Below are 122,435 nucleotides of genomic sequence, written 5' to 3'. Positions count from 1 at the left end.
CACCTGGAATTCTTCATCTTCTGGGATAGTCCTCTTGATTGGCTTGTCCCTCTCCTCAAATTCATCAGACCCCACACCAAATTATCTGTTCCCAGAACTAGCTTCTCATAACAGCCTGTCCCCTTTTCCTTCAGAGAAAAACACCCAAAATACCCCCACCCAGCACAAGACTTAGAGGGTGACCTTGTGAGCAGCGTTACCCCTTCCCTTTAGCAGGCCTCCTTGCTGCCCTAATAAACATCAAAACATCTTGGGAATTGTGAAACTCAGTGGAATTAGGCTTCATTGCTGCTGTTATCTACATCATCCTTAGATGGGGACTCCAAAACCACTCAAGTCACTTGAACCATACCATAAGAATTCATGAATTATTTTTTAAATTAGACATAAAATCCAAAAAGGTATCTCTATCAGATTTTCTGGAGTCAATGTTCTGTATCATGAAGACTACTACTTTAAGACATTCTCTATCATCTATGGATACTGAGAAAGGCAGATGCAGTATGTAGCACAAATGTGAGTCAACTTGTAAAGGTAAGATGCTGTTTTGGTTTGCTAAAGCTGCCAGAATGCAATACACCAGAAATGGGTTGACTTTTACAATGGGGATTTATTAACTTAGAAAATTACAGTTCTAAGACCATGAAAATGTCTAAATTAAGGCATGAACAGGACAATACTTTCTCTGAAGAACGGCTGAAGCATTTGGGACACCTGTCACGTGGGAAGGCACATGGCTGGCGTCTGCTGGTCCTTCTCTACCAGGTTTCGTGGCTTTCAGCCTCTGGTTCCAGTGGCTTCCTCTATGTGTTCTGCGGGTCCTCTCTCAGCTTCTCTGGGGCTTTTGTCTCTCTAAGCTCTCTTGGCTTTTTCTATCCTTTATTCTCTCATTAAGGACTCCAGTAAAAGGTTTATGACCCACCTTGAATGGGGTGGGTCACATCCCAATTGAAATAACCTAACCAAAAAAGGCCCTACTCACAACAGATCTGCACCCACAGGAAAGGATTAAAAGAATATGGCCTTTTCTGGAATATGTAACAGCTTCAAACCAGCACACTCCATCCTCTGGACCTCCAAAAGATACACTTTTTCCTATGCAAAACACATTCATTCTATCATAAAATCATTTCAGTAACTATATTAAGTACAAAGTCTCATCAAAATCAGTTATGGGTGTGATCTGTTCTAAGGCAAAATTCTCTTCTGATTGTGAACTTGTGAAACTTAGAACAAGTTATCTGCTTCCAATATACAAAGAAGGGGCAGTCATAGGATAAATGTTCTCATTTCCATATGAAGAAATTGGAAGGAGAACAGGGGTCACCAAACCCAAACAATTCCAAAAACCCGCAGGGCATACTTCGTTAGATTTTAAGGTCTAAAAGTCATCTATAGAATGATATTTTATCCTCAGGGCTTCAGAGAACAGCAGCCCCACCCCTTCCAAGAGCATGCACAGCAGCTCTGCTCTCCCCAAACACTGGGGTGAGGGCTCCACCTCCAAACACTGGGGAAATGGCCATGTTCTCAGCCCTACCCTCCTCAAGCATCTGGGTGACAGCTGAATTCTCTGCCATCTCCAGAGCCCAGACTCTATCTCCTTAGGATTGCAGGGTGGCAGCCAGACTATCCCAAATCCCAGGAGAATGTGTTCCACCCTCTCTGAAGCCTGGGACAGCAGCACTCTTCCTGAACAATGGGGAGGCCAAGCTTGCCTCAATCCCCCAGGCATCAGAGAGCCCTGGAATGGTAACACTCTTCCTGAACAGGGGTGGAAGCCCCCACCCCCCACCCTGCAAGCTCTAGGGCAAACTTACCCTTTCTACGTGCATGGTGGGTCCTCTCTCCTGGCCCACGCCAGACCTTAGCTTCCATGGCTCTCTTTGAAGTTATTTTTCCTTCAATTTGTCCCTTTTCTGACCCTTTTATTTTTTTTTAAACTTCGTTTGCCAAAAAATTAAAAAAAAAAAAACCATTTCAAACAAAACAAGACAAAGGAATAAGAAAAACAAATATAGTAAAATAACTACATTGCTTCCAGTATGTTCCTACCTTACCCCAAGAAAATTAACAAACCATAGTCATTCATGAGCATTCCCATATCATTAAGATTACCCTCAATATCTTATCTGTTCTTATTAGATTATCATTCCCCCTTCACTAGTTGCTGCCTATCTCTAGGTCCCCTGTATTTTACAATATAAGACACGTTTTACATTTTTCACAAAGTCCACATTTTCTGTCCCTTTTAATCCAGACTGGCAGTGGTTCCGTTCTTACAGAAGGGATCCCAACCGTTAGACAGTAGGATTTTCCCCAAATCCTCTCTGGATAGCTGCATTTCAATCCTGACTTGTATTGAAATGGCTTGCTGATTCCATGTTTGGTTAAATCCTCACATGCGGCACTATTCTTTGGGGACTTGTTTTCTGAAAGCTCAGAATTTTCCCAACTATCAATTTCTGGTTTCTTTGCACCCAAGAGGTCAGTTCTCATCTTATCCCTTTCTTCTCGCATTTTACTATAAGCTGCAAGGTGAAGCCAGGCCACACTTTCCACATTTAATTTTGGAATCTCTTCAGCTAAGTATCTCAGCTCATCACTTTCAAATTCTGCCCTCCATCTGTCATCAGGACTCAATTTTGCCAAATTCTCTGCTGCTTTAAAACAAGGATCACCTTTCTTCCTTTTGGCAATGACAGAGTCATCATTTCTATCTAAGGCCTCATCAAAGTACCTTTAGGATCCATGTTTCTATCAACAGTCTCTTCAAAGCAGTCTAATTAATCTCCTTGCAATTCTTCCAGAATCTTACCCTTATCCATTTATAAAGCTGTTCCAATGTTTTTAGTATTTGCAAATTATAGCAACACCCCACTTTTTGGTACCAAAATCTGTTTTGGTTGCTAAAACTGCCGGAATGTAATATACCAGAAATGGGCTGGCTGTTACAATGGAGATTTATTAGCTTACAAATTTACAGTTTTAAGGCCATGAAAATGTCCAAATTCAGGCATCAACAGGATGAAACCTTCTCTGAAGAAAGGCTGCTGCATCTGGAACACCTCTGTCACATGGGAAGGCACATGGCGGGAATCTGCTGGTCCTTATCTCCCAGTTTTCTTTGCTTTCAGTTTCTGGTTCCAGAGGCTTCCTCTCTGTGTCCTATGGGTCCTCTCTTAGCTTCTCTGGGGCTTTTCTCTTTCTAAGCTCTCTTGGCTTTTTCTGTCCTTTATCTGTCATAAAGGACTCCAGTAAAAGGATTAAGATCCACCTTGAATGAGGTGGATCACATGTCAATTGAAACCAAAAGGTCCCACTCAAAACAGATCTGCATTCACAGGCATTGATTAAAAGAACATGGCCTTCAACTTGGCAGGTGAACTCACTGCCCTCCCCCCTACATGGGAACTGACTCCCAAGAGCGTAAATCTCCCTGGCAACGCACAATATGACTCTGGGGATAAATCTGGACCCAACATTGTGGGATTGAGAACATCTTCTTGACCAAAAGGGGGATGCAAAATGAAAGGAAATAAAGCTTCAGTGGCTGAGAGATTTCAAATGAAGTTGAGTGGTCACTCTGGTGGACATTCTTAAGCACTATACAGATAACACTTTTTAGGTTTTAATGCATTGGAATAGCTAGAAGTAAATACTGAAACTATCAAACTGCAACCCAGTAGACTTGACTCTTGATGACGATTGTATAGCAATGTAACTTATAAGAGGTGACAGTGTGATTGTGAAAGCCTTATGGGTCACACTCCCTTTATCTAGTATATGGATGGATGAGTAGAGAAATGGGGATAAAAACTAAATGAAAAATAGGGTGGAGGGTGTTTTGGGTCTTCTTTACTTTTATTTTTTATTATTTCACTTCTTCTGGTACAAGGAAAATGCTCAAAAGACAGATTGGGGTGATGAGTGCACAACTATATGATGGTACTGTGAACTGATTGTACACTTTGGATGATTGTATGGTATGTGAATATATCTCAATAAAATTGAATTAAAAAAAGAACATGGCCTTTTCTGGGGTACACAACAGCTTCAAACCAGCACAGATGAGTCAGACTGTGTTCTTAAATACTGGGGAGTCACTGAAAGTGGCTCAGCAAACATTTCTTGAGTGTCAGGTCCTGTGTTACGTGCATTGCCAGATTAATTTAATCCTTTTGTCCCTGTTTTTACAGATGAGGAAACTGAGACTCAGAGGAAGTTAATGGCTTGCCTAAAAACGTAAGGACACACAGCAAGGGGCATAACTGAGATTCCAACCCAGGCCAAAGCCTCCACACTTCGGCTTTCATCCAAGAGCAAGATGTGATAAAGGGGCTGCCTTTGGACCCGCAGTCATGCTGCTGTTTGGACTAACCTGCAGGAGCTGGGTTGAGGAGACCACTCCGTCATCTGGGGCTGGGGACACACTGCCCTGGCCATAGTCTCCAGGCACTGGGTAAGGAATGATTCATAGGCCTTCCTTTGAAGTCCTCTCTTCTGACAAGTGAGTCGTGCTGACCCTTCCATTAATAGGAATGCTGGGCTTCCATCAAGCATTTTTAGAAGTGCTTATATGCCCGCTCTAGCAGACTTAGTGAATCAAAAGTGGCTCAGAAAAACTGGACCTGCAATGCCTTAGGCAGATGGCCAGAAAGGCTCCATTCATTTACTGTGAACTTGCTACCAAAAGGAGGGCTGGACCTATTTTTCTTCCTGTGGCCAGTGTTGAGAGATCCAGTTTTACCTCTGTCAGCATAGACATCATGGTTAGAGGTAAGAAAAGAGGGCCCATTCCACCTGCTCTTGTAACCAGCAGCTACTGCTCTTCACACCAGGCCATTCTCTGGTACTCCAGCTCTAGTTTCTGCCGAACTCTTGCAACTAACCCAGGAGGCTTCAAATCCCAGAACTGCTCCTAACCCTGCATAAATGAAATCACCTTTATCTCATGGGCAAGTGTACATGTACTTCATCTGTATAAACACTGGGTGGATTTGCACCAAGAGCATAGAGGGGTAAACTATGTCCCCTTGTGTTCCCGGGCAGACAAAAATTAGGCAAAAATAATGCACAAGACAGTATGGAGTCATTCTGGGCACCCAAGAGATAGACACATTTTCAACCCCTGGCCAAGCCAGCAGCTGCCAAGAAGTTGATAAGGATCCAGTAAATGGGACTGGGGACCAGAGAAAAACACACGCACTTAAGCCTTTGAAAGGGTTGGATTTTAAAAAGGAGAAAAGGAAAGGAAGCACCTCCCTCTGCTTTTTACCCTCTACCTAGTTCCTTTTGCATGTCCTGTGAATTTTACGGAATTACAAATGGGTTCTGACTAATCATGTACCATTACTACGACTTGAATCATTCTGCCATTCTTCTCAATTTGCAGATGTGGTGAACTCCTCCAAAATATCCCAGCTCTTGAGCTGTGGAGGGAACAGAGACTGGTGTGCGGTGCAATCTCACTGAGCAGGAGCGCACAGCTTCTGCTCTTACCTCAGCCCTGAAAAATGCTTGCTGGGAATTTCATGGCCATGGCAAGGCAATACTGCATAGTTTGCAAAGGATGGTGTGGTCTTGCTGTAGAGGCCCTGGGTGGCCTAGAAGGAGGTCCAGTGTTCCTGCTCTCTTCCTCCACTAGCTCCCCTGCTCCCCCAACCTCTGAAACAAAATACAACAAAACAAAAGACTGGTAGTTACAAATTCTACATTCTGAACCTGCCCATCTGGTCACCAGGTATGTCATGCGTTGCACAACTCCAGAGAAGTATCCCCTTCACTGTCAGGGTTGAGGTGTATGTTTATTATGATACATTTTCAGCAGATGGCAGTAAAGGTCTTACTCAGGGGTATTTTTGGTAATTTGAATAATGGAACCATTTAGGCTAGGGTTAGGGTGGGGATGGGGAGTGATAATAAAAGGAGCCACAATTTTATGAAACCTTGAGCCTATCAGACCAATGCCAAGGGCAGAACTCAAGACCTCCAGGGTACAGTTCCTAAGAGTAGAGTGGTTGATTGAGTGAGGAGAGAAAAAGGACAGCTGACTCCAGTAAATGCAAACACACATCTTTTCAACATAATTTACTACAGGTCTCTGAAGTGTATATAAAACATTTTAGTGCAACATCTTACAAAGTTTTTTAAAAAACAAAAATGAAACCCAAAACAAATCAACAGCTCTCTACATCATGCATGGGTAATTTTCTTACCCCATCTCTTTCTTCAACAATTAACGCAGAGAAACCATTGTTCGAAAAGAATATGAAAATTTGTTACAGAAACACCCTAGTGAAAGAGGGTGTGGTCATATCCATGTCCTGGAATGGGCCTAGCACAGTGTAGTTTCTTATAAATGCAACATTGTAGACATAGATCAGTCAAGAGTGTATTCAGCAGTTTTCCTCTCTTTGCCCCAGAGGATGAAAGTTCTGGGAGGCAGTGTGCAATGACGTCTCATGGCCACTAGAGGGCACCATGCCCATTCATCAGACACTCGACATTTCCATAGAAATGGCCAAGAAAGAAGGTCCTGGGGTTTTTCATAGCAAGCCAGAAAAGCTCAACTGTTGACCATACCCCCAGCCCAACAGAAAATACACAGAAAAACAAAACAACTATTAAAATACTGATTTCGGTTTCTTTTTTCCTTTCAAATATCCTGCAACTACTTCACATATTCAATTATGTGCAGTAACTACTTTTCTACAACTGTGAACCAGTACAAATTCAAATCTTAGCTACACATCCTAGTCGCATCCAGTCCTGGGGCTGCTTTCATTCAGACAGAGGAAAAGTCACCTTCCTCCCTGACTCAGTCTATACAGCAGGAGTCAGCGTTCTCTCACTGGAAGCCCACACCCCTGAAATGAAATGAGGCCAAAACCTGCGTTCTTTCCTCATGACTAAGCCTATTTTGTACTTCTGAAGTGTTGCTGCAGCATAATAAATGACAATAAATATTTGTATTTGGGAGTTTATAAAGGTAGGTCTATGTAAGCCTGTCAAAAGGGGCTGGACAGTCACCCGGCTTCCCCTCAGCTGTGGCTCAGCAAAGCTCCCTTGAGTACCCCAAGCTGCTTGCACACTGCAGACCCCTGACAAAGGCCAGAACCCACACAACTCGAGCAATCCCACAGCCTCCCCTGGAGCCTGTTCATTTTCAGGGCAGGGTTTCTCTGGAATCTCTCTTATTAGACAGGATATTCAAGATGCAAGCTTAAAGAGAAAGGGGGATGGCAGTATTGACCAGCAAGATATGGGAAAACAAAGGGCATAAAAGCACCTCCATGGGGTGAGCGAAAGAAAATATTCGCAACTGATGATGCTCCCAGGTAGCCAAGCATCTTGCCCAATAGTGTAAAATAGCAGGGATGGCACTGGCCTTGTTGGATTTAAGGGGCACTAAAATAAAAAGCCACCATTGCAATGAAGAATCAAATAACCCCAAAGCACATGCAAGAGCCAAGGCAGGGAAGGCATGTGATCACTTTCTGCTGTGACTAGGTAAGCCAAAAGGATTACAAAGGGGCAGCGTTTGGACTTCCCCTTGTCTGATATTCTTATGGCAGTGAGTGAGACGTAGGAAGAGATAAATGGTGAATAAGGCAGATGTCAGTCTCCATGAGGAAAATCTAATTAGGAGAAAGAAAAACCTGTCTTCATACTTCCAGGTAGTTTATTCTTCTTCCCCACTCTCCAATGTAAGATCCTAGAAAGCCCCTTCCCACCCCTCACCATCCCACTCTTCACTAAACTAGCTGTTGGCCATCCCCAGTGCCCTCCACTGGGTGTACAGTTTTGGCCCCATGTGCTCAGCTCCATGCTATCCCACTTCCAGGTGACCAGATCCTCTCCCTTAAAAGTTTGGCAAAGCACCTTAAGGCAAAAGCCCACCTGCACAATGTTACCAGTTCAAGACCGCCCTTGCAGAACAAATCAAACCAACACCCAGCCTTTTTTCTTTCCTTCTGTAATCACTGGCTTTGATCAATCTGAAAGCCAGCAGTTGCTGAAAGCAGCTGGGAAAAGCAGTGTGCACACATTACCTTGGAAAATGTTTGCTGTTTGGAGCTTCTGACCTGTTCTTTGAGCAAGTTTTCTCATTTTTTGGCAAGGTTGGGATGCAGCCTTTTTCTGCCTCCCTGACAGACAGGCTGGCCGGGCACCATCTACTTCTAATGAGGCTATGTAAGATTTCTCTTCAACACACATAGTTCTTTGAAGCAAAATTCAATGCTTTCATCTTGACTACAAAGTGGTTTTAACAACTCCAGCTGAGGGAAAAGATAAAATACAAATTGGGCCCATACTACACACATTTTCAAGTCTCATTAAGAAAGTAAAAAAATGTTTGGGTGTATTTTGATCCATGGGTGGCGTATTCAAGTGTGCAAAAAAAGAAAGTCTTGGAAGCGATTCCTTGTTGCTAGAAAGTTCATCCTTCCTTTTGCAATCTTGTAAGAAAAATTTGTCCACAAAATTATGAAATCCAAAAAGGGTAAACCAAAGGGGATTTAAAAAGAGAACAATACAAAGAATAAGAACCCTGAAACATCTATCTGAGAATACTATATAAATCAGTGAGTAGATGTGGCACCTGGAGCTACTCACTACATTACCAAAAACAAAAACAAGAAACCTATAACGGCAGGATCACATCTGTGCATGAACAGCTAACCAACCAAGAGAAAGATAGCACAGGCCTATCCGCTGGGTGCCAGCTAATGGCAGTTTGTCTCTTTGACTGACTGGGAACTTTTAAAACTCTCAAGTCTGGCAATTTCCAGCGAGGGCACTCCAGAGTTTGGGGTGCTGTCAACTGTCCAATCACAGAGAAAGAGGCAGTGAGGACGAGCCCCAGCTCCTCCATGGCCAACGTCCATTGGGATACACCCCTTAGTCTATGACTCCTGGGTGGATACTGAGCACAGGGGGCTCCAGGCAAGTCGGGGAGTAATTAAGGTGCGGTTCTTTGATCCACAACAGGGGCACCCCATTCTTCCCTTCAGAGTTCTTGCTGGAGTTCCGGCTCTTGAAGCGCACCAGAAGTATGGTGATGATGAGGATACCAAAGATGGGAAAAGGGTAGAAGAAGACAAAGTAGAAGAGTGCATCATTGGAGCAGATGATGGACTGGAGGGTGGAACCTGGAAAAGACCATGAGGGAGACAAGACAACGAGGGCTTAGAAACTGGGCTACTGACATTTGTCCCTGATGACCTCACCCAACACGTTGGAGGCCACTTGGCCATGCTCCTGCATCTGCCATGCCTTTTCCTCCAACCACAAATGGAGGGGAGACTACACTTCTATTGTCATTCCCCTAACAATGCCTCTTCCAATTCAAACACAATTGTGAGTTCGAACAAAGCAATGCTTGCATTTTCCATTGTGATCCATTATTACTGCCTGGAAAGCGATATAACAAAATATAGTTTATTGATTGTGAATTCAACTGCATCTGCAATCCTAGGATGCTAATAGCAGTTCAGCCTGAACCTCCTGCATGGTTATATTTCAGTGTCCCTTTGCACTCAGCTCTGCTACAAAGGTCCTTCTTTGGGAATATATAGAAGGGAATACAAGAAAGAACTTCCCAGCTTCTTCCAGCAGAAGCACCAGGAATGATGCTTACTTGATTAATGTTATCAATTAAAATGCCATTACTGACTATTTATGAGTGTCCACAGTGTGTTGACAGCTGCACAGAGCATAGTGTTAGTTATACCTGGTTATGGGGGAGAAATAAACCAGGCACCTGAAGACCCAGGTCAAGGGCTGCTCTGTCACTGACTAGACCTTGGGGTATCCAGCCACTGGGAATCTACATTTTTCTGTAAAATAAGGCTGCTGGATGATCTCTATGTTCTAAGAGGCTTAATAAATATGGACATGTGCAATAGGCAGAAAAAATGTGGCATAAACGCCTTCCTTTAACTTTTGAACAGTGGGCTATTTAGTAGATTGTTAGGTGGTCTGTATATGATATAATTTCATTTCCTTCTGCTTTCCCTCATTCTGCATAGCTGTCACTCATTAGTATAAGAAAACAACACACATTACGTTTATTAAATTTCTGAAATATATGAAATGGCCAAAAGTCAACCACTTTGACCTACCAAAACTCAACTTCATACCATGGTTTGAACTAAAATGGGGAAGGGGGAGGGGAGGGGGTTGGGATTGTCCCGCATGCTTATATGTATATTTCAGAATCTTTTTTAAATGTAAAAGCTGTACATTTCTGGGAAGTTCTGAATTTCTTTTGTTTCCTTTTTTCCTTCAAGCATTTTGCAGTGAGCTTCTCTTATATACAGCAAAGAATTTGCAAGAATACAAAAAAATATGTGAAGTTCAATTTAAAAAAAACTACAGTACAGTGCTGGTACAGTACCCTAAAAGACTTTTATAAAAAGAAACAATAATAAAAGGCCTCCATTTTAAATGTCACTCATATATATCTTGTGGATAAAAGCTGCATACTTTTATACACTTCCTTAGAGGAATAAATTATTGAATTACTAGAAAAAACTTTGTATGGTTCTATCTAATACAGTGTAAGCAGGAGGTGATAAAGGAAAAGAAAAGCTGAAAAACTCAAATCAAAATTATCTGGTAAAATACTTTGACCTAGAAAAAGCTGCAAATTCTAGTAAAAGTTTTATTTTGACATTATAGGCTAATTCTCCTATAACAAGCACCATTTCAGTCTGATATATTCCACATGCTGACATGAAGCCAACCAGAAGACTGCCTTGTTAGAACAAATAATTTAGTCCAGCAATTATTTCCACCAATCTCTGTTCATAGTAATAAAGTCCCTCAGTATGGTGAAAACCGAGTTGCAGACCAGCCTGTAGGAAAAGCTGTTGGCAAGCGGGCTGCACCTAAAGCTCTTTCCAGCTCTCCTGTAACATCCTTGATTTTCTAGGCTGGGCTTTCTGATTCACTGTGCAAAATCCACCTAAACCCACAAGTAACCCTCCAAAATAAAACAGAAGGCAAAATGATCCAGGAGGTTGACAAAAAAAGAAAGAGTGGGCTACTTCAGCTTCATTTTCTTCCTTCTATGAATCTGAAACACTCGCTCAGAAAAGAGTCTAGGTTAGATATTCCAAAGAGTAACAAAGTAACATCTAACAGTATACTTGTATCATGACATCTTACTAAAATAGAACCTGGTGGAGCATCAAGTTTATTATAAAGATTATATGGTGTATTATCATTTTAATTGCTGGTATGCCATCCTACTGTATCTCAAATCCTACCAATAAATGCCCATGATAGACAGGAAAACTGCTCATGAGCCTACAGTCAAGCTCTGAGTTTATCTTCCGGCACCGCTGGCAACGACGGTGACATCTTTCCTCTGTGAACTGCAGAAACTTACTTGTGTCCAGAACACGGATGCTAATGGGGGCCGACTCCTCCTCAGTCAGGCGGTACCACTCCTTCTGCGGGCTGGGCAGCCACTCCTCCACGCGGCAGGAGTAGTTGCCGGTGTCCCGGGGGCTCGCCTCCAGCACGGTGAGCCGGTAGAGCACCGGGGAGAGCCTCTGGAAGCGCAGCCTGCCCTCCCAGGGGCTGCCCTCGGGGCCAAAGACAGCGTCTGGGCCCACACTCAGCAGGGCCGTGCGCTCCGTGAGGTCCTCTTCCACCTCCTCCGCCTCCACCTCCTCCTCCTCTTCCCTCTTTTCTTCTTCTTCTGCTTCCTGACCGGGATTGCCCCCTTTCCCTCCAGCTTTAGTCCTCAGGGAATACCAGGCCACAGCAAAGCGGGAGTCCTGGCTCGAACGAGAGGCGATGCTGCAGTCCAGATGGAAGGTGGCCTTCTCAGACACCGTGGTGTTGGGGACCACCGTGTCCACCTGTAGGGCAGCATCTGCAGAGGACGAGGGACAAAGAAGGGGGACGTGCGGTTTTAATTGGCTTGAAACAACCTAAATATGCATCACCAAATACATTATAGTAATATCCATTCAGTAGAATACTGTACACCTATTGAAAAGAATGAGGCAATGCTTTGTGCAGAGATGTGGAAGGAGATTCAAGAGAAATTGTTCTGTGTACTCTACGCAGAAAAAAAACCTATGTATTTTATTTTGTACATACATATCTATAGATACTTGCATAAGAGATCTGTGAAGAATACCCAAGAAGCTGGCAATATGGCTGGTTATAGGGATCTGGGGAAGGAGGGACACTTATTTTCACTATTACCCTTTCTGTGGCCTTTGAGTTTTAAACTGTGTGCACACAAATTTTTGCCTGAGCCACAGTGAATCCCAAAGAGATAAATACTCTCTCCAGGGACTGAAGTCAAAAGACAAGCAATGAACCCGAAAGGGCCCCTTACTTTGAGCGTGAACGACATCTCAGGTGGGAACATACTATGGTTCTTGCCAGACCAAGGTGGGGCACAAGGCATAACCGAGAGGCACCCCACAGGTGAGTCACTTCTCAGACCCACCAAACAGACTGTAATCTCTCTCTTTCATTATTTCCTTCTTCCCTCCCTCCCTCTTTCCCTACTCCTTCCCATCACCTCCCCTCCCCCTTCCCCTCCCCTCTTTTCTTCCTTCCTTCTTTCCTTCCTCCCTTCCCCCCCCCCCCTCTCTCACTGGAGTAGCTTCTAAACAAATAATTTTCACTCCCTAGCTCCTGAAAGGCCTTCCTTTGGCTCAGTTTCTGAAATGTTCATAAAGGATGCCAATACGACATCAACAAAAGTAGAGACACCAAATCAGATTCTACTTAGATGAAGACCAAGCATTGTCCTGGGTTTTCAACAAATTGGCTTAATGTCGCTCGCAGGTGAACATGAAGCTGAGTCTTACTGCTTTTGTGGGGCTCTGCCAAGGCCCTCCACACCCACCACGGCCCATCTGGAGCCTCAGTGTGCACCGCTGGCACATGAGCTTTAAACCAGCTACGGTAGTGGGCACTGAGCATCAGCCCAGCTCCCACAGGGAGAGGAATATGCTCAGGACAGAACTTGGCAGGAGGGAGAATATTAAATCAGTTCACAGATGCCTCAAACCCCCCTCATCAACTTATCCTTCCAGAAAGCACGGTGGGTGGTGCGTCACCCCCCAAGACCTTTAGAGAGGGAGCTGTGCACCCTGGCAGAAGGCACGGTCTAGGGTACCTCTTTCCCTCCAGAGTCTAACGCAGCATCCCCAAGCTCCTCGCAGCTGGCTGATGTGTCAAAGGAGGAGGCTCTGGGTAAGATGATGCCTTCGACCCATTATGGCAAGCTGTCAAGGCGGTCAGGGGCCTCATCACACATTAGGTCCTCCAGAAGGTCCCCTTCCCCATCCACTCCCCTTTGCTTTCTTCTCTTCCAACCACCTACAGTCTTTCCCTGGCCTCTTCTTGCCTGCATTAATGACTTAATCCAAGTCGTCCAAATGAAATTAATTTCCACTTCCCACAACCTCCCTCCCTGCTCACACACCTTCTCTGTCAATCTGGGTCCCCATGTCTGTCGTCTTCCAGAACAGGCCAACCCTTCTTGCTGATCAGATTTTAACACCTCTTTCCTTTCCCAAGTGTAAGCCACAAGGAAGTTAATCTTTGCCTCTCCCCTACAAATCATGCTAACTGTCCCACAGCTGTCACCTTGGCCACTGATTCCTGCTCTGTGTGTGATGAATGTGGTTTTCTTTTTCCCAGCTGTCTAAGCAAAACACAACTACTAATCTACTTACCTATACTCTCACTGAGGGTAGGAGCCCTTCATTTCCTGCAATTGATACTGTAGAAAATTCATGGAAGGTAATTACTTTCTTAGCATAACTTATAGAGTTATAGTTTTTCAAGTATTGTATATGTTCACCTTCTATCTCAGAAAGACCTCTGAATTACACCCAAACAATGAAAGTTATACAACCAATAAAAATGGTGGTTATACATAGCCTAACGTGGACACAATAATTGTAATAGTCCCTAGATTGTAAGCTCTTACAGCAGTTAACTCTATCCCTGAATTGTAAGGCCTATCTCTAAACTTTGAGATGCTGATCCCCTAGCGTATAACCTGATTGGCCTCTGGAACAATGCATATCTCTGAGACACCTGAAACTCAGAGCTAGAGCTCGGCAGATATGAATGTCAGTATTAGTGCATACAGCCACTGTCAAAAAAAAAAAAAAAAAAGCTGAAAAAGAGCGCAGACTTCAATTAGTGATATGAATGAAGCAGGTCTGGTTAAGACCAGGACAAGCCAGGCCAAAGGGTAAAGGTTGAAACTGATTGTGTTTTAAAACTTCAACTTTCATATGAGACCAAGGGAATAGATATCTATTTGGTACAGCATCTAAATTTTCTAAACGGTACAACTCTACAGTCGATTTGTTCAAACACCACAATTGCATGGAACTTTGAATAGGAAGTGAGATACGGTAGGTTAGTATAGGCTGGAGTAAAATAGTGACACATCCTAGAGTAATTTGGGCAGATAATAAAAAATATATTTACAGCCTCCCCCTCCCCAGCCCCGAGGATCTGGGGGAAGGTGCAGATGTGTTGGACATCCTCACCTGGACTGGTGTTGATGCTGTCACAAACATTGGGACTGGCAGTTTGATGTGCTGAGCCCTTGAGCATGGGACTTGCCCTTATGAAGCTCATTACCACAAAGGAGAGTCTAAAGTTGTATGTAATGGTGCCTAAGAGTCTCCCCCTGAGTACCTCTTTGTTGCTCAGATGTGGCCCTCTCTCTCTCTCTAACTGAGCCATCTCGACAGGTGAACTCGCTGCCCTCCCCTCTACGTGGGACCCAACTCCCAGGGATGTAAATCTCCCTGGCAACACAGAGTATGACTCCCAGGGATGAATGTGGACCCGGCATCGTGGGACTGAGAGTATCTTCTTGACCAAAAGGGGGATGCAAAATGAGATGAAATAGTTTCAGTGGCTGAGAGATTCCAAATGGAGTCGAGAGGTCACTCTGGTGGACATTCTTATGCACTATATAGATAACACCTCTTAGGCTTTAATGTATTGGAATAGCTAGAAGTAAATACCTGGAACTACCAAACTCCAACCCAGCAGTCTGGACTCCTGAAGACAATTATATAATAATGTAGATTACAAGGGGTGACAGTGTGATTGTGAAGACCTTGTGGATCACACCCCCTTTAGCTAGTGTATGGATGAGTGGAGGAATGGGGATAAAAACTAAAGGACAAATGGGGTGGGATGGGGGGATGATTTGGGTGTTCTTTTTTCACTTTTATTTTTTATTCTTGTTCTGGTTCTTTCTGATATAAGGAAAATGTTCAGAGATAGATTGTGGTGATGAACGCATAACTATGTTATCATACTGTGGATGATTGTATGGTGTGTGAATGTATTTCAATAAAACTGGATTTAATAAAAAATAAAATGGTGGTTATAAAATGGTTCTAATGACACGGAAAAATGCTCAAAAAAGAATCGTGAATGGGAAAAAGTCACATTAAATAATGAGATCCTGACTGTTTAGTAAGCAAACAAGCAAAAGACAGACAGATGCAGAATATGAAGACATGAAGGAAAGACCAAAGAATATATACTATGTATCAAATTATTAATAGTGGATATTTTAGTGATGACTTTTATAGATGACTTTTCATTTCACAACTACACTTTTCTGCTTTACAAAATGTAGGAAGGTAGGAAAGTAGGAAGCTAGGTAGGGAGGGAGGAGGTAGGAAAGAAGGAAGATTTATTAATTTTTTCTGTCATATTCTGTACTATTGTGTTTTATGCTGTTGATTACTATGAAGAAATGAAAGGGCCTCACCAATATTAATTGCGCAATTAAAATCACATACCTGAGTCTTCTACAAATGTTTAAATAAATCAATTTTAAGAGAATTAGTATGTTCCAAAGGCAAACAGATGTGCTAATTAGCATACTTCAGGACCTGAACTACTCTTAAGTCTCTTCCTTATAATTTTTCCTTTTATTTCTGACTTAAAATTCCTTGGGTAAAATAAAGTCAAAAACCTGGCTTGGCACCAACAATGAACGTCAGAAGAAAGTAAACACATGTTCTGTGAATCGATAATGAAATTTAAACTACAAATAGGTTACACATTATTTGCACAAAGTAGGAAAATCTTCCAAAGAATTAAAAATAATATGCAGAACAATAATGTAAATGAAATTAATACTATTGAATCATATACTTAAAAGTGGTTAAGATGAGAAATTCTGTTACATATGTTTTATTACAATAAAATTTTTAAAAGAAGAGAGGGAGGGTGGGACGTCAAGGCTGGCTCATTTGGCTGAACATGAGACAAGTCGGACTGACAGGTTTGCGGGACATGCTGGGAGCCCCAGGTACGGTGGGAAGGAAACTTGGTTGGCCACGCCCGTCCGCTCTTACTAGCCATGTGGCATTTACTCACTAGTAAAACAGTACAGCAACACCTACTATTCAGGGTTGTTGCAAGGACTAAACATAAAGCACCTAGCTGTGGCTGGCATGTAGCTGGCACTCACTAAATGTCCATCTCCACCTGGGGGCCTCAATGTGGTTATCTGCAAAATGGGTGGGATTTGGGATGGAGGAGATAAAGCTGCCAAACCTTCACAATTTTATCTTAGGGGTAAAAAAAAAAAAAAGCTCTGGGGGGTATTTACTGGAGTTTTTGGTCAGCTCAAGGAAAATATGAGTAACTCAAACTAGAGGTGATTTCCCTCCAGATTAGGCAAGATACACACGAGCAAGATAACACTCCTTTCCTGTAACAAAGGCTGTATTCATTTCATGAATAATGTTCCGGAACACATGGAGCTAAGCACAAATGAAAGGCTCTAGTGCTCCACCAATGAAAAGAGCTGCTCTATTCAACCATGAGAACATTATGAAAAAAATCTAACGGTAACAAAGACCACAAATATGAACATCAAGATGCTCTGAAAAAAGAGAGTTCATACTGATGTAGGTCACACATTCATTTATGTTCTATGTCCTTAGGGAGATGCTGACTTTTGCTCTGATACGAGTAAATGACCTTGTGATGCTATAAAGGACACAGGAATCCTGCACACCTAAGCTCTTAATTACATGTCTAAATGAGTGTCATACCTACTGATTATAATGCACTTAGGTTCTTCAGAAACAGCAATAAAGACAAGAAAAGCAAACGATCACTTAGAATAGTCACAAATAACAATAAAATTATTAGGAAGTGAAAGAATGAAGGTTTCAGATTCTTCATTTTTTTCAATTTAAAGCATGTGAATCATTCTTTTCCACTGAAAATTCACAACCAACACAGCTTAATTAATTAATTTTTAAACTACATGGGCGTTTTGAGATTTTTGTTATATCCACTACTTGTCCAAATATAAAATGTATTTTTTTTTAAAAAGAAATTATTCTATGCTCTATTTATCGCTGAATGCGATATTATTCTTGTTAAGAAATAGAATCCCTCTAGGTCAAAGCCAGATGTGAAATTTTCTATTCATGAGGGAAAAAAATTGAGACAATTGTTAATACAAATGTATAATGCAAATGCTCAAATCATTTCATCCAGTGAATACAATATTGCATTGAAAGGGGCAATGCCAAAGGGAGTGGAGGCTTGGGGACATTAGCCCTCACCTGGTCTCACCACTGTAACAGCTGTCTGCCCAGACGTGTCCTCCGCCCGTTTATACCACATGCCACTGGGGCTGGGCAGCCACTCCTCCACGTGGCAGCTGTAAGTCCCACTGTCCTGCACAGCCACGTTCTGGATAAAGAGCCGGTACACGCCAGAGGAAGGACTTTCCAGATGCAGCCGCCCCTTCAGGTTGTTTTTGGCTGCCTGCTCTCCGTAGTGGAAGGTGGCGTCCCGGCTCAGGTGAGCGACCGCCTCCCTCTCTGGGTGGTTGGGCTTCCACACAAACCACTCCACCTTGAGCTGGGAGGCTGCACTGGTGCGGTTCAGGACCACACACTCCAGCTGCACCTGCTGGGTCTCCAGAACCGACAGGTTCCCCTGGGCTTGGCTGAGCTTCAGGCGGCTGTCTGGAACACGAGGAAAGAGATGTCAGTGACAAGAAGACAACAAGCCACACACACGCACCCTTTCCAAGCACAGGTGAATGGGGGCTGTAGGTGAGCGAGTGCCTTCCAAACACAGAGGGACAGCTGCACAGGACTCAATCAGCAGAATCGTTTCTTGGACGTGGAACCCCAAACATTCTGAGTTCCTTGGGCATGTGTGCAGAGTGCCTCAGTTTCATGGAGTTAAATGGTACAGTAACAGTCGTTCCCCAGTTCAGATGCTTAGGGGGGAGCAAACACGAGCTGTATTTATCACTGAATGTCCAAATGATGACAAAATTAAAATTAAAATTAAAATGAAGCATATGGCTGACTGGAGGGAACGGCAGTGGGGTAGGAGGTGGAGTAGACGGGACATGGTAAAGACTATTCTAAAAACAAGAGTAAACTTTTAAAACTGATCAGAATATGCTAGGCTTTCAACCACAAAAGGGTTGTAGAGGAAATCTAGTTTAATATGCTCAGAAGTTGGCCCTAAGAAATACATTCTTATTTTCCTTACAAAAAAGCCACATGCTTCCCTCTCAAGGTGGGAAGAGAACTGACATTAAGTTAAAGAAAAGACTGATACTGATGGAACTGGGTGGTTTGAAAACTCAGCCAACCAGATGCTCTTCTGACTGAAAAATGTCATTAGTCATTAGCATGTCCATAATTTCATAAATTTTGTAATTTTAGACCCTCATGAGGCTATCTGGACCAGAAGGACCTAAGAGCTATGAAATTTTAAGTGCATGGGAGCACCTCTGGAAGGAATGCTACCTTAGTGATATTTGAGAAGGAAGGCAGTGCATTGCAGTACCATCTCCATATTTTAAAATGCAGATGATTACTTCCATAGTTAAAAGGTCAAAAATTAAAAATAGACAACACATTTAGAAGTACCAGCACCCCAATATATATATATATGAGAGGCTAACTGGTTATCTTTAGGTTGAAAGATGATTGTCTTCTTTGTGCTTTTTTTGTATTTTCTAACAGTTCTATAAAGAGTATGCTCCCTCATTAGAAAAAAAAAAGTAAAGCAAAAGAACCAGAAGCAGGAAAGAACCCCTGTCCCAAATATACAAACCAAAAATCTCAACCGAAAAGGGGAAACGTGTTATTTCCATCAACATCCTGTGAATTTTCTAATTGTAGTGTTAATATTCATCATAAACAGAGATTTCACTAATGAGTTTGGAGAAGGATTCCTTACAGTCCTTTTGCACTGTGCCAGTCAGCTTAACGTAAGTCTGCAGTCTCAGGTGGGGAAGTCCCTTGATAAATTTAGGATCACCAAGACTCTATTAGTTTCGGTGCAAATGAAGCAGGGAAAGCATGGGTGACAACTAAAGAGGAAATGGGGAGAGGGGGGCTCATTTCCACACAATACAAAACACAATCAGAACTGAAAACAGAAAGGAAGAAAAGAACCAAAAAAAAACATTTGTAACGACAAGCTTCGGTTTTCAAAATCCCCAGGGACTGGCCTGAAGTCAGGATGGAGGTCGCTGGAAATGCCAACAGAAATCACTTCAGACTAGAGCTTCCCTTTAATGTGGCAGAAGGGTTAGCATGAAATGTCACCGTGAGGCCAGTGAGAGCGCCTGGATTGGGGCAGCTTTAGAAAGACACCATCCCAGAAAAACCCCACTGCATACAGCCTGGGCCAGGCAACAGCCTGGTGTTTTTTTAAGGGGGTCCCTGGTGATACAGGAGAAGTCAGGGAAGGCTTCTGGAGATAACACTGAGCACTGCCTAGCACATCCAGAGGATCATCCAGTGTGTGTGGAGGATGGAGCGCTGGACAGGTGGAGACAGGTAGGCACCAAGCAGCAGGAGAGGTGCATCCCGGGCAGAGTGGGCGGCATAAGCAAAGGCATGGGGATGGGGCTCAGGGCAGCAACATGCAACCCCCACGGCCCATCAGGAAAGGCAGGCAGTGACAACCACAAATTAAAGGGCATATGGGATGAGGGATGGAGGGGGCACCTAAGGCTGCATACGTGCTAAGTTGAAAGAATTTGAGCTCTTTAACAACAAGTGAGGCAGAGGGGCACACAATAGCTCCCTTCACACATCTGAAAGGAAATGGCCCAAACTTAGCTTGGGTTGTTCCAGGGACAGATATAAAACCGAGAGGGAAATTACAGGGAGGGGACTTCTGTTCACATAAAGGGAACTGTTGACAATTAGGGCTATCCCAAAGTGGAACTGAGGCCTCCCTGGGAATGTTCTAGCAGAGGTTTGATGCCATCTATCAGGAAGCAGAATTAAGGCTGCACCCACAGAATCGAAGAGGGTATAAGAGGTGATTCAATGAGGGCAAATAGGAAGGGCTTGTCCAGGCTGGGGATGGGAGGTAAGAAAGAAGGGGGAAGCAGGCACGGGAAGCCAGAAAATGACTTCCAGGCAGGAATTCTGGGGTCAGCTTGAGATCCAGGGTGCAAACTGCAAACCCAGAAAGAGAATCAAGCTGCCTTACCGCACCCTGCTGAAACCAGAGCTGCCCTCTGAGCCCTCCTCCTGGGAGAAGGTGCTGAACATAACAGCAGAGTCAAGGATGCTTTTATGAGTTTGCCCCCAGTAAAGCAGAAGGCCCTGCAGTACACTAGGATGATGGTCTCTGGACCTGCCCCCAAACCCCGTGTGGGCCCTGCGGATGGTCTCATCACATGGGGCTACCAGAACCCCATCTGCCCCCAGGCAGTGTCTCTCACCAAACCCACTGGCCCTGGCCAGCTGTACCTCCTGTCCTCACCTGGCTGCTTGACGGTGACTTCCGTGCGCCCCGACACCTCCTCTGCCAGCTTATACCAGGCATAGTTGGGGCTCAGCAGCCATTCCTCCACGTGGCAATAGTAGCTGCCACTGTCACTGACCTCGGCTCTCTGGACGGTGAGGCTGAACAGGCCCCCGGACACGTGCCTCTCAAACTGGAGCCGCCCTCTCAGGCCCTCCTCCTCAGCGTAGGTGCCGTACTCAAAGGCAGAGTTGTGGGTGGTCTTGAGGATGAGCTTGCCATCAGCATCCGAGGGCTTGTGGACGTACCAGAGCACAGCGAAGTGGGAGTTCTGGCTCGTCTGGGACTTGACTGAGCAGTTCAGCTGAATAGGCTTGTTTTCCACCAGCGTGAGGGTCCTCTTTGATTTGCTCACCTGCAGCTTTGTCACTGCCAAGGAAAGAGGTGACATTCAGCAGAACCACCACACATTCCTAGAAACGTGGCCCACCCCAAACCTCATGTCCAGGCTCCAAGCCTGTTTTTGTGCAGCACAATCCCTAGAGGACTTAACATTGATGGGCTTCCTCCTAAACATGCCCTGGTGTGGGGAAAGCAGCATGGAGCTGATGTGAGGCCCCCGAGACATGCCTCCGTCTGTCTCCTCCTGGCCACACCCCTGGCTTCGGCCCTCGCCATCTCTCCCCAGTCTCCTGCCGGCTCTCCCTGCCACCCTGCAGCCTCCAGGGTGATCCAGCTAAAACACAAATCTAGATGGTCATGGATTCTCATGCTTAAAAAGCTTTAATGGGATATGTATGAATGAAAGGAAGGTCAGAGGAGCTTTAAGATGGTGTGTTCACAGGGCTCATTCCAGTACATCCAGTTTTCAGATGGCAGAGGTTTCATGAAAACAGAGTTGGCTATAGAACCAGAATACCTGGGTTTGAATGTCAGATTCTCTACTTCCTGGCTGAGTGATCTTAAGCAAGTAAGAAAGCTTCTCTATTAGAAAGGTGATAATAATACCTACATGGTAGCCACTTGGGCAGTTATCTTCTCAGAATTTTAGTTTCCTTCTTTATAAAATAAGGGTAAAAAGAATACTTCCCCCACCAGGTCTTAGGTCAAGGACTGCACCAAGTGCTTTACATATATTATCTCATTTAATTCTCCAAACAACCCCAGGAAACAAGTATAATTGCCATCCCCCATTTTACAGATGGGGAAACTGAGACAGAGACATTCAGTAACCTGTGCAAGGTCCCACACTGAGTACATGGCAAAGCCAAGACTCAAACCCGGGTCTATCTGATAACCTTAACCAGCACACTGTACTTCCTCTTCTTTACACACATACCAACCAGCAGTGTCAGCTTTCATCTCGCATGCAGAAGATGCCCTGAGGCAGGGGTCCAATAAACCTTGAGGCTGCCAAGTATAAACTTTTGGAGGACAGGGGCCCAAATGAATCTTTTCCCATGTTGGCTGCTGTCACTCATGCAGCATGGTCTGTTGGGAGGGTGAGACCTCAGCACTTTAGCCATGGCCTGTTGGACTGGACACTATGAAGCGAGCCAGAAGGCAGCCCTGTACAGCACAGGCACGCTCTCTCTCAACAGAAGCTTTCGTTCCAATTGACTGGCTCAAACCAACCTAATAAACCACAGCTCGTGTGCACGTTCCTTCTCTTCAGCAAGTGTTGATGCAGAGCAAACAAAGACAAGTGCTGTTGAGTCATCTCTTCTGACTGATGCTCAGAAACATTCCCCACTGCTTGTGAAACCTACCACCACCTCATCATTGGCATAACTAGAGCCCAGGGTGACCAGGCCTCAGAGGGACAACCTACCTCATGCTTTTAGGTTTGCATACAATTATTTACCTTTCTCCTTGAGAAATTCTCTGGGCACATCCCTTTCCTGTGGCTTTGTGGAATCAGACCTGCTCAACCAATCCAACTGTCATCATGCTGTAGAGAATTTCCAACAACCATACAGAGCTGACGGGGTGTACTGGTTTGCATGTATTATGTTCCCCAGAAAAGTCATGTTCTTTAATGCAATCTTGTGGGGCAGATTTATTAGTTTTTTGATTAGGGTGGAACCTTTTTGATTGAGTGTTTCCATGGAGATGTGCCTCACCCAACTGTGGGTGATACTTCTGATTAGATTATTTCCATGAAGGTGTGGGTCCACCCATTCAGGGTGGGTCTTGATTAGTTCACTAAGAGCAAAGCTAAGAGCCAACACAGACCCAGACACTTGCTGACACTGAGAGATGCTCAGAGTTGTGGACAGAAGGACATTTGGAGATGCTAAGCTAAGAAATGAAGCCCAGAGTTTGCTCTGGAGAAGATAAGAAAGGATCCCCAGACACTTAGAGAGAAATGCTCTGGGAGAAAGTAGCAAGGATGCACAGTAGCTGAGAGGAGCCCAGAGACATTTGGAAGAAAGCCATTTTGAAACACAACCCGGGAGCAAAGGACCAGCAGATGTCAGCACGGGCCTTCCCAGCTGACAGAGGTGTTCCATATGCCATCGGCTGTTCTTCACTGAAGTATCCTCTTGTTGATACTTTAGTTTGGACACTTTTATTGTCTTAGAACTGTAAACTTGTAACCTAATAAATCCCCTTTTATAAAAGCAAAAACAAAACAAAACAAAACAAAAACCCTTTAATGTAGAGTCAAGAAGTCATTCTGGAGGTTCTTCTTATGCAAGCTTCAGCCAGATACACAAATTGCCATAGTATGTCAAGCCCTAATCAACAGTGTTCCTGAAAACCCAGGGCTCAGTCTAAGACCCTATAAAAGTTTTCCAGAAATGTAAAACCTCTAGATTGTTCCTATGCCAGGCAAACCTTGAAACCCAGAGGCACCAGTCTCTCCCAGGACACTGACCAGTTGCATTCCCCTACCCCATAATGTCAACACCCCTCTGCAGCGTGAAGAAGTTAGAATGGTCATTGTCCAAATATCCCTGAAGACTGAGAAAATTGTCAAATTAGAGGGAGGAGTTGTAACAGAGAAATTAGGACTTAACAAATGATTATGACTACTGAAACGTTATATAGATACTTCTTTTTAGTTTCTAGTATATTAGAACAGCCAGAAGGAAATACCTGAAATTATGGAACTGTAACCCATTCTATACTTTGAAATTTGCTCTATAACTACCTTTAAACCATATTTGAAATTTATCACTTTTCTGTATATATAATGCTATATTTCACAATAAAAATTGTTTGGGGGAAAGAAAAAAGCTTTAATGGCTCCACAGGATAGAAAGGAAAAAATTCCTTTTCCCAGCACAAAGTCCCCACCCCCCTGGGCTAGATGCCCTTCCTCTGTGCTGTTATCAGCACCCTCCATAGATCTTCTATAGACTAGGCTGTTTGTCCTTCCCTCTCTGCCCTAGCCTGTGAACACTCCAGGGTAGAAACGAAGATGCTTCCTAGCAATCAGCACGTATTTATCGAGTGCCTATTCTGTGCCCCGCATGATGCTGAAGCTGGGGATGCTTGAAGGCTGACAGAGGCCCAGCCCTGATGAGGCTCACTGCCCAGTGGACAGACTCACTGCCACCCCCAGAGCCTAGCACAGGGCCTGGGGTGTGGAAAGCACTCTATCAACATGTGCTGAAATCTGTGAGTGAATGAGAGAGTGCTGGGGAAATTCAGTAGCAGGTAGAGGACACTAGGTTGAGCTCCTGGGGGTGATGGAGCTGAGAAAATGGTGAGCAGTAAGAACAGTCAACTCCAGTCTCTCCTTCCCCTTGCATCTTGTTCCAAACACAGAAGAGAGGGAAGGCTCGGGAGTGCCACCCTACCCACTAATTAATGACTATGTTCACCTTTAGGGTGGCAAGAAGCCAAGGTCTCATGAAATCTATCTCATAAAGGTACTTTGAGATCTCACCCACTCCATCACTATTATACTTGGCTCTGCTTTCCCCTATCCACCTTTCCTCTTACTGAAAAAGAAAAGAAACAATTCCAGGCTCTTCTTAGGGAGCTGATAGTAAAACCACTATACCACCTCCGCCTCTCTCTTCACACTCAGCTTTTCAGGCACACGGTCTAAATCACACACCAGCAGAGAAAGAAACACAGGGCAAGGAATGGACTGCACACAGAGAGATCCATAGGGGATTCTGCCAACTGGCCTGGTGCCTAGAGGGGAGGGGCAGGACAGGACCACCCTGACGAGTCTCCAGCACCCCTGTGCATCGATCTCTTGTTTCTTAAGGCCAGAGTATGGCCTCAGGACCAAGAACTGCACCAGACACTGGACTGTGCCCATGGGTCATGACCCTGGACCTCCTCTGCCAGCCCTGGCTGGCTCACTGGGAGCTAGGTGAGGAAGGACAGTGTCTAGAATTGAGTTTCATGGCCAAGGCAACTGAAACTTCTGAAAGCCACAGACTGTCACTTGGTCTCCCTGGTAATGCACAGGCAAATGCTCCGAAGGGCCGAGAGGATTTAGCAAACCAAGGTGTGGCAGGATCCTGTTACTGCAAAAAGCAGCTCTGAGGACGGGTCTCCCAGGGTTAAAGCAGGCAATGCTGAATTCACATACCTACAGATCTTTTCAAACCATTGAGAACACACCAAGCACCAACTGGCAAGAAACTCCATGCCCTGGTACCCCAACCTTCCGGTTTCATCTCTTTCATTAACAAGCTGCCTTCTGCCTTCTCCCCTCTTCAAATGCTGTGAAGTCCTCTAGGGCATGCTCAGAATCCAGGGCAGGTTTTAACATTAAGCTCCCAAGCTCTGGAAACTGGATTCACACTGCTTGCCAGTCAACTTTTCAGATCGGATTCCTATAATACTTGAAACAACCAATTCCCTTTTCATTCCTTTCCAACCCAATTCACCACATGCAAATGATATCTATATCAGAGCAAATGACACCATCTGAATTATCTGGTTCTTGGCCAAAAATCTGGGTTGTTCAGTGGAGAGCAGAAAGAGATTTAAAATGTATTATTAATTGGGGCCGGATTATTTTTGCAACTGTTACTAAGGAAACCTCAATTGCTATAGTAACTGCATATGTTAAATTCCAATCCTATGACTAAACCTCAATTCTGTCACGTGGTCTGAGAGTAAGAATCCAAGGAAAGGAAATGTTTCAAAGCATTTTTTTTCCTTCCCATGTCAAAATATTGTGAAGGGTTGAGAAGCTTGAAAGAGAGGCATTTTTGAAAATTTGGCACATATCTGATAGGTGGGCAAGGGATTAGCTCCTATTCTATGCTTTGAATCTCCTCCTCCCATCTCAAGGGCAGGGGGGACCATTCCTGAAGCCCAAGGGAGGCAGGTGTCCACATCCAGGTAGGAAGGTCACGTGCTCCTGCCACAGGCCTGTCCTGGGCGTGCGGCATGCTGGCCTCATCATCTTCTACAGAAGCAGGAGGACCCAGCCGCCTTAGTGACCAATGAACACAATAATATCATCGGCCTCATAGGACTGTTGTGAGGACTGAAAGCAATAATCAATAGAAAGAGTTTGGCACAGAGCCCAGCTTATAAAAAATACTCAGTAAACTCAGCAATTCCCACTCCCTTTTTGTTCCTGCCCCCGGGCCCAAGTTCAAGGCTCAACATCAGATCCGAGAACTACCGTGCGTAAGGGAAGATCCTAGCAGCACTGGTATCACCCGGGAAGCCTGTTAGACACGCAGACCCCCAGGCCCAGCCCAGACCTACTGAATCAGGATCTGTGTCTTAGCGCAAGTCCCACGATGTGGGTACATGTCAAAGCATGAGGAACCCTGGGCTGGGCTGTGTGAGTGAATGGGCATCGGGGACAATGAATGCAGGCGTGAAAGAAAGATGCTGAGAACTGAGGAAGAAAGAATATGACAAGAGCCAGGAAAAAGGGTGAGAAAGCCTTGCACGGTGTGCCCCGCTTGTGAGAGAAGCCTTCCTCAGCCAGCAGGCACTCCCCAGCCCCTCACAACCCCCAGGGCCGACATCTGGGCCCCGATGGGGAATGGCCCCTCTCTGTCTGCAGTGGAAAGTTTCCTTCCTGGGCTTCTCATCAAAACTTGGAGAACCCTGTGTTCTGTACTATAGGAGGCTGCTGTGTTTTACGCAAGGAGCGGGCAGGATCAAAATGAGACACATCAGCAGGAAGGAAGAATTGGGCAGCAGGGAAGGGTGGCTGCTTCATCGGCTGCTTTTTGTGTGTTCTTCTCACTCAAAATTCATTTATTTCCTCCATAAAGGATCCCCTTAAGTCTCACTAGAACTCTGTTACATTCTGTCTTATATTGCAGTTAATTTTTTGAAGGTCGTGTCTTTCCTACTGAATTAATAGGTATCTTCAGGGGATTGTATATATGTGTGTGTGAGTGACCTTTTATTGGAGATATGGAAACATAAGGAAAAGCAGTTGGTTCTGATTGTGATAGGAGGGAGGGAACTTATCAAAAAGTATGTGACATATGAGCTAGGCCCTGAAAAAGAAATAAATAGATGTTCAGAGGGTAGAGGAGGAGAGTGAGAGGGCACCCCAGGCAGAGGGGCAGGGGAACAGTTGAGAACTTCTCTGTGCCCTGGACTCAGGGGAGAGCGAGAGGTCAGCTGTGGTGGATGAAGCCAGACAGGTGAGCTCTGGCCAGACAGCGGAGGCCTGGCATTTGTACTTGATGCTGACCAGCCGTGTTCTCAGGGTGTGACGGTGGAGCTGAAGCATCAGCACCCCTGGGAGCCTGTGAAAACCTACTGAGTCAGAAACTCTGTGGGTGGGGCCCAGTAACCTGCATTTTCACAAGCCCTCCTGGGGATTCTGATGCACACCCAAGCTTGAGAAGCCACCAGTGTCGTGCTGAGGTGTCCGCTGGTAACTCCACAGACAGCAGTTCTGTGCTGGGGTGCGAGCTTAGTCAGAGGGTAGGGTGAGGAGAAAGGGGCAGTAAGGGAGTACAGGGCGAGAAGAAAGACACTGTTCTATATTCAAAAGACGTGACAAGAAGGTTAGGGTAGAGGGAGCCAGCGGCTGGGGCGGGAGGGATTTTTCAAATTGAGGGAAGCAATTTGAAAATTTGGTCAAGAGACTAGGAGAATGAAGGGAGAGCCACTGGCAAAGCCCTCCCCATTCTCGGGGATGGAGGCAGCAAAGGATCTGCCAGACAGCTGGTTGCTACGCCTTGGGGCCCCTGCATCCAAGGCTCCTTGTCCTTCTCTCTCCCCATGGTTAGGCCCTATTTCAGCCCCTAATCGCCTTTCCCAGATTCTGAGAATCGGCCAGCATACCAGTCTTCCTGCCTCCAGATTTAGCTACAGCCAGGGAGAGCTTCCCAAACTGCAGAAGGGGGCAGAAGCGCTCTCACCAGTCATCTGATGGCCCCAGGACACCAGGGATGTTAGTGGACACATTGATGGGAAGGCAAGGCTGTATCTGATGGACTAGGGTCAGGGATGGAGGTAAAACTCCATCTGGTACAGCAACATGCACCAAAACTCTGCCTCATGTCCTTTCAAATGATATTCTTATGGATGGAAAATCTGTTTACAATTACCTGAGCCCAGAACCCAATTTCATGTTTCATTTTACTATAAACACAATAGTTTTTTTGCAGGTTTTTCTTTTCTTTTTTTTTTTTTAGTATGGTTTTAATATATTCCAGGTAAATCAAGGGACATTTTTTCTTGGTTATGCTCAGAATTTACCAAGAGTCATTCAAGGTTTCAGAAAACCCCGACCACAACCGCCGTACTGCTGGTGGTGCCTGGCCCACAGGGTAGGGGCAGTGTTTGAAGAGCCTCTGCCTTGCCGTGGCATCGGATCGCATTAGCTTGCCGTGTAGTGTGGCTGCCCCTGAGCAAGTACAGGTCGAAATACATTATTTTATTATGAATGACTTTTTTTAAAAAAATGCCTTTATTCCACAATTAGGGCATTATATCAGTTTTTAAAAATGATTTGAGTAGGTATATTGCCTTGTCTATGAATTTCATTTCAGGGTAGTATAGTAAATACTGCAAATCGTTATAAAAAAGGAATCTATGATCTGAAAGGCCTGCAGAATAAATTCCCAATTCCTCAGTTTAGGGTACTCTTATTTACTTAACACATTTTTATATGGCACTTTCTGTACACTGAACACTAGACTAAGCACTTTGCAAATATTTACTATTTGGTCCTCACTGACCCTATGAAATAGAAACTATCATCAACCTGATTTTATAGATAAAGAGACTTGCCCAAGGTCACACAGCTAGTAAGTGGCAGAATAGGGGTTCAAACCAGGTTGTCTGGCCTCAGGGTCTTTGCTTCTGACCACTGTCTGTGGTGATTCTCCATGCTTCCCTGTACAAAAGGGGCTCCTGCCAACCTCACCTGGGAGTGAACCCCTACAGGACCTCACACTTCAGTCACACCACAATAAACGTGCTGCTTCCTCCCTCCCTGACTTTCTTATCTGTGCCTTACCCTCTTATGTGTTTACCCTCTTATCTGTGACTGAAATGTCCCCACTCCTCTCTACCCCCTCACCTATTCCCTTCCTATGTCTCATCTCCAAGCCCCACGCCTGGCTCTGCCGCCACACCTGTAACTCCCTACTGTGCCTCTCCCGATCCCAGGCCTGCCTCCTCCAGCCAGCCTTTGCCCCAGGAGCAGTGACACATCCCTCTCTGCAGCCTCAGCACCCACAGTACCTGGCACAGAGCAGGTGCTCAAGCGTGCTTGCAGAAGGGATTGGGAGGGTGGGGCAAGAGAAAAACAGAAAAAGTTCCGAAGTGGAAACAGCTAATTAGGAGTGACCCAGACACGCCCTCCCTGCCTTACCTGTCTGCTCCCCAGCTGACCCTTGCTCATTGACTCCAATGACAGGCACACCTGGTGTTGTCATGACAACGAGTGGGGGGCTGGGGTGATCCTTTTAGTGCGCTTGCACTTATGCTCCGTCTCTCAGCAGTGACCAGACAGAAGCCACATGAGACAGAGGAAAGAGAACTCCAGGTTCTCCTGAGAAAGCAGGGGTCACCAGTCTGTCTACTGAACAAGGACTCGTCCTGGACTTGCCAACAAAAAAGCCCTCAGCCATCCCAGTCTGCCCGGTCAGCAGAAAGAAATAGAAGGGCTCTGATTTAGCAACAACCAGAGGGTATTAAATATTCATCTTGACTACCCATCAGTGAAATCCCAGCAGAATACAACTACTGACAAGTTGGCTTTCTACCACCGGAGACTCTCCTCCTGGAAGCTTGTTTATTGCTTTGTCGATTTTATTGTGTAATATTTAATAGCCAGACCAAGATATGGTCGTAAACATTTGGAAAATGAGTGCTGACATTTCCCTTATTGCTTCTGTATTTAGGAGTATCTAAATAGAGGGTGTTTTTGGTGTTAAAGAAAAGCAGAAGGAAGCAAAAGGATGCTTCAAAATTAAAAGAGAAAAAAGCAGCTTAAGAATGAAGGAGCGAATGTGTCGAAGCGGCTTAAAGTCTTGCCTCAGTGTCCCTCGGGGGGGTCTCACTATGCAATCAATGGGATTAAGACTAAGCTAAATCAACAACAAAGTGGGAGTGATGACATTCATTGATGATTTCCTTGGGGAAGTGTGCATACAGAATAGAAGCATATGTCTAGAATGGCAATAACAGATCCACAACAAGTCGATCATGCCATCCGATATTTGATGAATCAACTATACGGCGGAGCGGGTAGGGTCAGCAGCTGGCCCGGACAGGGACTGGCTGGGGGCAGAGTCCACACAGAGCCTCTCGGGAGTAGATGAGATCACAGCAGCGGAAGGCTGGTGATAAATGCACCAGGGCGAGTTAGTCAACAGTACCTGGGTTTCTGTGTGATGTTGTTAGAATAAGAATATTCTAAAAAATATTCTTAAAAAAATAAGTGGGGGGGGGCAGGGAAATCTGTGTTTTTAGGGGCAAGGTATGCAGGATGAGAAGAAAGGCACTGGTTTTGTGCTCTGATGTCCCCAAGTCTTATCGCCACCTTGTGGCAGAAGCAGGAAGAAACTGAGAAACCAGAATGAAACTCCTACACAATTAGCACACTGTTTCAAGCAACTTCCAAGGGTGCTTTGTATCCCTGACTCCCAAAATAACAAATGTAAAAAGTTACTAAAAGGATCAAGAAATCAGTGCCGGGGAGCTAGAGAGAAGAGACATTAAATAAAAGATATGTGCTAAAGAGGATTCCTGAGAAGAAAAACAATCATCCCGAAAATACTGTAATAAAATAATTAAGAGCTCGGACTCCAGCCAGACTCCTTGTATCTGAATCCTGGCCCTGCCACTTGATTATGGCTCTGTGGCAATTTATTTAACTTGTGTCTCCATGTCCTCACCTGTAAAACGGGTTGAAACAGTACCCCCTCGTGGTGTTGCATGATCAGTAAGGACTGGGCAAGTTATTACATGAAAAGCATTTGAGATGGTGATAGACACACAGGAAGTGCTCAATAAATATTAGTTGCATTGTTATTGTTGTTGTTTTGGTGTTGTTGTTACTGCCACCATCACCAGTGAGAGGACACCAGGCTGAGACTCCCGCACATCAGTGGTCTACAAAGAGAAACCTCTTCTGTGAGACTACTAACTGAATGTGGAAAAAATAATTTCCAATTATATGACTTTAAAAAATGGTCAAAGTCTTCCTTTCCCCCTACCCTAACTGCTTTTTATTAAGATACACCTGGGTTCAAATCCCAACCTTCCCACTCCCTACTTATCTGACTTTAGCAAGTTAAACCTCTCCGAGCCTCAGTTACCTCATTTATAAAATGGAAAATCCATCCCTTCCTCAAGGGCTGCAGCAATGACAAAATGAGATGAAATACATTGAGTGTCCAGCACAGTCTCCAGCACATGGGCAGTCCTCCGTAATTTTATTTCTCCACGTTTGTTTCCCCCAAATAAAAGCACTAGTACCAACCAAAGCATACTAGTTGGTAAAACTAGTAAAAACTAGTTTTTACAAAGAGTAAAAACGAGCAGGAAGCCCTTTGAAAAATATCAAGTGCTAAGTGCATAAATATTCAATCAAGGAGAGACAGTTAACACTTAAGAGAGGCACTTTTCCTGGTGCCTCAGCCGCTGCCTGGGAGTCATGAGCAGGCCTGAGCACCCATCTTCACCCTTCCCAGTCCCCAGAGGGCCACAGATGTGCGTTTCTGCTGCACCCTTGTGCAGAGGCCTCGAATGGCCATATGCAATAATCCCCATAACTCTAGTCCTCACTTTACAGTGAAAATCAAACAGAACCAATTTAGGCCACATAAGACACAATGTTCTCAGAGTGGATCCTGGGTCCTTTAACTCTCCAGCTACTTTTTCTACCCAGGAGGCAACTCTATGGCACAATGGAAAATGCAATGCATGGAAGTCAAAAAGACCTTGGCTCCAATCTCAGTTTTGCCACTAAACTAGCTGGTGCCCAAACACCTTGAGGCTTGGCTTCCTCCTTAGCAAAATGGGAATACGGGCAACTATATCATTAAATTGTTGTATGAATTTAAAAGGAAAATACACGCAAGTTACTAAGAACAAAGCCTAGTACCCTACAGCTACATTTTTGTACCTTCCCCACTTTAGTAATAGCATCAATTAAACAGAATCCAATTATCTAGAATCTTCTGTAGTCCTCCCATAGGCTCTCCAGTCTTAAGATTCCAAATAGTAACAGAAACAGGCAAATATAAGGGATTTATTTAAAAAGACAATGTCAAGGCAAGATGGTGTCAGCATTTCCTCTGCCTTCTACAGCTGCAAAACCATGTGATGGGCACTGGGGCTCAGAAGGCTGACCTTGAGGGCCAAAAGAGGCAACAAAAGGTGCAATTACAATCCTGAAGTTCTACTCATTAAGGCAGGCAGGTGGGCACATCAGCATTTTCCACAACAAAGTTTCAACCAAAATGGGGTCTCTGCTTAACCCTCAATTAACCTGAAAACCCACTTAAACAGAACAGCCTCCTGTCAGTCCAATTTGGGCTCTAATTGGCCAAAGAACAGCCTCATCATTTATATAACTCACTTATTCCAAACTCTAGTACAGAACAGGGCTCTGTTCTGGGGTTAGAAGAGGCAAAGGACAACTGCAGAAATCACCGATCTTTAACCTGACATTGCTGAAAACAGCACTGTAACCTTCTGAAGTGGTCTAGCAGACAAGGTTGGGTCCTAACCACAGCTGTTAGTGGGCAGACAAATCCTTTCGGCAGGGCCTTCAAACCCTCTTTGCAAAGCAGGCGGGTCGTAAAGTCAGAAAAAAGTCTTTGCAAAGTGACCACCCGCCGTCTGACCCTCGTCATCTTCTGCATGGGGGCCTGCTCTCTGCTGTGCTTGGGCTGGGAAGCAGGAGGGAATCAGAGCCAATGCCCAGGCTCCACCTTCCACTAGCGTCCAACCCAGCAGGGGACACAGGACACACACAGAGGAAAACTATGCCGCACATACTTCATAGCTCACCTCTTTTAGGGGAAGAGCCTGATGAAGGTGAGAGTGTTTGCAGAAAGCCCTGCTGATTCATGCTTTCCAAATTAGTGCAAACTTACCAACTGCTTTGAGAGAGACTTAGCTCCATAGGAAAAGGAAACAAACTCAGCACACATGAACAGGGCCTGGGTCAAGGAAATAGCATGGGAGAAAAGACTGGTAAGGGTTCAAATCCTAGCTCCACCATTTCCTAGCTGTGTGACCCTGGGCAATTCACTCAATCTCTCCTGGAGGTGTAAAATTCCAATAACGTAACCAACCCTAAGCACCTACTGCAGAGCAAATGCTCAATAAGTGCCTGCTATCTTCCCTCTCCCCTCTGAGTTTCCTTGTCTGTAAGTATGGGACAATAATACCTCTTTCCCATAACTGTTTATACAAGATGAGGTTAAGTAAAGAGGCAAAGCTTTCTGCAAAACAATCGGCCTGAACACTTCACAAATATCAATGTACACACCCACACACTCATACACAGATTCAGGAACTGCTCGGGATTAAAGAGTCTAAAGAGATCTGACAACCATACACAATGTGTGATCCTTGACTGGAACCTGGTTTAGAAGGAAAAAATATCTATAAAGGACTTTCCTAGAACAATTGGGGAAATACAGATAGAAGTATTATAGTAATATAAAATTTTCAGAGTATGATAATGGTAGTGTGATCAGGTAGGAGATGTGCTTGTTCTTAGAAGTTACCTGCTGATGTATTTAGAAGGAAGTGTCAAGTTATTTGCAACTGACTCTTGAATGGTTCAACAACAACTACAGAAATACACATGCATTACAAAATAAATGTGGCAAGATGTTAACAACTGGTCACTATGAAAGAGAATACAAGTGTTCATGGTACAATTCTTGCAACTTTCTATAGATCTGAAACTCTCAAAACAAAGGGTTGGGAGATAAAAGAGGTGATTTCAGGGCCTCCATACATACTTTTCTTCCCTCCTCACGTTTCACCACCCAGGTATGCAATGCACCCACAGACCCCAAAAAGCACGAAACCCGAGCCCGCAGTCCTCACCTGGCTGCAGCACTCTGATCTCCAGCAGGTTGGAGGTTCTCTCCGCCAGCCGTGTCCAGGAGTTGTTGTAGTTCTTTCGCCACAGTTCAGCCACACACTGGTACTTGCCCGCTTCTGTGTCACTGGCCCGGCTGATGCTCAGGCGGACGTTGTTGCTGAATTCAGCCTTCTCGATGGCGGTGCGGGTTCGGAAGCTGGAGGACCTGTCTCCCCACTGGACCCCTCCGTCCCGGGTGAAGGTCACCAGGTCATGGAACTCGATGGTGCCCACCGGCTGGAAGCGCCACGTCACTGACACAGGGACCCGGGCCGGGTAGTGAGGCTTGATGATGCACTGCAAGTCGAAAGAATCGCTGTAGGTCACTCCCGGTGTGCGTGAGATGGCTGTGACCGCAAAGCCTGTTTCTGGGGAGAGAACAGAGAGCTTCAAATCACAGGAGACACTCGGCTTTCTCGAGGCAGCGGGACATCAATGATGGGGTTTCTGGCTAAAGCAAGTGGAGATGAGCGAAAGCTCCCCGGTTTCTCTTTTGAGCTCTTTCTTTTGATACACAGCTCAATGTAAGTTTGAGACACAAACCCAGCAGATGAAAAGACCCCATAGAAAGAGGCCTATGGAAATTCCCTTTGAGCAGCATTAGCAGAAACCCTCCTCAATAGACCCCACGTAGGGACTTTCTGATGGATTCGTGTTTGATGCTCCCCTGAATTGATGACATCATTCTTTCAGGGACCGATCCACTTCGGCAGGGTCATTGCTAGAAGTCTTGGGATTCCATGCTGAAACACGAGAGGAAAAGCCCCAAAGCCAAGCTGCCTTTGTTAAATGCGAAAGGGACATGTCCCCCGATACCTCCTTTTCCTGGCCGACTAGTGCATCAGTGCCAGAGAAGAGGTAGGCAGAGCGCGGAGGCATCGCCCATGTTCTCAGTGATGGGCAGCTCTGCCCGGCTCTCCAGCCCCTTTTCCATTTTCTTCATGGAATCCAGGGGAAGCCAGGCAGTGAGGGACCCACAACAGGAGGGCTAGGGTCCTCCAGCAGGTAGGGACTGCAGGCAAAGTGAGGACAATGGTCCTGCAGTCTCAGGGTTCTGCAGTCTCAGCAGGCTGGCTCTCAAGATTCCTTATTGAACAGCACCCCTAACCCCTAACACTGACTCCTCAATATTAGTATCTCAGGGTTTCTTCAGCCTTGAAATTACTTATTATTAATACCTTGGCTCTAATCATAGAACTAACAGCAACTGGTATTTCTTGAGCACTGTCTGTGTTTTCTTCTCACTACTCTTCATTTAATCCTTGAAATGCTCTTGTAGGACAGGTATGTTTATCCTCCCATTTTTGTAGATGAGGCAACTGAGGCACAGGGAGGTTGAATTAGTTGCCCAACACCAAGCTGCTAGTAAATGTCAGGCTATAAATGGTGTGTAACTGATTCCAAAGCCTACTTTTAACCTTGCAGCTTTATTAGTTGCTTTATCCATTGGAAGCATAATGCAGTGGTTAACAGCAGAGATTCTGGATCCACTACCCAACTTGGATGCTTAGCAGCTGTGTGACACCAAGCAGATTACTTAACCTCTCTATGCCTCAGTGTCCCCATCTGTAAAACAGGTTCTTACAAAGATTAAACAAGTTAATATTTTGTATAGTATTTGCATATTTGTATAGCATATACTATATTTTGTTACAAATATGTATTTTGTTAAAGAAACAAAATAGACATAAAGGAAAGACTAGGTACAGAATGAGTTTGGCTTTAAATGGGAAGGTTAAGTCAGCAAAAATTTAGGCATAATTTGCAGAAATAATGGAACTTCAATTTGGATTTCATAAGCTAGCTTTATGTAGCCTTAAAAAAAACAGAGACCCATCCTGAAACATTAAGGGGTTGTGACTGTCACTTATCAGTCAACATGGTCAAAAAGGTGACACTGGGTGTGCGTCTGTGTGTAGCGCACGTTAGAGACATGCAGCACAGAATCTTGGGAAGAGGACCTGCCTCGCTTCCTGAACAAGGGTGGGAGAGCTTCAGAGACACGACCTTGTCCAGACCTGACCCAGTCACTTGCAGGTTCACAGGCCACAGCATGCACAGCAACGAGCTGCCCTGAGGGAGTGGTCATTATGAAATGATTGGTCACTGAGGCTCATGTGCTTCTGGAGCTCTTCCCCATACTATCTCATCCGATTACCCTGTCACTGTCACCTTCCAGGTACCCTCCGTACCTTATTGTAACAATATAAAAATCTGCATGTGTGGCTGTTTACTCTAGACTGGAAGGTGACATTACTCCAGGGTGCCCTCACAGGCTACTCTCCCCACCACCACCACCACCCCATTACGACTTTAGCCAGCAATGCCGGGCAGGGGGTATGGGGGACAGGTGAGCAGAACCAGGCCCCATGGATCCCAGGACAGAGCTGTTTGCTGCCCCTTGGCTCTGGCTACCTCCAGGCACATACTGAGTACAAAAAAAAAAAAAAAAAAAAAATCAGGGGATAACCTCACTTGGTAAAATTACTTCAAGAAGCAATCCTGACTAACTCTACCCACTCCTTGACATTCCTAAACTCACAGGATAGAAGAAAACTACCATCCCAGAACCTTAAGAACATTCATTTTGTGTTCCAGGTCCACAGGGCCACACAGGTGCTAAGCATCGTTACAGAGACTGAGCTGACCAGGAAACTTCATCACCGGACAAAGCTTTTAGAGACAGAAATCTGAGTGGTATGATGACTGCAGAAAGCAAGCCAATCTTTGGGATTGAGTTTTTAGAAAGTAAATGTAATTCTAATCTCAGAAGGGGAAAAGTGGAGGACTCTGTCAAGGCAAAACCAGTCTGGGCTGCCCTGTTTACTGGGGTGTATCCCAAAGCACACCAGCCCTCCTGTGGAGGAAGGTGGGTGACACGGTCCCCGAAGTGGGATATAAAGTTGCTGAGGACAACTGATATCACAGTCTCCTGATAAACAAGAAGACCTGACATGATGAGTTACTTTCCCAGCAAAGCAGCAGACTGACCTTCTAAAATTTAATATACCAAACATATTAGACAGATAAACGTTGCTAGAAGCCTCTTTTTCTACCCTGTGAGAAGCAAATCTAATATTCTTTGGTTTTAGCAAATCTCAGGGTATCTTTTAATTTCACGCTAATGAGGAAATGGCTTTCTTAAGGAGGGGGCTTAAAGCAGAGTAGATTAAAAACACAAGTTTTGAAAAAAATTAAGATAGAGTGCTGGTTTCCTGGGCAACGATTCTGGGTTTGTCATTTAAAAGCTGCAGCCTCAGGCACATTATTTAACCTCTCTCAGGCTCAGTTTCCTTGTAAAATGAGGGCACCTACCTCCTGGCCAGGTGAGGATCCAACAGGCCAATTAAGGGTAAGTGCTTAGCCTTGGCTAAGAACATAGTAAATGCTAAATTAATGGCAATGAGCAATTTGTCTGTCTTTCTCTGTCCTGGTTTTCAGGAGGGTCAGGCCCCTGAGCAGCACTGGCAGAAGACGTGGAGGGCAGGAGGAGAGAGAGGCTGTGCTACACAGGCCCTCTGCCCCTGCCTGTTCAGGCCACAGTTCTGACAGTGGCCGTGTTTCTCTGCTTATGGACAAAGCTCCTGCTGGGTAGCCCTGCTCCCCTGGCTGTACTCCCCACCCAGGCCAGCAAGTGCCAACAGCTCCTGGCTGCCAATGGTCCCTGGATGCCCGCCATCCTCTGTTGGTTTCCTCAAACCTGCCCACACTTCTGTAGAGGGTGCCTCCAATTAAATCCTTTTGAAGTTACCATCTGTTTCCCGCTAGCACCCTGACTGATAAAAGCCAGCGTAAGGTTCTTGACCTGGGCGCCAAATCCATAATGGTCCCACCAACAGACGGCCAGACACTTACCAAGAGCTGTGATGGAGACGGGTGTACTGGCCCGGCGCTCACCCACGACCTGCCACTCGCCGTCCACTGCCTGCACCCATTCAGTCACGTGGCATTCGTACTGGCCCTCGTCCTCCTTCCTGCTGTTGAAGATGCCCAGGCTGAACGAGTTGCGCTGCACCTGCTCCAGCTGGACGCCCCCGAAACTGCTGCGCTCCCAGTAGGATGCGCCGGGCTGCACGGTGCCGTCCCGGTCAAGCCACATGATATTACTGCGGTGGTTCTGCCTGTCCACGAGCTGCCAGATGACCGAGAAGCGGCCCTGCTGCTGGCCTGCCGTGCGGACGCTGCAGGAGAAGTGCAGGTTCTCGCCCTCAAGGATGGCGCTGGCGTTGCTTGCCACCTCCACCGAGATGCTGCTTTCTGAGGACAGGGAGAGAGTGACACGGTGGGGGCTTTATGGTCTCCACTGCACCCTCCTTCAAATGTAAGAGGAGAGTGTGTGCAAAGTAAATCATGCTCAAGGCCTGGGAACCTCAGAGAATAAAAAACATTCTGACACTTGATACTGTGGGCCCTGGCTGGTTCTGGGCATTGCTCCCTGTGATTTAGATCTGATAAGCTAGGAAGCTCTTCGCTGTGTGCAGAGGATTGGGATAACGAAGTCCTGAGACTTGAGACTGAATTAGAAACAAAATAACAGATCACAGTAATCTTATGTTTAGGGCATAAAACAATCTATCGGCTAACCTATTCAGCTGGAGTTCAGGACTGTTCCTCTTTGATTTTCAGCAAGGTGAATAAGCCCAAAATCTACCCCACCTCCATCTTCCCAGTATTAGGTGCTACAGCTGTCAAATAAAAGCTGAACACTCATAGTGTGCTTTTTGGTTCCTTCAGGGCAATGTGAAGAAGTAGGAAAACAACAACAATGGGAAGTATTTGAAAGATAAAGTGTGCTTGAGTACGTATAATAAAGGAGCACAGATCGTCTAGTTTGGCAGAGCGCACAGGAGCGAGCTTTCATACTTGCATTAACATGGAGGAATAAGCCAAAGACAGTGGCTCGTCATCCTCCATTCGCCTGCCTGTCCACAGTCAGCCCTGGGATTCCACTGCTCTCTACCTTGAAATGTTCTGCCAATCAAAGTTTGGGATAAGGATCCCACTACCTTCACTGCCAGAATCTAGTCTTTGCCACTCTCTTGGCTATATAAGCATACCCAATTAAATTACATAAATTCTAGAAGCCTCAATTTCTTCTTCTATAAAATAGGGAGAATGCTACTTATATTGCAGAGTTTTAAAAAGTTTAAAAAGTAAATGAAACCATGTATGCAGAATGACTACAGATAGTGGGTGCTCAAAAATTGGTCACCATGGTCATCATTAATTTCACTATTCCCAGTAACTCTTTGTTTTTATAAACACCATAGTGAGTCACATCTATTTTAATTATGCCTATATTATTTTGCATAATTATCTATCTTGAATTCAGAAAGCCCTGAAGTCTTATAGAACACAAAGCACCATAACTAATTTGGCACCAATCTTTGGGCACCGCCCACATGAAACACATATGATAATTTTAAACCAATCAATTAAATCAAATCCCAGATTAAGAGGCATGTCCAATTGTTGAGGGGAAGCAACACATACACATCACAGTGCATTTGAATCAATCTCCTCTCCCCTGTATTTCCCCCACAGGCAAGAATAAACAAAGATAAGCACTCAGCCTCAACATTAAGCTCTTGTTATATTGTCTGCTGGCTACCAATCTTGGATTTGCTTGTTTTACATAAAGAAAGGGTCTGGATGAGGTAGGAAGAAGCAATTTTCCCAGGAGGATGACCTCCCCAGGAGTGATACCAAGACAGCTGATTCACGGAGCTGATGAGGCTCCTAATTTATCACTAGGCACAACACTAGTGGTTAAAAGCATGGATCTGAGACCGGTTCTATTACTTCCTAACTCCATAATTGTGGAGTTCTTAATCCACATTGAGGGGATTAGATGAGGTGATTATTTTTCATCATCACCATTAATAATAATAATATTCCTCCTTAAAGACTCATCCCCACCGTTCTCAATTCAAAATATGGGACTAAACACGGCACCTTCAGCATCAAGGGAGGAAATCCCTTTGCTTGCCTTAAGCAGAAGAATAACTGGTGGGACATCACTCCCACCCCCTGCTGTCACTTCAGCTGACTCGTACATACGCCCTGGCTTTTTTATTGTGAGGGCCACCGTTTGGTGCTCTGTTGCTCAAGTAGGCCTGGGAAAACCACACAGTCAGAATGTGGAGCTACTAGAGGAAAAGCCGATCGGGCAGCCCAGGCAAAGGCAAATACAGACCTTGCCCATAAAGGCAGCCAGCAATTTGGAGCTATCTGAAAAGAGAACTAATGAGAATCTGAGTGCATGTTTACCAATGAAATTTCAAATCAGGAAGTTGATTGTGTAGCATGGGCTAAGTACAAAGCAGTGGATTTGGAGTGAGAAGCAAATGTTTCTCATGCGATGTAAGCTCGCCCGGTGCCTGAACGACTGGCCCAGTCCCTCTCCTGTAGGGTGCTCTGGTGTCGCCATTCATAGAAAGGGTATAATACAGACCTCTACAGGGTGGCGAGGAAGAGGGGCGGAAAAGGAGGTGATCTATGCAAAAGCATTCTGGGCTTTTGAGAGGAAAAGCGTCATTAAAATCCAAGGTATTATCACCATTACCGATGAGTCATGTTGGTAGACTTACCCAAGTGGCCTTGGGGCAGGAGCTGGTGGTGCTGGGGGACTTTAACTACCCAGTTATCTGCTGGAAAAGCAATACAGCAGGCCACAGATCATCAAACAAGTTCTTGGAAGGGGTTGGGGAAGATCTCTTAGTACAAAAGGCATATGGCAAGCAGCATGGCTGCCCTTCACGCGAACATTACAAAACAGTGAGGAATTAGTTGAAAAAGTGGAGAGTCCGTGGTTAAGGCAAGCACAGACTGACAGGAAAACAGTGAAGAGAGTGGGCGTTCGTATCAGCGATTTCAAGTCTACAGTCAGCAAGCACCTACTCTATGCTAAGCACCATGCGGGGCATTGCAGGGAAAAAAGCGTCCAAGAAATGAAAGAATTAGATAATTCAAGATAATTAGATGTGGTGTGTTTTTTTAAATAAGCATGAAAGAAAATAATCCCGTTGAGGGAAAAAAGGAAGAACGGCAAGACCACGTGTCTACCTTTTTCTTCACACTTGAAGAGAGACATTTAAATCATCTAAACATGTCAAAAATGTACAGGAAATCATTACAAGGCTAAGAGAAAGAGCAGTTTGAGCAGTGGAGAAAAGGTTAAAGGTTAGTTTAAAAATGTCACCATGTTGTTCAAATTAAGGGCATATATTATAAGCTTTTATTCTCTTTCTACTACAAAGACATTTACGAGAACATCCTGATACTCTGAATGAGTAAACACAACATGAGCAAAAAACACAGGTGGTCTCGGAGTCCCCACCCAGATACACCAGCTTACGGGGGCAGAGAGCCCACCCCAGCAGCCTTGTACATTGGCTAAACTTTTTTCAAAAGCCTATGCTCCAGGAGGATGTGAGAGATTCCATTCACTGGTGTTTAAAAACACAATTTCAATAGGGAAGAGATAATTAGGGAAATGCCAACCTTTATCCTCCCCAAACCCTGACAGCCAACCCTTCTTCATAGTGTACTGCATGATTTAAAATCCTCCAATTAAAAGACCCACTCTCCTTAAGAGAATTCAAGACAGGCCTCTTCCTGTTTCTTCTGGGACTTAATTCCCACACAGGAGCAGACCACTTTCCTGGGTTCCTGGTTTTCCTCCCAGCTAAGCTGGCACCACTAGGTGTTCACAGAGAGCTGCTGAGAGCAGGCACCTGCTGATGCCCATTTCCAGCCTGCAAACACGCCCTGATGCCTGCCTAACTGCGGGGTTGCTAGGGTGGGCAGGTGAGTTGGAGGAGGAGGAGACGTTAAACAGTTTCTTTCCCAGCTCTGATCTACCCTTTGAGTTCCACCTGTCCCCCACCCCCAGCCCCCACCACAGCTACTCTTCTCTAGCCCCCTACTTTCCTTAAACGATGCTACTGAGCCAGGAACCGAGAGGAGAAGAAAGTCCCACTTCTCTCTACTTACTGAGGGGGAGGACCATGATGGGGATGTTCTTTGGCCGCTTGCTCTCCTTGTCAATGAATTCCCCGGTGACTGTCTTTTCTCGCTCTGTCACGCGGCAATTGTATTTCCCACTGTCTTCCTGGCGGAGGTGGTAGATCTTCAGCACAAAGACGCCGTCACCCTCTTTGGCGACTTTAAGCTGTCCCTTGGCTTCCCGATGGGTAAACTCGCTGTTGAGGACAGGCACGGCGTTCGGCCCCACACTGGCAATGAGAGAGCTGTTGAAGGCCCAGGAGATGGCGAAGTAACGGTCAGGAATGTTCTGAGCCTCGAGGATGCATCTGAACTCTGCCGGCTCACCCGCCGTATACAGCCGCTTCTCTGTTTCCAGCCGAACAGCAAACTCTTTGTCTGAGAAAGGAACAGAACGGGTGCATTTTGGGTGATGCATCAGCAAACTTCCGCCAGCCATGTCCCTCTGTACAATGCTAACTAAAGGCATGGCACCACAGCACTTATTTTGAGAGAAAAACCCAACTCAGACCCAGGTTTTCTGATAGCCAGAGAAGCCCTTGAGTATCACAGAGAAAGTTCAAAGGCTTACACTCAGGTAGCTAGATTCAGAGTCGAAGAAGTTCATTATCCCAGCCTCGACCAGTGGGGCTCTCTGTTTTAACCTTATAATGAATACCCTAAACCAGGTCAGGAAGGAACTCCTCATATCACCTAAATGGTAGATTGGAGAGGTCCAGCCTTGATATATACCCTCAAAACTCCATTTAGGCACCAGGGTTTAAAATATTTTCAACAGCCATGGCAGGACTTACCCCAACTGGGATTTGTGGAACAAAATTACAGAGTGGCCTAGATGCTGACCTCGATCCTAATAAATAACCCAAGATGAATATACTGAAACATTTTCCCCACTCCCATGTGAATACAGAAAATACAGGTAAGACAAACCCTAACAAAATCACTAAGAAAAAAAGGAAAATTAATACCCTTTCTCTAGTTTACTATCTGTCAGACCAAATCTTTAGGCACACAGAGTAGAAAGAACCTGCTTCAGCTGGAAGCCAGGTATAGCCCCTGAAACGGTCAATAAATCCAAGCACCTTTCCAAGAGCTGAGTATTTAACCAGGTATGAGGGGATGGAGATCAAAAGTGGGCTGATGGCCACCAAGAAGAGCTCACAGCACACTGTGTAACGCTGCAGAGTGGCCACCAATTTCACTAGAGAATTATCAAATCTCATAGGCACCCAGGCCAGAGGGAGGGTGTGAGACAAAGGAGCTGAAAGTTGGAGAAAACTTTTTGTCCTAAACACAGAACCACAGAACCCTGGGGTGGGGGGTGCTATGGCTGGGTCCAGTGCCCACATGCCTCCTCCTAATTCAAGCTCTAAATTACTCCAAAGAGAATATTGAGGGGGAAATCCCATTACAGAGATCTTTTAATTCCTTGTAGACTTATTGGCTCCAACCTTGCTTGCCTTCCTTATACTGGTGTTTCCAAACCTTTACACTATCTTCAAGACCTCTGCCCAATTTTCATACCCGTATTCCATGCACTCTTCAAGCAGGTGAGAATCCTATTTTGTTGAGAAAATACAGGGATCATGGGTAAGTGGCTTCAATTCTCTTCTTTTCTAGCCCAAGCAAGGCTTTCTACCCAGCCAGTCTCTTCCCCCTCCCACATGGTCCAGGGTCTTGTTCCAAACACCCCTTTCCTCCTAACTCCTTCCTTTATTACCCAAACTTCCAGACAGAACAATCTATACTCAGTGACTCCAGGGGCCCACCTCTAATGTGTTAGCTGCTGCGTCTGCTTCCCCTTCTTAAGAGACCAGTCCTAAGAGACATGCACTGAAAGAAGCAGGCTTTATTTTGCCACCCTCTGTCTAGAAGAACTCACCCACACGGGACTGCGTCATGGTATCGCCTGGATATTGGTTCTCTGGTCAGCCAAATTACAGTAATTTATAACCCAATGTCAATAATAGAAAAGCACTCCTTCCACCTAAGTGCCCTAGGCCTTGGACCATTACATTTTTTAAAGGTTAGGCAGCTAAAGGCTCTTATACCATGGGGGAGGCCCCCTGCTTGGTGAAACCTTCATGTTTCCAGGTTGAAGACACAAGAATTACAGAATACCACTCCCTTTTCTGCGTAGCAATTTGCCCCTGGTTATACCCAATCAATTAAACTTCTAGAAATTGATTTATGCTTGTTTCATTACCCCCTCACTCCTCAACTCACTGAAATCTGGCTCCTGGCCCTTCTACCACACTCTATTGAACTAGGAAATGTCAAAAACAATCCTCCCCACCACCACCATTACAACCAAAGGCTTTTTCTTAAGCCCCAAGCAATGGATTTCAGCCTTGGGTTCCATGACATCCTCCCTTTAGCTTCTCCTCCTGCTTTCCTGACTGCTCTGTTTCTCTCTCCCCCTCTCCCTCTCCCCCTCTCCTTCTCTCTCTCACTGGAACCATTCCTCTGACCACCTCCTTATGTTGCTGATCTCCTGGATACGTTCCTATTTTTACCCCATGGGCTTTTCCTGGGCCTTTCATCACTCCCAAGTTCAGCCACCAACCCAGGTCCAGACCCCTTTGTCCAAAGACAATTTGAGTTATTCACACACTGAGCTTCTCTGCAAGGCTTGCTTAAAGGATGGACTCCTTGACTAAAATTTACAAAAACAAAAAACAACCAGTATTGCCACTAATGAGGAAGCAGAGACTTTCAAGCAGGACTTTGTACTTCCTCATTTATCCTTCCTTCCCCCTCTCTCCCTCCCATGCTTCAAGGAACCCAAGAGCCCTCCCATCAGGGCTCAGAGCCAGATGGACCCAGACTTCCACCATGCTCTCCATTCTTCTGCTCTAGCACCCATGACATTCTTTCTGGACCACTGTCACTCACCTCGTCCTGGACTTATTAGCTTCTTCTAGACTCTAACACCCTAGCAGGCTCTCTATTTCATACATGCCCTTCCAATGAAACTCCAGGTAGCTTCCATGTTTTTTCCTTCTAAAACCAAGATCTAATTGTGTTTTAAAATCACCATCCACCCATAAACTATCTGAAGCAGTGGTTTTCAAGCTTTTCAGGGGGCAGGACTGGGGGGGGGCAGGACTAGTGGGGAGGCAGAGTACAGGGTTTCCTTTCTTCAGACAATGTCTTTTGATGCATAATACGGAAAGCTTTTGGATGAAGCCAGGGTGGAACACTCAGGCCCACCCTCACATGCTTTCCCCGGCACCCCATGGTGTGCACGTGTTCATACGAACACACACCAACATGCAGCTCCCCAGGAACCTATAAGGAGCCCCTATGGTTCCAGGAAAAACAGTTTGAAAACTCTTGGTCAACAGAGTCAAGTCCAAGCCCCTATGCTGCAGCACTTGGGACTTCAGACCACTTTTCCTTTGTCCTCTCACCACGCATGCTCAGAACTCAACTTTTAAGTCATACTTAAATTCTCTCTGCTGGCCAAACATGTCAAAATAATTTTGTAACTTTTTGCTTCTCATCTTGCTGCCATCTTGAGCTTCAAGACACAGTTCAAGTCAATGAACTCATTGGTTTTCCAGGATTTGCCTTAACAACTATCCCATCCACGGAAAATTTATTGTTATAAGAGCACTCTGTATTTACTGTGTTCTAGAGCACTTTGTAGACAACGCTATCAGAGCACTCAGCACTCTCTATTAGCTATTGTTTTTCACTTCTGCAAGTTACCTAATTGGAGGGATCAAGTGTCATTCCTCTTTGACTCCTTCAGTGCCTATCATTACTCCTACCATGCTGTAAAGACTCATGAGGTGTCTACGGAAATGAACTAAGAGAAGGGCAAAGTCAGGATATCACCACGGAATGTGAACAGCAAAGGACATTAAGTGAAGTCATCAACTTAAAAATAAAAAATGTTTAGCTTCCCCAGAACCTTTGCTGGCTTAGTTTATATACTGTGGTGATATGAAGCTGTAGGTACCCCAGAAAAACATGTTCTTAAATTTGATGCACTCCTGTGGGTGTGAACCCATTGTAAGTAGGACCTTTTGGTAAGGTTACTTCTGTTAAGGTGTGGCCCAGGCCAATCAGGATGGGTCTTAATCTTACTACTGGAATCCTTTATAAGCAGGATGAAATTCAGACAGGAGAAAGCCACAGGAAGTAAGAGGCCCAAATCAAGGAAATCTGGAAGAGAGTGAAGAGAACAGGAGAGGCCGCTATGTGCTTTGCCATATGACAAGGTAAGGTCTAAGAAGTGCCAGCAGCCAGCCTTAAAACTTCTTTGGGGAGAAAGCATCACCTTGATGATGTCTCGATTTGGACTTTTTTTTTTAGCCCTCCAAACAGTAAGCTAATAAATCCCCATTGTTTAAGCCACACCACTGTATGGTATTTGCTTGAGCAGCCCAGGAAACCAAAATAGATACACTTGCATAGCAAATTCATAAATTCCTATTTCCAAATTGGTAAGAATAAAATAAAGAAGATTAACTGATACAACCTACTTTGAAAGTATTAAGACTCAGTATTTGGACCAGACATTTGAAGCTGATTTTAAAACCCTCCAGGAAGGAAAAGGATAAATATTTGAAATAAGCCCCTTCCATACATGCCCTAGGATTAGAAGTTCCAGAAGCTTCTGAATGGTCTGGATCCTGCAGAGCAAATAAAGTGGTACCCATTCCAGGAGCCCAGCCTTGCTCATAAAAGTCCTTCCCATCTCTTAGCTGTCCAGAGAATCCCATCTGCCCTACTCCCTCTAAAGCTGTGCTTGACAGAATGTAGACAGCATAAGAACCATCTGGGAAGAGTACTATAAATCTAGCTTCCGAGGTCCCACCCCAACAGCCTTTAATTTAGGACTTCTATGATGAGGCCCAGGAATGTGCACTGTTAGATAGGTCTAAAGCACTGCTCTAGAATTACCAAAGAACAAGTAGCAGAAGACCTATGCAAAGACCAAGACAACTGACTGTAGCAAATGGGACAGGTCCTGAAGAGGGGAGCCCCACTTATATCTCATATATCTTCTATAAACCGTAACTCCACTCACCAGAGGCTCTCAGGTCACTTACTGCACTTCCATGATGGCACAAACCAACCATGCTCCAACCAAAGCAAGGGGACCAAAGGTCCAGGCAAGAAACCTGCTTCCCAGTCCAGCAGGGGTAGCTGGCTAACAGTGATTATGTCGATCTGGAGCTTAGTTGGACTCGGCAACCTGGAAAGCAGAGTCTCAGATTGCGGGAATCAGGGAGGATGTCACCTCACGATGCCACCATCACTTTGCTCAAGCGCAAAACAATTCACTCAGCCTCTCAGGGAACTGCCTTCTCAGGTCTTTCACTTGAGAAAACATTTATGGTGGACCCTGGAACTCTCCAGGTGGACCTCAGCAATATGCCCCATGACTCCTCCTGGGGTCCCCCCATAAAGTAATCTGTACTCAGCAACCTCACCTATAAAAAGGAAAAACCACCACCTACGTACCTCACAGAACTTCTGAAGGGATTGGTGCAGTCATGTGTGAAAAAGCATTTTGGAATTTATAAAACACCACAAAAAAAGCATTAGTAATATAAATGATAATAATTTAAGCCAAAATTTGTCTAGTTCAAATTTTTGTACCTATGATGGAAGGCTCATAATCTCAAGTGTCCGCTACAAATGAAGCAGGGTTGGTAGCTGAAGAACGCACTCTCTCCCATCAAAGGGGCAGCCACTGTGCCTAAGTGGGAATGGGAATTTAGAGTCATCCAAGAGAGATGTAAAATTCTCCACTTTTTAATTCAAGAAATTTTAAAACACCATTCAGGTCAAAGAAAACATGTCTGTAAGTGCGAGTCAATCCTGCCCTGTATGTCCTTTAGCCTCTTCTGATCCTGAGGCAGGACTACATTTAACTTCACATGGAAACCAGCTGTGCTTCCAGATGTCACCAAAGAAGGTTTCCCCCACTCCCTTCCATGTCTGCCAGCCCTCACTACACAGAACAATAGGGACCAGAGGCTCACAGAGACTGACCCGTGGGCTGGACGTTGACCATGGTCCCCTCGGAGCGCTTTGTGGTCATGGCATACCATGACCCGTCCGGGTCCTGGATCCACTCGGCGGCCTCGCAGTAGAACTCGCCCTGGTCGGAAGGCTGCAGGTGGAAGATGGTGAGGCGGAAGGTGGTCCTGCCCAGCTTGTCCAACCGCACCTCTCCCAGGCTCTGCCTCTGGGCATATTCGCTGCTGGACTGAAGCACAAAATCTCGGCTCAGGGAAATGACCTCCACGGGTTTCTCACTGCCTCTCTGCCGGAGCCAGGCCACAGACAGGTGGCTGTGCTGGAAGGTCTCTGTGGCCACCTCGCAGCTGAGCTCCAGGGGGTCCTGCTCCACTTTGTGCAGGGTCTGGGGCATGGCGGTGGTCTGAAGGGAGTCAGGAATCACTGCAACACAGAAATGGCCCGAGAATGGGCTGTTACAAAGCCTCAGAATCTTGGACCTGTAGAGGGGCTGAGCTCCCTCTCCCTGCAGGTATCACTGTTTCTGCATCCCTTACAGAGTCAGCTTTCGATGCACAGCCATAAATAACCCCAAATGGTACATAAACCGAAAGAGCTTTCTTTTGGATTTGGCATGCATTTTTTGGCACTTACCTGTTTGGTATTTTAGTAACACTTAGAAAAAATGTGGGTTGTAGTTCATTTTACGTAATAAATGAATTCCCTGAAAAAACTGTGCCAGAAGAACTTTCTTTTAGGTCAAATAACATTTTGCTTCTGAGACTCTGGCTTCCCTTTTGACTGATCTTCAAATGGAAATGGCTCCTGGAACTTTTAGCTTTACATAGCTATACAACTTTTTCACTTCTCTTTCTGCCACCCCTTCTCCTTTCCCCATTTCCCAACTTCAGTAATGCAATGCTTTAGGAAAGCTATTTTTAAAGACATGTTTTGCCAGAGAAAAGAAACATCATCCCCTATTTTAAAATACATTTAATTTTCATACAATTCTTCTGTCAAAATGGTTCACACTGGAAGGAAGGCACAGGATGGAGGTGATTCAGGCAACTGACAAGATTTCCCCTACAGTCTCTCAGTCAGAATTTTATTCCGATCCTTACATCTTCCAGAGACAAAACAGCAACACCTCTCTGATGGATGAGGGCCACGCAATCACAACTAGCATGTGCTTGCTCGCTCTACTCATCTCAAGATGGGAGGAAATAATTGTTTGGGTCTCAAAGGCCTCCTGCTGGGAAGCAGACTTGTCAGACAAAGGAAAAGTAAACAAAGGGAGGTGGGGCAAGATGGAGGATTGGTGAGCTGTATGTTTAGTTACTCCTCCAGGAGAGTAGGTAGAAAGCCAGGAACTGCGTGGACTGGACACCACAGAGCAATCTGACTTTGGGCATACTTCATACAACGCTCATGAACACGTCGAACTGCTGAGATCAGCGAAATCTGTACGTTTTTGCAGCCAGGGGACCCGCATCCCTCCCTGCCAGGCTCAGTCCCATGGGAGGAGGGGCTGTCAGTGCTGGGAACGAGAAGGGAGAACTGCAGTGGCAGCTCTTACCGGAAACTCATTCTACTGATCCAAACTCCAACCATAGACTGAGACCAGATACCAGAGAATCTGAGAGCAGCCAGCCCAGCAGAGAGGAGACAGGCATAGAAAAAAACAGCAAGGAAAACTCCAAAATAAAAGCAGAGGCTTTTGGGAGTTCTGGTGAGCATAGAAAGGGGAAGGGCAGAGCTCAGGCCCTGAGGCTCACATGCAAATCCTGAAGAAAAACTGATCTCTCTGCCCTGTGGACCTTTCCTTAATGGCCCTAATTGCTTTGTCTCTTAGCATTTCAATAATCCATTTGATCTGTGAGGAGGGCCCTTTTTTTTTCTTTTTTAAATCTTTTTTTCTTTTCCTAAAACAATTACTCTAAGAAGCCCAATACAGAAAGCCTCAAAGACTTGCAATTTCGGCAGGTCAAGACAAGAGCAGAACTAAGAGAGCTCTGAGACAAAAGGCAATAATCCAGTGGCTGAGAAAATTCACTAAACACCACAACTTCCCAAGAAAAGGGGGGTGTCCACTCACAGTCATCATCCTGGTGGATAGGAAACACTCCTGCCCATCGCCAGCCCCATAGCCCAGAGCTGCCCCAGACAACCCAGTGTGACGAAAGTGCTTCAAATAACAGGCACACACCACAAAACTGGACGTGGACATTAGCCTTCCCTGCACCCTCAGCTGGTTGTCCCAGAGTCGGGAAGGTGAAGCAGTGTGAATTAACAAAGCCCCATTCAGCCATCATTTCAGCAGACTGGGAACCTCCCTACACAGCCCAGCAGCCTAGAACCGCCCTGGGGGGACGGCACTCACCTGTGACATAGCACAGTCATCCCTCAACAGAGGACCAGGGGATGCACGGCCTGGAAGAGGGCCCCACTCCCAAGTCTCAGGAGCCATACGCCAATACCAAGGACTTGTGGGTCAGTGGCAGAGACAAACTGTGGCAGGACTGAACTGAAAGATTAGACTATTGCAGCAGATTTAAAACACCAGGAACACCAGGGGGATTTGATTGTTAGAGTCACCCCTCCTCCCTGACTGCCCAGACACAAGCCCCATATACAGGGCGGGCAACACCAACTACACACGCAAGCTTGGTACACCAATTGGACCCCACAAGACTCACTCCCCCACTCACCACAAAGACAAAGCAGGGGAGAACTGCCTTGTGGAGAACAGGTGGCTTGTGGACGCCACCTGCTGGTTAGTTAGAGAAAGTGTACTCCACGAAGCTGTAGATCTGATAAATTAGAGATAAGGACTTCAATTGGTCTACAAACCCTAAAAGAACCCTATCAAGTTCAGCAAATGCCAAGAGGCCAAAAACAACAGAAAATTATAAAGCATATGAAAAAAACAGACGATATGGATAACCCAAGCCCAAGCACCCAAATCAAAAGATCAGAAGAGACACAGCACCTAGAGCAGCTTCTCAAAGAACTAAAGATGAACAATGAGACCACAGTACGGGATACAAAGGATATCAAGAAGACCGCAGAAGAGCATAAAGAAGACATTACAAGACTAAATAAAAAAATAGATGATCTTATGGAAATTAAAGAAACTGTTGACCAAATTAAAAAGATTCTGGATACTCATAGGACAAGACTAGAGGAAGTTGAACAATGAATCAGTGACCTGGAAGATGACACAATGGAAAATGAAAGCACAAAAGAAAGAATGCAGAAAAAAATTGAAAAAATCGAAACGGACCTCAGGAATATGACAGATAATATAAAACGTCCAAATATAAGACTCATTGGTGTTCCAGAAGGGGAAGAAAAGGGTAAAGGTCTAGGAAGAGTATTCAAAGAAATTGTTGGGGAAAACTTCCCAAATCTTCTAAACACTATGAATAGACAAATCAGAAATGCCCAGCGAACTCCAAATAGAATAAATCCAAATAAACCCACTCTGAGACATATTCTGATCACACTGTGAACACGGAAGAGAAGGAGCAAGTTCTGAAAGCAGCAAGAGAAAAGCAATTCACCACATACAAAGGAAACAGCATAAGACTAAGGAGTGACTACTCAGCAGCCACCACGGAGGCGAGAAGGCAATGGCACGATATATTTAAAATTCTGAGTGAGAAAAATTTCCAACCAAGAATATTTTATCCAGCAAAGCTCTCCTTCAAATTTGAGGGAGAGCTTAAATTTTTCACAGACAAACAAATGCTGAGAGAATTTGCTAACAAGAGACCTGCCCTACTGGAGATACTAAAGGAAGCCCTACAGACAGAGAAACAAAGAAAGGAGAGAGAGACTTGGAGAAAGGTTCAGTACTAAAGAGATTCGGTATGGGTACATTAAAGGATATTAATAGAGAGAGGGGAAAAATATATATGAAAAACATAAACCAAAGGATAAGATGGCTGATTCAAGAAATGCCTTCATGGTTATAACGTTGAATGTAAATGGATTAAACTCCCCAATTAAAAGATATAGATTCTCAGAATGGATTAAAGAAAATGAACCGTCAATATGTTGCATACAAGAGACTCATCTTAGACACAGGGACACAAAGAAATTGAAAGTGAAAGGATGGAAAAAAATATTTCATGCAAGCTACAGCCAAAAGAAAGCAGGTGCAGCAATATTAATCTCAGATAAAACAGACTTTAAACACAAGGATGTTTTGAGAGACAAAGAAGGCCACTACATACTAATAAAAGGGGCAATTCAACAAGAAGAAATAACAATCATATATGTTTATGCACCCAATCAAGGTGCCACAAAATACATGAGAGAAACGCTGGCAAAACTAAAGGAAGCAATTGATGTTTCCACAATAATTGTGGGAGACTTCAACACATCACTCTCTCCTATAGACAGATCAACCAGACAGAAGACCAATAAGGAAACTGAAAACCTAAACAATCTGATAAATGAATTAGATTTAACAGACATATATAGAACATTACATCCCAAATCACCAGGATACACATTCTTCTCTAGTGCTCATGGAACTTCCTCCAGAATAGATCATATGTTGGGACATAAAACAAGCCTCAATAAATTTAAAAAAATTGAAATTATTCAAAGCACATTCTCTGACCACAATGGAATACAATTAGAAGTCAATAACCATCAGAGACTTAGAAAATTCACAAAAACCTGGAGGTTAAACAACACACTCCTAAACAATCAGTGGGTTAAAGAAGAAATAGCAAGAGAAATTGCTAAATATATAGAGACGAATGAAAATGAGAACACAACATACCAAAACCTATGGGATGCAGCAAAAGCAGTGCTAAGGGGGAAATTTATAGCACTAAACGCATATATTAAAAAGGAAGAAAGAGCCAAAATCAAAGAACTAATGGATCAACTGAAGAAGCTAGAAAATGAACAGCAAACCAATCCTAAACCAAGTAGAAGAAAAGAAATAACAAGGATTAAAGTAGAAATAAATGACATAGAGGACAAAAAAACAACAGAGAGGATAAATATCACCAAAAGTTGGTTCTTTGAGAAGATCAACAAGATTGACAAGCCCCTAGCTAGGCCGACAAAATCAAAAAGAGAGAAGACCCATATAAACAAAATAATGAATGAAAAAGGTGACAACTGTAGATCCCGAAGAAATTTTAAAAATTATAAGAGGATACTATGAACAACTGTATGGCAACAAACTGGATAATGTAGAGGAAATGGACAATTTCCTGGAAACATATGAACAACCTAGACTGACCAGAGAAGAAATAGAAGACCTCAACCAACCCATCACAAGCAAAGAGATCCAATCAGTCATCAAAAATCTTCCCACAAATAAATGCCCAGGGCCAGATGGCTTCACACGAGAATTCTACCAAACTTTCCAAAAAGAACTGTACCAATCTTACTTAAACTCTTTCAAAACATTGAAGAAAATGGAACACTACATAACTCATTTTATGAAGGTAACATCAATCTAAAACCAAAACCAGGCAAAAAATGCTACAAGAAAGGAAAACTACCGCCAATCTCCCTAATGAATATAGATGCAGAAATCCTCAACAAAATACTTGCAAATCGAATCCAAAGACACATTAAAAAAATCATACACCATGACCAAGTGCGGTTCATTCCAGGCATGCAAGGATGGTTCAACGTAAGAAAATCAATCAATGTATTACAACACATTAACAATTCGACAGGGAAAAATCAAATGATCATCTCAATAGATGCTGAAAAAGCATTTGACAAAATCCAACATCCGTTTTTGATAAAAACACTTCAAAAGGTAGGAATTGAAGGAAACTTCCTCAATATGATAAAGAGCATATATGAAAAAACCCACAGCCAGCATAGTACTCAATGGTGAGAGACTGAAAGCCTTCCCTCTAAGATCAGGAACAAGACAAGGATGCCCGCTATCACCACTGTTATTCAACATTGTGCTAGAAGTGCTAGCCAGGGCAATCCGGCAAGACAAAGAAATAAAAGACATCCAAATTGGATGATATGATCTTATATCTGGAAAACCCTGAGAAATCGACGATTTAGCTACTAGAGCTAATAAACAAATTTAGCAAAGTAGCGGGATACAAGATTAATGCACATAAGTCAGTAATGTTTCTATATGCTAGAAATGAACAAACTGAAGAGACACTCAAGAAAAAGATACCATTTTCAATAGCAACTAAAAAAATCAAGTACCTAGGAATAAACTTAACCAAAGATATAAAAGACCTATACAAAGAAAACTACATAACTCTACTAAAAGAAATAGAAGGGGACCTTAAAAGATGGAAAAATATTCCATGTTCATGGATAGGAAGGCTAAATGTCATTAAGATGTCAATTCTACCCAAACTCATCTACAGATTCAATGCAATCCCAATCAAAATTCCAACAACCTACTTTGCAGACTTGGAAAAGCTAGCTATCAAATTTATTTGGAAAGGGAAGATGCCTCGAATTGCTAAAGACACTCTAAAAAAGAAAAACCAAGTGGGAGGACTTACACTCCTTGACTTTGAAGCTTATTATAAAGCCACAGTTGTCAAAACAGCATGGTACTGGCACAAAGATAGACATATAGATCAATGGAATCAGGTTGAGAATTCGGAGATAGACCCCCAGATCTATGGCCGACTGATCTCTGGTAAGGCCCCCAAAGTCACTGAACTGGGTCATAATGGTCTTTTCAACAAATTGGGCTGGGAGAGTTGGATATCCATATCCAAAAGAATGAAAGAAGACCCCTACCTCACACCCTACACAAAAATTAACTCAAAATGGACCAAAGATCTCAATATAAAAGAAAGTACCATAAAACTCCTAGAAGATAATGTAGGAAAACATCTTCAAGACCTTGTATTAGGCGGACACTTCCTAGACTTTACACCCAAAGCACAAGCAACAAAAGAAAAAATAGATAAATGGGAACTCCTTAAGCTTAGAAGTTTCTGCACCTCAAAGGAATTTCTCAAAAAAGGTAAAGAGGCAGCCAACTCAATGGGAAAAAATTTTTGGAAACCATGTATCTGACAAAAGACTGATATCTTGCATATATAAAGAAATCCTACAACTCAATGACAACAGTACAGACAGCCCAATTATAAAATGGGCAAAAGATATGAAAAGACAGTTCTCTGAAGAGGAAATACAAATGGCCAAGAAACACATGAAAAAATGTTCAGCTTCACTAGCTATTAGAGAGATGCAAATTAAGACCACAATGAGATACCATCTCACACCGATTAGAATGGCTGCCATTAAACAAACAGGAAACTACAAATGCTGGAGGGGATGTGGAGAAATTGGAACTCTTATTCATTGTTGGTGGGACTGTATAATGGTTCAGTCACTCTGGAAGTCAGTCTGGCAGTTCCTTAGAAAACTAGATATAGAGTTACCCTTCAATCCAGCGATTACACTTCTCGGTATATACCCGGAAGATCAGAAAGCAGTCACACGAACAGATATTTGCACGCCAATGTTCATAGCAGCATTATTCACAATTGCCAAGAGATGGAAACAACCCAAATGTCCTTCAACAGATGAGTGGATAAATAAAATGTGGTATATACACACGATGGAATACTACACAGCAGTAAGAAGGAACGATCTCATGAAACATATGACAACATGGATGAACCTTGAAGACATAATGCTGAGTGAAATAAGCCAGGCACAAAAAGAGAAATATTATATGCTACCACTAATGTGAACTTTGAAAAATGTAAAACAAATGGTTTATAATGTAGAATGTAGGGGAACTAGCGATACAGAGCAATTAAGGAAGGGGGAACAATAATCCAAGAACAGATAAGCTATCGTGGGTAAATTTAATGTTCTGGGAATACCCAGGAATGACTGTGGTCTGTTAATTTCTGATGGGTATAGTAGGAACAAATTCACAGAAATGTCACTATATTAGCTAACTGTCTTGGGGTAGAGTAGGAACATGTTGGAAGTAAAGTAGTTATCTTAGGTTAGTTGTCTTTTTCTTACTCCCTTGTTATGGTCTCTTTGAAATGTTCTTTTATTGTATGTTTTTTTTTTTTAATTATTTTTTTTATTTTTTTATTTTTCATACAGTTGATTTAAAAAAAAAAAGTTAAAAAAAAAAACAAGGAAAAAATATGTAGAGCCCCCTTGAGGAGCCTGTGGAGAATGCAGGGGTATTGGCCTACCCCACTTCGATGGTTGCTAACATGACCACAGACATAGGGGACTGGTGGTTTGATGGGTTGAGCTGTCTACCACAGGATTTACCCTTGGGAAGACGGTTGCTGCAAAGGAGAGGCTAGGCCTCCCTATAATTGTGCCTAAGAGCCTCCTCCTGAATGCCTCTTTGTTGCTCAGATGTGGCCCTCTCTCTCTACCTAAGCCAACTTGAAAGGTGAAATCACTGCCCTCCCCCCTACGTGGGATCAGACACCCAGGGGAGTGAATCCCCTGGCAACGTGGAATATGACTCCTGAGGAGGAATGTAGACCTGGCATCGTGGGACGGAGAACATCATCTTGACCAAAAGGGGGATGTGAAAGGAAATGAAATAAGCTTCAGTGGCAGAGAGATTCCAAAAGGAGCCGAGAGGTCACTCTGGTGGGCACTTTTACGCACAACTTAGACAACCCTTTTTAGGTTCTCACGAATTGGGGTAGCTGGTGGTGGATACCTGAAACTATCAAACTACAACCCAGAACCCATGAATCTCGAAGACAATTGTATAAAAATGTAGCTTATGAGGGGTGACAATGGGATTGGGAAAGCCATAAGGACCACACTCCCCTTTGTCTAGTTTATGGATGGATGAGTAGAAAAATAGGGGAAGGACACATCAAACAAACAGACAAAGGCACCCAGTGTTCTTTTTTACTTAAATTGCTCTTTTTCACTTTAATTATTAACCATGTTATTTTTGTGTGTGTGCTAATGAAGGTGTCAGGGATTGATTTAGGTGATGAATCTACAACTATGTAATGGTACTGTGAACAATCGAATGTACGATTTGTTTTGTATGACTGCATGGCATGTGAATATATCTCAATAAAATGAAGATTTAAAAAAAAAAAAGTAAACAAAGGGCAGTACTTGTGTTAATAAAAGAACCGCCAAGACCCCCTGCTTAACATGTAGGCAGAAAAATAAACAGCCTCCATGTTTTCACCACTGTCACCTTCATCTGTGGAGCACTGTGGTCAGTGCCATCTGCACCCAAAGTTCCCCACCGCATTTTCCTTGCACACTCGCCTTCTTTAAGGGAGCAACACGGCCAAGGGGAATAGTTGGTTCAGAATTCCTTTCTCAGAGAGCCAGAAGACCTAGAAGTGCACTCAAAGTTGAGCAAGGGCCTATGACCACTCCTGCTTCCTGATTCGGCAGTGCCCCATCCCTGCCCTTCATCTCCCTTCCAGCCAATGTCCTACACTTCACCTTTCTCGTCACTGATTCAAATCATCTACCACAAATGTTCTTGCCTCATACTTTCATATCCCCTTTCACCAACCGGAGGGCTGACCTTCTCTGAACCCTTAACATCTGTATTAGATCCTTTTCTAAGCTTCCTTTTATTTACAAGTTAACATGTAATTATTATTTTTTTTAACTCTATGCTGCCCTGTTGACCTCTAAAACCTTCAGAGAAGTTTTTGTAATGTTTGTTTATATTTAAAGGCAAACGCACAGTTTAAAACAAAATTGCATATAAAGGCAGGCACTGGCCGCATGAGAGCAGCCTCTCCTTACCAACTAGGTTCATCTTGGCGCTGTAACTCCCAAAATACGGCCCATCGGTGTTGGGCGTGTAGCATTCGTACTCCCCTGCATCGCGAGCCTGGAGATCCGTGATGTGCAGCAAGGCCAAGCTGCCCTGGATTCTCTCCACGTAGATCTTGCCGCTGTGGACGCGCTGGGTGTAGATGGCGTAAGGGAAGGAAGAGTCCATGGTGCTGACGATCTGCACCTCACGCTTGGGGGCGGAGGGCAAGTAAATGGACCACTGGAAGTTCTGCTCCGAGGGTCCCTGGTAGCCACTCACGTTGCACCAGATGGTGATGTTGGAACCCTCCGTGCGGTACAGCGGTCCTTCCTGGACGGAAACCTGCCGTTGTGCAGACACCACACCTATGGGGACAGAGACACAAAGCATGCTCGTTTACTTTTCCAACCCAAGTGCAAAGGGGACGGTGGTCTTCAAAGAGCTTATTATTTGTGTGACATGATGATAATATAAATAGCATACTGGCCCTTTCAGAGGTGTTCTGTGATTTATAAATATTAATTAAAACACTCTGTGGTAAAGCTCTGTCCCTAATTTACATATATGGGAACGTGATACTGCAAGGACGAGTTTTTGTTACTTAGTCAACGGCTGACACTTGGGAAAATCATTTAGTCCCTCTGCTTGTCATTTATGTGACAGATTTATATCTACATATTAATGCTGTTTATCAACTTCTTAGCAAAAGGAACAGGAAATGTTGAATCCTTGGCACAAATTCATGTGAAAACAAATAAAAGAAACCGCCTCCCTATCTAGCAGAAATTAAACACTCCTCCCTTGTTCAGTGGGCAGGAGGGAGAGAGGCTTGGTGCCCTTTTTTTGATACTGCACCCTTCATTTTCAAATGTAGCCACTCCCCACACCATCCCGAGAAGCATTCCTTGGTTCCTCATCCCCATAAATGGAGGTAAAGCTGAGCTCCTGCAGGCTGCTGCCGTTTTAAGCTGAGCACACATAAATATGAATGTCCAGGGTTGAAACAGATCCCTGCTGCCCAGATTCCCACAACTGATAAAGGAGTGGAAACAGACAGTATAGAGCAAACCTGGACCAAGGATGTCAGTCTGCCCCTGGGGTCACAGCCCTGACTCGGCCACTGCCACATAACTGGGATACGGTCTCCAGTGGTGGCTTCCTCCTGCCTATGAAGCCCCTTGCATACTGATGGTAGGGGAGGGTGGGCGAGGTGGGATTTACATACGGTGAGATATGGTGACTAATTTATTCCATACCAGCACACCTATCGTGCCTCAGCCACCCAGAAAGGACAGGGAAACACGCCTCTGCCCTCCTTAGCAGCTGTTGGGCCTGGCAGGTGAGCTCCAGCCGCAGCTTTGCCAGTAAACGGCACTGGCAGGGTCGTCTTGGAGTTGTTTTCCCTCTCTGGACCTTGATCTCCCCGTCTGTAAAACGATTTCTAAGAAGGAAGTGTACTCTAGTAGTTAAGAGCACAGGCTTTGGAGCAGACTGGTATGCCTTCAAATTCTGTCTTGGTCACTCATTGGCCGTGGACCCTGGACAAGTTATTTAATCTCTCTGAGCCTTAGTTTTCTTACCTGTAAGGTGGAGATAATAATGCATGCCTCATAGTCACTGAAAGACTTGAATAAGATAACATTTGGAAAGGCCCTAGTGCTGGAGAGCTGCTAGCTAAAACCTCTTCTGATTGGAGCATTCTATGGCTTTGTATCCACAGAGGTGAGGATTTGGCCAAGGACCACTCAAGGACATTTCAAGGGCATCTTGATGATGACAACATCTCTGTGTCAGTCATCTCCACTCACAGCTACATCCCATCCCCCTGAAAACTCCCCCTATGCCCAAAAAGGGGAATCGCTGCTGCCCCAGTGTAAACCAGTCTGGAGGTAAGCAGTCAGGACAACACACATGCTAGTTAGACACAGGTCTAAGCCCTGCCCTGGTGGTGATGTGCCTAGAAGCACACTGATCTAATCTGCAAGACTGACAAATCTCAAAAGGGCCTCTATAAGGGAAGCCTTATGGTTTACAAACTCTCATTATGCAGAACCTTTTCTCCTAAACAAAACAAAACTCCATTCTGGCTTCAGCAAAATCAAGTCCCAGAAATAGAGACTAACCCAGAGGAGAAGCAGGAAACTGAAAAAATAGGGGTGGGGAGTTGAGGGGAAGAGGAGTTAGGAGATCATAGTGGCACGTGAATTTATTTTATATTCTGGTGGTTGATAACATTCATTTTATTTATAAGCAGTGAGAAGACAATGAATTAGTAATTTCCAGTATGTTAAAATTTGGGGTGTAACATTTTGATTATGTGTACTCTTTTTATGACAATTTTAAATAAATATATATATATACATAGTGACAATGGAATCCAATGTTTGCAGAACTTCTGAAAAGCATAACAATTTGAAAACAATTTAATGAAATGTATAGATTTAAGTCTCCTCTGCATTTCAGTGCTCCAGACTAGAACAGCAACAACCACTCCCTACCTCCTGGCTGGAGGGAAAACAGGGGCAGCCAGCATCTTCCTTAAGGAACTACTTCTCAACCTTGAACACACAATGGAATCACCCGGGAAACTTTAAAATTAACAGTGCCTGGCCCCCACCCCAATGTAATTGGTCTGGGGTGCAGCCTGGGCATTAAGAGTTTTAAAACCTCCCCAGGTGATTCTAACGTGTACTAGGGTCAAGAAATGCTTTAAGGGATCTACATGGTGCCAGCCAGGTACCCCAATTAAACATATCCTACCTTAAGCCTCTCAACAGCTTTAAGCCCTCCCTTCTGCAAAGAAGGCATTCATTTGGTTCAAGGAAGTTTCATTCTCCCCTAGTCTTCTGATGGGCAAAAGAAAGCAGCTGAGACCCATCAGATACTGGCTATTGTGATGCAATAATGAACTTAACAAGAGTGCTTTCTATTTACAGACCTCCCAGAAGCACTTGATCAGCTGATAATAAACATTACCCCTCTGGAAAGGTAAACAGTGTTAAGTGGTCCGAAGGAGCCAGGGAACCAGGTTCAAAAAACTCACCCAAGCTTGAAGAGGGTTATAAACAGCTCCAACAAATAAATAAATGCCACATTGTACTTGAACCACACACCCAATCCCACACTTAGCTGATACCTGATTATTAAATATCTCCTTAATTTTCTTCTCTCCCCCAGAGGGCCTCTGACCACTGAAAATACTGCTGCTCTTAGGAAGTGGACCTTACCATAGAAATAAAATTTACCTTTTTTTCCTTCTCAGCTGTTTAATTCCCCTTCCACGCCCGACACTTCTCATTGCATTCTCCTGGCACAGCCACTGCTGCAAACAGCTCTTTCTCCAAGTCACCGCTACCTCCAATCAGGCCCCCAACCTTGACTGACCAAGGCTTCCCCTGAGCCCCTGGACCCTCCATCTTCCTTCACAGCCAAGAACAGAAGATGCCTCCTTTGCAGGGACAAAGTGGTTTTTTGTTTTTTTATTAATAACTTCTTTTACTTTAAGACCTGCTTGCAATTTTTGAATTACTTTGAAATAAGCAAATATCACTTCTGTAATTTAAAAAGAAGAGATTTCAAGTTTTATATAACTGCATATAATATGACATACCCGTATATATTCCTGAAAAAGGACTAAAAAGAAATATTGGGTGATGGGACTACAGGTCATTTTTTTTTTCTTTATATTTTACTCTCGCTCCCAATCCTCTTCAATAAGTATGTACTAGTTTTACAACTAGGAAAAAAAAAAATCAAAACTAAAAACAATGCTTCTTTGCTGTATAAAATTTATAGACTTCAGAAAGGCAAAACAAAATAAATACCAATCACAATCGCAACATCCAGAGATAACAACTGTTTAAATTTTATTATCTCTCAAGTCTCTTTTTTCTAGGCATATATATCTTTTTAGTTTAATTGGCAGAAATAGGATTTTACTATGCATACAGTTTCATAACAATTTTTTTCATTAATATATCTTGAACATCATTTCATGTTATTAGATTATACACAGAATCTTTTACTATTTAGCAAGCTTGGTAAACTTTTTCTGCAAAAGGCAAAATAATAAATATTTTAGGCTTTGCAGACCATACAGTTTACATCACCACTACTCAACCCTACCTGCCCTTTAAGTGTAAAAGAGCCATGGACAATACATAAATAAAAATATACACAAATTTAATATACATTAAAATGTCAATTTCATATAATTTTCATGTCTCAACATCAGTTTTTTCCCCCGACCATTTACAAAGGTAAAAAACACTCTTCGCTCATGCTGGTCATACAAAAACAGGTGGCTGGCTGGAGTTGGCCCACTCCTGCTACACAGTCCCATCATTTGTGAAACCAGCGCCCCTAATGTTTGGCATTCATGTTGGCCTCTCTCTCGTTCCCTTTTTTTTTTTTTTTTGCTATTATAAACAAAAATACAAAGACTGTCCTGGTAGCCAGAACTTTGTTCATTTCAAAGATGATTTCCCTAGCGCGTTCCTACGCACTCTTCCCGCCATGTTTCCACCACGTGGACGGACACCAGCCTCTACTCTCTCCTCAAGGCGCTGAGGCCATGCCAGAAAGAGGGTCTGAGCTCAGTGCCAGCCACGGGAAACGCTGAGGATTCCACCAGTGCCGACCCACCTTCTTCTCCTTCACTCCTTCAGGGACTCACCTGTCCTAGTTTCAAGTCCACTGTCCCTCCCTAAACCAAACTCTCTCTTGGTTTTTCTCCTCTAAGCTCTCTACACCCCACAACCACTGCCTTCACCTGCTAGAGTGTTTCTAAACTACTTTCGGAGATTCACAAACAAATCAGTACACTTGAGGTTCTGAAAAGTCAAGTTGTGGAAAAGAAGCCTCTCAGTTTTGTTCAAGGCTTAAACAAATTTATTTGCAGGTGAGAACTGTTCCTTTGGCTTCTGTTACCATCCCTTCAATCCGTTTCCCTTGGCACCACTTTGGGAAGAGCGCACAGATTTGAACCACTCCCTCGCCTGACTCTTACACTAGTGGACCTCAAACTTTACCAAGCAGAAGAATCACATGAGGAATCTGTCTGAAATACAGATTCCGGAGCCACACTTCAGATGTTCTGATTCTGAAAGTCTCAGTGATTTGGGATTTTTTAATCAGCTGATAAGCAGCTTCAGCCTTCTGTGTTCCCTCATGCTGCCCCTTGGCCATCTCCCTAATAATCTGTAGTTTCTTCATCCACCTTGCTTTCTTCCCATCCATAAAAATTCATCATCATGACACAAAACCAAAAATGTGTTTCAATCCTTTCCCTTCCCCTATGAGATTATGATAAACTATGTCCCACTTTAAATACCACTTCTTTGAAGACCCCTCAAATCCCTTATACCCAAAGAAAGGGGAGTATTTCCCTCCTCTGTTCTCCCACTTGGTTCAGAGGGTTTTGCCTATAATTCTCTCACTATAGTGCAATTACTTATTTACATACTTTATATTCCACAAAAGATAAGGGCGGTGGCTGCGTCTTATTCGATTCTGAATCTAGCACTTAATACAACGTCTGATTTGTAGTGGGAGGAGAATAAATATTTATTGAAGGAATGAACATTATAAATATCTCTTTGTAATATAAATCTTGACATTACAGGTTCTTAGCCTTAAACCATGGACCCTCTATGGTAACCAGAACCCAAAACAATCCCCACCTCTTGGCATCCATGCTCCACGTGGCCCCTCCAACACTGAACGGGGTAGACCTGTGTGACCAACAGGAAATGCAGAAATGATGGAGTGTGGCTTCCAAGGACAGGTCATAAAAAGACACTGGGGTTTCTGCCTGACTCTCTTGGATCACACACTCTGAGGAAAGCCAAATGCCACATTGTGAGGACACCCAAGCAGCCTCCTGGTGAAGGTCCACCTGAGCCACCTTGGAAGCAGACCCTCTAGCCTCCAAATCCGGTGACTTTGACCTCTGCAACCTCCTGGGAGACCCTGAGCCAGAAATATCCAGTTAAGACACTCCTGAATTCCTATGCACAGAACTGTGTGAAATAACTATTGTAAGTTGCTAAGTTTCGGGGTAACTTGTTTTGCACCAACAGGTAACAAATATAGAACACCCAGGGATCCTAAGATTGAATGCAAAATTGTCACCTGCATATGTGTGCATTTTTGGGGGGAAAAGGGTCTGTAAGTTTCAAAAGATTCTCAAAGGGATTCAAAATTCAAAGAAAGATTAAGAATCACTGCTTCAGACAATAAATGTTCAGTGGACAAGGCTATCTCCTCGCAGATTTAGTTCTGACAGTCCCTAGTATGTTATACCAACAAACAAAAGATATCACTTGAGTTTTCCAAGATATTGCTTGTCCAAGGATGCTGCCACTATTTCCTTTGTGTTCTAGTCCTAGAGGAACCTGGCTAGGGGCAAGATGATTCAGGAGTTAGTGAGCAGGGAGGCATCACTATGACTATGAAAACCAGTTTCTCATGCATTTTTGGGAGCATGCCTGGGCCCCAGGACCCAAAACTCCAGGCACAGGATTCAATTTAGGAGTTCAGGATGCATGACTGAGCATGTCAACGTGTCAAAAGGCTCCACCCTCCTCATCCCACAGCTCCCCTTCCAGGTGTGGCCTGAACAATCATCAACACTCATTCACTAACCAGTTGTTAGGAATTCTGCATGAATATTTTAAAATTTCATCTCTTTTCTATCCATGTGAGGTATCAGTCTAAAAACAGGAAAAATCTTTGTAAGTACAAGAGCATTAAAAATAACATTCAAGTTCAACTTTTGTTTTAAAATGCAAAACTGCATATGCAGTAAACTATATATATACACATACATATGTTTAAAAAAAAAAAAAACCAGTGGCTACAAAAATGACCAAACAATAAAGGACTGAATCACTGAGAATATGGGTGATTTTAGTCCTTTCTCTTCCTATTCTCTATTTTCCCATTTTAAAAATAAACTAGTATGTGTTGCTTTTAAATGAAAAGATAAATGATCATAATGATTAGCACTCTGTGCACCAGGCACTGTTCTAAAACTGTTCTACCTACATCTTCTCATTTAATTCTCACAACAACCAAATGAGGTCAGCATCATTACAGGTGAGAATGGTCTTTGTGGTTAAGTAACTTTCTCCATGACACAGAACATGACTAATAGTTTTCTTAGTCTGTGGCTCCTTGCAAATGTGCTCAGTGAACATGAGTGATAAGTAATGATGAACCTTGGTTGGATCTTCTTGCCCGTTGGGTCCTGAAGACTATGACGATGAATGTGTACAACTCAGGACCCAGTGAGGTGTGGGTGGTTGCTGCTACAGTGCTCTGAAGGGTGGAGACCGAGCAACCAACTTCACAAAACTTAAGGCTCCTGGGAGAGAGCAATCAGGAAGGCCACTTCAAATGACAGTGCCTGGGGAGTCCCACTTTCTAGCACTCAGCCACGGGAGGACAATAAGTGGTGTGCACTAAGTTACCCTGACCCCTTTCCAGTCAGGGGACAGGCAGACACAGAGTGGGGCCCTTAAAAAAAACAACGGCCAGCACTTGCCAGGCTCTGACTGTGTTCCAAGTGCTTTCATGTATTAACGAATTTTAACCCTCACAACAACTCTGTGAGATATATGCTGTTTAGTGCTTTTACTTTACAGATGCAGAGCCTAAGGGAAGGAGAGGGTGAGTAAAAGGAATCAGGGTAGAGACATCCGCTTTAGGAAAAACACCTCCTTAGCAGAGAGATCCTCAGCGAAGTTACTATCCCAGCCCTCCAACCCAACTAAAGTCCAGACGGCACAGGGCAAGGCAGGACAGCTCGGCTCAGCTTCGCAAGCCCACAGGCACGAGGGCCTGCTTCTGGGTTGTTCAATCAAAAACGTCTCTTCAAACAGCCATTGACTGCCCCCTGATGTATGCAGTGCCACAACCCAGCAGCAAACATGAAGAATGGAGGTAATTCTGGAATCCTCCCCCTCCCTAAACTCCCACAGCACAGGGAGTAGCTATGAGACCTTCGGCTGATTACTCAGCCACTCTGTGCCTCAGTTTCCTCATCTGTAAAGTGGCATAAACTTTGTAGAGCTGTTGAAGGACTAAACAAGTTACTGCATTTAAAACACTTAGCACCTGGCACATAAGAAGTGCATAATAAATGTAAAGCCACCAACTGCTGCAGTTGTAAGTTATAGTAGCTCTAGCTGCGTAACTAATTCCTCCCACATGCTGTATTTTCCAAACGTGACAGCCACAATATCTCCTGTCCCACATGCTCTTCTATGACATGAATGTGCCATACCCCTATTGAGAGGTGGAATTTAATTCCTCTCCCTTTGAATATGGGCAGGCTTGTGATACTACATGACTTCACATGACTTCCAAGGCCAGGTCTTAAAAATGATGCAGCTTCCACTTTGCTTGCTGGTGCCCTGAGCTGCCAAGTAAGAACTGGACTGTCTTGGGGCTGCCATGCCATGAGGGAGCCCAGGGCACAGGGAGAGGTGGGTGCTCCAGTCCATAGCTCCAGCAGAGCTCCCAGGAACACTGCCAGCTGTGTGAGCGAACAAGCTTTCAGATGATTCCACCCCCAGCTGTGAGTCAGCTCCAAGTCTTGGGGTCCTCCCAGCTGAGGCCCCAGACATTGAGGGGCCAAAAGAAACCATCCCTGCTGTGCCCTGTCCAAATTCCTGACCCATATATTCCATGAGCATGACAAAAGGGCTGTTTTAAGCTTCTATGTTTGGGGATAATCTGTTACACGGCAAAGATAAATGGAAAATAAACTAACCTTTCCACCAACATTTTTTGAGGACCCATTATATAAAGGCTAACAGGACAAACATTGTGAAGGAGTGACGAATAAGACAGAGCTTAATCCTATGCTGTCAATTTCAAAAGGAAATACATATAACTGATTACTATTTACAATAGGATATAATAGCAGTGAGGTGCAAAGTGCAAGGAAGGAGAAATTAAGTGGAAAAAGGCTTCACAGAAGTGGTGACATGTGAATTGGGTCTTGAAGGATAAGGTGGGGGGGAAGTGCCACGTGAAAACATTGCAGTGTGTTCCAGGATTACCAACAAATTTGTTCCGGTCCGTTTTGGCCCATGGCAGGAGGATAAACCAGTGCCAAGTGGTTAAGGGCACCAAACGGCCCACTAACTGAGTCAAACACCTTATCTGGGAAACGCAAACTTGAGAAAGGGGCTGGCAGAGCTAAGGAAGGAGACAGATGAAATCTGTTTTTGAATCATCACTGGTGGCAGGTGGAGGACCGAGCAGAGGGCAAGACTGGAAGCCGGGAGCCCAAATTAACAATCAAGTGAGAGGAGAGGAGGGCCTGGCCTGGTTTGAAGCTCAAGGGCAAAAATACCATTCTTTCTTTCTTTTTTTACACTCCGTGGCACCTAAAATAGAGCTAGTCTAAAAATGATGATTAATAAGTGTTAAATTATTGATACCAAACCTAAGACGGTATGACTACCAGCTACAGAACCACAGAAGAGGACTTGAAACCCAATGATTCACTCCACACCGACTTTGATCCCTCTGACAGCTATGCTGCTGAATCAATCGCTAGGCTGCCCGATTGTTCTAGATCAAGACATTTAGCTATTGACGCCCTGGACTGGGTCACTATTTCTGAGCTGTTGCCTAATTTACTCATTACTAAATCTTGAAACTGTCTTCTCAGAGGACTGCTAAACTCTGATGGCAAATCAGGGCATTAGAAAAGCTCTAAACATCATACTATTTATAATATTTACTTCAATTAGAATTTCTTTTAATTCTTAAATTAGATTACAAACTTTCAATCTTTTCTGTCAACAATCCCCCTCCCGCAATCTTGATTCCTCTCTTCCCAGTGATTGATACTGCTATGCCTTAGGGATGTATCACTGCAAACCTTTTCTAAAAATACTTTTTACATACAAATATGTATGTAACCACTGAAAATATTGTTCAGCATTTTTCCATAAATATTACCATTCTATATGTACAATTATGTTCCTTGGCTTTCTACCTCAATGTTTTTGAGACTGTATATAGTTCTAGTCCTTTCCTTTTATACAGCTGCATAGTATTCCATTGTATGATTACTCCATGTTTTTATTCCCATATTGATGGAAATTTAGGTTCTGTCTAATTTTTGTTTGCTATAACCAACAAGCCCTTCTCTTTTCACATACCTCCTACCTTCGTCCTTTCCTCACCTGAATTTATACAATCCTCCAGCTTCTCTCTCCATTTAAATCATTTAAATCTCTTTTAAATCCATTTACATCCATTTAAATCTCTCCATTTAAATCACTTCCGGGATGTCCTGTCACTTCCAGGATGTCCATGGCTCTTTCGTCCCACAAACTTGGCACTAGGACCAGCCCAAAAGTCCACACCACCCCAGTGCTTCTTCCTGTTTCTCCTCTCACGTTCTACCCACCACCTCATACGCCTAACCCTCCCCCATCCAAAGATGCAAGGAAGCAGCATCTGGAAGGAAAGGCAGCAAGGTGGAGCCCTGTACCCTGGCCAAGCCATGCCCAGGGCCACAGTAATAGAGCCTTTTCCCAGCTCTGCCTGGATTCAAGGCAGCAAAACCCAAAAGAAAATGATTATAATTGAACACAAGTACCAGTATTTACCTCCTATTTTCCAGAGGAGAACACATAAGAAAATGGGATCAGATGACTTGCCTGTAAATGCTCTCCCTGTAATTACACTAGATCTACTGACCACTGTTTCTTTCCACCCAGTTTCAAAGATAACCGAAATGGACTGTTAGGCTGTTGTTTTTGTTTTTGTTTTTGTTTTTTTTTAAGGGGGCAGCCTTGTGACACAGCTCCCTTTGCTAAGTCTAGGGACTTAGTGAACCACAGCATGGAGCGAGTTCCAGTAAAAAGACCATCACTCAGAATCAGCAAACACTTTGTTCCTTCTCACACGATACATTTCATGAGGGCTAATCCTGGTATTATTTTAGGTTTTATTTCTGGGCCTCAGATACCCCAGTTTCTCCGGATTCTTAGTCTGGTAGGGGGGGAGTGAGCTGAATTTCAAGTCAGTTTCTTCCTGCAGAAGGACTAGACTCCTGATGAGCCGAGGACCCCTCAGCTCCCGTCACGCCTCGCTCCTTCCCGTTCTTCCTCCTGGGTCCACCTGGGGCCCTTTCAATGCCGTCATGGCCCAAGAAGATGACAAGCCCAGGTGCTGCCTGAAAAATGCTTCTTCAGGCACCATCAGCACAGCAGCAGCTCACCGGGGACATCTCCCAAGCTGAGCAGTGGAGAGGAACATGTCGGCGCTTCTTAGGTGGCATCAGGAACAAGACGTGGAGAGGAAGGGGTAGCCAGCAAGGTTTCAGGAAGCCCATGAGAAGTTAATCAGTCGTGTCCCTTGACATAATGTAAACCCTATTCTCTCCCAACACCCAGGCCATGGAGGTAAAAGCTAGGAAACGGGACCACCTAGCAGCCACAGAATCCATGGGTTTGGAAACAGGTGGTCTTCAGAAGAGCCTCAGAGCAGTTTCCTACTCCAGCTGCCAGTCCCTCAGCTTTCCCTCTCAGAAAGCACTCATCATACAGAACACAAATGTGTCTCTTCTCCCACCTCCACGGAAGCCCCCACCAGCCAGAGCTTTCTCTGTGAAGTTCCTGTGGTCTTATGAAGGCAGTGCTGCGACACACTCAGTGACAGAATCACCGGACTATGAGCAACTGTTATTTGCTCAGTGCTTGGCACTTAGATGCTTAGGTAAATGTTACTGGATGAATGAGTGAAGGAGCCAACGAGTCAAGCAGGTAACCAGCTCCAAGATGAGGAAAAACGCTGAATGCTCACATTTGGTTCCATAGATTCCAAGCCAGTTCCTATGGGAAAAGGTCAGGTAGCTCTAGGATCTGGGGCCAACTGCATGGGACAGTAATGGAGGCAGCTGGTCTGGGAATGGAGCTGGCCATCCTCCCCTACCAGCACTGTCTCCACTTATATGGGAGGAGTCATCGTCCTGGAGGTTAGCGTGGATGATCACAAGAAGCAGAGACCCATTCAATAGCTCAAGAGTGGGGGGCGGGGTCTAGAATGAAAAGACACACAGTGGAATTTCAGAGCAACCCAAGGGTATGAATCATAGCCCTGCTAAGCAATGGAAGGACCAGAACTGGAAAAGGCTCATGACCCAAGCCACCCTCCTCGGAACAGCTCCCCTGCACTCTTCAGGGATGAGCTTCCTTTGGCCACAGTTTCTGCACTCCAAAAATTCAACTTACATATGCCTAACTGATGCTACCACACTCACCAGCAACTCCCCAGCAACTCCCCAATATGGCTCTTGGTGCAAATTCCCTAGATAGCAATCTCATTGGCTGGACTCCCCAATGTTACAGATTTCAGGGCCATATATGACATGCATTTCACCCCACTCAAGTCCAGACAGACTTGAACCATACAAAGGGGAATCTGTATTACATTACATGGCATACAACCACTTAGGGCAGCAGGGTCCGTGGGTGACATTCCACCTGCCCCAATGTGGGTGGGGAGGCACTCTGAAACATATCTAGCACACACATAAAGCATGAACTTTAGTTTAGTCTACACTCAACTAAAAATAAACAGCTGAGCACACTGCCACTGCTCCCAAGGTTTCCCAACCAGCTGAGAGGCTGTTACTTGTAACAACAATCCAAGGCCATCCCTTCTCTCCCTGCTTGACTTTCATTTTGGGCGGTGCGGTCCCTGGCACTTTATTATCATCTGCAGATTTTTTCCATTCAATTCAAGAAACATGCTCTGAGCACTGACTGTGAACAAGGCTCCAGTCCACTTTTACTAAGGGGCTGGCGAGCAAGTTAAGTCTCACAGATGCATAAAACAGAACCCTGGAGACAGCAGAGGCAATTCTGCAGGACCCAGAGACAAGACCTGGGGAGACAGGCTCAGCGAGGTGAGGATGAGGAGTGGAGACCTGGACAGAGTCAGAGAATGCCTGGAGCTGTGCTGGGGAGAGAGGGTGGGAGCCCTCCAAAGGGAGCCAGAAGAATGAGCAGAAATATCATGGGGGGTGGAGGGGGGAGTTCACAAAAGCAGAGAGGGGCCCCCTAACAGTGAACCAATCAAGTAAATTACAGTACTTGCCCACATGATGAAATATTACACAGCCATTAAAAATCACAAAGAAAAATATGTATGAACACCTAAAAATCTTGAAAGCACCTTATCATATTTAAAAAAAAGGGGGGTTATAAAAGGGGTTGAAAGCATTTTTGTAAAGAAAAACACCCACAAACACGCACACACCTTTTTTCATAACAAGTATGAAACTAAGATATGAGAAAATGTCAAAGGGTGTATAAAGATTATAAAAACATCTATCAAGTTCTGAAAGCTTCTGAAACCAACTGCAAAGACTGCAGTAATTCAATCAATTCAATTCCAACTCTGACCAGACTCCACAGGATAAAGGCAAGTCTCTATACGATTTTCCTTTAGGCACCAGTCACAAATTTGGGGGTCCAGGACCCCACTCTTCTGACTAGCTGGCTACAAATTTGGGGGTTCCCACCACCCCGCTGGTTCAGTAATTTGCTAGAATGACTCACAGAACTCACTGAAAGTGCTGTCCTTACAATTATAGTTTTATAATAGAAAAAGGATACAAACAAGAAGTCAAAAGAAGAGCAGCATTGGGCAAGATCAGGGAGAGTCTCAAAGGCAAGCTTCTGTGACGTCAAAAGGCATCATGGCCCCAGTACAGCAATTATTATCTTATCAGTGCAAACATGGAATCTCACTCGAGATTCGAGTGCCCCAAGTTTAAACGGGGTTGACTGACTGAATCAACGGTGAACCCCATCTCCAGCCACCCCTCCCCTCCCAGAGGTCAGAGAGGTCAGGCTAACACAACATGGCTCAGAGCCCTAGTCCCTGATCACACGGTTGGTCCCATGATGGGACCAGCCCCCTACCCTAAGGCTGCAGTTGTGGTCAACCCCCCCCTTGTCATCCGTTAACATCACGGGTGGTCCACAGAGCCCTAACACAGGAAATTCCAAAGATTTAGAGGTTACTTCCCAGGAACTGGGGACAAAGACTAGTCCAGTTTTCCATTATACTCAGAGTAATAAGGGGATATGTGACTGTTTTTTCTTTGCACTCCGTGTTTCTTAGGTATTCTGTATTCTGCATGGGTTGCTTTTGTAATTAGAGGAAAAGGTCATAAGAGATTTCTCAGACCACCTTCCCCCTGCCTACCACCCCAAAAGGAGTCATAGAGAGGGGAACATTCTGGTGCAGATGAATCAGAGGTTGTGTGAGTGGAGAAGGGGGTGGCCAAGGGTGTGTGGTGGTAGAGGTGATTGATGTGAAATGGGGAAGGGGATGGGAGAGAAAATGGTGGCAAAATCAGATAAGGACTAACTGACCAGGTGAGCCTTGCAGGTGCATGAAGTGTCAAACGGTTAATCAGCTGTCCTCTTTTTGAGCTGGATGAACAGGTGTGACCTCATCTACTTTTATCTTTAAGCTGTTTAGTCGCTTTCCTTAAAAAGTCCTTTTTTCCGAGTTATTAAACTTTCAATTCAGTGTTGATCCCCTCCTCTTACTCTAATACATCTATTCTCTCGCTTCTTTCAATTGGATGCCTTTGCTCATCATCAACAGATACCACAAGCCCTGATGAAAAGCATCCTTCCAGGGGACAGAGAAGGCGCCTGAAGGACAGATGGCTGGAGGAATCCCGAGAAAGCAGAAGTTTAGCATTAGCATGCAGGCTGCCGCTGACATACACAGGGCCAAGGACATGAGACGCAGCACAGGGCTGTTTCCAAATCCCAACTGAGAGCGAGAGTGGGCCACGCCACCCCAGGCCTCAGAGAAACCGCCAAGGAACAGAGACTTCAGGATTTCGACTTGAATATTTGCTATACGGTTTGACAAAGCCACAGGGGTTCAAAGCCTCTGTCCCCTGGTGGCAAACCCAGCCCAGATGCTGTGAGATGCTCCCCAGGCACACTCTCCTAATTAGGGGTGATATGAGGAAACCTTCTTTGGCAGGAGACAAAAGGTACAAGGTGGTAATGAAATTGAGGCTTGCTCCTTGGTTATCACCAGAAAAAACCCAGGCACTAGCCAAATCAGCACTATAGTAGCATTTTCCCCATTGTCTTATTTTAACTTCGCAGCCATCTTGTGGGGGAAGTATACTGTACCCATTTCACAGATGAGCAAATTGAGGCTCGGAGAAATTAAACATCACAGTGAGATGCAGAGCCAGCACCAGAACCCACTATCTCTGACTTCACACTCCTTTCTCATTCATTCCACAGATATTTGTGGAACCTCTTCTTTGCCAGGCACTGTGCCAGGCTGACGAACCACAAGACCCAGACCCTCACAGTCTAGAAGGAAGAGACAGATGTGTAAATGGAGGCTGCAGAGTGTTGCTGGTGCCATGAGGGATGCATGGAGGACACAAAGCAAGGGGTCCCTTCTAACCATGGGGAATCTGGAAAAGCTTCCAGAAAAAGTTCCTCGTGCCAGGTGTTAATGAGGAGGAGTGGGTATTTCTTTCTGCTGGTGGAGAGGAGGAGGGCAGTGATGCAGGACCTCATGCAGAGAGTAGCCTGAGAGGATGCAGGGTCCGGAGAACTGCAGCAGTTTGACATCGTTGGGTCAGACATACTGGTACACAGGCGCATGGATGAGGGAAAGAAGACAAAGATGAAGCAGCAGAAAGGAGCCAGGTGAGGGTGGGGCTCAGGTGCCAGGCTAGATTACAGGCTTCAGCCCATGGGCAATGGAGAACTGCTGAGGGATGAAAGGAAGGGAGTGTGATTCTGAATTGCAACTTGCGAAGATGGTTCTGGCAGGAGTGATGGTGAAGAGGCTCAGACAGAAGATTCCTGCAAGGATCCAGATGAGAGCTGCTGAGGGGCTGAACTAGAGCAGCTCGCTGGGGACAAGGTCAGGGGACAAGGTCTGACAGAAGTGATGCTAAGAAAATGCAGCCAAGAGCACATGGGGAGCGAGGGTGTAGGACAGGGAGCCGCCCAGGATGACCCCCAGGTCCTGGCTTGGGGACTGGGTGGGTATGGGTGAGTGAACAGGCATAGAGGAGGGGTAGGTTTGGGGGAAGTTGATGAGGTCTTCTTTGGACACAGAATCTATTCCCTGGGCCCATCCAACTTTTGAGACTGCCCTGTAACATGCAGTTAGAAATCATCTCAGTCAGCCAGCTCTCAGCAGCACAGAAGGAGCAGAGAACAATACTTGCACAGCAGACGGGAGGTACCTCCAAAGGCTATGATAACTCATTGATCAATTGGAGAAAGATGCCAAGACAGTTAATTCAGGGCCAAGTTAAAGCACCTGGCATTCGATCCTCAAAGTCTCCATCACCTACAGACCCCGCAGCTCCCAAGTGGGCTTCACTCGCCACAAAGGTCAAGGCATAGCAGAGTTTACCGAGGGCAGAGCCTGTTCCTGGAAAGCAGTCAAAGGACTCTAAGCTTAAGCAACTTAATCAATGAAAGGCTTAGGAAGACAATAAAAAGTTTACTAAGAGGACAGACAACCAAGAAGTCCGCAATAGAAAATAATCTCATTAATGAGGACTCTGATGATGTAGTTATGAAGGTTATTGCTTTGCTAGAGCTGCACATTTAAAATACTTATGTGGTAATCAAAACCGGAAAACGCTGACCATCCCCAAAGGCCTCCCAACCCATCCACTGCTGATAATGGGAGTTATCAGTTGCCTTCTGGAAAGGGCCAGATGAGATCTGGATCTGTGTGTGTGTGTGTGTGTGTGTGTGTGTGTGCATGTGCACGTGCACACACGTGTATGGTGGAGGGGAGGGGGATGCCAGCATCTCTCAGCAGTAGCCTGTCATCGGATGGTGACATTTCCTCCGGGATTTAAACAGCATCTCAAAAACCACTTTCAAGATCACTGCTGAATAGCTAACTGCACAGCGCACAGAAGGAGAAGCTCTCTATGTGCAATCCAGAGGCAACAAAGAAAGCAAACTTGGCAGGCACCAAATGGGCACGCTGACACTGAAGGATTAATTTTTAATCCTGCCCACCAATCCTTCTTCACTCATATATTTCTGTCTCTCCAAACTTAGGAAGGACATTAAAGGAAATCTGTGCTCTAGGGGCAGAAAAGAGATTGTCCTCATTAACTCAGAGTTGTCCTTGTCTGACAGGATTAACTCACCATACCTGACTATACAAGGGCAGGGCCCCTGTGCATGGAGGGACCTTTTAGGGGCAAAGGGGCTGCTATAAAATCCATTTTATAGAACTGTCAGCCAGCTCCAGAAAGACAAAGGGTGTCAGTGAGGAACAAGTAAAGCAACAGATATAAAAGGGGCTTTGAAAAAGCTTTAAATCCCCACGGGTGTTTATGTAAGGGCATTTTATTTACTTGGTAAGGCAAAATTCCAGAAGAAAGAAACGTTGGGACCTGAGTGGAGAGTTTCGCCACTGCAGCCACTGCTGCCAGACTCCTTGCAAAGTAATGAATTCTGTGGACAGTAAGAGAGAAAAAAAAATAGCTTTAAATGCCATGGATCGATGCTGAGCACTGCAGAGACGCAGCCTTTGGTCTCTACAAGCCGCGTTTGGGTGCAGAGCTCAGTGGCAACCTGTCTCTTTGAAGGCCAGCTAAGGAGAAGTCAGCACCAGGCCTGGGCACGGCGCCAAGGTCCCCACCCTCCAACTATCTGGGATGTTTGGGTTTGTGCATTCCTGCCCAGACTGGATTGGGTACTTCCCATCTCCTGCTCCAAGGAATTGGGGGGTTTCAGTCACCATCCATCCCAGGAAGTGTATCCGACTTGTTTCTGATTTGGTTTTGCTTTGGGTAGGGTGGGGTACCTCACACAATCTTTTAATTTCCTCACTGAGACTGAATTTGTAGGAAGAAGGAAGTAAGGGAGGGAGGGACGAAAGGGAAGGAAGGAAAATGGAGGTGAAACAGACAATTCTTAAAGCCCCTTTTCAGGCGTAAGATTGTGTGATTCTGTGATACCAATATGCAAAAACCCCGGGTTCCCCTGCGTGTGCACACACACACACACACACACACACACACACACATCTATGTTAGGGAAAGGTACAGGGAAAGGATAGAACAAAAATTTCAGAATCATGATGCTGGGGGTAAAAGAACACTCAGAACCCACAAAAAGCAAAGAAGAGGAATCAAGGTGGAATGAATCTGACTTGACTTAAAGGCGTCACTTAAAATTACAGGTTCAGCAAAGTCTTGAACAGAATCCAGCACTGAGGTTAGCCAATCTGCAGGCTCTGCCTTCTCAGGTAGGTGGGTGGAATCAGTCTGGAGAGGTGCTGGTGGTTATGGAAGGGCCTCCATGCCCTGGGAGCCAAAACCAGAAGGCAAAGGGCAGGAGCAGCGAATCAGCCCTGCTGCTGCCTACTGTTGGCAAAGAGACAACAATGGTAAAGAACATTTCCAGTAGAGAACCCGTGAATCCAGTAACAGTGGTGGACTCTGGGGAATGGGATGAGATGCAGGCTCAATTTTCACTGTCTACATCCATTGTTCTCTTTTTAATTATTTGTGCACATATTACCTATGCAAAAATAAATGAATAAAAATACATGCCATGCCAAAGTAAAACATGGGGACAATAAAAAAAGATGAAGATCATTTAAAATTCCTCCCAGTAAAATTTAGTTTAAAAATACAAGAGGGAAAATGGGGGTGGGGGGGTGGGGGTTCAAACTGGTGGGGCAAACTAAAATCACAAGAGTTACATGGTGCTGCCCAAACCCACCTCTTTCCTGTTCCCACTCGTTCGTATCTGCCTTCGAGTATCCACAGCAAGCCTGGTTTCGTGCCCAGAACACCTGGTTTTCCTCCTCCATCCCAGCCCACCTCTCCCCAGACATCTGCTGCCTCCTCTCCTGCCTCTTGTCCAGGAACTCGGGTTGTCCATCAAACCTCAGGCGATGCTCCCCACTCTCCTCCATCTATAATCACTGTTCGGGAGTTCATCTCTTCATGCCACTTCCCCATCTGTGCCAAGGTGGAGTTCCCAAAGCTGGCTGCAACAATTTCTCCCAACCCACATGGTTCTGCTTACAATGCGACTTTGAAATTCCTCCCATGGAGAGGTGGGAGCCATGTTTCCTCCCCTTGAATCTGGGTGGGCTTACACTATGATGGAAGTGATGCTATGACTTCAAGTCGGTCAAAAAAGGCAATATGGCTTTGCCTGGATGTCTTAGGCCCCTCTTGTAAGCTGCCTTGTGAGCTGTCTGACTGCACGGAGCCTGTCATACTATGGGGAAGCCCAAACTAGCCCACAGGAATGACCACACAGAAAGGCCCTGAGACCCGTGAGAACAAAGAACAATGAGAGGCCCAGGCAGCTCCCTGCTGCTCCGGCCCCCATCTGACTGCAGGTATGTGAGAGACCCTGAGCCAGAACCTCCCAGTCAAGCCCTTCCTGAATTCCAGACCAAAAGAGATCATGAAAAAGAATAAAATGATTTTATTTTTAGGCCACTAAGATTTGACATGATTTAATATGTAACATTGGATAAATGGAACATCTGCCTCTAAACAGCAGAATCCCAAATGCCTAGGCTCCACCTCAAATGCACTTCGTATTCATATTTCTTACAGGTTTTAAGATCCTGAGCTTGATCCAGCCCTCAAGTCACCAATTTCAGATATTTGTTTAAATAAATTCAATGTGTCTGCCCATACTGCCTATTCTTTCAAAATGATCCCTCTGATTTCTGCCTTCCCCAATTCTCTTCGAGGCATAGAGAATCCTTCTTTCTTTCTTAATTTTACCCTTTCATTGAACTGTCTCTAAGTTCTGATTATTCACAATAATTCCTAGCCCTGCTCTTTCCTCTCCATCTTGCAGTCAAAGCTCCAACTCCTTCTCCAGGCCTTTGCACCTGGGGCTGCAACAGTTGCCTCCCAGCCCATTACCCTCTCCAAATCACACACACACACACACACACACGGCAGAAAGGACTATTTTTTGTTTTACATCCACATTGTTCTAGAAAAGACTTCAGACAACTTATGCGAAAAGAATTCTCATTCTCAAACACTGTAATGGCCACCCTCTATTTTGGTACCAAAGTATATTCCCCGTCATTCCAAAAATCAGATGAAAAACTCTTTGTTATGGGGTCTCTGGCCTCCATCCACAACATCAAGGCAAATTCATTAAGCATTCCAAATCTCTTCACCTGGAATGCCCTTTTCTCTGCCCCACACCCAGCCAATTCCTAGTCACTGCATAAGGACTAGCTCATTTGTCATCTCTGCCAGGAAACTTTCTTCACTCCCTTGGGCAGTTAAGTCACTCTCTTCGCGTGCCCACACTGCATGGAAATTAATCTCCCCACCCGCCTCCCTCGATAGACTTAGGGCAGCTGAAGTCAGAGCCTTACTTACCTTATTAACTCATCTTTGTGTGCCTCTCTGAGTTTCAGACAGCAGGAGCCCAGCAAATGTGGGATGAACAGATTGGTTATTCTTCTAGTACCCCCTCTCCCAGGACACCTCCACTCAAAGAACAACACTTCTCCTACAAGTCCTCACATACCCCAACCCCAACCCCAACTCCACCCCAACAGCCTCCCTTAGCCTCTCCTCAAACCAAGCCTCTTGCCCTCCTGTGAGCCTCACTCCACAATCACTGCTCTGGGAAGAGTTCCCCACACCAGGTTTTGCAATTCCTTCGGTGACCAAAGGTGTTTTTTAAAGCATCTTTCCAGCTACTCAAGTCTTCACAGCTTGGTTTCCATGCCCTTCTGAGTTGGCCCTATTCCCTTTTAGGCCTCAAGCACATGGGGAAAAAGGCTGGAGACAACTTTTCCTGAGCTCAGGCTGGTTTTCATGCACATGGCTCTTATGCCCAGAAGAAATGCTGCTCTGCAATAACATTAATGAGATGGGTGAACATACTCTTAGCATCCTAGGTCTTAGAACCAGAAAATGTGTTGGCACACCTGGATCCTCGGCTTCTAGTAGAACACACTGCCTGGCACAGAGTAGGAGCTCAAAAACATCAATTGAATGAAGGAAAGAATTAAAGAGCACCTGGCCCAGCCCCTGGCCTAGGAGAAGCCGTGGTCTGCCTAGTCCCCATCTATGTCAGGCAACCGAGGCCTGGGAGGTTGCAGACTCTCCTAAGGTCAGCAGTAAACTAGTGAGGGAAAACCGGACCCCTACCTCTTGCCTCCCAGGAGAGGGCCCTCCTTCTGCCCAACACTGGCTTTCTCACCACCTACCCCTTCCACATTCCAAAGACAGCATCTCCATAATAAGTTCTGGATAGCATCCAGGAGGTATTTTTCTTCCTGGCTTTAATACAAATTGTGACAAATGGCTCCGCAGATCTACTGGGCCATGGAGCTGAGCAGATGGGACCGCACTTCACGCTATTAACTTAAATTCTATTTGATGCTGTTTCAAATTAGGGCATTTTATCTAGAAATTATAAAAAAGCATGTTGGGGTGGGGAGGGAGGGATGCAACTTGCAAGTAAGCTTGCTGGCAGATTCATTTACAAATCTTTGCGCTCTTGGCTGTCTACTACCCCATACTCTTCCCTCAGCCAAAAAGTTCTGATTCATACAGAGAATAACAGATACTTGGGCCCACTGGTCTAATCACCCACCTAAGCTTGAAGCTTGGATCCCCTGTACAAATGGACAGTCTGTCTGTGGATGCATGGTCTCCACTAACTGAAGCCCACGTGGAGAAGCTCTATTAGAAAAAGTTTTTCTTTACTTTGGGTTGAAATCGGGCTCAGGAGTCCTAAATACAAGCCCAATTGGACTAGCCCAATCTCTTATTAATTCATTCAATGGACAATAACTGAGCACATACTCCACGCCAGACACTGAAGCAGGCACTAAAATGATGGAGAGATGCATAAGAACAGTGTTTAGCCTCAAGGAGCTTGCAGTCCAGTAAGAAAAAGAGGAGAGCCTGCAAATCTTTCCCTCTGAGGCTTCTCCTCTGCAGGCTGAAGAGCCTCAAAGACTTTGATGGTTGCTCGTAAGACACAGATTCAGTTCCTTCCTCTATTTCCTACAAACAGGCTCCAGTCTGTCTTTCCTCAAAGTGTGTTGCCCAGAACTGAGTGCCATTCCCCACATGTGGTCTGAGCAGCACTGAGCAAAGCAGAGCTTCATCTCACTGGTTCTAGACACTAACCTTTCAATGCAGACAGGACAGTTTTGTCTGGTTGACTCTTGCCAACTGAAAATCTAACTTTCCACAGCACCCTCCTCCTACACTTGAACAGCTGGATTCAGAGCCTTGCATTTATTGCAGCTCCCCTTCACCTGTCAGGATCCAAGTCATCAGCCCATCTCACCAAGATCACCTTTTTTTTTTCCTTTTTTTTAATTTTTATTTTTTTTATTAAATTCAGTTTTATTGAAACACATTCACACACCATACAATCATCCATGATATACAATCCACTGTCCACAGTATGATAACATAGTTATGCGTTCATCACCACAATCTATCTCTGAACATTTTCCTTACATCAGAAAGAACCAGAACAAGAATAAAAAATAAAAGTGAAAAAAGAACACCCAAATCATCCCCCCATCCCACCCCATTTGTCCTTTAGTTTTTATCCCCATTCCTCCACTCATCCATACACTAGATAAAGGGGGTGTGATCCACAAGGTCTTCACAATCACACTGTCACCCCTTGTAATCTACATTATTATATAATTGTCTTCAGGAGTCCAGACTGCTGGGTTGGAGTTTGGTAGCTTCAGGTATTTACTTCAAGCTATTCCAATACATTAAAGCCTAAGAGGTGTTATCTATATAGTGCATAAGAATGTCCACCAGAGTGACCTCTCGACTCCATTTGGAATCTCTCAGCCACTGAAACTATTTCGTCTCATTTTGCATCCCCCTTTTGGTCAAGAAGATACTCTCAGTCCCACGATGCCGGGTCCACATTCATCCCCGGGAGTCATACTCTGCGTTGCCAGGGAGATTTACACCCCTGGGGGTCGGGTCCCACGTAGGGGGGAGGGCAGTGAGTTCACCTGTCAAGATGGCTCAGTTAGAGAGAGAGAGGGCCACATCTGAGCAACAAAGAGGTACTCAGGGGGAGACTCTTAGGCACCATTACATACAACTTTAGACTCTCCTTTGTGGTAATGAGCCTCATAAGGGCAAGTCCCACGCTCGAGGGCTCAGCACATCAAACTGCCAGTCCCAATGTTTGTGACAACATCAACACCAGTCCAGGTGAGGATGTCCAACACATCCGTACCTTCCCCAGATCCTCGGGGCTGGGAAGGGGGAGGCTGTAAATATATTTTTTATTGTCTGCCCAAATTACTCTAGGATGTGTCACTATTTCACTCCAGCCTATACTAACCTACCGTATCTCACTTCCTATTCAAAGTTCCATGCAATTGTGGTGTCTGAACAAATCAACTGTAGAGTTGTACCGTTTAGAAAATTTAGATCCTGTACCAAATAGATATCTATTCCCTTGGTCTCATATGAAAGTTGAAGTTTTAAAACACAGTCAGTTTCAACCTTTATCCTTTAAGCCTGGCTTGCCCTGGTCTTAACCAGACCTGCTTCATTCATATCACTAATTGGAGTTTGGGCTCTTTTTCAGCTTTTTTTTTTTTTTTTTTTTTGACAGTGGCTGTATGCACTAATACTGACATTCATATCTGCCGAGCTCTAGCTCTGAGTTTCAGGTGTCTCAGAGATATGAATTGTTCCAGAGACCAATCAGGTTATACGCTAGGGGATCAGCATCTCAAAGTTTAGAGATAGGCCTTACAATTCAGTGATAGAGTTAACTGCTGTAAGAGCTTACAATCTAGGGACTATTACAATTATTGTGTCCACGTTAGGCTATGTTCTAAGATTCAATTCTGAGTTTACACATTGTAGTTAGTCCATATTGGTGAGGCATCATCCCTCTCACCATGTTTTCTCCAACACTCTTACTCCTATATATACATTTTCCTACAATTTTATAGAGTTATATTCACATACCATACATTTATCCACAGTGTACAATCAGTTGTTCATGGTATCATCATAAAGTTGTACATTTATCACCACAATCAGCACTTGAACATACTGATTACTACAAGAAAAACTGTTTTTTTTTTTTAAGAATACGAAAAAATGATAAAAAGAAAAATAACATGTCATACAATACAATATACTACTAAGGACAGCAAATAACACCACTACCAAGAATCCCATATTACTCCCCTATATCCCCCTCTCATATACATTTAGCATTGGCATATTGCCTTTGTTACATTTAATGGAGGTATATTACAATGTTACTGTTGACCATAGACTCCAGTTTGCTTTGATTATGTTTTTTCCTGAATACCATCCCTTTTTCAAATTTCTACATGGTTGACATTCATTTGCTTTCCCACATGCAAAAACATTTTTATATCTGTATATTTAGTAACAGTCATTGGCCACTCCAGTTTTTGCCACGTTATACAGTCCCAATCTTTATCATCTATCTTTACCTCTGCTGTCATACATTCTCCTATCCCACCTCTTTCAGCTTTACTCGCAGACATCTTTGTTCAGTGTACTTACAATACCGTGCTACCATCACACAGTATTATGCTATCTATTTCTGGATCTATGCAATCAATCCTAAACATTCTGTAGTCCTTCAGCATCAAATGGCTGATCTCTGCCCTCTTTCTATCTCCTGGTCGCCTGTGTTGTCAGCTTTTAACTCCCAAAGTTTGTTCATTAATGTCTGTTCATATTAGTGAGACCATACAGAATCTGTCCTTTTGTTTCTGGCTAACTTCACTCAACATAATGTCCTCAAGGTTCATCCACATTATTACATGATCCATGTCTTTGTTCTGTCTTACAGCTGCATAATATTCCATCATGTGTATATACCACAGTTTGTTTATCCACTCGTCCTTTGATGGACATTTGGGCTGTTTCCATTTCTTGGCAATTGTGAATAATGCTGCACTAAACATTGGTTTACAAATGTCTGTTTGTGTCTTAAGTTTCAGTTCCTCTGAGTGGAATTGCTGGGTCATATGGCAAATCTATATTTAGCTTCCTGAGGAACCTCCATACTGTCTTCCAGAGTGGTTGCAGCATTCTACATTCCCACCAACAATGAATAAGTGTGCCTCTTTCTCCACATCCTCTCCAGCACTTGTCATTTTCTGTTTTTTGGATAATGGCTATTCTGGTAGGTGTGAGATGATATCTCATTGTGGTTTTGATTTGCATTTCCTTAATAGCCAGTGAAGTTGAGCATTTTTTCATATGCTTTTGAGCCATTTGTATTTCCTCTTCAGAAAAATGTCTGTTCAAGTCTTTTGCCCATTTTTTAATTGGATTGCTTGTCTTTCTGTTATTGAGATGCAGGATTCCTTTATATATTCGGGATATTAAACCCTTATCTGATATGTGGTTTCCAAATATCATCTCCCATTGTGTAGGTTGCCTTTTTACTTTTCTGACAAAGTCCTTTGATGTACAAAAGTGTTTAATTTTGAGGAGATTCCATTTGTCTATTTGTTCTTTGGCTGCTCGTGCCTTGGGTGTGAGGTCTAAGAAACCACCTCCTTTCACAAGATCTTTAAGATATTGCCCTACATTTTCTTCTAAGAGTTTTATGGTCTTGGTGCTAATGTTTAGGTCTTTGATCCACTTTGAGTTAATTTTGGTATAAGGTGTGAGATGGACATCCTCTTTCATTCTTTTGGAAATGGATATCCAGTTCTCCAAACACCATTTATTGAACAGGCTGCTCTTTCCCAGTTGCTTCGGCTTCACTGCCTTATCAAAGATCAGTTGTCCATAGATGTAAGGGTCTACTTCTGAACACTCAATTCGATTCCATTGATCAGTATATCTGTCCTTATGCCAGTACCATGCTGTTTTGAGCACTGTAGCTTTGTAATATGCTTCAAAGTCAGGTAGTGTGAGACCTCCCACTTCTTTCCTCTTTCTCAAGACATTTTTGGCTATTCGGGGCACCTTACCCTTCCAAATAAATTTAGTTATTGGTTTTTCTATTTCTGTAAAGTCAGTTGTTGGGATTTGAATTGGCATTGCATTGAATCTGTAAATCAGTTTAGGTAAAATTGCCATCTTAACTATATTTAGTCTTCCAATCCATGAACATGGTATGTTCTTCCATTTTTTCAGGTCTTGTTCAATTTCTTTTAGCAGTTTCTTATAGTTTTCTATGTAAAGGTATTTTGTGTCCTTGGTTAAGTTTATTCCTAAATACTTGATTCTTTTGGTTGCTATTGTAAATGGGATTTTTTTCTTGATTTCCTTCTCTTGTTGCACATTACTTGTGTATAGGAACACTACAGATTTTTGCGTGTTGAACCAAGATCACCTTTTTTCTCACTTGCCAACCAACCTGTTTGCTGTCCCTTCTTGTTTTAAAGTCATGTTGATGACTTCAAATGACCTAGATGAGTATGACCTATACCTTCATCAAAGTCATTCGAAAATTACAGAAAGGTCAAGGACAGAATCCTATGGCACCCTAATCTAGCCAGAGAAACCTGAAAACAGTACTCGGGTACATCATTTCCCGGTTACAGACTTTGACTGCTCTTGTCCTGCCTATGAGTGTATCAGATCACAGTGCCTCCTGCTGACATCCACAGTGGGAATACTCAATAAATACACCAGTTTGATGCCAAATCCTAAGCCACCCCATACATATAAAAAATTTTTAAAAACAAAAATGAAAACGTGTTATCCCTGCTGCCTTCACTCTTTTGACCTTGGCCAGAAATCTCAGAACCAAAGATCATGCCTCCCCCTCCTTTCTCTCTCCACCTAGCCAGTGAGCCCTGCTCCTGGCTGAATCTGTCCTGTTCACTCCCACGTCACCAGCCCAATCCAGGCAAGTTTTCTTCCCTTCAATCTTAAAGGTCTTTAGTGTCATTTCAAAACTGGTCTCCTTACTGTCACCCCCCACCCCCACCCAGGAAACTACTGCCAAACAAGCATCTGGCAGTTTTTGTTTTGTTTTGTTTTTTACCATATCTGCCCCCTCCACCCTTCCCCACCCCCCCAAACAAGGCACCTTGTGATTCCACTTTACCAATCACTTAAGTCCAAACTCCTTATGCCAGTTTGGATGTATTATGTCCCCAAAACACCATTATCTTTGATGCAATCTTGTGGGGCAGACATATTAGTGTTGATTCGATTGGAATCCTTTGATTCGGTATTTCCATGGAGATGTGACTCAGTCAACTGTTTGAATGGATAATTTCCATGGAGGTGTTACCCTGCCCATTCAGGGCGGGTGTTAACTGGATCACTGGAGTCATATAAAGGAGTTGACAGACAGGACCTAAGAGCAACTCAGAGTGACATTTTGAAGAGGAGCTGCAGCTGAGAGGACAAAACACCCCAAGAGCAACATTTTGGAGAATGCCATTTGAAATGCAACTTGGGAGCAAGTGGATGCCAGCCATGTGCCTTCCCAGCTAACAGAGATTTTCAGGATGCCAATGGCCATCCTCCAGTAAAGGTACCCTATTGTTGATGCCTTACCTTGGACACTTTATGGCCTTAAGACTGTAACTTTGTAACCAAATAAACTCCTTTTATAAAAGCCAATCCATTTCTGGTGTTCTGCAAAACAGCAGCATCAGCAAACCGGAACACTACTCCTCTTGGCAGTCAAGACTTCCAAAATCCACCCCACTCCAATCTGATTCCCACCAGTCCCCACCAAATATGCTCCGTGTGGTCAGACTGGTTTTCCCCTAGGCTGCTATAGCCATTCATATGGTCATATCTTTGCTTACACAGTTCTCCATCCAACCTGTGTTGGTGAGCTAAAACAAGAAAGAAAAGGAAACTGGAAGGAAGAGGGTGTAACTAAAAAAATTAACAAAAGTGTTTTAGCCCAAAAGCAAATACCAATAACTGTGATAGCTCACTGAATTATAACCTTGAGGTATTAGCCTTTCGAAATAGCCAGAAGCAGACATCTGTAGCTATTGTAACTCACTGAACTGTAACCCAGATGCCCTTGCATGTAGCCCCTGAAGTGTGGTGTCATTACACATAGCACCCCCCCCCCCAAAACTGGGTCCCTTGCACGTAGCCCATGAAGTGTGGTGCCCTGGTATGCAGTCCCCTTGTTGATTAATGTAAGTCAACCCAGAACTGACCGCCCCAGTTCCTAAGTTATCTTACTAAACTAAGACAGCTCTACTCAGGATTGGCCTTAACCTTTAAGCATGTAATCAATCTGCACATGCTCAGTTATTAAACTATCTCTAACCTCATCACTATCCTAAGCCTGGCTGCCTTTGTTGGAATACTATAGAACACTGAAAGTTTCTCCAGTTCAAGAAGACAGATAGGCCTTCTGATCTTGCTTTGCACTGGACAATAAACTCTTTCTCTCTGTAAAACTCCACTGTAACATAATTAACTCTTCCGTGTGCACTGGGCAAAGGACCCCCACATTAATCAATTTCAAGAAGAAGCAGCAGAAGAGAAGGAAGGAAGAAAAGGAGAAAATAATAACAAGCATCAGCTCATAGCACTATGTCTTGCCAGGCCCTGCTCTAAATGCTTTACACATTACCTCATTTAATCATCATGACAACAATATGAGATAGGTACTTTTATTATCCCCATTTGCAGGTGAGGAGAGTGGCACCAAGAAGTAAGCCATGTGCCCAGGGACACACATGGTATCTACACTGTGAACCATTCCACCTGCATCACTGCCCAAGATAGAGTCACAGGTAAGGAGACAAGCAGAGAGTTAAGCATGAAGCCAGACGAGGCATGACCTGCCATAAGAGAAGACTGCACAAGGTGTGTGGGAGGGCAGCATCTGCCTAGGGAGGCAGGGAGGGTGTGTGTACACAGGAGATCCCCTTGATCGGAGTCTTGGAGAGTAAGTAGGAGTCAGGCAGGGACACCTTATCCCGGGGCAGGTAAGGCAGAGGCATTCATTCCACGTCAGGGCACATGCAAAGCCAGAGGCCAGAGGACAAAAGGTGAGTTCACAGAGAGTGATGTGTGGGCTGGTTGGAAGGGTAGAGTGAACGGAGGTGGGTAGGGACCAGAGGTAAAGATAAGACAGGCAGGGACCAGGTCTTGGAGGGTTTTGTGCCTTGCTTTTAATCTTGGGACTGATCTATTCAGCTATTCCTCATTATCTACCTAAACTCTACTCTTCCTTCCAAGGCTCAGCCCAATTCCTGTCTCCTCCATGGCCCTCCTCCCTGCTCCAATGCAGACTACAGGTGTAGAGATGGGTGTCAACCAACTGTGGAGGAAAGCAGCACAGAGGATCAATCTGCAAACGGGCAAGAAGGATCCCTTCCTCCACCTCCTCCACTCACACTGTTCTTATCTTTTGCAAAAGGAAAAAGAAAATAAAATGCAATTGCTTCTTCCCTAAGCTTGTTAAATGCAGTAATTAGGGCTGCATTACTTGGCTTTTTCTAACTATTCATGTAATTATATTATAATTAATATAACATAAAAAGTGTCTGGAAAATACCTGGAGTTGTGGGTCTCTGGGAATTCACTAGGTTTGGGGGCCCATCATTATTAGATGATAAAGAAAATATGCATTTTTCTCAGGATGGGATAGCAAATTTCTTAGCTTCAATCTAGATAATACATCATCATGAGACAACAGTGGCCATCTTCCTGCTCACCAAAAGATGAAGGGCAGTTACACAGTTTCTAAATTAATTTTTTAATGAAGAAATATTTAAAACATACAGAAAAGTATAAAGAATGACAAATACCTGTGCAATCCAGGCTTGTCAAATCTTAACATTTTGCCACATTTGCTTTAGATTTTCTTTTCAGGAAAGAAAACATTACAGACACTGCTTGCCCAAGTTCCTATTTCACTGTCTTCCCAATTCCATCACCTACTTCCACCTTAGAAATAACAACAGCCTGAACTTGATATTTATCCCCTCCACACATTTGTGTGTGGGGGTTTAGACTTTATTTTTTAGAACAGTTTCAGATTTCCAGTAAATTTGAGCACAGACTACAGAGAATTCCCTTTTACTCCCACATACACAGTTTCCCTTGTTATTAACATCTTTCATTAGTATGGGACTTTTGTTATCATTAGTGAACCAATATTGATGATTATTAAACGAAGTCAATATTTTATTCAGATTTCCTTAGTTTTTACCTAATGCTCTTTTGCTGTTCCAGGACCCCATCCAGATATCAGATTAAATTCAGTGGTTGTGTCTTCTTAGGCTTGCTCCTCCTGGCCATGAAAGTGTCTCAGACTCTCCTCGTTTTTGATGACCTTGACAGTTTTGTGGGGTACGGCTCAGGGATTTGGTAGGATGCTCCCCTATTGGAATTTGCCTTTCCTCATGATTAAACAGAGGTCTGGGGAGGAGGATCACGGAAGTCAAATGCCATTCTCATCACATCCTATCAAGGGCACACAGGTCAACATGATTTATGACTCTTGGTATCGACCTTGATCACCTGGCTGAGGTAGCATTGGTCAGGCTTCTCTACTGTAAAGTTACTCTTTTTCCCTCCTTTTCATACTATACTCTTTAGAAGGAAGTCACTATGCACAGTGGGGATTTATGTTTCATCCCCTTTACTGACATTTTTAATATTTTTGCTATACATTTTTAAACAATCGAGAGGGTGTTCGCATGTTTAAAGTGGTATTACACTGTAAGCATCCTTTTGCAACTTTTGTATTTGACAAAACAATTCTTAGAGTTATCTTGTTGACATGTCACCCCAGTGCATTCATTTCAAGGGTTGTATTTCACAGTCCATTGTATGACATCACATCACAACTTACTTATTCATTTAAGTGGCTTCCAACTTTTCACTGCAATAAATATTCTTGTACCCTTGTATATCTAGGGGTATCTTCATCCATTCAAGGCATTGCCCAAATTGTTCTGCAAAGCTGGTGCATCAATTTATAATCCCAAGAACAGTGTTTAAGTGCTCCTGTTGTCTTTTTGTCAACTGCTGGTATTGTTTGACATTACATTTTTACCAGTCTGATAGGGGCAAATGTTACCTCCTTGTGGTTTAGAAAATTAATTTTAAATGGGAAAATAAATTTCTAATAAAGGCAGTTTAGGAGACAAAAGTTTTCAAAAACTTATGGGACTATAACAAGTGTTCCTTGGATTTTCTTCAAAATAATACAGGGAGGGTAGGGAAGTGAGTAAAGGCAGAGAGAAACAAGATTGGCCATTGTTGAAACTGGGTAACGGACGCCGTTCTGTTTTGCTAAAGCTGCTGTTAAGCAAAATACCAGAAATGGGCTGGCTTTTATAAAGGGGATTTATTAGGTTACAATTTGTTGTATTTACAGTTCTAAGGCTATAAATGTGTCCAAACTAAGGCATCAGCAAGATGACATCTTCACTGAGGAAAGGCCGATGGCATACAGAACACCTCTGTCAGCTGGAAAGGCACATGGCTGGTGTCTACTGATCTTTTGCTCCTAGGTTCTGGTTTCAAAATGGCTTTCTCCAAAATGTCTCTGAGCTTCTGTCTGTGTTAACTTCTCTCTCTCAGCCTCTGAGCATCCTTGCTTGTTCTCCCAGGGCATTTCTCTTTAAGCATCTGGGGGCCCTCTTTTAGCTTCTCAGGGGCAAACTCGGTGTGCCGATTTGTATACATTCTATCCCCCAGAAAAAGCCATATTCTTTAATGCATTCTTGTAGGGGCAGACATATTAGTGTTGATTAAGTTGGAACCCATGGATTAGGTTGTATCCATGGAGATGTGACCCACCCAACTGCAGGTGATAATTCTGATTAGATAATTTCCATGGAGGCATGGCCCCGCCCATTCAACGTGGGCCTTGATTAGTTCACCGGAGCTCTAGAAAAGCTCATACAGAAGGAGCTCACAGCTAGTTATAGCTGAAACAGACATTTTGAAGACGACCATTGGAAGCTGATGCAGACATTCTGGAGAACGCCATTTTGAAATGCAACCTGGGAACAAGCAGACACCAGCCATGTGCCTTCCCAGCTAATGGAAGTTTTCCGGACACCACTGGCCATCCTCCAGTGAAGGTACCTGATTGTCGATGCGTTACCTTGGACGCTTTATAGCCTTAAGACTGTAACTGTGTAACCAAATAAACCCCCTTTTACAAAAGCCAATCCATTTCTGGTGTTTTGCATTCCGGCAGCATTAGCAAACCAGAACACTCAGGGTTTCATCTTTTAGCTTACCATCTCCAAACATCCTTCTGTCTCCATCTCCCAGCGTCTCCAAGCATCCGGGTCTGTGTCAGCTCTTAGCTTCTCCCAGGGACAAACTCTGGATTAGCTTCTCTCCAAAATGCCTTTCTTAGCTTCTCTGAGCTCCTTCTTTCTGTGAGTTCTCTTAAAGGACTCCAGTAAACTAATCAAGACCCACTCTGAATGGGCAGGTTCAGATCTCCATGGAAATGATATAATTAAAAGGTCTCACCCACAGTTGGGTGGGTCCCACCTCCATGGAAACACTCAATCAAAAGGACCCATCCCACAAAATTACATTAAAAGATCATGGCTCTTCTGGGGTCCATAACAGCTTCAAACCAGCACAGGTACATAGGAGTTCATTATCTTATTCTCTTCGCTTTCACATACTTTTAAAATTTTCCATAATAAAAAGTTAAAGGAAGGAAAAGCAGAAGTGATGGCAGCATCCAGGGCAAAGAATGTCCAAAGAAGGAGAGTACTGAAAACAGCAGAAGGCCGACTTCACAATAGACAGAACAGTAGGGCTGGCAGGGAAGAGAGGACAAAAGGTAAGCAAGGAACAGGCAGCTCAGAGAAGAGCTTTCGAATTGTGCCGTGATTTAAGTCAGAATTGCGAGGGATGTCATTCATCAAGCTAGTGTTTCTAAGGACTCTTTTACAACGTTGCAGCACCTAATAAAATGTTGTCAGATTTTCAAAGTACTATAGATATAATAAGCACCATGAAAAATCCCGAGTTTTTTGTTCCATAAAATTTTACTTTGAAATACAGAATATTTCATTTCTTTTCATGGCCCCCAAAATCTATTTTTTAATACGTGTGTGAATTATCCTTTACCAAAAAATAAGTTTTCTAATGCAACTGGACTTACAAACAATAACACTTGAATTCCGGGTACCTGCAGAGCTGCAGAGCATGAGAGCTGAGGTGGGAGTCTCCACGCTTATGGGGAAGGGGACCAGCCACTGGGGTTGTCAGGCTTCCCGGGATGGGAAAGAAAAACCTGAGAGAAACAGACACAAAGTGGGATCTGGGACAGAGCAAGATTTGACCAGGGAGGGAGCTAAGAACTCCTGTCAGGAGGTTAGGAAGAAGTAGATTTGCTGAGCAGAATAAGAAAGTGTGGGAAAGGAAAAGCCTCAACAAGAAGAAATGTCGGTGGTTTGGGACTTGGAACTCAGAGGCTATCAGCTGAAATGTCCTGGGACCAAAGGGTGTGGCCGAGTGGGAAACACAGAGCAATCTGGGATAGAGGGTGGTCAGAGTGTCATCAATCACCGTTCCACCCTGGGCCTGTGAGCTCAGGGGGGGCAGATGTCAGCAGGAGCTGTCAGGGCCACCTGCCAGGAAACCCACAACAAAAAGAGCTTAGCAAAATCATTTTCACGTTTCTCCACCTACTGCTGCCTGAAATCATCTCACCACAGTGGAATCTCTTCCTCCCACCCATTTTCACTTGCTGTCTTCACTCTCCCCCCAACCTCTGCCCCTAAAGCAATTATTCATTAACCACAGGGATTTATGTCCAGTAACAAAAGAGGCGTTAAAGAGCGATCTGTGCTTGCCCGTCTTGGTCCTGGAAGCACAGTGTGAACAGGGAGAGGCGCTGGGCGGGGGGCTGGTGTAGGGTCAGTTTGCAGGGCCTCATTCCTCAAATGCAGTGTTAAAGCTGGTAGTGGCTCTGGAGTTGAGCATCCAGTCCAGTCACCTCATTTTCTGGAAAACGAAACTCAGGACCCAAGGAGGCCAACCTGTCCAACATCACACAGCTAGATCTTGACAAAGCGGCTTAGAACCCATGCCTCCAGTGCTCTCATCCCTCCCACTTTAGAAGATGGTGCGGGTAAGAACCTCTTAAGTGTTGGAGTCCCAGCCCCTTGTTCTATTCACACCTCCAGGTCACCCAGTAATCCGAGTCCCTTTAGGATCGACACTCACTGTGTGACCTTCAGAGGCCCTGACTCACTCCTCCTGACCATCCTTTGTGTCCTCGACTCCCGGCTGCAAGTCAGTGGCTCTGTTCTCTTTTGTGCATTTATTACTGTCAGCCTGAGGGAGGCAAGCAGGAAGTTTTGGCGCCTGGTGCTCAGAGGCCACCCCAGCTCTCAGCCAACAGTCGCCCAGGGGACCAGCCTGCCCCAATCACTCCTATTCAGGCCCAGGTCCTCTGGGATGCAGACAAGGCCACCAAAAGGCATAAGGAACAGTAAACGGCTCCCTGGTGTTGGATTTGCCTCCTTGACTACAGTACACTCTCATGGAGCGGGGGCCAAGCCAGGTCTCAAATTGTTAGATATATAAGAAAGGCTTCAACTTTTACAGGAGGCTTTCCCACACACAGTAGGGCTGAATTCTTCCAACCTGGCTGTGAAATGGGGATCACTGTTTCCACTTCCCAGTGAGGAAACTGAAGTCCGGCAAGGTCAAGTCATTAATCCAAGGTCATAAAGTTAGTCCGACTCAGGGAGAGGGCAAGAAATCAGAGCTTCCGATCCCAAGTGCAGGATTCTTTTGAGCCCAACGGGCCGAGTTCACCAGCTGGTCCCTGCCCCGCCCTCCTCCAAACATCCAGCACTCATTTGGTGAGGCCACTCCACCTCATATATACCTCATATATCCACCTCATATATAATCTTTTGTGCCCATAGCTCTCACTCTGTGATAACAATCCTTTAGAGAAAGGACCTGCGCGTTCCTTCATCTGTACCCTTGTCAAAGAACATCTCATTTTCAGGGATCCCTGCCCAGGAAATGTTGCCACAAGTACAGAAAAAGTAAACCCAACCACATGTTCCTCAAAATCCTTCTCTCCATTTCCAGAGATGCCACACAAGTGCAGAACTGTAACTTGATAGCACCCCTGTCCGTTTAGGGATCTTTCGAAACATCAGGGACCTAACAGGAAAGCTCTGCAGGAAGCTGCAGGTGTTTGACTGCTAATTAAAAAGAGCTCTGAGCAGCGGGCTTCAGACCCATGATGTACCATAAAGCAGCGGCCCACCCCACTCCTGGCTCTGCACACCAGCAAACACAACCACCAGCCACCCCAGGCAGTCAATCCACCATTCCCCACTGCTCCCGAGGGCTTCTGTAGTTCGTCTGATTTGAGAGAGTGTCTCTAACTCCAGCTCTGGGCAGGAGCCAGGATCACAGGAGAAGTGAGCAGCACAAGCACAGATTATTCCAGTGTCTACAAGCTGCAAGTGGGTTCCAGTCACAGAAGCAGGAATGCCACAGGTGAGCTTTAATTATGAACCAAGGTGATGGCAGAGAGGACAAACCAGCCACGGAGAATGCCTTTGGGGAGTGGGAGCAGGAGTAGGGGGGCATCAGAAGAAGGCTGCCTTGTGTGACTAAAAACCCTCCGTAAGAAAATCTCTCCACCATTCCCTGCCTCCAAAGGTTGAGATTTTCCCAGAAATCCTCTTTAAAAAAGGCAGGCTTAGAACACATTAGCATGATTATTAGCCTTTAACAACTAATGGGCTAATGAAAGTATGATATAGCAGGCTGGATTAAAAGTCAAAAATATGAGATTCCCTTCATCCACTGCTGGTAGAAATGTCAGATGATGCAGCCACTTTGCAAAGACTTTGCAAAGACAGTTGGGCAATTACTTATGAAATTAAACATATACTCAGTGTCTGACCCAGCAATCCCACTCCTAGGTATTTACCCAAGACTTGCACACCTAAAAGCAGCTTGACAATAGCCAAAAGGTGGGAACAACCCAAATGTCCTTCAACTGCTGAATGGATAAACAAACTGTGGTATATCCATACAACAGAATTCTACTCAGGAATAAATGAACCGGATACACACAAAAACACAGATGAATCTCAAAAGCACCAAGCTGAATGAGAGAAGCCAGATTCAAAATGCTACATGCTGTATGATTCCACGTGTCCCACATTCTGGATGATACAAAACTGTAGTAACAGAAATCAGATCCGTGGTGGCCGGGAACCTGGAGGTAGGGGGAAGGGATGAGTGCAAAGAGGGTACAAGAGAACTTTTTGGGGTGATGGAAGTATTCTATATTTGATTTGTGATGGTGGATGCATGACTGTATCTGCATTTGTCAGAATTCATCAAACTATACAGTTAAAATTGGTGAAGTCTGTTGAATGTAAATTATACCACAATAAGGAAGATTAAAAACAATATTGGGTTCGTTTTCCTTAACTGGGGCTCAAAGAAGCACTCCACACTTGCTGTGATGTGGAGAAATCACATAACTTTCTTGTGCCTCAGTTACCTCATCTGTAAAGGGGGCTGCATAACCCTTTTTGAAATCACATAAAGCGAGTGAACACACCGAGCCTGGAAAGATGTGGAAATTCAATAATGGCAGCTTGTGCTTCCTGAGTGCAAATACGTGGCTCTAAACAATCCATATGCCTTGCAACCAGCACAGGTCAGGGGCTGAGTCGGAAGACTCAGGGAAGCAAGGAAAAGCTGGAGAGAACAAGTAACAAGAGCTGAGCACAGCTGGACCGGGAGGGCAGCCTGGGTGGGGCGGGTGGGGAAGCAAATGGACGGGGCTGGTCTAGAGGGAGGAGATGGGCCACCACGGGGACACTGGGGGGAGAGCACAAAAGGGGAACTGGGAGGGCTGGACCCCTGCTGACTGGCAATTTTTGTCTGGCTGTGGCCTCCAGGGCTCTCATTTCCTCCACCATAAGTAGGGATCAAATGAGGGCCTTCCCATAACTACAGCAGCTCCCTACACACGTCAGCTTAAATACAGAGCTCAGCAGGAGCAGGACAAAGTCTCCTTTATAAGACACTGCCATTTGTTCCCGCTGTTGAACCCTTGGGCTCTGTGTTAAGGAACCCAAGTTTCAGAAGTCTCCTGTCACTTCCCAGAGGCGCCTTTGCCTGGCTTCTGATTAAACACTGTTGTCACTATTTGGGGGAGGAAAAGGAGAGACTTCTGAGGACTGAAGTCGAACACAGGATGGATCTGAAAAGACTTCTAGGAACTTTAGAAGGCCTGAAAGTTAAGGGCGCCAGTTATTTATTATGCCTAATTCTACGTCAAAAGTTCCTTTTCACACAATATACTACCAGCAATACCGAGTCAGTTTTGGGCTCATGAATAGCAGAAGAGAGAATTCCAGGGTGGAGAGAGGCAGAAAGTGCAGTTGGAGAGCATTCAGGTGTAATCAAGGTTGCCAGAGGCAGCATCAAATGAGTTGTCAGTGGTGAAAACAAAATCAAGGCAGAGCACAGCTGCGATAAGGAAGGAAGCTGAGGGAACAAACCCTGGGTCCTTCAGGTTCTCCAGGTCCTTGGGCCACTGCCCCAGGCCAGGAAACTTGGCGGCTCACCAGTCCATTCTTGCCTGTAGATGCCTGTATTTCAAGGGACACTAACTCAGACACAGCAGATATCACCCCCCAAATCTCCCCCCTGGCTCGCCATCCAGTGATAAATCACTTATTTCCCCAGGATGCCTCTAATTAGCCACTCCACTGTTACCTTACACTCAGATGACTAATGCAGCTTCTTTCCTGCTAACAGATCATGGTTCACACGATGACATCGATGCTCCTCTCTAAAAGTACTGAGGGAGGCAATCAAAATGAAGGAAACCTGAAAGAATAGGCAAGAGAACAACAGTACTGACAGAAATGGGAGCTAGAGAAGATGGGGAGGGGTGGGAAGAAAAGTGTTTAAATGTCTACTCCCAAATGCTGGAGAGTCATTCAGGGTCAAAGGTGTGGTAGGTAGCTAAGAGGCAGGTGAGACCCATTCAGTAATGCACAGACAGTGGGGTGGGGAATCAGCTCACAGATGCTGAGTCTCCAAGGCTGGTGAAAATTCAGGGGCCACAGTACATGGTCAGTGGCACAGAGACTTCTAGAGCCTGGCTACAACGACTTTACCAAGACTGAAACAAGAACAGCAAGACATCCCAAGGGAGGAGACAAATGGTCCAAAGGTCATGCTTTATGGCTCAACAGGTATGTAGGGTGGCCTAAATCCAACCTCCAAATGTGTCTAAGGTGACCTGCGGCCAGTCAGCTGACCAGAGTGGTGGAGCTGGCCACTTACTGGGCACTTATTAAGTGCCAGGCAGTATGCTTCATGCTTTCCACAGAGCACCCCATTTAATTCTCACAATAACCCTAACGAGTAGCTCCTGTTATTTTACAGATGAGAAAATGGGAGTTTGGAGAAGTTAGGTGACTTACCCCAAATCATACTGCTGGCTCAGTAATAAATATTTATTGAATGGTGGGTGGAATATTGATAGATGGCTGGATGGACAGATAGACAATTGAAAGGATGGGCTGACTGGTGGCTCCAATACCTCCTAGGCCTGTTAGAAGGAAGCAGGGAGAGCAGTGGGTAAAATAGAGTGGCTATACTATGAACAGAACATCAACAAATATTTATGACACTCCTATTTTGTTGAAAGTGGAGGAAAAATAAGAATGTCAACTTTCCATTAGACAAAGAAATAGTCTCACCACTATACATTTTCAGACTCATAAAGAAAAGCCCCAGAATGCCTGCTGTCTCCCAAGTCTGAAAGGTTTTCTTCAGGGTATTTATGGTGTCAAGGTGTTGAGTTAGACAAGAAACAGGACACCCCAGAGATCACATATAAAGCAGGAGGAGAGACCCTTCAAAAATCCCTCTTCCTTGCCTCTAACACTGCTTTGTTTAAAGCAAGATCAAATTCAGCATCTGCACTTTCACTTGCTGCCTGACGAAAACCAGATGCCAAATGCCTCCCAAAACTGCTTCAGAGCCCTCTGGCCTTAGGAAAATAAAGTGAGTCAGCCAGGCAAAATAAATACAACATTGTTACAAAGAGCAAGCATACTTCAATGCCCAGCTCCTAATTCCTGAGCATTTAAGAAAAGGCATATTTTTAATCTTTTGAGAATGGGAAAGATTTTAAAAGTGCATTTTGCAACTTAGTCTAGTCTGGAGGTCTACAACTTTTTCCTGAAACTCCATTTTTAAGTTGGATGATTGAAATGCTCAACCCAGTCATCAGTGGACACCAGCCACCAAGACGCTCCCCTCTGCAAGCCACCAGACAGTCTGGAAACCCGTGGAGAGGGCAGCCAGCTCATGAACAGGGATCCCCTGCCTGGAAAATTCAACAGCTTGCAAGAGCCAAGGAGTAAACTTGCCCTCCAAATGGGCTGAGAGAACCAGAGGAAGCGCGAAAGTTGGCTAGCAAGCTCTAACCCATGCATTGCAGATCCCTGAGCAAAAGAAGTAAGAAGAAGGAGGAAAACTTTAACCTGAAGACCACATACCACCTGGATCCTGCACAAACAGCAGTTAGCAGGGCCACCCAGCTTACAGCTCCAAGCCTCACTTCCACAAGGGTTTCGTGGCTAAAGGTAGGTTAGTCAAGGGCTGATGCTGGGGAGGGTGCGCCTTCTTTTCTTGCAGCCTCACCATCTGGAGCCCTGGCTCACAAGGTTGCTATGTCATGGGAAAAGAGAGATGGAAGAGGTATGTGACTTGTAACCGCCTCGGCCAGAAAATGACACCCATCACTTCCTCTCCCATTTTATTGGCACACACTACTCACACGGGCCAACCAAACTGCGAGAGAGGCTGGAAAACCTGGAGGAGTGTGTGGATATTTGGTAAGTTGGTGTCTCTGCCACATCATCTTAAGCCCTGCTCTCTCATTCCCAAAGGTGAGCCCATATTTTCAAATCAATTCAAATTCTCATTACCTACTTATCTCTTCCACTATTGCCTTTATCATTTTCCTAATCACCAGGCTCAAAATCTTGAAGTCATTTTCTAATTTTCTCCCTTCCTTAATGTTCAATCAAACCTTCTTTCATAGGTTATTTTATTCCTTTATAACTTTCCTTTGATGTCCACTATCCGCCCCCCTCCCCCACCGCTATCAATTCAAATCCAAATTCTCACCACCTCACCGATGAATTATTCCAAAAGTTTCAATTGGTCACTCAGCTTTTCCTTCCTCCCAAGATCCACTTTCTTGAGTTTCTCCCTGGCTCAAGGGCCCACAATGCTTCCCCACTGAGTAAATCAAGTCTGAGCCGCCTGCAATGTGAAATGCTCTAGAAAGACCTTTGGAATTAGTCAGGAAATAATCTCGTTGTTCTCATCAGTGTCCCCCTCGTCTCCACAGGTTTGCTCATGCCACTCCCTCTCCTTGGAAAGCCCTTCTGTTCTTCCTATGCAAATCCTAATCCTACTGCAGGACCAATTCCAAATACAATCTCTTCACTCAAATCTTTCGTCCAACATACTCCTTTCTAGCTTTCCACAATGCTAAACACTGGCTCTGAATACTATGCTTTTTGATGATACTCCGAATTGTACTGTTTTCTAAGAATAAATCCTATTTTATGCTCCTTTGAGGGAGCATTACCATATATGCTGCCTTCTACTATGAGAAGTAGAAAATACCAACTCAATGAGGACAAAAACAATGAGGACAAAAAGTACAGGGGTAGAACTGCTCAGTTTTCAGTGGCTCAGTCATCAAGAACCCTGGTTGCGTCCCATCTTTTTCCCTATGATGGCCTCAGCAGACTTGCTTTCCTCCTGGTGGCAAGACAGCTGCCTCATTTCCAAGAATCTAGTGGGGAAAGGAGCTATACCTTCTTCTGAGTTTCTTTTAAGGAAAGATGTTCTTCCCAGAATCCTTGCTCACAGCAGATTTCTCCTCACATACTGGCCAAAACTGGGTCTCATGTCCATTTCTAAACCAATTACTGGCATAGGGAATGGGCTTCCACTGCTGGTTTAGATCAGTCAGTGTATACCCCAGACCTGGAAGCAGGGTCACCTTTCCTTGAGTCATGTGATGGAGGGGTGGGCACCCAATCTAGCTGGGGCTCTGCCAGCAGCAAGGAGAAAGAATGGCTGCTGTGTAGGCAGCCAACCATGCTGCCACAGGCAGGGACCAATGTCACATTTATGTTTCCCCTCACTTGCCACCCCCTTCCTATGCTGGCACATAAGGATGCTCAACAAAAGCTGCGCAATAGAGCTGACCTAGACATTATCCTGTGGATGTGAGAAAATAGTGAGCATTATAATAGGGTAGCACAATTGAACATATGTGCATAGAAACTGGAAAGAGAGCCTGGAAAGAGAGCCATGAAATCCAAACAGATGCAAGAGGTTCTTAGCAGAGAAGGTTTAGGAAGCTCTGGTTCCAAGCTTTCGCCTGGGCCCAGCTCCCGGTTCCACAGACAGGGAGCAGGCCTCAGTCCAGAACACTGGACTCCTCCCAACAGGCCAGCTGGAGCCTTCTCCTCAGTCCAGCCTCACTCCATGGGCAAGCAGTCCACAGTCCAACCACAACCCCTTAGGGAGAAGCTCCAGGCTCAAAGGAGGCTCAGGATCAGGAAGGTCAGAGCCCAGCAAATAACTGAGCACATGGTGGGCACACACAAATCTGAGGACTCAACACACAAACAGGAGGTCTGGGCTGGAAAACAAGTGTTCCCTTCACTCATGCTCTGACTCCTTCAGCTGTGTTGATATTTCTCTCTCCTTTCTCCTCTTCAGGCCACCCTGCTCCTATCCCAGCCTCCCACCTGAGCTTTCCAGAACACTAACCCAGAATTTCTGGCTACTGACCCAAACACACAGGCCTCCGCCTGGGCTAGGAAATGTACCAACCACTGTATCTATAGAAAATGCATTGAGTGGGAGGCTCTAAAGTCTTAGGATGTCAAATGTCTATTTCGCAGGTCCCCAAGTTCTAGCTATTTAAAGTTTTGAAATTCCTTTTCAAATACCATAGCCAACATTTCCTTGGCTAGAGAAAACTGTTAAACACAGCTTACTGGAAGGCCTCACTTATTACGATATGCATTCAACATCAGGACATACTGACCAAGCAACTATTAAGTTGAACCAGATGACACTACCGATATACAACCATTTTTGACCTACAAAAACAACAATGCCATACAGTTCAACTTATTACTTACTCTATGTCAGGCAACAGGCTAAGGAGGGGCTTAGGACACAACAACAAACAATGCAGATGTAATTTCTGTCCTGATGGAACTTACAGTCTGGTGCATTAAACCATTAGCTATAAAAACAATGTACAGTCTAGCTTCACTACTGTAATGACTACATAATAAATACATGTATTTATTTGTTTCACTGCTTGACTTCTTTGCTAGTCCATCACTACACAAGGATGATACTTGTGAACACAAAGTGTCCCCTCCATTTAATACATTGCCAACCACATAGAAGAGACACATTAAATATTTGTTAAATTTATTAATTCCTGTTACAATGGAAAAGTGCAGGTGCCGTGAAAGCATCTGACAGAATGATCTAACTAGTATTGGGGATAAACTTCTCTAACTTGGAACTTCTGATATTGCTGATAAGGCTGAGTTAAAATGGGTCTTTATACAGCATATAAACTACGGGCATACACAGGGTATCATGGGGACTATTTAAAATACTTAAGAGAAGAAGCCATTTTCAAGTACAATCTAGTATTTCCGAAACGGCATTTACATAAACAATTGGTTTGCTAATTGCAAATCATTCTTATTTCTCTATTAAAACAGGATCCCCCAAGGACCTTTATTAGGCAGTCTATTAGCCTAGTCTGAGTTACAGTATTTACTTAAAAGTAATAATAGTGAAGTTCTTGAAAAATATTTGGCAATTCAGACATCTTACTAATTCCTCCTCATTAGTCTACAGTGGGATTTTATCATCATATTAAGAAAAAGCATCAAAGGCAACACTTAGAATAATATCCTCCAAATTCTTTTGCAGAACTCTTTTGGTAGCAGGTACCTGTGCTAAAGCCAAAAGGTGGGTGAAAATTAAAAAATAAGGAAATGAAAACTTGACAGACAACTGTAATCCAATTTAGAAATAGATGGCATGTATATGAAGTCGTTTTCAAATTATAAGAAAAGCACATGAAAATTTTAGATCCTGCAACCCTGATCTTTTGATAAACCAGATGTAATTTAAAGAAAAATGCCAGTGAAGGCCACAGAGCAGCAGGCCTCATATCTATTTTGCAACGTCCCCCTAAGAGCGAGTCCAGGACCCACACTCAGAGACGTCAATGAGCCTGGACGGCATCTTCAGCCATGTCTGGCCTGTCACTGTTCTCTGTACCAGCAGAGAGATTTGGAAACACACTGGTCACATTCATGGAGAGTCTTGAGCTCTCCTGACATGGCAAATGATCAGCAGGCCCTGTCCCTATGCCAGAAACAAACAAAAACCTGTCGTCAACAGGGAGGACACCCGGTCTTTCCGATGGATGCCAAGGTTCCCATCCTGCCTCCCTGGCAGATCCTGGCAAATCTCTCAGATGCAGGCAGGATGCTCACTGGCTAGGGAAGATTATGCTCTGAATGTCTTCAGAGATTAGTTACTTAAAATCCTTCACGTGACTTCAGTCACCCCCATTACAGATCACAGATTAAAAGCCTACATGATTAAAGCTGAAAGTCTACACATTTGCAAAAGGGAAAATACACAGAAGAAAACAAGAGTCAGATTTCTGATGGGCACCACACCAGCTCCAGGACATCAGGGGCTGTTGAATAAATTATGACAAGGAGACACACAGTAATCATATATTCACGATAAATACCACAGCCCTCTAGAACTCATATGTACTTACTTTCCCCCAAAGCAGAGCTTGAATCTGGCCTTATCCTCAAATGAGGCCTGGCTCTCCCAGATTTCCAAATATGGGGCATTACGGCTCTTCTGTGATGGGAAGGAAAATGTTTTTATTGGGTAATGTTTTAACTAAAATATAGATGACATATACCGGAGTCTCTTATCTTCCGTTAGGGGCATTTTTCAGTCCCCCTCCTGCTCTCTCCCTCCACCTGGTCCATCCCGTTTTTTTTTCCCCTCACCTGCAGAATAATTCATTTTTAAAATAAAAAGATTAAATATGAGATCCATAAAGACTCTTCCAAAATAAATTAAAGTTTAGAGGCACATTAGGTGTTGATCTACTTTCCCCCTTCTAGAAGTACTGCTCAAGTGAGCTGCTCAGAAGAGCTGACTTCTTGATGCGAGAGGGAGAAAGGAGTTGTGGGTGCAGCTCCTTCCAGCCAGAGAAGTGCCAGAGCACCCAGCTGGGGGCAATTAGCCCATTCTGAGACAAGGAAGGAGAAAGGACTGGAGGAGAAGCTGGGGGAGAAGAATGGGATCTTGCTTTGTAATGAAATATCAGCAGACAGGCTGCAAAACTCTTCAGCAAACTATCTTTCATGGTGAAACATGAGAAAACGTTTTGAAACTGTTCAGCAAATCATCTTTAAATAATGTCATAAAAGTCAGGTAAGCCTGGCATATGTTAACGAATGTATCTGCACAATCACTCCTCTAATAAACTGACAAAAGTGTTCGTCTGTGAGGCAGAATTCCCTGCAGATCAACCATCTCCAAACCAATACAAAACCACTGCCAAACAAACCCGATTAGGAAAACCATAAAGGCTTCTGGATAGAAGCATCGCCCTGTGCAGAGGCTCCTGAGAGCAGCAGCTCCTGCTTCGGGGCTATGGAAATTTCCACACGGCACGGTGGGCCTGTGGACTTAGGATATTTAGGAAGAAGAGAGAAGCACCTGGTCACTTGTGAGGTCAAGAAGAACACATGAGAAAAATGCAGATGAATACCTTCCCGGGGTTAACCACAATGTACCTACCAGAAGAAAACCGCACCACTCCAAGTGAGAGAGCAGCATCCATTAAGGACCCTGGGCTTGTCCCCAGAGCCTCCTCCCCCTTAGCTCCAAGGATACGCAGGGAGTGAGGAAGGCAGAGTATAAGATGTGAGGATGAAATCCACATCACCAACAACTCTCTCTCTCTCTCACACGCTCCCCTCACCCTGCCACATAAGGGCCCTCAGGAGAAAACTTAGTATCTGATGGAAAGTATGGGATTTTTCTATTTCTCTTTTGTTCTGGCTTCCCAGAAATTCAGAGCTAAGTATCAAATTCCCAATTCCCATAGACAGACAACATCCCCAGCAGTTAGTGAGGTCAGTTTACATATCCAGGGCTCGGAATATAAAAACTGCCTATTTTCAAGAGAAAGAATTTGCCCTTACTGCCTTCCTCCTTCACCTCTGCAATCTCCCCCTTCACTGGCATTCACTGTCTCACTCCTAAAAGTCTCTTCACAGGGGCTGCCCAGAGGATTTGTAATTTAAGGCTACTAGATGCAAGAACAAAACAGGAAGAAAAGATGCTAAGTAGTAACAAAAAAAGACTATCCTTAAGGATTAAAAAAACAGTTCCCCAAAGTCAAATTTTAAATTAATCTTTCTATTTATTAATGATTTAAAATGTATATTAGATTGGTTAACTATTTAAATGTTCACGATTTTTACTTTCAATTCTACAGTATTTGAGATAACAGAACAATGGGTGATTGTAGTAGGCATGCAAATATTTGTTGAATGAATGCATGAAAAACCTTTTTTAGTAAAGAATTATAAGTAGATTCCAAAAGAACAAGAGTTACCGCCAGTGGTCTCAGAATCGGTGGTAGCAGGTCAAACCCCGATGTTTACGAGTTAACTAGGACATGTGAATCCAACAACCATTCCTCCAAAATAGCAACTATTTTAAAAATCAGGTCTAAAGGTGAACCATCCAAGAAACCTGCTTTTTGCTCCTGAGGTTTTAGAGAAAGTCATACCAGTGACCTTGAGAAGTAACCAAGCACTTTGAAATGATAATCCTTTTATAGCAATAGCTGCTACTGCAGGGCTAGAGGGAAAAACTGCTCTTCTTCTGGGTTAAAGTCTTAAATGTTGAGCTGGTAGCAAGCAACCTTAGAAGTCATTCTAGTCCAGTTCATTCGAAATGGAGGAATCATCTGGAAATGCAGGAAAACTTCTCATTTTTTCCTAGTCTATGAAAAAACCAGAACACTTGACTGAATCAGACAAAACCAAATATTCATGGTTGTCCTCTTAACAAATTTTAAATAGGCCTCATTTTAATGCAACATAAGTTCAAAATCATAACTGAAATAGTCGATAAAATGTGTGAGTGCTTAATTTGTTAAATTTATGTGTTTTCTGGAGAAAACACCCAGAAAAGCAAGCCAATTATTCTCATTAAGTACATTAAAATTTAAGGGCAGTGTTTTTATTATGACTCTTACTCTCCTGATACAGCAAGGCAAAATTATTCTGTTATATGACCATTGAGTGAGGCACACTACTCCTCAATGCTTTCACAAATTACAGCCTCAACTAGCTATAAAATAAAGACATCAGTTCTGATATGGCCATAAAATTAGGCCTGAAAAAACAATGAAGTAAATTATCCTAAAAAATTAAATTGCTGAACAATATGTTTTGTATGATTCCATTTATGTAAGAAAAAAATATATTTTTGTGTGAGTATATGCATATATATTTATAGAAAAGGGTCTGGAAGACTATATAGTAAACCGTAAAGAACATATATCAAACTCACTAAGAAGCATGAGACAGAGTAGAGAACTTTCAGTTAACACTCCGTATTTCTGCATTGTTTGGATTTTTAACAACAGGACTATTATTCACATGTTACCTCTCAAAAAATTAAAATTCAAAAATAAAGCAAACAGATATAAGCCACCTTCTAATACTGAAGTCAGTATTTCATCACCTTTTTTTTTTTTTGTATAACTTTACCCAGAGGCATTTTATTTGCTGACTTAAATTATTACTTAATTCAAATCAATTCTTCAGTGAAAAATCAAGATTTCTTGACAGGGGTGGTACACCTAACAGATTGTGAAATTTCCTTCCCTGGAAGTCTTAAAAAAAAAAAAAAAAGCACAGCCTGTACCTGGCCAGGATAGGGTAGGTGTGGTTTGACCTGTAGCAAAAGGCCATTGCTCAACTTCAAGTCTCCAGTTTCTCTTCCTACTGAAAGTCTTTCTGAGCAAAGTCAAGCAAGGTCACCAATCCACCATTAATGGGCAAACACCAGCTAGGGGATCCAAGGTCCCTAGGGCTCCTTGGGGTCCAGGAGCTGGCCACCTGCGAGATTTCAAACATCAGAACAATAAAGACACTCCATAAATTGCAAATGCAGGGCTGAGATCCCTAACCGGTGAGGCTAAGTGTGTGCTTTAGGAAACATTAGCAACCCGGAGCACCAAACTCTTCTTGCTTTGGAGCTGAATTATCTCAAGTGTGAACGATCATACTGGTTATCACGTAGGAAAAGCAGATTAATTACTACTTAATAAATGGTGTCTGTCTGGGAGACAAAAGATTTCACAATGTGGCACTTTTGGGGTGGGAGAGAGGTTAAAATAAGCCCTTGAGGAGTGAAAGTCAGAAGCCTGCCCTGGGCTCATGGCTTGGCATCATGACCACCAAAGGCACAGGGGTGATCAGGGCCCTGCGGGGAGCACAGACCAGGTCCTCAGTGCAGACACAAAGCAGGAGGCACCACACTGTACTCAGGAATATCAGAAAACAGTGTTTCCAATAAAAACAGAATTAATTACACAAAAACAACAACTTAAGGCAAGCCTGACCAAACTCTACTGCATCAAAAAAATCAAAGTCAGAACATGCAACTGGTTACATATTTTTTTTTTTCCTGTTTTAATAAAGGGAAGCCCAAGCTGGGGGAGGGCGACCTGAAAGGTGATGAGAGGAAGGCATCACTAGAAGACTGAGAACTAAGTTCTTTGAGTCCGCAGTCAGAATGTGTTTGCTCTGGTTATGTCGTGATGGATACACAAAAGCTCCCCCTTAGGTACATCTCTGGACTCCCCACCCTCAGAAAATGCCAATCACCTTCCCTGACCACTTCTCCTAGCAACACTGGGAAACTTGCATGATTCTCTGCTGGGAATCTTGTCCCCGAGTGGTCCTCCAGGACACCCACTTACAGCTCTCTGGTATCTTCCATCTGCCTCTGGCCCAAATCCCTGGCCCTCACACCGACGTGACTGCTCCAATTCCTACCAACCACCACCTTTGGGCCCCCACCCATGGACACTCAAGCTTCTCCATGGCTTTAGAAGTCTTCTCAAAGCACTCTGATGTGCTAAGGGTGTTCTCCACCCTGCAACTCTGCCAGAACATCACTCTTCTGTTACTTTAAATGTGCCTAAAATGCCAGCTTTTCCAGGAGGCCTTTCCAGATTGACCACTTGCAAGCTACACCAACCTCACCTGTCTCCCAGAGAAAAAACACCCTTCACTCCTACTAAACTGAAAAAGGACAAACTTGCTTTGCCTCCCCTCTCCCAGTAGACACATATGTCAGTGTCTTCCTGTCCATTTGAAACTGATTCACCGTTTGTTTTACTGCTGGCCTTAGATTTCCACCCCTTAGAGGGCAGGAACCACGGTTATGTTCACTTGGATGCCAGGGAATAGGATATTTCAGTGAATTTAATTAGAGAGTTAATAGAGGGTTAACTTTGCTTCAACTCTCATTATTATAAAGCCTATTCTAAAGCCTTTCAAAATACATCTGACCACTTTCCAGCCTGGGTAGAGTTAATATAATTTAATCTTTGATTCGGGATGTTGCAGTGCCCCAGGCTCCCGATTCTCTTCTGCTACTATAATTATAAATGTGCAAGATGTAAAGACTGGGCTGACAATTGCTTGGAAGCTCATTTCTAGAAAAAATTCTTGCTACTACATCTTGTGATTTTTGCCCTTCTGAAAGTGGAGTGCAAACATAAAAACAAAATCCCACTTAACTAAGGATTCCAGTTAAGGGAGGCTCGTTGTCACAGTCTTTAAGTGCCTGCCACTGAGGCCCCCGATTAGTCACTTAATAAAGGGCTCTTGGTGAGGGAATTTGGCAGCATGTGATTTTCTACATATATAAGCTTGATTTTGATGCAACCACTTATTTCTTTGAAAATCAGGGTGGGGCATTCACATGCAGGTGTCATAATTTTCTGTAAGTTAAAAACCTTCCCTTTACAAGGAAGAGTGGTGCTCACTTTGAAGCAGTAGAAAATCAGGTATCCAATAATGGCAACTGAGGACACTCCCAAAAGAACCTAAAACTATTCACTAAGGAACCATAACTCAAGATGCCCAGAGTGCCCAAAGCTGAGGACCATGGGACAACTGCAACTGGAGCTACATCCTCTAGTTCCCTGGCCTGGGCCAGTGGAAATGGTCTGCCTGAGCTCCGGAAAATAAAAGTCCAAGCCTAGGTGGCAAACTCACTGTAATCTAAGTCAATTCTCTGGGTCCGGCAACATCCCCCCTGGGATGGTCCTAGTTCGGGTTTGCTAATGCTACCTGGATGCAAAACACCAGAAATGGATTGGCTTTTATAAAGGGGTTTATTTAGTTACAAAGTTACAGTCTTAAGGCCACAAAGTATCCAAGGTAACTCATCAACAGTCGGGTACCTTCACTGAAGGATGGCCATTGGTGTCTGGAAAACCTGTTAGCTTGGAAGGCACGCTGGTGTCCACTTGCTCCCAGGTTGTGTTTCAAAATGGTGTTCTCCAAAGTGTTGCTCTTGGGGCATTTTGTCCTCTCTTAGCTGCAGCCCCTCTTCAAAACGTCACTCTCAGTTGCTCTGTCTTGGCTGAAGCTTCGAGCTCCTTCTGTCCGAGCAGTTATATAGGGCTCTAGTAAGCTAATCAAGGCCCATGCTGAATGGGCAGGGCCACACCTTCATGGAAATTATCCAATCAGTTATTCACCTACAATTGGGTGGGTCGCATCTCCATGGAAACACTCAATCACAGAATTCCAATCTAATCAACACTAATACATCTGCCCCCACAAGACTGCATCAAAGAATATGGCTTTTGGCGGGACATAAATGTCACCAAACTAGCACAGTCCTTAAAACCACTGGCTGTCTTTTTCTCCAGTCTTTAAAGCACCACGAGTGCTGCCACGGGTGCACTGTTAGGACGCTGACTAGGAATGCAGTGTCCTCCCCATCCAAATCCTGCCCAGCGTGGAAAGCCCAGTAGATGTCCTCTCCCACAATGCCTTTCCCCCAAACCACCACCTACACCTTACTTTGCAGGGATCCATGTGAACTTGGGAAAAAATGAAATCTTTATGTTTACTAACCTCCTACTGAGCTTTAACGATTCCTTTAATTATGAATGTTGGCAACCAACAAGTAGCATTTCCAGTACCTGTGACTTTCCACCTCAGAAATCACACATACTTTCATATCACATCACAGCTGATGCAGACACCTCAAAATACCATTTACACTCATCACCACTTCAAAATAACAGTAATTGTTAGACCTGCTGTGAGATCTTATTTAATGTGTTATTAAAGAAACATATTGCTATATCACAAATTTGATAGCTGTATTTCAATAAAATAAATTTCCCTTATCATCTTATGTATTTTATTTTACACATTTAAAAACATGCTAAGAAGGGTTCTAGAGGCTTCACCAGACTGCCAAAAGGACCTATGGCAATAAAAAGGTTAAGAACTCCTGTTTGGTAACCTGAGTAAGGACTCGGGCTCTACAATCAAACAAAGTGGTTTTAAACTCAGATTCTGCCAATTTCTAGCTCTTTTTCCTTTGAGCGAAATTACTTACTATCCCCGAGCCTTGAATTTCCTCATCTTATCGATGGCACATAATAAGCAGCATAAACATTACAGTATTTACTTTTAAACCCTGAACATTGAGTGTTTACATGCTGATTTATGTTGCTTTCCGTATAAAAACTATGGGTTCATGTAGCTCACACCTTCCCAAAAAAGGCTCCTTGGAGTCCCGGGGCTGGAACTCACACTTACCGAGGGGCAGCTTGTTAGGTGAAAGAACATAGGATTTGGAACCAAATGGTCCTGGTTTTAAAGCCTGTCGCCTGCTCTGTCCCTTACTGGTTATGTGACTATGGCAGAGACTAGTAACTGTTCCTCAAAATCTGTTCTCTCCTTCCCCTACAATAATGGAAGGAACGCCTAGCTTTTAGCTGGGCACATGGTCACCCAGAATAAGGCAAGCATTTCCCAGCCTCTCTTTCAGCTAAGCAGGGTCATGTAACCAAGTTCCAGCCAGTGGGGATATAAGCAGAAGTGATGAGTGCCACTTCCAGAAGTATCCTTAAATTAAGAAGGCCTCCCCTTCACCACCTCTTTTCCTCTTTCCTGATAGCTGGAGCCAGGACAGCCACCTTGGACCATGAGATGACCTTGGGAAAGGAGGCCATGTACATGGAACGAGCTGGAAGGAGCCAGGGTCCCTAACATCAGGGAGCGCCATATCAACCTAATATAGTAATCTACCTTAGGCAAGTTACTTAATCTCCCTGGACCTCAATTTCCCCATCTATAAAAAAGGCAATAATACAAAGTATTTACCCTGCAGGATTGTTTTGAGGACTGAATAAGATAGGGTTTGGCTCACAATAAGGGCTAGAGTTAGGAGAGCTGTATTATTGTTATCCTTCTCTTGCTGCAATGACAAATGCAGGAGACAGAAACCTCTTAACACAGCCCTGGGTGTCCAGGGATGGCTCAACGATTCTCACAGTTAAAGGCCATCCTAGCTGGTCTAGTCCTCCTGGAAAGAATTCCTTTCTCCAGCACCCTTATCAAATGGTCCCCAGGAAAGGGAAATTCACTACGTCTGGGACAACCATGGGGGCAGGTCATCCATAAATCACAATCCTCCCCTTCCTCCTTCAGAACCACTTCCCTGATCACCCAAACCACACCACTTCTCTCCTCTGTCTCCTTCCTTTCTATTCTGCCTTCGATCGCCTCAGTCCTACCTCTGAGCTCACTCAACAGTACATCAAAGTTTCTTTCAATCTTTTTGGAAGCACCATCTGGCCTCTCCCCCTAAGAAGTCTTCCCCAACTAACTGGGAAGTAAGTGATCACCTCCTCATCAAACAAAAGACTTCCCAAACTCTACAAATGAGTTTCTCTCTACTGGAGGAAAATGCAAATATCTTTAGCAATCTTCAGGTTTCTCCTGTGTTGATCTAGAGATGTCTCAGTCACCAACATTTTTCACAGCTAACAAACACTTTTAAAGCCATTTCATCTTGTCTGCAACATCAGTGCTGGTCTGGGAGGCATAAATCTTCATGAACCACGCAAAATCGAAATTTGCTTTATGTGTCTAAACCATATATTCATCTTCCCTGAGCTTTCCCTTTCTGTTCTTGCAGACACAAATCCTACTCTGTCTCTCCTATGTTACTGTTGTCTTTCCATGTCACTGTCATTCACACAGGCTGCTCCCAGGCACAGCCCAACAACCTTCTCCTCTCCATCCTCATCCCCTCTTTTTCACATTTGTACCATTTTCCACACTCATGCCACATCCACACTTGCCCCAAATGTCTCTGCTATCTCCCACTTCTCCAGTTCTACCCCACACTCAGTAGTGGAGACTTTATCTTCCTGGACAAACCAGGCCTCGGCTAGAGGCTACGGAGGCTCTGGAAGTGGAAAAGGGTGGCCATGGCAGCCAATGGCTCCCAGGTTGTGTGGGGGGGCTGCGAAAGAGGAAACAAGACACAGTGGTCAAGAGGGCAGATACAAAGCCACATAGCTTTAGCAGGACAGGGACAAGAGCAGGAATCAGTGTCCAGAGAGGCAGAAAAAGGAACCTGATACAAATTCTAGACACTGGCCAAGGAAGGGAGCAGAAAAGCACAGCTCTAGTGATGTCGAGAGAGTTGCAAACGCGTCAAGATTTACCCTGCATACTCCCCTCACATACTGTCACAGGTTTTCTAACTCAAATTGTCCATTCTGAAGGCTGGCACCTGTATCAGTCTCATTTTGCAGAGCACTTAGACTTATTCTACTTTTTACAAATGTTGGGGATTGAATCATGTTTCACACACACACACACACACACACACACACAAAATATATATATATATATATATATATATATATATATATGTTCAGGTCCCAACCCCTGGTCTGTGGCTGTGAACCCATTTGTAAATATGCCCTTTGAAGAAGTTATCAGTTAAGTGGTGACCAAACTAACGAGAGCAGGGCTTAGTCTAATATGGCTGAAGTACTTACTATAAGCAAAGGAAATTGGATATGAGAGAGAAAAGCCACAGGGAGCAGCCAGAAGCCGAAGTCATTGGAACCCAGAGGAGAAAGGAGAAGACACCGCCATGTGTACTGCCATATGACTGAAGATCACAGCAGCTAGCACAAGAATGCCACAGTCTTCAGGGTGAAAGCATCACCTTGCTGACCCGTTGATTTGGGACTCATCCTAGCCTCAGAACAATGAGCCAATAAATTCCCACTGTTTAAGCCAACCCATTGCAAGGTATTTGTTTTAGCAGCAAGGAAACTAAAACAACAAGACTGTATTGCAGGTGTGTGACCCACATGGGCATAAAACCTTGGGATTCTTTGCTATTTTAAATTCGCATTACACATTCACTCCAGTATACATTAATTCACATTGCACAGCAAGAATGCCAATGCATCCATCAGACCACACCAGACTCCAGGTAGTAAATAAGAACCCAACGTGGGTTTTGTTCCTTCCCCAAACACCTTCTGCTTCTCCAAGGTTAAGAAAGTGGCAGCAAAGCTCCCCTCCCTGCACCATGCTGAAAACCATCAAGTGAGGAAAAAAGATGAGGTTCTGCCAGTGGGGTTCAAAATCAGGCAGAGATTAATATGCATGCCCACAGTTCCAAGTCTTCCCCCTTTTGCCCATGACTGGCCTTCTGCCACCATTCCCTTTTAATGCCACCCTGACACTCATTTTCCTCCATGATCCCGCATGGAGGGTGCAGGAGGAAGAGGGTGACACTCCTGGTGCCAGGGCCTGAGCTCCTCTCCCCAGAGAGGCCCAGAAGGCGCACGGCACATGGCAAGGGCACCAGCAGCCAGCCTTGCATTTCTTGAACAGCCAGAAGAAACAAAAGGCACCAATGTCACATTTCCCTGTTTTCCCGTTGGTCGTTCTTTTTTCTGTCCTCAACTCTACCCTTCCACTTATCCCTTCCCACCCCCCACATCCCCGCCTTAGCCACACCCCATCCCACACCCAAACTTCCCAGAAGTCTTTCCTTGTTTGTGTCCTCTTATTTCACATGAATCACTAATTACTGATTTAAACCCAGACACTAAGTGAATGACAAATTCAGTATAACAAATACCGATGGAGTGTTTAGGGCTGGTGAATGGAGGACTACCTGCCGTCTTGACTACCTGAACACACAGGAGACACAGGGACACTGGACCCCCACCCACAACTGGGCAGAAGAATGACTAAATTTGCTGCCAGATGGGGGGTGGGGGGTTGTGGGGCTGGAGAAGTGAGGAAGAGACTATGGTTGGGGGCTGGCACTAATGAACTCAAACTCAGTTCCAGGATGGAATGACCTGGGTGAGCTAAAAAAAAAAAAAAAAAAAAAAAGACTGATGGCTGGATCCCACTCCCAGGGAATCATCTGATTTAACTGGTCTGAGTTTGTGGCATGGACATCAGGATTTTTAAAGGCTCTCTCATTGATTCCAATGTGTGCCAAAGTTTGAGAACCACCGATTTAGCAATTTATTATGTGTTCCAGACATTATCCTAGGTAGTCAAGATGCTTAGAACATATTCATTCATTGTCATGACAGCCCTCAGAGGTATCACCCCATTTTACTGAGACTCGGATATCAATTGTGTTGAGGCTGAGATTTGAACTCAGGTCCTCTAACTCCAAAGTTCATTCTCTTTCCAGACTTCCACACATTCTCTTGCAAGAGTATAGGCAAGGCATGAAGGCAACCTCCACTGCCAACAGATCACATGAATTCCATAAGTGCAAGACACCTAGATTTGGAGAGGCAAAAACCACTGATAACAGTGATACCTTCTAAATTCAGAGGAACAAGCCATGGGGGGGGGGGTGTTGTGTGCTCACGTGTGAGGTTTGAGGAGATGGGGAGATAGGATACAACTAATCCTGGCTAGGAAGCGTATCCTAGACCCAAGATGTGTTCTAAAATACCATACTTAAGATGGTGCTCAATGGCACAAAATGTATTTTGGAACAGGCGAATGAATGAGTATTGGAGAGGGAGCCCTTAAAAGAGGTAAAAGGGTTCACCAATCAGAGCCACAGTTTCCACTTCCCACTCTGAGCATTCTGACCTTCCACGGGGGCATAAAAACCAATCCTAAGACACCTCCTACCAGACAACTTCAATGTCTCCAGTCTCTCTTCCTCCCAGAACTATGTTCTGAGCTTTTCTTATGAGAGGAGCCTATGACTAGTGCCCACAAACATTCTTAGTCTACAGGCCAGTTAAAAGGGCAAAGCATTCCTTCAACACCCTGTCCTACCCACTCACCCTTCTCCCTCAAAAATAAATCACCATCATTATCACCAAACCAGCTTTCCCAACATAGTGGGGATAGTATTGCCAATTCCAATTAGGAATTGATGACACTGGAACATCCATGCTTGTAACACTAAAAGCTACTAGCCCACAATCCACACTGTCCTCCCATGCAGATGGGAGGCCTCACCCCAAAATACGTGACAGACACTTCAAGGACAGCAAATGTTTGTTCTTAAAGATTGCAAACAATGATACACCATTCATTCTGGGTCAGAAACGGACCTCTTGGGATTCTCCTCCAACCTGTGACACACACACCAGCTGCCTCCTGGTGTCCCCCAAAGCCTAGCGTTAATGGGAAAGAACCACAAGGAATTACAGGAACCAGTGGCAGGTTAAACTTTCACATCGATCGCACTGATAAGCAGAGCTACTTACCCAGCGCCACCAGACAGCTCAGCACCAGGAAAAAGCACTTCATGTCGGCAGCTGAGAAGAGACACAACACAGGGCACTTCCTCTTCTCCCAGGGCTTAATCTCTCCTTTCTTAATCTCTCATTTCTGATGACCCACTTATAGCTCCAGAGGATGGTTTTGGAAAAAGAATTTAACTAAGAAGAGGAAACAGGTTAAAGAGAAGACATCAGCAGGAGGGGGATAGAGGGGGCAGCCTGTGTGAAACTTCCCTATGCTAAAGGAAGGGTCCACACCAATTCAGAAGGGGCTTTAGGCTTCTGCCACATCGTGTGCACTGCGGTTTCCACTGAAGTGTAGATTGTGGTGGATTAATCCTCAAAGAAAAGGGTTAAAAAAAAGAGTCTGAGAAAATCCCTTCATCCACTGATTATACAGAAATGTCCTTGGCTTCCCAGTGAAGGTGTCTGGAATCTCCCTCATTTGGATTCCCTGGAGGGAACAGGGTGGATTTTGTCAAAACCTCTGACAGCCAAATCACCCGGGCTGGCGTCGACTGTTTGGCTTTCTTCATCAAAAAGTCCGTCTCCATCCATGGTGGTAGGTCAGAGCTGCCAACTGCCCCAGACCTGCCCAGGACGCGAGAAGCAAGTTGGCGTTCGGCAGCCTTGCAGCGGTCCCACAATGCCAGCAGATTTCTAAAACAAACACAGAGATTTATCAAAAGCAAACATACCCGCCGCAAAACCTAGAGAGGCAGAGCGCCGAGCTGGTCCGAACATCTGGGTCCCGTTCCTGGACCAGAAGAGTCATCCTGTGCATTCTGACCTTGGGCAAGTCGTTGCATTTCCCTCAGCCTCAGTTTCCCTACCCAGAGCCAGACAACTGTGGGAAGACCGATTGTTCCTGAAACACTTTCACCAAACGCTTCACTCCTGGGAATTCCTTTTGCCTCCTACTGAGCCCCAGAGCCGCGGGTGGCCCCACCCTCCGCGGAGGCAAATCGAGAAGGGACTCACTCCGAGGTGGAACCATGACTCCTGGGTCCCACCCCCGGCCCCCGCCCCAAACGTGGGTGCTCTGCGCGCGCTGCGTCCCAGGTGGCCCCGCTATTGTTTTACCTTCCCGGGTGTTTATTTTTCGCTGATTGTAAAGAAAGGAGACCGGGTGAGACGGGCGCCAAGGACTCAGCTTTCCGCGGTCAGGGTGGCTTCGCCGCGCGCCCAACCCGGCAAGGGAAAGGGTCTCGGGCCCGACCCCAAGCGGAGCCGGCGCCGGGCCGGCCGCCCCTCCTCGCCTCCCTGCCCTGGGCTCCCGGCTGCCGTAGCTGCCGCTCCTTCCCCAGCGCCGCGCGCGTCCCCACCGGACACTGACCTCGTCCTCGACCCTTTCTCTCCGCACGTCCGTCAGGCTCTCGGTCGGTCGGTCCCGGCGCACGCCCCTGGGGACGCGCCGCTTCCTCCCTCTCCCGCAACGGCACCAGCAGCCGCGCTCCGGCCCCTCCCAAGTCCCCGCCCCCTCCAGCTCCAGCCGGGCCGGCGGCACCCGGGCGAGTGGGGCGCGAGGCGAGGGCGGCGGCCTCTGCGAGCGGTGCCGCCCCCGGCCCCGCCCCTTCCCGCCGCCCTCGGAGACGCGGGGCCAGACGGGGGTACCTGCCGGGGGCGAGGCGAACCCGCGGACCCGGGCAGAGCTGGCACGTGGGCTGGGCAGCCCGAAAGTTAATCAGGGCTTCACGCGCAGGCTCCGGGGCCTTCAGCTACATGCACAGGCCCTTCCCAAAGCCCAGCAAAGGACCCACGAGCCACGAAGAGGGAGGCACAAGAGCGCGTCCTATCTCCGGGAAACAAAAACAAAGCCCTTTGCAGGACAATTGAATCTGTTCCTATAATGGAACCCCATATTGCGCTTCACTGTAGGAGAGAATTTGCTGGAAGTTGAGAGTATGGAATCTAGAAAAAGCTTGGGTTCTCACCCGGGTTCCTTCACTTTCTAGCTGCACACCTTGGCCGGGTTGGGTAACCTCTCCGTGCCTCAATTTACCCACCTTTTAATTGGGGATTAATCCCTACTTAATAGGATTGTGAGAGATGTGTGTGACATACTTGTGAAGCAGTTAGAATGGTGCCTGGCACATCAGAAGCACTCTGTAAATGTAAGCTATTTTTATTTTATGAGGTCCTGCCCTATCCAAGCAAATGCATTTTCATTCATTCAGTATTTATCAAGCAGGCACCATGTTCTGGGCAGACACCCTGCTAGGCCCTGGGGGTACAAGGTGACCAAGACCGAATAAGATAGTCCTGCCCTCATGGAGTGTGTAGTCTACTTGGGAGACACAATAAAACAGGAAGGACAGGAAGAGTAGAGTGTTGAGGGTGCACAAGCATGCAGGGGCCCCAACCCTGTGTTACGTGGGCGGTGAAGGTAGGGAGGGGAGTTCCATAGTCAGGTCAGATCCAGTCAGGGAAGGCTTTTCAGAGGAAATGAGAACTAGGAAGAAGGAGGTAATAGAGGAAGAAAGAGAGAGGAGGGACAGAAGGAGTCACAGGCCTGGAAACACCACCTGTGAAGGCCCAGAGAAGAGAGAGAGAGGCAGACAGACAGACAGACAGACATCTAGTTGGAGGACCAGAAAGCTTTGTTGGTCCCAAACTAACTGTAAGAAAGACGTGGCAAGAAATGAGCCCAGAGAAGAAAGCAATTATCAGAACCTGGAGGGCTCTGTATTGTGTGTGAAGGGTTTGGACTTTAGCTGAAGGCCATTAGAGTAGCCTCTGAAGTTCTCAAGAAGGGTACGGTTACCAGATGAGCATTTTAGAAAGAACACTCTGGCCTGGATGTGGAGGATAGATGGGAGAGGAGCTCTATAGGAGGCTGGAAGGGTGGAGGGGGTGCAGAGAACCCAGACAAGAGATGATGATGGGTAGAACCCCAGAAGTAGCAAGAGGCAGGGAGAGAAATGAGCAGGTCCTCTTGATGTTGGGGGGCAGTCTCAGTGGAATGCCAGGTTGAGGGTGAGGAATGAGGCAGAGAAACTAGGTCCAGTCTCTACAACCTAGATCATGATACAGGTTTGATTTTGAAAGCCCACAAGACATCCAAGTAAAGATGTCCAAAATGCAAGAGGGATGGTGGTGGAGTCAGAACTCAGAGAGGGGCTATGGGTTTGTGAGGTGTTTTTCACCCTATTGGATAGTAGGGCAGTGAAAGGATTTAGTGAAGGAATATACAGATGATTCACTTAAACAAATGAATACCCACAATGTGCAGGGCAATGAAAAACATGCTCTGGGGGATGCAAAGATAATTAAGGGGTCTTATTTGCCCTCACCCCACCTGCTAAACTGCAAATTCCTTAAGAGGAGAGTCTATGGTTTAATTATCATTTATCCCAAACAACTCTTGGCATTGTGAACTGCATGTAGTAGTTGCACAATAAATACTTCCATTGTGTTGAATTAAATGTTCAGCACATATTCAAAGTGTTGTATTGAAAAAGTCATCTCTTGTGCCTTAAACATTACCTCTTTGCACCTTACAACCCTGACTTTGGCATCTCTCACTTCTCCCTAACATAGGCTCATTCATTTATTTATTGAGGATCTACTATGTGCCAAAAAAGTCTCTGCTCTCATGGAGTTTACATGCTAATGGGAAGTACAGAAAATAAAGCAAATAAATATGTAACATAATATGACGTGTTCTCAAGAAAAGTAAGTAGGGTAAGGGAATAAAGTGGGGGGGTGGTGAGTGGAGGGGATGGGCAAGTGGGGGGAGGAAGGATTTTGTTCTAGGTGACTTAGGGAAGGCCTTTCAGGGAGGGTGACAGATTAAAGGGAGAGAGAAACATTGAAGATTTCTGGAGAAAGCATTCCAAGCTTAAGGGACAGCAAGTGCAAAGCCCCTTAACATGCCCGGAGAATAAAAATTGTGTTGGTGTATCTGAAATGACACGAAAAAGGAGAGGGAAGAAAGTGATCAGAGAGGTCGCCAGAGGCCAAATCCTGTAGCACCTTATAGGCCACCTTGGATTGTTCTGGCTTCTGGGGAAGGGTAGACCATTGGGAGGCAGAAATAGAGGACAGACACTGAATAGGAGGCCCTTGCAGTTGTGCAGGTGAGAGATGACAGTTGTTTGGGTTAGAGTGGTAGAGATGCAAGTGGTGAGAAGTAGGTGGAGTCTAGAAGTATTGTAAAAGTAGATTCAATGGAATTTTCTGAAGAATTTGATATGAAAGGGGAAAGAAAGAGGGGAATCCAAGAATCCTCCAGAAAGTTCACCTCAGCCCACTTTGGAAGAAGCTCTCAGACCTCACTGAGCTGCCTCACCCCTTCTCCATGGTCACATTTCCTGAAGGTTCACTTCTAGGCCCCTGCCATGACACATCCTCCACCCTTGAAAGCCTCTGGTCAGTGATCTCTTCCCAGTTCTTTCTTTCTCAACCTACCCCAGCTCCTAGCTCCTACACTCCTTGCATCTTTCTGGATGATCTTTCAGCTCTTGACTTCCATCACCCTACCAGCTAGGGCATGGCTGATTCCCAGCATAGTGTTCCTTCTGATTTCCACATTTATGGAAAGCCTGAAATTTGCAAGGAGCTGTGCTAACTGTTGGTGGGAAGAGGAAAGTACAATTAAAAGAATGCCTCTGCTCTCCAGACACAGAAACGATTCAAGGAACTAAGTGCTGAGCTGAACGATGGCCACTATAGGGCCTTCTTAAGGAGATCAGCAGCACATGGAGAACTGAAATGGAAAGAGGAGTCTGAAGTGAAAAGGAGAAGGTAAAAGGAGTGGTGCCCTCAAGGGAGAGGAGGGCTTGGAATTCCTCAGTCAGCAAATAGTAGTTTGCTTTAAAACATTTTACATTTGAAGTTTGAAGCCCTTCATGGATTGGTCTGGAATCAAGTGGATACTGTGGACATTTTGGAGGCCTCCTTAATCTTCTCCAACAGGGAGTTAAATTCAGAAACCTAAGGAAGCCAGGCTGAAGCACAGCAATAGGGAGTGCTGGGGTCTGGGGTGGACTGCAGAGCACAGCCTCAAGGGGCTGCTATGCAACTTCAGCCAAAGATTCCCTTTGGGAATGAAGGCCCAGTGTTGCCTGATTTTCCTACTTTTCAGGAGAAGAGGAAATTCAAATTTTTGTTTGAATTCGTCCTAATTTTGCACATTGGCAACAGTGTTTAAAAATGAACACTGTGGGGATGCCTCCCAAAACTTGATAGTGGACAATATACGATCAAGTGGTTCTATCCATTTGAGGTCCCCAGACTGTAGCTGCAATCAAAAGGCTAATATAAAACCACAAATGGTGTAAAGTTCCATTAAAAAAGAAAAAGAAGAAAGGAAAAAAAAAAAAAAGGCATTAGCCAGGTTCTCCTTTGTCAACTGGAAGTTGAGGACAAGGCATTTTGTCCAAAATAGCCTGACACGCCATATGTTCACAAGCAGCCATTGTTAATTCCTCTTAACGTTCTTCGAAATGCCAAGTGAAAAGAGCAAAGCCTCCTTACCTCACAAAACAGCCAAGTCAGAGCTAAAAGTGTGCAGCTAAACAATTCTCCTGAAAGCAAAGTTTTCTTCTTGGTGATTACCCTCCTACACAGGCAAGGATCCCCAGAGCTGGAGACTAGGAATAGCTTATACAGGATACCATCTGTCTTTAAAATATATGTATATTTAGAGAGAGAGAGAGTTGCTATTATATCTTGAGATCTGGGTGGTGTGTGGGTACCCCCACAGGCTTTACCCACAGATGGGCTCTCAGAACAAGGAAGTGCGCCATCTAGTGTTAGAGAAGGGTCTGGATTTGCCCGCATTGAACTCCGACAACTGGTTTACCTCAGAGGGTGACATAGGATTCCAATCAGCTAACAATCTCCTTCCTCCATAAACCCCCAGAGCTGTTTGAGCTTATTCTCTCGGCTGACAGGGAACAATGGATCTGAGGAAGAATGTCTGGGTTTATATCCCAGATCTGCACTTTAGACACTTAACTCTGGGCAAGTGACGTAACCTCTCTTGCCCTAGGATCCTTGTAGCACTTGCTCTCAGGGATCTTGTAAGAATTAAATGAGTTGATATATGGAAAAAAACTTAGGAAAGCTTATGGTACCTAGTTCTCAGTACTCTTCTATTGTCTTCACTTATAATGGACTTTACTAGGTCCAAGAGGCAGGAGTACAGGAGTCTGAAATTCTCACTTCCAGTCCAGACTCAGCTGCTTATTTTTATTTCTCTGGACCTCAGTTTCTTATTCTGTAAAAATTGGTTAGATGAGTCAGAAGGTCACAAACTGGTTGTGCATGAGTTACTGCAGGAGCTTTTTAAAATCCATATTCCCAGGCCCCATCCTGGGAGATTCTGGTTCAGTTGGTCTGTGTGGGACTGGACTAAAGGACTTCTCAGGGTTATTCCAGCTCAGAATATTATGACGGATTTTCACAAGTCCATGATTGCATCCCCTCTGCCTGAGTCTACTTTTGATTTTGATTGAGAAGCCCTTCAACTACGTAGCTTATCACCTAGATCAAAAGGATCAGAATAGATCTCCTTTCCACCAGAATTTCATTCTGATCTTAATCCTGACCATGGACAAGTTTTCCTGTCCTCCCCTAAACCTTGAACATTTCATTGCTCTCCTGTCCCCTTTTCACCAAATCTCAGCTGATCCTGATTATTATTATTTTTTAAACCAACAGTCTTGGATCTGCTGCTTCTTAAACCTGGCTCTGGTTTATGGCCTGTGCATTTCCCTCTACAGCCTCCTGCCCTTTCCTAAATAATTGAAAAACCCAGAGCCTGTGGGTAGGCAATGATTTTGAACTCAAACTAAATAGCATGGCACTGGTCACGTTGGAGCGAATTCTCTGAGTCAAATTGGCTGACCCCCAATCTCTCTTTCTCAACATCTCAAGCAACTAATCTGGCTGCCAGGGCTGGCTTCCCATTTCAACCATGTGGTAGTCCAGGTGGAAGACTCTTAAGAATTTGGCTTGGCTGCTCTGGTGAAACAAAATATATTAGTTTGATCACAGAGCTTCTGTCCTTGCAAAAGAAAAGGTATCAACAGAGATGGGGGATTCTAAGAATCAAAACAGCCATGAGCTTATAGCAGAACAGAGCGAGCTGCCTTCTGGATGACAGGTGTCCTCACGAAGACATCTGTTACCCCATTGATGGCCGGGGCTGTCTGGCCTGATCTGGCTGGCACGTTGCCTCTCTCTATAGAAGAGTTGCAAAGGCATTGGCAAATCTCACCCAAATATATATGAGGCTGGCTGACAGTTTCCAAAAGTTCACTTGGAAGTTAATTATTTGGAACTCAGAACATATTTTCCCATAACAGTAAAATAATAAATGGCGATTATGTTTCCAGGTTGATGTGCAAGACTGGTTAACCCTTAATATGCTTGAACTGCTGCATGTTGAAGAGGAAAAAGGCAGTAAACAAGCAATTGAGTTGAAATACCAGTGACTAATATTGAAAAACAATATAGAAAGAAGAATTCGTTTTTCCTTGTTTTAAAGAATTAATGTAATAACTAATCAGTTAACAGGAAACCCTGTAAGGTGTCCTGAGATGGAGAGTAGAGCGGGCAAGTTTCCTATCCTTGCAGTTTACTTTCTGAATTTATTTGTCTGTTTATTGTCTGCCTCATGAGACTGTAAATTCCCTGAGGGCTGCAATGTTTGTCTTTCTTGTTCTGTAGTATATTCCCAATGTTTAGAATAACCCCTAACACATAGATAGTGCTCAATAAATATTTGTTGAATGAAGGAGTAAATAAATTATGGGAAGACAGACAATAAGCAAGTGAACAAAGAAATATGTAATCTAATTTCAGATAATGGTAAGTTCTATGAAGAAAAATAAAGAAGGGTTGGTGAATAGATAATGCTGAGATAACAGTGGTTGTTTTCAATGGGATGGTAAAGGGAAGGCTTCTCTGAAGAACTGATATTTACACAGAGATCTGAATAAGGAACTGAGCCATGAAGATCTGGGGGAAGAAGGACTGCTGCTTTTGATAATATCAAGACCAAGCAATTTGGACCCTTGTTCCCACTGAAGTCAACTAAAATACTTGGCAAAATTTAAATAATGTAAGAAACATCAGACTTATTAAAGTGGTGAGGAATTACTGGGAGAAGAGGAGAACCATCATACCAAGCCACAGTTGTCCTGAGGGCACTTATGGATGTGGAAGAAATAGCTGCAAAACTGTGTTGAGCTTTTAGTGGCCTCCAAGGCACCCAGGACAAATGTCGAAGTCCAGGAATATGGTGGGGACTCTGATACACGATCCCCGACTTGAAGCTGGGATTTCTCAAAAGCTGCACCCTGGGGGTAACTGTGAA

General features: G+C 44.5%; 1 protein-coding gene across 3 annotated transcripts; it reads right to left on the bottom strand.

Annotated features, from left to right (window-relative positions):
* Window positions 1-6,077: 6,077 nt before the first annotated feature.
* IGSF3 (immunoglobulin superfamily member 3) lies at window positions 6,078-115,531 on the bottom strand. 3 transcript variants are annotated; one of them, XM_037826278.1, is made up of 12 exons: window positions 115,446-115,531; window positions 114,095-114,769; window positions 58,049-58,426; window positions 48,329-48,739; window positions 42,305-42,694; window positions 40,900-40,959; window positions 38,165-38,566; window positions 34,273-34,677; window positions 20,806-21,216; window positions 17,616-18,023; window positions 11,399-11,890; window positions 6,078-9,155 (listed from the first exon to the last, which is right to left on the bottom strand). In XM_037826278.1, the coding sequence occupies exons 2-12, from the start codon at window positions 114,135-114,137 to the stop codon at window positions 8,905-8,907; spliced, it is 3,651 nt and encodes a 1,216-aa protein (XP_037682206.1). In that variant the 5' UTR covers window positions 114,138-114,769; window positions 115,446-115,531; the 3' UTR covers window positions 6,078-8,904. The 3 variants fall into 3 exon arrangements, with proteins under 3 accessions (XP_037682206.1, XP_037682207.1, XP_037682208.1); XM_037826279.1 differs by lacking the exon at window positions 115,446-115,531 and adding an exon at window positions 115,193-115,289; XM_037826280.1 differs by lacking the exon at window positions 40,900-40,959.
* Between the last annotated feature and the right edge of the window lie 6,904 nt (window positions 115,532-122,435).

The sequence above is a fragment of the Choloepus didactylus genome, chromosome 2 (genome assembly GCF_015220235.1).
Source record: "Choloepus didactylus isolate mChoDid1 chromosome 2, mChoDid1.pri, whole genome shotgun sequence".
Taxonomy (NCBI): domain Eukaryota; kingdom Metazoa; phylum Chordata; class Mammalia; order Pilosa; family Megalonychidae; genus Choloepus; species Choloepus didactylus.
Note: the sequence above shows the minus strand (reverse complement) of the source record. Positions and strands in the feature narration are given on the sequence as shown.

Excerpts from the sequence above, each read along its gene's own strand:
- IGSF3 (XM_037826278.1), bottom strand. The coding sequence starts at position 114,137 with ATGAAGTGCTTTTTCCTGGTGCTGAGCTGTCTGGTGGCGCTGG. Across the intron at positions 42,695-48,328 it reads GGTCAACGTCCAGCCCACGG|ACAAAGAGTTTGCTGTTCGG; the intron begins GTCAGTCTCTGT and ends TTCCTTTCTCAG. Across the intron at positions 18,024-20,805 it reads AGTCACCGTCAAGCAGCCAG|ACAGCCGCCTGAAGCTCAGC; the intron begins GTGAGGACAGGA and ends CTCGTGTTCCAG.